This window comes from Myotis yumanensis, unplaced genomic scaffold (assembly GCF_028538775.1).
Source record: "Myotis yumanensis isolate MYYU_CA2020_CCGP unplaced genomic scaffold, mMyoYum1.0.hap1 SCAF_2, whole genome shotgun sequence".
NCBI lineage: Eukaryota > Metazoa > Chordata > Mammalia > Chiroptera > Vespertilionidae > Myotis > Myotis yumanensis.
The window spans coordinates 171,966,521-172,110,699 of NW_027223753.1; the positions used below are offsets into that span (position 1 = coordinate 171,966,521).

Consider the following 144,179-nt stretch of genomic DNA (forward strand, 5'->3'; position numbering starts at 1 on the left):
TCTTCTCCTCCCCCTTCCTTTCCATTCTCTCTGAAAATCAATGGAAAAAATATCCTCAGGTGAGGATTAAAAAACAAAACAAAACAAAAAACCCCCACTGTACTTTCATTTATTCAATAAACACTACAATCTGAGTTATATGTTAAACCTCTGAGTAATAGCTGAGACTATACCAATGAGCCAGACAGATCTTCATAGAATTACAGTCTGTGGTGAGAGGGAGAGAGGCTAATCAGATCATAGAGATGTATAGAATGGGACACAATGAGACAAGGACTAGGAAGGAATAGGCTGCTGAGAGGTGGAGATACTGGGCAAGTGGGGATATCCACGTTACATTTGCAGTCAATATGCATTTAGAACTCAATTTAACTGAGAACTACAAGAGGGGCAATAGTCAGATATGTGATGATTGTGGTTGGGGGAAGCAAGTAGTTAAGAGGAAACAGCATGTGTGAAGGCCCTGAGCAGCAAAGAGCCTTGTAGACTTAAGGACATGAAAGGGTGATGGCGAGAGAACAAAAAGCAAAAATAAATAAATAAAAGGTAATAAATAAATAAATAAATAAATAAATAAAAGCAAAGAGAATGGCTCTAGATGAGCTTGCAGAGTTAGCTGAGGCCAAGTTGCACAGGACTGTAATTTATGATAGGATTTTGTCTTCTTTCCTAAGCAATCAAACTGTTGAAAGGTTTTGAGCTGAAAATGCCTTTATTAGGTTTGTTTGCATCCTGGCTGTTGTATGGGAAATGGATTAGAGGAAGAGACAAGAATGGGATTGGAAAGAACAGGGGTCAGTAGAGAGTCAGCCACAGTGTTAGTCACTCATGTTGCTAATCTATCTAAATGAGACTGTATCCAGAAGCAAGTATAGATCTGGCCCAGAATTTGTAACCTTGCCTAGGAGAGTTAGCAGTCTCTGCTTTTGAAATGGCCAGTCATCTTCACTCTTCTCTTTAGGAGTTCCCATGTTTTTCATAGATAAACTTTTGGACAGTAGTCACATCAGAGAGATATGAGGTAAACCTTTCACTCTTTCCCAAAGTATTGAAGCCACAGCTATAAAAAGACTTGAACAAATAATGAGAGCTTACTTACTATGTGCCAGGCACTGTAGTAGGCACTAGCAATTTACTCAGTGAATGAGTAAAACCAAAGTCCCTATCTTCACGGAACTTACTGGACTGGAAGCAAATATGAAAATCTTGCAAATGTAATTACAAACTGTGAGATAAGCATGTTTACTTGTCAGCCACTTAAAAAAGAAATCTTAAGGTAATACTCGTCATGATCCCAAACCCAGGGCTACCTTGTGCTTTTTGAGTGTCGCACAAAGACGCCTGGCCTGGAGTGTTAATGGGGACTGAAACTCTACTAGAAATCCCCTTGCCAAGCCACACCGTTGTGCGAGGCTACATCTGTGCAGAGCAAGAGTATGTTTTTCTTTGTACCAAGGTGTCAAATAGGTCAGCGCATCTCTTCCTCTGGTATTAGGAGGGAATTCCCTAGACTTCAAATAGAGTGGGAGGCTCTACCCTATAAACGTATCCCTGCCCTGTGCACAGAAATGTATCTGAGGTGAATGTCAGAGGCATGAGCAAGTGTAATTGTAGGTTCAAAACAAAATGCTGCCTCTCAATAAATCTACCTGAAATCTGACCTCATCCATCGCATCAGTGCTGTGTGGCACCCTGAAAAGCTGAAGTTGGTCACTCAGCCTGCTTTTTTTTTTTTTCTGTGAGGAGAGCTCTTTCTAGCTAGGAATCAGCCTCTTGGCATGGAGCAATGCCAGCTTGTGGGATGGGAAGATGCAGGCAAAATGAAGCTATCTTCCTTCTCTTCTTGTGCAGTTATGCTCAGGCTCTCTGTTCCACAGGGTTTCTTAAGTGGACTCCAGAGCTCTCTCGGAGCTGTTTGTGTTCGTGGCCAGCTGTCTAATTATTGACCTTTGTGTCGGTACAGAGGCAGGGTCTTCTATGGTGCATCTTAATGATGTCACTCTAGTTGTCATTATTACTGTTATTTTTGGAACTCTATCAAGTGAGGCACAGTGTATGTACACCAATATTTATCAGTTGGATGAACAAGTGACTAGGTGGATGGATAGATGAAGAACAGATTTAATATACTTTTTTAAAGTTCTAAAAGAAGAGGATGCAAAGTGCGATAGCTGGCAGGATTAGTGGACATTAGATTCCAAGAGTATAAAATGAACTTCAGGTATGGCCTACAGAGTCTGTGCTAAGTAAAGGTTGCTTAGTTAGGCAAGAGCAGAAACTTCAATGTAAGGATCATTTTAAAAAGTGTTACCACTCTTGAATTGTGGGCTGGCCGCGCTGGTATCCTTCCAGCTGGTAAACATGAAATACTGCTGTGTGGCTTCTGATGGAATTTACCATGGTCTGATGAGAAATAACTCACATGCGTGAAGCTGAAGGGGGAAAAAGCTGAGATTACGCACTGCTGGCCAAGTATAACAGACAGTGAGATCAGCATGGTCACCGCAGGCCAAACCACCAACTCCCTGCTCTTGGTAAGCACTGCCTGGGGCATTATAATCTTCTATGGGTGGATTGCTTTATTGTGAAAGAGGCTGCTCAGGGCTTCTCTGTGTTTTTACTTCCACCTAGAACTCTCCATTGAATACTTTATCACTCAGTGCTGCCCAGGGCTACACTTTCCCTGTGAGATATGTTCCAAGAATGGGATGCTTCTCCTTTGGGAAAGCAGTATTCATGTAGGAACACAGCAGGTATTTCCCTTTTGATCTCCTTCCATGGAGATTTGTGAAGGCTCACGGCCTTTGTCTCAACCTGAGCTGCTGAGTGGAGCAGACTCTCAGCCGTTTTTGTGCCTGTGCCTATGACTGTTCCTTTTCCAGTCACCTACTCGTGCCTTCAGACAGACCTTTGGCAAGTGGACTTGGGAGTGCGATGAACCTTATGTAGCTTTTTCTCACCTGCTCCAAGGCTCCTTCGATGTTTCTTTGGCAAGAGGTAAAGACAAACATCTGAAGAAGCACAGAAAGCGCTTCGGGTGATGCCAGGACCTGAGCCTTCCGTGCTGGCGCTGTTTGTTCAGCTGGGCCGGCCCACCTGTAGGCTGCCCCACAGCAAAGATGTTGTCATTAGAGAGAACCACAGACTCCATCGCCACAGAAAGATTTAGAGCCACTGTAATTTAGAACGCACAGATCTCAGTTCCCAAACACACTGAAATCTGTTTTTCTGTCGTTTCTATTTTGAGCTCCCATTCTACTGGGATCCTGGCAGAAAACCAATCTCAGTCAATATGGCATTACATCTGAGTTCCAGGGAACACACAGCACTAAGGAATTGGGTGCAGGGGTCGGGGGTACAGTCTTTGGTGTTATCTGGCTACTCAGGTGCCCTTCACTCATGATCTTCATCAGGAAGGGAATCTCCTCAAGGCTGCCTCAGGTCTCATCTGCCTGGACTCCCATCCCTGCCTGGAAGCCACATCCTCCAAGGAAATCATTCCCAGGGCTTTTGGCTGGGGAGCTGGACACAGGACCCTCTCTCTGGGCCCTCAGACAGCCACAGCCCTTTCACTATCCTTTTCAGACCCAGGGGACTCCATTGTAGGTGGAGAGTTATAAGCAGGAGTACTTGCTTAGAGCTTCTGTAACAAACTACCACAAACTGGGTGGCTTCAACCACAGCAATTTATTTTCTTACAGATCTGGAGGCTAGAAGTCTGAGATGGAGGTGTCATCAGGGTTGGTTCCTGCTGACAGCTCTGAGGGCTCTGAGGGAGAATCTTCCACGTCTCTCTTCCCTAGTTTCTGGTGATTTGCTGGCAATCTTTGGCTTGTAGGAGAGGTATTGTCAAACCAGTCTAAAAAAATCCCTTTGAAAGGTCTATGTAGCCGAAACCGGTTTGGCTCAGTGGATAGAGCGTCGGCCTGCGGACTGAGGGGTCCCGGGTTCGATTCCGGTCAAGGGCATGTACCTGGGTTGCGGGCACATCCCCAGTAGGGGATGTGCAGGAGGCGGCTGATCGATGTTCCTCTCTCATCGATGTTTCTAACTCTCTATCTCTCTCCCTTCCTCTCTGTAAAAAATCAATAAAATATATTTAAAAAAAAAAAAAAAAGAAAGGTCTATGTAATTCCAGCCCCTGTGTGCGTTGGAATGTGTGGGTTTTATCATTTATCATTTCCTTCTTGATCTTTGAGATCAATCTCTGATTCGATCTCTGCCTGTGTCTCCACATGGCAATCTCTCTACACGCATATCTATCCCCCAAATTTCTATAAGGACACCAGTCACATTGGATTAGGGGCTCACTCTACTCCAGCATGACTTCATTTTAACTAGTTACCTCTGCAATAATTCTACTTCCAAGTAAGTTCACATTCTGAGGCATAAGAGATTAGGACTTCAACATATGAATTGAAAGGTATATATGCAACCCATAGCAAAAGGCATGGAATTCCTTCTCCCCTTATTCCTGCTTCTCCTCAGAATCTTTATCCAAACATTTTGGTTATTCCCTTAGGATATCATTCCTTTAAGGGTTTTAGGCTCTTGGAAACCAAGGTAAGTACCATCCTTTTATTTTGCTTTCACCCAAGGTGCTGCACAAACAACAGCTTTGTCATGTGAATCCAAGCAAAAGCAAAAGAAAGGCAAATCAATAAACCAGTCAGTATCTCACAGATGCTATCCTGACACATAAGTGACCACTCCTTTTCCTAGAGCTCTGCAGAAGGGCTAATGGGGGCAGATTTGGGGATTCGGGATTCTAGCCGTGTCCTCTTTGGAGATGAGAGGTGCCAATCAGTTGTTCCCTTATCAAGTAAGAAGAGAGGGACAAACTTTAAAAAAAACACATTTATTTAAAATTTTACATAAGCTTTGAATAATTCAAAATTAGCTTAGGCATTTTTCAGAAGATGCCTCAACTCCAAATCATATCAACAGCTATTTGATTGGTGAAAGGATTAGAGGACCTCATGATTACTGTGGGAGACAGAACCCCTTAGAGACAGGGGAGTTCCAATTTTTAAATTATCTGTAGCACATATTAAACATCTCACCAAATCAACAGTGTGTGCATTTTACCAGAGTTTCTATGTAGAGCACAGAATCACACTTAAATTAATTTGATCCCTTATATTAATAATAACTAAAAGCTAGCATCTACCCAGTGTAGTCTCAGTGTCCACACCAACATCTATCTCCTGAGGATGGAATGACACATTCCTCTGCACTCAGTGTTCATGATTCAAAGGTTGCAATGAGTGAGTCAAATAAGAAAAGCAAGCCAGGAATTTATGGGTCCCGGGAGGCAGGTAAAACTAGTTCCACAGAAATTAGTGGCCCAAGTGCTCCTCCCGCCCATTCCCAAGCAGAATCAGGCCTGGGCTGGGCTGCAGGCAGGGAAGAGTAGGGGCATGTTCTGCCCCCTCCACTGCCTCGGATAGTCTCCTGATTGTTCGTTCCAAACAGGGTAGTTGTTGTTCCCCAATAGGTCAGTTAATTCCCTAAGGACAGGACCCGATCTCTGGCCTCCTTCAAAGCAGGGTGCTGCCCAGGTGTGAGCACAGAGCAGGTCCTTAGTAAGGGAAGGAAGGAAACTGACATGTACTGAGCACCTATTAGGTGCCAGGAACAGAGTCAGGGCAGGCGTTTCATGTGACCCTCACAACAGCACTGTGAAATAGGTTCATCACGCCCATTTTACAGATGTGGAAACAGAGGCTCAGACAGGAAAACTTGCCCAGGGTGGTGTGGCTAGTAAATAGAAGACTGCCCCTGACCACTTGCTAGAGAGACAGCAGGGGAGGCCATTTGATCACCTTGTGAAAATCAGTTATGGTCTCTAAGGTTCTGACCTCAGAGAGCAACTTTAAGTTCTCGGGAACCATATCCCCACTCCCTGAGAGACCTTTCACAGAAAGCCCATGAAGGTCGAAGACATCGAGGTCAGGATACTTTTAAAGGAGAAAATGCTTAGAAGTATTCTGGGAGGGGGAGGGCCACTTTAAAGGGAAAAAAACAAGATGATAGAGGGAGGTTTGGGGTGAGCATTAAAAAGGAAGAGGTGGATACAGTGTACAATACAAACCCAGCTAGTAGGATAGGCTCAGGGCAGGCCAAGCTGAGCCTAGAGAAATAAGGGTTTTGGCAATGTTCTTGTATCTTCCATGGGGCTGCACTTGTTGCCTCACACATGGATTGGGATTTTCCTCAAAAAAAAATTTGAGCCTGAAAGTTCAGGCAGACCCTAGAGAATAACTATGGGTAATAAAGGCTGAAAGGAAAACATAACTCAAATGACTCAGACAAAATCTGCTTGACATGTTTCCCTTCTTTCTCTAAAACCCATTCCTTGGCCCCCGCTCTGTGAAGCCCTCTATGACCCACAGACACAGTGTGTGCTCCTCCTCCTCAGGGTACACAGACAGACAGACAGACAGACAAACAGCAGGCCCACCTCTCTACAGGCCCCCAGGGCACTGAGCTCACTGCATCCTACTCGTCTGTCTTTCCTACTGAACTGTGAGCAACTTGAGGATGGAGACATTTCTGTAGCTCCATCTCCATATGGAAAGAAATGCGGGTTCATCAAGACCCTTTGCACATAGGCACCCAGGCCGAGGGACCAGCCAAACAGCCTGAATGATAGGACACTGCCTCTTCCAAGGGCATGGACCTTGGGAGCAACTTCCTTCTAGAGGAACCGAGCATGTTTCCTATACCCTGTAGCACTTACTTGCCCCCCACCCCACCCCAACTCCCTTCCCCAGAGCCAGCCTATAGACATCATCATAATTAGTGAGAATTTCTTTCAAACATGAAATCAATGTCTAAGTGCAGATTTCAAGCAACATAGAGTGCTGGTTTGTGAGAATAACATCATTCAGGTGAAGAAAACAGCCCCCAGTTTGGGCAACCCTGGTAGGAAAGGTAGGTCTTACATTTACCCTTGTGGAAGGAGGGGAGGACTTTGTCTGGAAAGAGTGCTAGGTGTGTGTGCAGGGGGTTTTGGGCTCACACACCTCTATGGCTATAGGGCAGGCTGGGCCTGGTTCCTCGCCCTTGGTTTCCTGAAGCCCCAAGGTCCTTGCTGACGGAAGGCCAAGAGTGCAAGGAGCAGGCAGGGGCTGTTCGGGAACATGGTCTTCCCAGACCCAGGGTGGCCAAGAGACGGGCTATAAAATGCCCAATGGAGAAGGGTGAGGGCACCTGGCCAAGGAGCCCATGCTCAGCAGTGAATGCTCCGGAAGCCAGGCAGTGTGGCTTTTCCAAGCAGGTAGATGTCCTCGTCCACGCCCTGGTTGAGGTACTTCACCATATTCTTCTCAAAGAGGAGCGGGTGGTAGGCACCCATCGTGCAGGCGCTGTCGAAGAACTTCTGGTAGTAGTGGCACACGTCAGTCTTGCGCTTGGATGGCAGGAACTCGTAAATATCCACCTGGTCACACAGCGTCATCATGATGATGATGCCTGCAGAGGGGAGCAAGAGGTTAAGTCCTGCCCGACAACCCACCCTGCTCCTCGGAGCTCTGCCCAGTGAGTCCACAGCTCATGACCCCGTATTTGGGGAGACATTTATCTGGATTTCCTAGTTTATTCTTATGATTCCCAACATGAGTCCTTCTGGTAAGCCAGTCTGGCAGGCTGTTCCTTGCAGGTCACTGAGCCTGATTCACGTTTGTATCCCTAGCACGTAGGCCAGAACCCGGTGCATGGCAGGTCCTCCCTAAACACCAGTGGATTGATGGACTGCATCCATCATCAATGCATTTATCTATGTAAATGAGCTATGTGAAGAGAGAGGACAAGGTGACTGAGAAGACAGTACCACCACAGGGACATAATACTTTCTAGCACTTTTATATCCCGAAGGAACCTCTTAGATGGTGCTATTTGGGACAAGGTGTTTCTTATGGTACTTGCAGGAAACAGTGTGAAGAGGGAAGACTTTTCTCCCTCAGCTGGGAGGAGGGACATAAGGAAGTTGGAGCACCCCATGGTCTGTGCTGATGGGCTCTGCTCATTCATGTAAAGTTTGGAGCCGAGGAGGTGGGACCACGTTGGTGCTCTCAGGGATGCGGTGCAGACACTGAGATGCTGCTACCACCCACACCTGTCCCCACCTGGATCATTCATCTCGTGCAGGACATGTCCTTCAGGTTCTTCATCTGCCTCAACAGGGTTATCTACCTACCTCCTACCACACAGGTCATTATTGTTAGGATGCAATAAGATCATGGCTCTAAGACCCCTTTTGTCAACATAAATATAGGGAAACTTTATGATGGAACAGTTCCCACTAACAGCAAAACTATAAACTGCTAGCAGCAACTTTGTTTCAAAAGAATCAGATATAGGGAAAACCCTCTCTCTGCCTCTGGCTGCCCCTGGTCCAATGGGGGAGAAAAGATACATCTGCAACTAAGGGATGTAGGCAAAGCAGGGGTGCTAGAAATTATGAGATAGAGCACCTCCTATGAGAGAGGGCTCAAGTAAACCCCCCAGAGCACTGGTGTGGGGGATGGCAGGGGCTATGGCCATGAGGGATGGGCTAGAGGGGAGGATTGGTGGTGGAGGGAACAGCATGGAAAAAGACAGGGCAGTAGAGAAATATGTTCCCCATAATGCTTCCCCAACTATTCCTGCTCAAAGGGCTCCAAGATGAGCCCCAAATGCACCCATTCAAAAGTTGAAGAGAAAGATATGAAGATGTGAAACTGGAAGAGCCCCCATCTATTTCTGTAAGGAGTACCTTTCATATTAAACACTTATTTGTTCATTTACTCAGGGAACATTTTCCACAGGGCTGTCCTGTGCCAGACTCACAAAAGATGAGTCAACCATAGTCCCCACCCTGAGGGAGTTTGCAATCTAACAGGGGAGGTCACAGTCCCCGCCCTTGAGGGAGTTTGCAGTTTTATAGGGGAAGTGGAAAGGCAAATGAAACAATGGTGAATGGTTGGGGCCGTTGGTGGAAAGTAGCCCGCTCAAGGGCCCAGAGGAGGGAGCTTCCCTTCCCGTGCAAATACCAAGCCTAGAACCTTGTGGAAATTGCCCAGGGTCCAGCTAAACTAAAAGTAAAAGGGAGGTAAGGCAGACATTCCCTGAAGGCCAAGAGAACTGAAGAAAGTCCCAGAAGAAAGTCTATAGCCAGCATTCAGAACCCCTCTCTACTCTGTTCCCCCAGCCCACTCCACATCAGCTCCCACAGCTCCGTTCATGGCTCCCAAACGCAGTCAAACTTCACTGCTCATTCTCTCAGGGCCACAACTAGGGTGTTCACTAGCATGAACAATTTTTTAAATTCTAAATAAAGTATTATTGATTCTTCCTTTATCCCCAGATTTCAATATGGCTCAGCATATTATTATTCATCCTGTCTTTATTTAAAATTTTGATGTCTCATTCACCATACAATTTTGCATTGTGATTTTTTTAAAATATTGTGTTAAGATACTATCTTGTTCCTGAATTTTGGGCACCTGTGTAAGTGGTATGGCTGATGTCAGTGTATCGCTCTCCTCAACAGAGCCCTGCCCTGTTCTCTCTGTGTTACACCTCCCCTCTTGTCTGTGCTTCACTCCACCTCCACCTGACAAATCTGCCCCTCTCACAGGCCTGATGCAAAGCTACTCCTCCACAAAGCTCTTGGACTGTCCACCTAGATAGTGTCCTCTCTCCTGTGGCACCAAGGTGGTCGCTCCTTCCTCGCACAAATTGAATGCTACCTCAGACATCCGACTGAACTCTCCCACTGAACATCCTAAAGAAAAGGGAGTCTATCTTATTAATCTCTGTAACTTAGCTGGAAACTGGCATAGTGTACAAATCCAGCAAAAACATAATTGTTTGGTGAACGAATGAATGAACGAACGAGACCCCAGGAGAAAGCTAATCTCCTCTATAAACAAACACGAGAGGTTTTTCCCAGACATGGACTCACCGAGCATCCCAGAGGACGGGGGATTTGGCTGAATCTCCTCTGGGGAGATTTCTTGAATGATGTCCCACAGCTCCCAGGGCATCTGGGGTCTGAGGATGTAAAAGGGCTGATCAGGATGCAGTTTACGATAGCTCTTGTAGTTATCAAAGAATCTGTAGTCGGGATTCTTGTACCACTGAAAAAGAAGGAAATGATTTGTCTCAAGGGGAGAAGTATGCCAGTGCTACTGCTGCCTCAGGCAGTCATCCTCATCTTGGGACACGGGGCGGGGCGGGGTGGGGGAGGGGAGAAAAGGAGCAAGGCAGAATCCTGAGGCATGGGCCCTCCGTTAGAGAAAATTTCAGACTTCCCTCCACATCACAGCTCTCATTGATAGCAGGGAGAGCCAGCATGTAGCTCACAGGGGATTTTGAGCATGGTGACCCTGGAACAGATTCAGATTTAAAAATCATAGAATCTGGGAATGATATCAGTGTTGAAAGGGGCCCTGGCACCATCGAATCCCACCCTCATTTTTATTTTTATGGGGGCAAAGATCAGTGCAAGACTGTGGAAACTGAGGAGTGAGGGTACGAAAGATCACCAGAGCTTGTCAGCTACTGCTATGTCCAAATTGCAAATTCAGTGTCCCAAGAGCAGTGTTCTCTGTCCTTCCTAAAGCCATTCTCCTGTGGCCACTGCAGCCCACACCAGAGAGAGGCCAACTGCCACGCATGACAGTGAGAGGGCCATTCTGGAGAGGCCGAGTCCAGCAGGCCTGACACTCTCATCTTCTTCCCTTGAATGAGCTGATGTTACAGATCTGGCCCTTTGCCTAGGAAATCAAGTCCTGAAAGACGTGACTTTCCCTCTCCACATTCAGTTTCCCCATCTGTAAATGGAAAAAAGCCACATTTCTGTCTACTTCCTCATGTTGTTATGAGAGTGAAATGAGGAGAATTCTGGAAATTGAAAGTGTGGAACAAGGGTGGTGACACGATTTACAGGACTAACTAGAACCCCAGTGCACGAAATTCGTGCACAGGTAGGGCCCCTAGGCCTGGCCGGTGATTAGGACTGATCTGTGGGGTGACTGGGGGGGGCGACCGAGGGGGCCCCACTGGCACCCGCCTTGGCTGGCCTGGGGCCTGCAGGCTGGGGGCAGCTCCTGCATTGAGTTTCTTCCCCCTGGCGGTCAGTGCGCATCATAGCGACTGGTCATTCCACCGGTCATTCTGCTGTTCAGTTGATTTGCATATTAGGCTTTTATTATATAGGATAGTAACCACTGTCTATTCCTGCTGATGCTCTTCAGGAATAATCTCACCACACAGATAGCAAAAGAGCCACTGTTCCTCCTGTGACAAATCATCGTTAGGAGACCAATAGAAGGCAATGCAGACCAGAGCACAGGGAGCGCTGGTACAGGACAGTAATACATCTGAACTGCTGTCCAGATGAAGTAGGGTAGCACAGCCAGTTCTCCCGCATGGCCCAGGTCAGCCAGGAGCTTGGGAAAAGCTATTGGCAAACAGGAGACTCAATCCCTGTTTCCGAGGGACACCCACTTACCTTGGGGATATCTGAATGGTAAACAGACGGGTCCCACACAATCAGGATTCCCTCATTGTACAAACTGTCTGTGAGGAAGTTCTGTTCTGTGGTGACCAACTGCAGGAAGAAACAGACAAGCTGTCACCTGGACATGGACATGTAAATGTTTGATTTGTCCCACATCACAAGGACCACCTGAGACCTCCAAGCCCCACGAGGCTTCTAGGTTTTCGTGCAGCACTTAACTTCAGTGAGAAGAAGGCAAAGATTCCGAACTGTGTGGCCCTCAAAGGGCATTTTGTCATAATGAATCAGCCATAAAGCAGAGAGGGTTGTACTCAGACTTGGAGATTACTGGGTGAGGGTATGGTGAGAAAGGGTTATGGATAGTTCCCTGCAGTTATACTTCATAGGAGGAGTAAGGGGATGAGCTTTAAGGTCAGGATCTCATTTAATCAACATAGTCCCTAGAAATCCTTTTAATCACCTATAAAGTCCAGTACAGTGTCTACAGATTGTGAGGAGACAGACATAGCATCTCTCATGAGTCCCACATGGCCACTGATTTCCGCATCGTTGGAACAGAGGGCTGTGTCTGTGGCTGAGCACCAAATGAAGTCATCAGTCTGTGTGTAGGGGCCATGGTACATACAAAAACATGCACCTCTAAACACGAGAATCTCACCAGGTTGGTGAGATGCTCACACATAACCTGCTGGAGACCAGTCACAGCTCCTCTCCTCCCTCACATTCCCAGGCTTCCAGACTGGCCTGCAAGCGATAGTTAAAGCCCACTGGGCAAAATGTGACTATCATAAGACTCCCAGACAACTGTGCTAGATACATTTTAGAAAATGCATTTAGTTCCTTAAAAAAATAGTATGTATGCCCTTTGACTCAGTAATTTCACTTTTTTGGCATTTATCCTAAGAGAATCTAAATTCGGGGAGAAAATTACGCACAGAAATGTTAATTAAATTACATACCAACATAAGAAAAGTGTGGCAGCAAGTGAAAGATACCAGAGTTGGATATGAAAAGACCTGAGCTCGATTCTTGGCTCTGCCCTAACTTATCTGGTGACCAGGAGCAAGTGGTGTGATCTCTCTAGGCCTTCATACTCATCAGATGGGGTACAGAAGTAAATGAGAAAGACAGCAATGGGGCCCCAAAGGTTTACAGTGAAATAAGTCAGGTCACTCCAAAACTGAGATATGAGATTAACTATCAGACATTCCCCTTAAAATGCAGGTGGAAGATGATGTTGCTCAGGTAGAAACTGAGAGGAACACATCACAGAAATCAAGTAAAGAACTGACTGAAAACAAAAGCAAGAATCACAACAATAATCCCACCTGCCCTGGACCACTCACCATCACGAAGGCAAAGACCTAATCAACGTCACTGCAGTGACACTGATGAACAGCTATGGGAGGGCAGACGATCCGTGTACAACCCAAAGAACAGCAATTTGCCACAAGCCCCTTAGGTCATTTGGCTACATCACCTCCATACCTTCCCCCGGATGTAGGGAAGCCCTGGAAGCCTGAAGAATATAATCCTGTTCTCAATATATCTTTCAGGCAAGAAATACGGGTGGTGGGTCCACCATGGTCAGGGATTGTGCAGTTGTACAGGGTGTCGGGGTGAGGGTGGCCACAAGGTGAATGAGTGTTAAGGAATAAATAAGAACAGGCCAAGCCAGGGGAATGTGACAATGAGAGGGAGGTTGTCCCATACAGAAGAAGCGATGGGTACAAATCTCCAGATGTAAGAGTGCATGGCAGAGACTGCTAGGTGTCACCCAGTACCCATTCTCTCTTCCTTCCTTGGTAACAAACACTTCTGATGGTTACCTCAAAACATGGCTAACTAAAATAAAGATTAGAAAATACTGAATGTAAACTGTAATGGGGGGGGGGGAATTTAAATTTAAAATAAATAAAAAGAATAGAAAAAATAAAAATAAAGGCTATGTGAAATAAAAATTCCCCAGCTTCCCTTAAAGCAACGGTTCTCAACCTATGGGTCGCGACCCCTTTGACGGTCGAACGACCCTTTCACAGGGGTCGCCTGAGAACATCATGCATATCAGATATTTACATTATGATTCATAACAGTAGCAACATTACAGTTATGAAGTAGCAACAAAAATAATTTTATGATTGTGGTCACAACATGAGGAACTGTATTTAAAGGGTCAAAAGGTTGAGAACCACTGCCTTAAAGCAAAAATTCTGGCCAGTGGTGTGTAAGCAAGTGTGACTTCCAGGAAGTGTCCTTAGAGGCAGGGTTATGTGCTTCCTTGTTCCTTCCTCCCCCCTGCTGGCTGAAAGTGGGTGTGATGACTGGAGCTGGAGCAGTCATGTTGGCCCATGAAGTAGAAGTCGCACAAGGGAGTAGGAGCCTGGGTTCCTGACACTCAGGACACCACACCAGCTCTAGAATGTCTAGCTCTGGACTTCTTTTTTTCTTACATGAGAAGTACATTTTTCTCTTATTAAGCTAGTGTTAAGTGGTAGGCAGAGTGTTCTTGTCACTTGTAGCCCAATCTAATTCTCAGCGAGGAGCTTGTTAGGGAGTTTCAGGCTACCCAGTTATAGTTAGGATACATTGGGAGAGCTGGAAGGGACCAGAGACATTTAATTAAGCAGGGGTCATGCAAGGGAACTCAGAATTTCTTCTGTAGATTATGGCAACAATAAAGGCTTTCAAGTAGGACAGATCTAAATAGTCTAGTTTTCTGGAGTAGAGCTTTCAGAGGAAAGGAGACCAGACAGAAGCTGCTGCTGTAGCCTAAGTAGAGAATAATGAAGAATAGTTACAACTGTCAGTTGTAAGCTTGCAGACTAACTGGATGCTAAAAGTGAAGGAAAAGGGGGGGGGGGGTCAAAGGTGACTCCTGAACCTCGAGTCATTTCCTAAAATGAGAACATAGAAAGAAAAGCAATTGCTATGTTGCCTGTAGGGAGTTTGAAGTTCACAGATGAGACAACTGGCCTAGAGTTCCACAGCTGAGGCCATAGGAAACAGGAATGAAATTCACATCTTCCAATTTTAAGTGCTGTCCTCTTTCCATGGGGACATTGTACTCACAGCACAGGCATTCGGTGCTGCAGTCCAGAGGCAGAGCAGGCTTCCTGGCACATGGGGCTTAGCAAGACTGAGCTGGTGATAGCGAGTCCATGGGACAGCAGGCCTCCCTCCCATACATGTTTTCCAAGACAAAATTCTACAACTTCACTCCCTCCCACCAAACCTCCCCACCCCACCCCAAACAGCTGGCATGTTGAAAGCACAAGTTTTTTTCTTGAGCTCTGCTTAGAGCACTGACACCAGGTGCTTTGTGATATTCATGAGGATTAGAGATAACTGGGATTCTTTAAAATGTCCCCTCCTGCCACAGCCCCTCTCCAACAATTTTCTTAGTATATAAAGCAGGAGTCCAGTGGCAGCAACTTCTGGCACCCTGAGACTTTCCCAGGATCTGTGGCTCCTCTGTCCTCAGAAATCTTAAGAGAAAAGCACAAAGTTTCCTCCTTTACAATAAAGGATAACAGCAATGCTATGTGCCTGTAGGGGGTTTGAAGTTCAGACGAGACAACTGGCCTAGAGTCCAACAGCTGACAGGCCATCGGAAACAGGAATGGAACCCACATCTTCCAACTTTAAGTGCCATCCTCTTTCCATGGGGACACTGTATTCACAGCACATATAACAAGAGACACCATTCAGTGATGCTTATTCCAAGCCAGATATTTTCATACATTATCTCAGTTCATTGTCATGATAGTTCTAAAGTCAATTATTAATATGCCCATTTTAAAAATATATTTTTATTGATTTCAGAGAGAGAGAGGAAGAGATAGAAACATCAATGATGAGAGAGAATCATTGATTAGCTGCCTCCTGCATGTCCCCTACTGGGGATCGAGCCCGCAACCCGGGCATGTGCTCTGTCCTGGAATCAATCCGTGACCTCCTGGTCCATGGGTCAATGCTTAAGCACTAAGCAACACAAGCTAGGCAGTATACCCATTTTTATAAACAAGGAAATACAGATACTAAGTAACTTGCCCAAGCCAGTTAGCAAGTTACTTAGGGGAGTCTGAATTAGAGCCCTTTTGACTGGCACCAGAATCCACACTTCTAATCTACACAGTGCACTGCCTCATACAAGGAGGGTAGCATGCGACACCCATGGCTCTTGCAAGGAAATTGCAGAGAAAGCACATGACGAGGATTATGAAAGTGTTATAAGAATTTTGCCTTTTGTTTGAGTTGTTGTTTGTCACAGCAGGAAGATCCTTGAGGGACTAGATCCAAATCCATTCTTTTCAGATGGCTAAACTGAGGTCCAGAGAGAAGAGAGACTGTCTGAGGCTTCAAGGTGAGTCTGAGGCAGAGCCAGGACCAGAGGTCAGCTCCTTCCAAAGTATTCTTTCTCTTCCCATAAGGCTACCTTCACAAACCACAAGATACTCAAACAAGCCAGTGCACTATTAGGAACTGGGCCACCTTCAGTTCTCACGGCACCCAAAGGGGAAATGAGCTACTTGAGCTACTTGAGGCTAATGAAAAAGTAATTCATGAAACTAAGATGAGGTGGAGATAAATGCTAGCTTTATCCAGGAGAAACAGAAAGTGTCAGGGGCTGGGATCTGGTGGACAGAAAAGGGAGAAGCCACAAGCCCCCCCACCTCAATCTTAAATAGACATGGCTCTGAACTTACCACATTAATTCTGGCAGCCCTATGAGTGAGATTCAAAGAGTTGCATACAAAAAAAATAATCCTCAGAAGTGCTCAGGGAATTGGGGGACTGCTTTGAGTCTAACCCACTCTGTGGTCTTCAGTCACTTCCCCTCTCCAGACCTCAACTGCCTCATTTATAGGACACTACCATCCTCTAGGGCAGCTATCACCAACCTTTCAGACCTCACGGACCACCAGTGGTCCGCAGATCAACGGTTTGGGACCACTGCTCTAGGGTCCTTCCCAGGTGACCAGCAGTGCCCAGAGCACATCTCAGTCTGTCACTTTTTCAAGTGCAGCAGAAGGGACTTGGGAGAGAATAAAGCTCCTCTCAAATGCGCCTGTACTCACTCACATGCAGAGTCTGGCCTGAGTTCAGGGATCCTTGGGGACCTCTGGATGAGGAGAGAAAGTCACTGCCAGAGAAACAAGTCTCCAAGGAACACCTGCCAGGAAAAGGTTACCACAGGGAGATGGAGTGTTGTTGTTTTAGCAACCTGTTTAAAGTGACTTTTCCAGTCATAAAGTAATAAATACTGCCTGCAGAAAGTTAGAAAATACAATATACACACGTATCTATGTACATATAAAAGAAAATGATAACCACCCATAATTGCATTCTTCAGATCTTACCACTGCGACTATGTTGGTTTTTTCTGTTTTTGACTGATTTGTGTCCCCTGCCCCTCAAATTCTTATGCTGCAGCCCTAATCCCCATGTGACTATATTGAAGATAGGGTCCTCAGTGAGGTAATTAGGGTTGAATGAGCTCATAAGGATGAGGCCCAAACTGATAAAACTGATGTCCTTTTAAGAAAAGGAAGAGACACCCATGCACACAGAGGAAAGGCCATGGAAGACACTGAGAAAAGGCAGTCATCTACAAGGCAGAAACAGATCTCGACTTTGACAGCACCTCAATCTTGTACCTCTGGTCCCCCGAACTGTGAAAAAATAAATCTCTGTTGTTTATAGTAGTATTTTGCTACAGCAGCCTTAAGAAACTAATATGCTCTCTGGGCATGCGTGCATGCATAGACATTGATAAATCTTAACTATATAATCTAGACTTAGTGGTTATATTACTCAGACAACAGTCCAGATCAATGTCTCTTCATTGATTCTTCACATTTCCTAGCCCCAAATAGGCATGAAAAGAAAGCTCTAAGAGGTTATATAACTACCCAAGATCACAAAGCTAGGTAGGGATGGAGCTAGGATATCCACCAAGGTCTGTCTGATCTTTTCTGACCATGAGAGGCAGCTTTGATTACAAAATGGTAAGTGGGGAGGAACCAAGATGGCAGCATAGGTAAACGCCTGTACTTGCTGCCTCCCACAACCACATCAAAAATTACGACTAAAATACAGAACAACTATCATCCAGAACTGCAGGAAAGCTAGCTGAGTGGAAGTACTACTACTAGAGAGGTAAAGAAGAAAGCACATTGGGACTGGTAGGAGGTGCGGAGGCGTGGAACAGGCTGGTCCGGCACTTGGGTGTGCGGCTTTTTTAATCGGGAGGGAGATCACCTCTTTGAAGGCCACCTGGAGGAACAAGGAGTCCCAGCCACACCAGGGTTCCAGAGCTGGGGAAAGAAGTCCCTATGGGCAGTAAGAACTACAGGCTCTAAAAACGAGTGCGGATTGGGGCTGAGTGACACACAGGCTGCTATGAGACCCAACTGCTCCTCTTAAAAGAACTGAATTTACAAGCTCCTGCTTGCTCTGAGCTCCAGTGCCGAGCTCTGGGGGACCCAGACAGATACGGGGAGAAACTGGACTATCTGGCATCAGGGTAGGAATGCAGGGGTGGCTTTCTTCCAGATGGAAGTGCTCGCAGCAGTCATTGTTCCCATGCTGGGAACTCCCTGGTGCAGGGCTGACTGGCAGACATTTCTGTTCACTCTGTCCTGGAGATTCCCTGAGACACTGCCCCACCCAATTTACAACCCCACCCAAGCTGTGCACAGTGGCTTTTGCATATGAATGGCCTGTTCTTTCTCAGCCTACAACATGTCAAACAAGCTGCAGCTGGGTCAGGGAGCCCCAAAGCTATCAATAAAAGGCCCAAGGCTGGCACCAGCATCAGTTTGCCTTGCTTCACAGCTGGGACTCATCTGGGCACTTCCAAACCCAATGCAAAGAGGAGGAATCTGAAGATATCTCTGTAGCTCCTGCTGGGTGGCCCAAGGAAGTGGCTGACTTTCCACCTCCTGGGAGATTCAAGAGCCAGTGTACCCAGTGGTCAGTGTGAAACCATACCAGATTACAACTCTTCAGATCCATAAGTGACACACTCAAGGGGCAGACTCAATGAGCACCAAAGCCCCACTGCAGCAAGTCCTACCCCATAAGGGTGTCTTCTGCACAGCAGCTCTCCCACTGAAGTCGCAGCTGGTCCCTATAGCCAATTGGCCTGGAAGTCAATTTCTCCCAGTGATATCAACAGCAATCAAGGCTCAACTACAACAAGACTGTGCACACAGCCCACAAAGGGGTGCACCAAGAGGGTCCACCTCAGGTGATTGGGGAGGCTGAGCCACTGGCCCTATAGGACACCTAATACACAAGGCCACTCTATCAACTCAAGCTACCCAATACACAGAAACAAAAAAAAAAAGGAAACAAACACAGGGAAGCAGCCAGGATGCGAAGACAAAGAAACATGTCACAAATGGAAGAAATAGAAGAAAGCAAACTATTAGATATAGAGTTCAAAACCACAGTTATAAGGTTACTCAAGAATCTTCTAGAAACCTCCGAGGAACTTAGTGAGACCTTCAAGGATCTTAGTGAGAATGCCAAAAAAATGGAAAAGGGTCAGTCAGAAATTAAGCATACACTGACTGAAATAAAGAATAATATACAGGGATTCAACAGTAGACTAAAGGATCCCAAGAATCAAGTCAATGATTTGAAATATGAGGAAGCAAAAAACACCCACCCAGAAGAGCAAAAAGAAAAAAGAATCCAAAAATATGAAGATAGTGTAAGGAGCTTCTGGGACAACTTCAAGCATACCACCATCTGAATTATGGGGGTGCCAGAAGAAGAGAGAGAGCAAGATATTGAAAACCTATTTGAAGAAATAATGACAGAAAACTTCCCCTACCTGGTGAAAGAAATAGACTTACAAGTCCAGGAAGCACAGAGAACCCCAAATAAGAGGAATTCAAAGAGGACCACACCAAAATACATCATAATTAAAATGCCAAGGGCAAAAGACAAAGAGAGAATCTTAAAAGCAGCAAGAGAAAAACAGTTACCTACAAGGGAGTACCCATACGAATGTCAGCTGATTTCTCAACAGAAACTATGCAGGCCAGAAGGGAGTGGCAAGAAATATTTAAAGTGATGAATAGCAAGAACCTGTAACCAAGAATACTCTACCCAGCAAAGCTATCATGTAGAATTGAAGGTCAGATAAAGAGCTTCACAGACAAGAAAAAGCTAAAGGAGTTCATCACCACCAAACCAGTATTATATGAAATGCTGAAGGGTATTCTTTAAGAAGAGGAAAAAGAAGAAAAAGATAAAAAATTATGAACAACAAAGTGACAACAAATACAGATCTATCAACAAGTGAATCTAAAAATCAAATGAATAAAAAAATCTGATGAACAGAATAAACTGGTGAATGGAATAGAATCAGGGGCATGGAAATGGAACAGAATGACAATTCTCAGAGGGAAAGGGGTATGGGGGGTGTGCAGGAAGAGATTAGACAAAAATCTTATATGCATGTATGCAGTACCTATGGACACAGACAATAGGGTGGCAAGGCCTTGGGTGGTAACTGGGTGGTGGGGAGCTATGGGGGGAAAAAAGAGGGACATCTGTAATAATCTCAATAATAAAGATTTAAATACGTCAAAAAAAATGGTAAGTGATGAGAAAACAAAGTGTGTGTTCTGGCTGCCAGATTTGCAAATTTGCCAGAGTTGCAAAGCGAGTCAGTGCTATAGGAAGACGAACAAAAAGGTGGTCAGGCTTTGAGCCTTAAAGGAATGCCTGACGTGGTAAACTGGACCTGGACAAGACGTGCTCTAACAGGGAGAAGGGCACCACAAATTGAAAGCCCCCACAAACTTCAAATCAGAGGGGCCTGTAATTCTACCCTGCATCACAGGAAGTCATCAAAAGCAACTATAAAGTATTAGAGGAAGTAAATGTTGGAAAGTACTTAATGGCCAAGCAAAAGAAATTGATAGAATAAACTATGAAACTTATCCAGAAAGAAGTACTATTCAGCTATATTTAAGAATGAGAAAGATTTCTATGAACTGATGGGATTTCCAGAATATATTGGGAAAAAGCAGAATGTAAAGAATAGAATCCACTATATTTTGTGTAAGAAACAAGAGGAATTTAAAAAATGTGTATATATATATATATATATATATATATATATATATACACACATACATCTCAAGTTGTCTTTACAAATAGAAACACAAAAGAATAAATCAGAAAACAATAAAGTTGTTTTCTACCTATAAAGTGGTGTTGGTACAGGGTGGAAGGAATTTGGGAGGGGGTGACCCTTCTCTGAGTATACCTTTTAGAATAGTTTTGAATTTTGGAAGCATGTTATATTCTGCATATATTAAGACAAATGAAAAGAAAAATCTAAAACTGAAACAAAATGAATACAATTGGATTTCAAATGAATTCAATAATTTTGTGAAGAGAAACAGAAGGACTAATCCAGGTAACTTAGGTGCATATAATTTGACCACGTTACCTCAGTCTTGGGCGAGATGTGAGGAGAACTCCAAACAAATCCTGAACTCTCTTTGGCAGGTATGTTTTATGTAGAGATGTGTGAAGCAACTTGCAAAACATTTTAGATGTATTATAGATACGAGCAAATAAATAAATGTGCTGAGATTGTTAGAAGCACGATTCTCACGGTGAAAGGAGGGGCTCTTAGACAGTGACAGTATTTAATAAGTAGCAACAGCTATTATCTCAAGAAACGCCCCATTAAGTGATCTGTGAATGTCTGTTTAAAGTCCAGTCAGCACACACTATGGCCACACAGAGGACCTAGGTTTTCTCTCTCCAACCTAAGGAAGCCACTGGGCCTTCTTGTCCCATGGAGCTGCTGGGCACAACAAGGGCTAAACTGAGTCTAAAGAAACATTCTTACACTTAAAGTCAGAATCTAATTTATTTAAAGATGCCTGTTGAGCTATATATGGTTTTCCTGTTGACTCTCCTAATGATGCCTGGCACATGCACGCCTGAATAGATCTGCTGAAACTTCACAGCATGAGCCCCTTCTCTATAAAAAGCTATCTTCTCAATAAGAAAACCACCTTCTGTTTTCCGTTGCCCAGACTCAGCCCAGGTGCACAAAAGGCTGCCCTGTGCCATGAGGGAGGTGGGAGCTGCTGTCAGGAGGAACTCCCCAGCGTAGGGAGAGAATGAGCTTCTCCCAGGCAGCATTTAGGAAAGCAACAGCTATTCCCCCAGTGACTTCTGGGTGCCAGCTGCCCTCTGTGTGGGACTCACTTTGCTCAGTCATAGAAACAGAATAGCAGGGGGTAACCAACCAGGACAAAAGGTAGAGAAGGTAGACAATGAGGAAGGACAATGAAAGAAAGATGTCAGCCACAGATCAGTATCACAGGAAGCACTATCATGGAGCTGCCTGGGACAAAAGTGTTAAAGGAATAGCCAGAGGTGTAGGCCACCTATGGAAGGAGAGGAAGGAGGGTGGGTGTGCCTGAGGAGGACTGGGAAAGGCTTTCTTGAGTGTGGTCACCTCCTCTCAGCCCTGGCAGAGGGGACACAGCGATCTGGAGGTGTAGGGAAAGAATGCCGTGCTCAGTGAAAGACGATGCATTGTCTACAGAACACCCTTCTCTTCATCAGAGTCTGACTCTCCGGAAGCTGTTTTACAACTCTGTAAACTGCAGTTAACCAGAGACGTGCTCACTCAATCTTGCCCAGTAGTTTAGACTGACTGCCCCCGCCTCCTTCCCATCTCACAGAAAAAAGTTTCATTCCTTTGTTCTATTTTTACTTTTCCTCTGAATTGGTTAGAACATCTGCCTGGTTTTCTCATATGAATAAAATAGACTGCTTAACCTATGTTCATTTTTATATCTATACTAGTGGCCCGGTGCACGAAGTGGGGGTTCCCTCAGCCCAGCCTGCACCCTCTCCAATTGGGTACTCCTTGGGGGATATCCTACTGCCGGTTTAAGCCCGATCAGGCTTCCCTCTCACAATCTGGGACAACTGACTCCCAACCGCTGTCAGTGGTCCCAGACTATGGGACCTGATTGTGGGACCTGCCTGATCACCCCTAACTGCCTCTGCCTGCCTGATCGCCCCTAACTGCCCTCCCTGCTGGCCTGAACTCACCCTAACTGCTCTCACCTGCTGGCCGGATCACTCCTAACTGCCTCTGCCTGCCAGCCTGATCTCACCCACAACTGCTCCCCCTCCTGGCCTGGTCTCACCCCCAACTTCTCCCCCTCCCGGCCTGGTCTCACCCCCATCTGCCCTCCCCTTCTGCCTGATTGCCCCTAACTGCCTCTGCCTCAGCCCCACTACTATGGCTTTGTCTGGAAGGAAGTCAGACATCTGGAAGATGGCCGGTCGACCCATTCTAATTAACATATTACCCTTTTATTAGTATAGATGAGAATCATGATCTTACTTTTTTCTTAAAAATTATTATTTTAGTAGAAGTCTTATCTCCCTTCTTCTGGGTGCCTACCAAATGGTTCTAAGCCTGGAGAGATCATCTCTGCCAGGAGACAAGAGGCCCATTTGCCTGGGAGGTGGGAAGGCACAGTGATTTCCCAACAGACACAGGCGAGCTTCACACCATTTTCAGAGCACTTGCTGCTGCGCACCAGCCTGAGTGAAATGCTCCATGTTTATTAACTTCATTTGCTCCTACAAAGACCCTGCATGGTAACATCTCTTTTTCTCCTTTTCAAATAGAGGAACTGAGGCTCAGAAAGATAAGGCAATTTGCTGCAGTCTCTCATCTAGAAAGTGCTAAAGGACCAAAGTGCTATTTGACCAAAGTCTGTCTCTTACTTCCCAGGAAGCCTTACCTTGGCTTTAAATAAAGTTTCAGAATCTTTTTAGGATGGAGATTTAGTTCCTCACTGAACACCATGGAGAGATGCACAAGAAGCAGGCTGCATCCCCAATCCAAGAGAATTTTCAGAGCTCCTCCACGCTCCCTCTCTTTATTGCTGCTGCCTACTAATCACACTACCCCTAATCAAACAGAGCTTGATTTCTCTCTGAATTCATGCTCTCTATCTTCAGTGTAGCCAGCACGGCTTGGAAATTCTACTCCATTCTACCGGTTAGCTCCTTCTTCCACTCTCCCCAAAGACAATTTCAAAACCTTCTAGGCTTAAGCCTCCTCTACTGAAACCTCTGTCCCCCTCAGTCTCCCTCCTACATGGCCTTGCATCTTAGTTTGCAGAGAAAACAGAAGCCCTTTCATGCTTCCATTACAAGCTCCCCGCCCATTCTTCTTCTTTCTGACTCCCTCCTGCTGGGGTTAATCCTGGGCTGGGCTTTGGATCAACCCCCTCTACCCCTTCACTTTCTTCTCTCCTCTTTTTCATATAATCAGTTTCTCACTCTACTGAGTAGTTTCTCCTTATTGAGTTAATTTTTTTATTGTGGTAAAATATACATAAAATGTAGTCACACTGTTGTACAACCAGCACCACCAGCCATCTCCAGAACATTTTCATCTTTCCATATTGAAACTTTGTGCCCATTAAACAATAATTCCTCCCTCTCGCCCAAGCCCTGGAAATCACCATCCTACTTTCTGTCTCTATGAATAGACTACTCTAGGTACTTCTTATAAGTGGAATCATACAATATTTGTCCTTTTGTGACTATCTTCCCATTGACTGTTAAACATATTCAATTCTCTCCAATCTAAAAAATTAAAATAACAAAATCTGGTTCTGGGTCCATCAACTCTCCACAGTGATTGCCCTATTTCTCTGCCTCTCAGAGACAAATGGCCTTCCCTACGCTGTTGCCTCTCCTTGAAAAGTTCTTGAACCATCCTTCTTGTCTTCTTCTCTCCCTCCTCACTTTTCCTGACTTCCTTGACTAGGGAAAATTTACCTCTTATGGACTCTGCTAGCATCTTGACCCTCTCCTTTACGGTTCTCAATTACAACTTTAAATTTCTTTGTATGACTATTTGATTGTATCAGTTAGTACATGAAAACAAGTCCAAGTCTGTTTTGCTCACCATTCTATCCTCCATACCCATTTCACACATAAATATTAGAGTAGCTAACATTTACTGACATATGTGCCAGATACTTCTTGCTTGGCATGGATTGTCTCACTTATTCTTCAAAACAACCCTACCTGCATGAAGAAATTTTACCTGAGAGTTCATCAGGCGAATGGTGGTTTTCATGCCCACATCCTGTTGAAAGTTGGCTGTAGGTGCCCCATTAAACCTCAGGACTGCATCATGATCATCTATAAACCAAGGAAACAAGAAGTGATGAGTACCAGCAATATGCAGAAAGAGAAAAGTTGTGGGGGAGCGAGAATAATACTTCCCAATCTTTATCCCATTGTGGTACACAGGGAGAAGTTATCATTTTCGTATGGTGCAATTGGGTAAAGTTCATAGATAGAGATGACTACCTGTCTGCCTGGTCACTACAAGAGCTAAAGAAGTCCACATCATGGCATTCCTGAAAACTATTCAATAATACCAGTATGTTTAGGCACAGTGGAAAAGTGAACAGGTCCAGTGGAATCACTATTCTAGTTACCAAAGAAGCAAAACCAAATACTCTTTTGGCATTGCCACTTCTATCACTGTCAGACAAATGAAGACACACCATAGTTCAGTCTAACCTACAAGTGCAAAGCACCCCATAGCACTCTTAAAAGCTTGCAGTGCCCAGCAAATGGGAGGGATTCCCTGTGGCATCCAAGACTACATCTAAGTGTTCCATTTAGGAATCTGAAAAGTCACAAACAACCCAGGAAAAGTCACAAACAACCTGGTGGTGGCAGAGAAGGGACAGAAGAGCTAAATTAAACCCCATTTTTTCTTTTTTTCTTAAAAAAAAAAAAGCTCTTTTTAAGAAACAATGTCCTAAATCTAGCCAAGATCAAACAGACCATCTTTAAAAAATCTACTCATTCCCTGGCTCTCATCTATGCAGCTGTTAAAGCAGAGTTTGCAAGACTTGGAGAAGTTGACTGGCATTGACCAATTCCATGGGAGAGAGAACTAATGACTTTTAAGATTCATCCCAACCCTAAGCCTCTGTGATCCTATGAAAGTTCATCCCAACTGTACTTGATTAAGCAAGTTTGGGTTCACCACTAAAATCTGCACAGATTTGGAGGTCAACCCAATCCTCCATGGTTCTATTTCTCTGCATGTGGGTTTATTTTGGGTGTTTATCTACAAAGGTGACATCAGGAGGAAGGGAGTAGATGTGGGCATGTAACTCAAAACAAGATGATCTGAAAGGAGACTACCCACAGAATTAAGGGGTGAAAGCTTCTTCCTTTATTTCAATTCTAACATTCTTGCAAAAACCTCAGGAATCTAGACCTATCTTTCACAACAACCCTATTATCCATCCTTGGACAAAGTCTTACCAGAAGCACTTGAAAGTTGCATGACAAGTGCATAGTCCAAACTTTCTTTATCAGCTTACAGAGCAGGCACACTGAACTACAAACAGAACAGGAGGTACATCTTTACAAAACTGTCAGCAGTTTTGTCAAAATCAATCCCTGGTTTCACAGGTGACTAGTAGTAATCACACTAGAAATGCAGATCCAACAGAAACTTCACTCAGTGAACTTTCCTGTTTCACAGATGGTAGTAAGTTGAGGGTCCCATTAGGAAAGAAGTACTCAAATTATTCAATCAAGTGTTGAATAAAAGGACTATTTACAAAGTTGTAGGTAGAGTTTAAGGAAATCGGCAAGGAATGGAGCAATACCCCAGGGTTGGCAACAGCAGGAAACCATTACTAACCCTACAGCTAATGTGGCAAGAGAAGCAGTAGGCCACCTGTTTGGAACTGTGGACTTTAAAATACAGCTACTGTTAATGTACTGCCAGCAAGAAAGAAATCAATACCCCAACCTCTCTTTCATTCTTTCTGCTGATTTCTAGACCCTGAAGGGGAAAGAGGAAGAGCAGGACTCAGAGACAGCGAGGGCTGTTTGAAAAGGGCTGAGGCTTTCAGTGAAGGGGAAGAAGCAGCCTGTGGTTACTCTACCTCAAGAGACCCTGGGAGAAAGATAGCCTGACCTCACTTCCCTTCTTCTCAGTTTCATACCAGTACCTCTATTGTCCAGCCCCAATAAAAGTCAGAGTGTGAGGAAGCCCAGTTGACACAGTGCCAAATTTTAATTTCCCAGGCCACAGAGTCAGACACAAAGAGTAGAGTGGATTTAGCAGGGCAAAAGGAGCACAGGAGGCTGAGAATAGATCCTTGGTGCCCACCATAACAAAGGAGAATTTTGTGTTCCTTCAATAAATACATAGTCCTAGGTGCTGAAGACAGTGGCTGTGAGCAAGAAAGATAAAGTCCTTGCCTGCAGAGATCTCGTGATCTACTGCAAGGAGAAAAACAGTAAAGAAGCACAACGACCAGTACTCAAGATAATTACCAATTGTAATTAATACTATGACACAAATAAACTGAGCTGTGTAACAGAGACCCTTTGAAATCTTCTTCAGATAGGGTGATGTTTCAGGGAATGCCTCTAGCTGAGACCCAAAGTCTGGCTGGGCCTGAGAAGGGCCCGGGGAAGTACATTTTGACCAGATGACGCAGCAGTGTAAAGACCCAAAGAGTGCAAGGATTTGGCTGGTGACCATTTTATGCACAGAACATAACTGACTATAAGATTTAACAGAATCAGCTCATTAATAAATTCATAAATACATGAAAGTTTATTGCCTTCAGATATAGTAACTCCAAATAGATGAAAATTGTGGCAAAAGAAATTTCATCACAATTTGGACCAAACATTTTTTATATTTTCAAATTAGCTTAATGAATTATATAACTACTAGAGGCCCAGCACATGATATTGCATGGCCCCACCCACCCGCCCACCTGCCCACCGGGCTCACAGCTGCAGCCGTGTTTTCAGCTGTGTTCGCAGCCACGCTCACAGCCGTGCCCACCAGCCCGCCACGCCCGCAGCCGTGCTCGCAGCTGTACTCACAGCTGTGCCCGCCTCGCCATGCCTGCCCCACCCACCGCTCCACCGCACTTGCACTCTGCCCACCCTTCCACCACCCTGCCTGCCTGCCAGCCTCCAGCCTTGCTGTGATTGGAGCCTGTGGGCCACAGGGGAGGGCCCGGGAGGTGCCCCATGCACCTCATGGTGACCAGTCGTTTGGTCATTTTGGTCGTGACACCTCTTGGCCTTTTATAACTATGACTAGAGGCCCAGTGCACGGATTCATGCACCGGTGGAGTCCCTCGGCCTGGCCTGCACCCTCTCGCAATCCAGGACCGCTCGGGGGATGTTGGAGGCCTGGTGCACAGATTCAGCCCGATCCCCGCAGGCCAGGCCAAGGGACCCCTCCGGTGTTCGAATCCATGCACTGTGCCGGTTTTGGCCCCATCCCTGCAGGCCATGCCAAGGGACCCCACAGGTGTGGAATCAGTGCACCAGGTCCCTAGTATGCATAAAATATCTTTGGTTAATCTCTTCTTGCTCTCTCCCTTCCCCTTCCCTCTGAGATTCATCAGTCTGTTACATGTTTCCATGCCTGTGCATTGAGCGTCTGTCCTGATGGTCAGTGCACATCATAGCTACTGGTGAAACGGTCGCTTAAGCTTTTATGCATGGAGATAGATTTGTGGAAGACTGCATTCAGAGTCTGGTTATGGAAATTAGATATGTAGGTCACAGTGGCCAACTATGGCCCATCGGCCAAATATAACCAAACCTCTGTTTCTGTAAAGTTTTACTGGAACCCAGTCAAGCTCATTCATTTACTACTGCCTATGGCTGCTTTTGCATTACAACAGCAGAGGTGAGTCGTTGTGAAAAATACTGTATGTTTTTAAAACTAAAAATATTTCATCTCTGGTCATGTATGGAAAACATTTTCTGAGCCCTGACATAAACAATCATGCTCTCTGAGCTCCTCAGTCTAAGGGCTCACTCTGCCAAAGAACTCATCTGCCCAAATTCCATACCCCTCTGCCTTCCATTGCATGGTCCACTCCTGGTTTTCCTCCAGTTCTTCTCACTGGCCTTTTGTGGTGTTTTTCAGGAGGGGGCGTAGAATGGGAGGGGATGGCCTGGTCCTGTTTTTGCCCTGTCCTTTATATGTAAACTATTTTCTAGGTTTTCTCATCAGTCCTCTTTCCTGGACCACAACTATCACCTCGATACAAATGACCCCTAAATCTGACTCTTCTCAAAAGCCTATATCCAATTGCATAGATGTCTGTCCACTTGAGACTCAGCACATCCAATACCCTGTGCTCACCAGAAACATGCTGCCCTATGATATGTTATAGCCAGCTCCCAGGCTGGAAATTCCAGCTCCTGTCTCTCAATCAAGGTCATTTCTAGTTAGACACCAAGTTTTATGTTTTCTACCTCATGATGCCTCTCAAATCACACCTGCTCTTTCCACTGCCACTACCACTGCTTGAACAGGCCTGGCCCATCTCACCTGGATGTGGCAATAGTCTCTGATAAGGGAGAGATGAGATAGCAGTGCCCATAGAGAAGGGGACTCAGAGAAGTGAGAAATCTCTCTAAATGTACATTATCCCATCTGTCACTTGCTCAAAAACCTTCTACATCTCTCCATGACTTTAGAAATGAACACCGCTCCCCCCCACACAAAAAAAAGAAAGAAATGAAACCCAAAGTCCTTATTGTGACATTCAACATTCTCTAAGAGCTGAGCCCTGACCATCATCCTGGCCTCATTCCTCAGTCCTCTATAGCCCATGAGAACCCACATCCCAGCCAAACAGGATTATCTGTGATGCCCTAATACACTCTGTACTTTTTTCCCTGCAGCCTCTGCTTCTCTTGCTTTTGCCTCCACTCGAATGCTCTTTTTTCCTCTAGGAGAGCAAGTAAGCAAGAACATCAAGGGATTTTTTTCTTAACCTGACAAGGGATACATCATACCAATGTTTTTTTATAAAACTACAGTCACTGTGAGGCACAAGAGCAAAAGGACTAAGTATGATGACCTTTGAGTCAATGACTGGGTTTCAAGTCCCAGTCTGCTGTTAACCAGTTGTATTACCTCTTTAGGCCTCAACACTTTAGGTCATCAGTAAAATGGGAACAATAATCATACATACCTCCCAGGATGGCTGAGAAGATGAAAAGAGCAAGCAAGGCATGTTAGACACACAGCAGGTGCACAATAAGCATCACTCCTTTGGTTATAACATTAAAAAATATGCTATTGTTTGAAATTAAAATTCAAACAAATCTATGATTCTTTACATGTACTAGTATACCTATAAAAAATGATTGAAAATGACTGAGCCCCCCACTGGCTGGTTTGTGGGACTGCTAGAGACACAGTATATTATTACAATCCCTCTGGTAAATAATTTTGCAATGGACAAAAAAAAGGAGCCATAAAACTTATCTTACTTTGATTTTCTAGTCTCATTCCTGAGGTTATTTCCCTTTGGAGGGCAGGAGTAATTACATGTTATCTACTCCAAAACCGTGTCAGCAGTACTATGTGTAAGAGCAAGTCATTTGAAACCATCTGATATGTTCATTAGTTAGGAACAAGCTAGGCAAATCCCAAGAATAGCGGAAAGGCTTTGGGCCTGGCATGCTGCCTGTTACTCACAGGCCTTCAACAAAAGGCCTTTCCTTTCCTTTTTCTCTTTATAGTCTATGTTCCTATTTAGTATTGTTGATAAATCCATGAATGAATAAATGAATAAATGAATGAACTGCCTAAAATATATGTTAAACTAAATGCCCAGAGGATATATCTTTAAAAGGCAGAACATTTAAAGACTACCATGCAATTTTTTTATCTCTCAGGATCAAAGTGCTTCCATGTAATACATATTTAAAATTATAACTACAGACTATAGAAACAAATTATTTTAATTAACATTAAATCACTCCACATTTTTACGAGTGCATAAAAATAAATAGCACAGTTCCGCTTCCTAAAAGTTATCAGACTCTGCCTTAAACTTCAACACAATCCCAGCCAGGCTGACATTGATGACTTGCCATGAAGAAGAGGATCAGCTAACACCTGGAATGTTCTAAATATTACCATGTAGAGCAAAAATGGGGACAAAAGAAAGTCATTGAGTTCCATTATGGATGAACAAAAACCAATCACATATAGTTTCTAGAGAATGCAGTCCAAAAGAAACCAAAAAAGCAAAAGTCGAGGTGGGGCTGGTTATCTTGGCAGCTGTTATTAGTAAGTGCTGCCTATTTGGGGAGGTACAAAATGTGATCTCATCATTTCTTTCTGCTCTAGAGAATCCAATTTGGGTCTATTTTTCTTCCCTTTGAGAGCTTGTGCTTGGTTCAAGACCATTTTTCCTGGCAGTAATATGCAAGAAATAAAAAAGGAGACATATGACCTCACCTGCTCCAGTACCTTCCAGAGGCTGAAAGAGAGCAACATTTCCTGTGCTTTGTTTTCGTTAGCCTGATTCATTTCACAATAATGGAAAACACATTCCCTCAAAATAAGGGAACTACGAAGTCTTGAATAAACCTGAGGCTCTGTGTTGTACACATTTACCAGCATGGATAGACTTTCTATCTTTATTAATTATAAAGGATTCTAAGAAAAGCAAATTTATATATTCCAACCAGTTACTTTTCATCTTTTTTGGGATTGCATACCCTCTGAGAAGCAACTGAAAGCTATGGACTTTTTTCCTAGAAAATGCAAATTGACTTACACACACCCTATACATACCTTATCCACAGATATTTTTGCAAGCATTTTAGGGATTCATAAATCCCCTGAAGGTAGTCCACAGTACTGAAATTAAAAATTCCTATCATTATTTGCAGACGACATAGAACTATATAAAGAGAACCCTAAAAATTCTACTAAAAAACTATTGAAACTGATCAATGAATTCAGTAAAGTAGCAAGGTACAATATAAGTATTCAGAAATTGGTTGCATTTTTATACACCAAAAATGAATTATCATAAAGAGATATTGGGAAAACAATCTCATTCACAATTGCATCAAAAAAACAACCTCGGAATAAATTTAACTAAGGACATAAAAAACTTGTACTTGAAAAATAAGACATTGAAGAAAAAAACTGAAGAAGATACAAATAAATGGAAGCATATACCATGAATAAGAAGAATTAACATTGTTAAAATGTCCATACCATCCAAAGCAATCCATAGATTCAATGGAATCCCTATCAAAATACCAATGGTATTTTTCACAGAACTAGAACAAATAATTATAAAATTTATATGGAACCACACAAAGCCCTGAATAGCTACAGCAATCTTGAGAAAAAAGAACAAGTATCACACTACCTGATATCAAACTATATTTTCAAGACTATAGCAATCAAAATGTCATGATACTGGAATAAAAACAGAAACATAGATCAACAGAACAGAATAGAGTGCTCAGAAATGAACCCATACCTATATGGTCAATTAACCTATGACAAAGGAGGCAAAAATATACAATGGGGTAAAGACAGTCTATTCAATAAATGGTGTTGGGAAAACTGGACAAATACATGCAAAAAATAAAACGAGGCCACCTTCTTATATCATATACAAGAATAAACTCAAAATGAATTAAAGACCTAAATGTAAGACTTGAAACCTTAAAACTCCTAGGAGAAAACGTAAACAGTAAACTCTATGACTTTGCTCTTAAAATATTTTTTATATATCTCCTAAGGCAAGGGAAACAAAAGAAAACATAAGCAAATGGATTTACATCTAACCAAAAAATTTTTGCACAGTAAAGGAAACCATAAGTAATCACAGACACCTATCGATTGGGGGAAGATATTTGTAAATGATATATCCAATAAGGGTTTAATATCCAAAATATATAAGGAACTTATATAACTTAACACCAAAAACAAATAAACAAACCAAAAAAAACCCAATCCAATTAGAAAATGGGCAGAGGACCTGAATAGACATTTCTCCAAAGAGAACATACAGATGATCAATAGATATATGAAAAGATGCTCAACATCAATAATCATCAGAGAAATACAAATTAAAACCATGAGATATCATCTCATACCTGTCAGAACGTCAATCAATAAATCAACAAAGAGTAAGTGTTGGCAAAAATGTGGAGAAAAGGGAACCCTTATGCACTCTTGGTGAGACTGCAAACTGGTGCAGCCACTATGAAAAACAGTATGGAGAGTCCTTATAAAATTAAAAACAACTCTGCAATTTACTTCCAGCTATTTATACGAAGAACACCAAAATACTAATTTGAAAAGACATATGCACCGCTACATTCATTGCAGTAGCCAAGATATGAAAGCAGATGATGGATAAAGAAGATGTGGTACATAAATACAATGGAATATTACTTGGTCATTAAAAAAATGAAATCTTAGCATTTGTGACAATATGGATCAACCTAGAAGGTGTTATGCTAAGTGAAATAAGTCAGACAGAGAAAGACAAATACTATATGATTTTAGTTATATGTGAAGTCTAAAGAACAAAATAAACAAACAAAACAGAAACAGACTCATAGATACAGAGAACAAACTGAGGGTTTCCAGATGAGATGGGATTAGGAAACTGGGTAAAAAAGGTGAGGGTATTAAGAAGTAAAAGTTGGTAGTTTCAAAATAGACATGGGGATATAAAGTACAGTATAGGGAATATAGTCAATAATGCTATAATAACTATGTATGGTGACAGGCGGGTACTAGGAACAATAATAATTCCTGTTCTAATTTATTCTTTTCAAACAGAAAAATTTAAAATTACTTAGGTAGTTTGAGCCAAAAGAGACAACCTACACATTTCAGAACCTGAAGATAAAGTAGAGATCTCTCCTTCAATTATTTTTAAATGTCAATTATAACATTTTGTTTCTTTGTATCAGTAGAACTCTCTTTTCAAATAAAATTTTCAGAACACTAATATTCAAAACAGATAAAAATAAAGCTATTCTAATTGATAAAGATGCAGGCGGCTGGATCCCCATCCTTTTAGCTGCCCCTGAGGCACCTCTGGCTCACCAGCAATTGAAAAATACTGACCTGGGCCTGCTCTGCTAGTCCATAGAGACTTACCACAGTCTCCGGTCTTGTCTGTGCCCAGCTACTCCAAATGAGGCAACAATCTCATGTTCAGATAACAATCTTAACACCAAAGAACCCACCTATTTCTTTGCCCAGTTGAGAGGACTTCAGAGATCCTGCTGATGAGACGACAGCACACCTGCCCCATGGCCCAGCCTTGGTCCTAATGTTCTCCTTGGGCAGGAAACCCTCCCATTCAGAAGTATTGAAGGGAAAATCTGTGGCCTCTACCATGGACACGTTCACTTGGTCCCGAAGGTGGCAGCGCAGGGCCTCTGCACTGAGCTTGATACCAGGCCCTGGTCCCTTGTAGGACACATTGTACTTGTTCATGCTCAGATAATTCCTCCAGATCTTCCGCAGCCTGGGGATAATGTTTTTGGAAGAGCTGTCTTTGTTCCACACCTGGAAGACGGTCTCTAGCTTGGTCTTGGCTGGATTCTTAGGACTGCCAACGGCCTGGCTGCCCCGGTGGGGGTCCTGGGTTTTGCTTGAAAGTGCAGTCTGGGAACCAGACCACAGGGCAAGTTTCTCCAGGCCCCTCATCATTTGGAATTGCTTGGTTTGCAATTTAATGGAATCATCATAACTCCCTTTCTTCTTCTCCTTCCACATACAGATGACTGCAAACAGGAGAAAGACCAGCACACAGCAGCTGAATTTTTTCTTCAAGTTGGTGTGAATCATAATGAAGGATGCATTCAAGGGAGCCACTCTGTTCTGAGCAGGAAAACAAGCCTAAAAAAGTAAGATAAGGCAAAAAAAATGATGTAAAGGAAATCGACAAGTGTGACTGGCAAGAGGCAGGGTGACAGGCCGAGCAATGGATTTAGAGTGACAAGATTTGAATTCCACCAGGTCTGCAGCTGTCAAAAAAGAAAAAAAACATCCCTCTCAGTTTGGGTTTTGAATGTAGAGAACAGTCCTCAGACACTCCCTTCCTGTTTGTGTTCTCTGTGATTCCTCTTTATACTCTGAATCTTAGTTTCCTCTTGTCTTGGTCTAGCTCCCCAACTGCACTCTGCACTCCCTGAGGTCAGGAATCACATCTCAGGAATCATTAGGTTCCTAGGGCCTTACACCACCTGTTAATTAAGGCCTGCATGCTTGAAAAATAGAAGAAAAGAAAGAGCAGGCTAACTGGTCTAAATCACAACAACCCAAACTCTCTAAAATCCTAAGGGGCTCAGAATCCTAAAATTACCAGAAAGAGATCTCTCACCACAGACAGTGCCTCAAGAGTCTAAGCGGTGTTGGACTCCAGAGTGAGAAGAAGAGCTAGGGTTAGCTTCACGACAGAACACTAAAGTTTTATGGAGTGCCTTGTGAGAGTGCTATCAAGTGTTGGGAAGCTGGCTGACCTCACGGTAAAGGATAGGAAATCTTGGTAAGATAGCAGATAAGTGACCAATTCAGGAAATGAAGCACACAAAGATGAATTAAGCACACAAGATGTTATTTTATTTAAAGTCACCATAAACCAGGGCCACTGATATACAACTCCAGCAAGGAATATATATATATATATATATATATATATATATATATATATATATATATATATATATCAGTCTAATATGAAGACATCCCCTGAGCTGTGCAGAGGCCCTGACCATCACTAGCCACAGTATTCTGATCTCCATTTTATAGATTAGCCATCTGAGGCTCTGAGAGGTTAAGAGGTGCCTAGGATCATAGAGCCGAGTAAGATCCAAGTCCAAGTGGACTTGATTCCATAATCCATGTCCTTTTTACTACTTCCTGTACAGGACTGCCGAAGTTCTGGGAAATTGATTTCACTAAGAAAATAGAGCCTGAATAGTCCCTTTTATATTTGGGTAAAGAATTACTTTGCTTACCCAGAATTTATTGTGTAACTGAATGGAAGATGAAAGCACTTTGACCTCAAACAGTGTCTGTATCTTTTGAAAAACATCAAACTCATTCCTAACTAAATGGGCGTATTAACCATAATGAGCGGAAGGAATCACCCCTAGGCTTTGGCTAACCCTCTACAGATCTACAGTCCCTTCCTTACAAAGAGAGAGATTTCAAACTTGAAATCAAGAAATGATGGAGAGGGCTTGTCACATTATCAGAAAACTAAGAAACTCAATTTTCCTCAGACCCCAACACAGCCAAGCACATGACTATGACAGCTGCAGAATCAGAGAAGGGAAAGTAGCATTTAAGAAGTCCCTACAATCTCTCATTTAATTTTTACCATAACACAATGGGATATATCAGTAGTTCCCAACGTGGGGCACATGCCCCACAGGGGGCAATTTGATTTTTAAGGGGCGCAATTCGAGAATGAGTTATTAACAGTGAATTTTTTTGCATTTCTTATGGTTCTGGGGCCTCATATACAGAATATAAATATATAGTGTGACATATTTATGCATTTCAGTTCTCCATTATGTTTCGAAACTTTGCTATTCTTTTATATCACTTCATATTATAATTATTTTTTTAACAATTTCTTAGTGATTTCTTCCTTAGTACTTCAACTGTCCTTTCATTCTTTTGTTTTTCTCTTTCATGGATGACATGTTCCTTGGAAGCTTGTTTAGATGAAGTTAATGGCCTTTTAGGTTTCCTCCACGTGAACTGGAGTTCACTTTTTGAATAGTAAGAATTATATATCATAGGGAAGGGGCACCAGGATTTTAGAGATGCTTAGGTGGGACATGGCCAAAAAAAGGTTGGGAACCACTGAGGTAGATATTAAATACCCCATTTGAGGAAATGAAGAAACTGAAGCTTAGCACAGGGCTTCCCCAAAGTCAATAACTAATCAGTGCTAGAACCGGGATTCCAACCCAGGTCTCTCTGATCCTAAAAGTTTATTTGCACTAAAAGGACAGGCATCTATAATAATAAAAGCATAATTTGCCAATTAGACAGATGACCTTCTGGACAATCCGGGGCTGCGAGGAGAGCCTGGGTCCCAGGTGCCTGCTGACATCCTGGGTGCCTGCTGGTGGCCGGAGGGAAGCCCAGGTCCCAGGTTCCAGAGGGAAGCCAGTGCTGGCAGCTGGGGGAAGGAAGGTCTACTCTTGCACAAATTTCATGCATCGGGCCTCTAGTTTGTGATAAAGGGCAGTGAAAAGTAAATGTTGACCAAACAGGGTCACTAGCGAGACAACTCAATCTGCCTGACAATCACAGGAAACTACCCTTACCATCAGCACCTCAGCAGTCATTACCTGTGTGCACAGTTTACCACTCAGGCAGCCCTTTCACAGTAAATGTACTTATGAGACCTAGTATAGCCCTGTGAGATAAGAAGGGAAATTTTTATTAGTACCATTTACAGCTGAAAAAACAGATTTTTTTTTTAATGTAAATAATTTTCAATGTGGCATGAGTGATTTGGAAATAGTGGAATTGGAAGTTAACTTTTCTATGGATGAGTGAAATGAAACAGAAGGTAGGGAGGCGGGCCCTGATTCACTGTCTGGAGACTAGAGAGTCAGAAAGGGCTGGTGTTCAGCTTCCTGCCAGCACCTACTCTCCAAAGTTGAGTTTCCCAAGAAAGAGGCATTCAGCCACACAGCCAGGCACAACACAGACCTGCAACTTTAAGACAGCCTCAGCCTTTAGGATCTGTGCCCCCTCATCGCCTCAAGAAATTCATCAGATACCTCCCAACCCTCTTGAACAACACCCTCTGTTGAGACCCCAAGTCCACCAGCTGCTGGAGCTTCTCGTCATAGGCACTTTGAGGTTCAAGACCTTCTCATCTCTCAAGCTGCTCTAAAGAGGTAGGGACTGAAGAAGTTTAATCTAAGCAACCCAAACTAAAGGAAGAAGGCAGGAAATGTTTTCTCCCCAAATTCTTTGGGAAAATACACCAAACTCTGAATTTCCCAATCTATTAAGCTCCCAGGCCTTTATACCACTGCACTCTTTCCCCTAGTCCTGTGGTCGGCAAACTGTGGCTCGCAAGCCACATGCAACTCTTTGGCCCCTTGAGTGTGGCTCTTCCTAAGCCTTAGGAGTACCCTAATTAAGTTAATAACAATGTACCTACCAATATAGTTTAAGTTTAAAAAATTTGGCTCTCAAAAGAAATTTCAGCCGTAACCGGTTTGGCTCAGTGGATAGAGCGTCGGCCTGTGGACTGAAAGGTCCCGGGTTCGATTCCGGTCAAGGGCATGTACCTTGGTTGTGGGCACATCCCCAGTAGGGGGTGTGCAGGAGGCAGCTGATCGATGTTTCTCTCTCATCGATGTTTCTAACTCTCTATCCCTCTCCCTTCCTCTCTGTAAAAAATCAATAAAATATATTTAAAAAATGGCCATTACAAAAAAAGCTATTTAAAAAAAAAAAAGAAAAGAAAAGAAATTTCAATCGTTGTACTGTTGCTATTTTGGCTCTGTTGATTAATGAGTTTGCCGACCACTGCCCTAGTCCATTTGTCTGGCCATCAGACAGCATGACCTTTCCGCTGCTAACCTCCTATGGAGCCCACCTCCCTTTTAGCACCTTTCTTGCTCTGTTCTCTGGCATCCAGTGTCAGCTTTTCACACTGATCTCTGCCAGAGGGAAACCTCTTCCTGGCTCATTTCTGAAACCCAGTGCCCAGCAGTGTCTAGGAAAAAAGGGGCACTCAAAAGAATTATTGAACAGATGGGACTGTATCAATGAATCCTTACAACTCCCATCAGACTTCTAGAAGAACACAATGACAACTTATGTTATCACCTACAGAGAACAAATCAACACTGAACCAACAGAAAGAAAAATTCCAGCCAAACTGAGGCTCCACTGCCTGCCCGCCTATCTATCACTGCACGCGTGGCATCAAATGCAGGATTGGGCACACAGTGGGGTTCAAAAAAGGTAGATTTTTCAGAATAACTTCAAATCTTGTGTTTATGCAGGGGTGGGCAAACTTTTTGACTCGAGGGCCACAATAGGTTCTTAAACTGGACCGGAGGGCCGGAACAAAAGCATGGATGGAGTGTTTGTGTGAACTAATATAAATTCAAAGTAAACATCATTACATAAAAGGGTACGGTCTTTTTTTTTTTAGTTTTATTCATTTCAAAAGGGCTGGATCCGGCCCGCGGGCCATAGTTTGCCCACAGTTGTTATAGAGTATAGAAAGAGGCAAACCACCTATCCTCACCCCTCACTGAATCAACCAAAAACAAACACATGAAGGAAACAGCAAAGCTGTAGCTGAACATTGAGACCCTGTCACCCTTATCAGCACACTCTACCACACCATTTTTTATTCAGGGATGTTCCCTTTCGCTGCCTTCTGGAGCCCACACCTCGGGATGTTTCTTACCTGCTCTGGGTAATCCCCAGGGGCTGCAGGAGTTCCAGGTCCTCAGGATATAGCACTATTCTTCATGGGAGGGATATGTGCTTTATTAGGTCTGGAGGCCAAGGCTCATTTTTCTCAGGATGATGAACAAACATCTGCAAATACAAAGAAGGGGGGGTGGGGGGGTTAGAGCTGTTTTCCAACAGGGACAGAGTTAAAAATTAATAAGATAGCAGGCACTTCTGCTAGTCTCCATTGGAGGCCCTGGTCCAGGCTATGGCTCAATCCAGGAAGCCCTGAAGGCTCAGAAAAAAAAAGAGAGAAAAGAGCCTATTACAGGTGCAATGCCCCAGGTCAATGAACAGTACAGACAACCTAAGAATAGACTGATAAGAACATGCTAGAAAAATAAAGCAGACACCACAGATAAATCGGAGAAGAACAGATTGTTTAGTCATTGGTTTAGGGATATACTAGTATAAATAGCAATTTGGGGGAGAGAGAATTTAGTTCATCTCAAAATAAACTCTAGGCAGACTTTTAAAAAGTGTTTAAATTGTTTATTATCAAAGAATATTTAGTGAAATGTGGAAGTTTAATTGTGTAATGTTAATATAAAAAATAGGTCACAAGCAATATATCATAGACTATTCTAATACAGAAAAATACATTTTTAAAAATGTGCATGTGAGAAAGAGAAAGGACAAAAAAACTGGATGGTAGAATAATGTGTTTTCATTTTTTACACATTTTTTGTATATTTCAAATTTCTAAACTGTAGATGCATTACTCTTAGAGTGGGGACAATATTATAAAAATATAATTTTTAAAGGCTAAAAACAATTCTATATTTGTCAGCTCTTTCTTCTTTCTGATTGAATGTAAAAAAATAACAGGAAAAGTCTAATAGAGTCAGTTGCATGAAAATCCCAACTTTTATGCAATGAGAAATACTGTAATAAAAATGGAAACAAGAGTCAAGGTATGCACAGGGTTAATACAGTAAAAGCCTCTCAAACGGGCAATCAACATGAGCAGGCAGACAAATCACAAAATAGAAAATGCAATTAACAAGCATATGAAATTATGATTAATCTTAACCCAGAAGAGGCAACTGTAATATTAAGATATATAACATAAACAGAATGTACATTAGCCAGCCACTTTCAAAATGATAATAATACTCATTTCTGGACAGATTGTAATGAAATCGGTATATTTCAAAGAAGTAATAGAAATGAATTTAACCTTTTTAGAAAGTAATCAGGCCATAGAATTAAGAGCTTTTGTCTATTATCATACTTCCAGGAAATAAAACTGAATAAATAATTCAAAGACAAAGATTATACATTTTGGTTTCTTCACATGTAAAATGATTTCCTTCCTAATTCAGTGTGGTGAAGACTGAAAGAGGATTAACAGGATAAAGAATGAGTTTTATAAGGCAATATGCACATGTAAAAAAATAGTTTTGAATTTCAAAATTACTTATAATGGTGAAAAATCTAAGGTTATCAACTAAGCTCCCAGCAATAGGAAAATAATTAAATGATGGTACATCATTTACCATCTACAATAATAAAAGTGTAATATGCTAATTAGACGGACGTTCTTCTGGACGTCCTTCTGTCCTTCCAGATGAAGTCGGGGCTTCGAGAGAAGCCTGGGTTCCGGGTGCCAGAGGGAAGCTGGTACCGGCAGCCAAGGGAAGGAAGGCCTACTCTTGCAAGAATTTCATGCATTGGGGCTCTAGTCTATTTATATATATAAAAGCCTAAGCGACCAAACCACTGAACGACTGAACCACCAGTTGACTGGTTGCTATGATGCACACTGACCACCAGGGGGCAGACGCTCAATGCAGAAGCTGCCCCCTAGTGGTCAGTGCTCTCCCACAGTCAAACTCTCGCAGTACTTCCCCAGGCCAGCCCTGGTTGGCACCTATCAGGATTAGGTGAGACAGCCTTGATCAGCCCCAATTGCTGGCCAACCCAAGAGACTCCACCCTTACATGAATCAGTGCACGGGGCCTCTAGTTATAGAATATGTATGTGTGTGTGTGTGTGTAATTGTGTGTGAATTTAAGTACCTATGAGAAAGAAAATGCTTAAATATTATAACAAAGAAAATGAAACAGAAAATGTTACCATTGTGAGTAAGTTATTCAAATCCAAATACCTAGAAAAAATGTACATGGTTGAGACCAGGCAACTGTTGGTGAGTAAACTGACAAGAGATAAATTCTCATCTTTCAGTTTGACTTCCTTCATTCTTATTATATTATCTGAGTAATTAAAGTAAAACTATTGAGTAATTAAAGTAAAACTAAAGTAAAATATTGAAAATACACTTCAACTTTGTGCATCAACTTGATACACAATATTGAAATGGCCTTGAAACCTGTGCTGGGAGATGCAGCATTAACAGAACTAAGAGGAAGCTGTGGTGGCCACAAACTGGCTTCATCCCATGAAGTAGAAGGAAATCCTTCCTTGAAGCCTAGGGTTCAAGCTGGGGGAATTTCAGCTTTTCATAACCAGGAAACAGGCAGGCAGGCTCACAGGGCAAAAGTTAGAGGTGCCATTCTGTTCTTTGTCAAAAATTTCAGGGTTTTTCCTTATGAATTCGGAGAACTGACTCCCTGGCAGCCTCCTGGAAGAATCAGTAAATATTTCTGATCATTATCCTTCTTTTCATGTCATGTAAATTTCCTTGGTGGCATGGGAGTTTGTAATGATGCATGTATTCACATTATTATTTGGTTACCTTTGTCTCCTCCTACAAAAAAAAATGTAAATTCCATAAGCATAAACTTCATCAGCTTTCTCTACTACTATCTTCAGTGCCCAAATGAGTGTTTGGCACATAGTAGGCATTTAATAACAATTTGTTGAGTACGTGAGTGAGTGAGTGAGTGAGTGAATGGAGGGAGGGAGAGTTGCCAGCTCTTAAGAGTTCTGTTTCCTCAGGCATCACTAATGGAAAATATTCTTTCTCAGCAACCTCCCAGGGAACACTGGGGCAGTCACCTGCCCTTTGGATAATGCCTCTTGCCAATGAATACTGGTTCGCTGCCATCCCCTCAAGGTGTGAGCTGCTGGGGCATGAGAGTTTTGTCTGGGTTCAGTGCGCAGACATCAGAGGAGTACAGAAAACCCAGATCTTCCTCCCTCACATCAACTGCATCTGCTTGGAACAACTTGCCCTCTGAGAAGATAAGAATCACTCCCCACTCCTGATTTCCAAAAATCAACCAGTTGAAACAAAAGTAGTGCAACTGTCAATCTAAATCTATTGTAGGTAATGAGGGCCTTCCAAAAATAGTCACTGCTGCTCATGAGATAGGAGGGGTGATCTTCAACCAGCTGCAGAAGTGATAACAGAATCCTCAACTCATGGGGTGAGAAACTTTAGTAACCATGATAATAATAGCTACCAAGTGCTAAGCACTAACTATAGCTTAGGGGTTGAGTAAGAGCCATAGAATTAGACTGATCTGACCAAGAGTCCAAACTCCTGCCTCTCACTAGTTACATGACCTTGGGCAAGTTACTCAACCCCCTAACACTCAGCTTCTTTATCTGTAAAACAGAACTAATGAAAATAGAGCCTAACTCATAGGATTTTTTAAAAATAATCAAGTAAGAATACACCCAAAAGATTATACAACAGGGCCTGTGACAAATATTATACACATCACATTTTACCATCACCTACTCTGTGGATACCATTACTATTCCCATTTATGAATGGGAAACTGAGGCAAGGAAGATGAGTAATTTGCCCAGAGTAACTTAATTGTGGCACTCCACATGTCCATGCTGTTTCATGCCTTTGAAGCCCTGCACGTAACGTTCCCTCTGAATAAAATGTCCTTTCCTACCTTGTTCACATGGTAGGAAAGCCTCCCACAGAGCCTCCCACACCAGCTAAAATGTCACCTGGACTCTGAAGCCTTTCTTGGCCCCATAGAGATTGGCACAACCCCACTGTTGTGTCTAGCGTTTATCAGACTACAAGACATTTATCTGAGAACTCCTTTAAAATGTATCTCTGGTCTCCTGTATCTAGCCAGGATCATCTCTACCCAGGTCCTTGAATATTTTAGGTCCTGAATCACTATAATTCTCTCCAACCCTATTTCTGTTGGAATTTGTGGTGATATCAACATCCACCTGCAGAATTATTCTAGTCCCCTGGTCTCTCAGTTCTTTGATTCCTCTACTCCAATGACTGTGACCTTAGCCCCCTCAGTCCCAAGGTCATATCTCTGATCTTGTCATTTACAAAAAATATACTCCCTCTGTAGTCTTGATTTCAGGCATACCCTCTGTAATCACCACTCCTGTCTTTGCAGCTGAGTCCAATTAATACCCAACTCCAACAATGGAATGTGGTTGATCCTACCACCTTCTCACGCCTCTTACTTTCTTTATATCCTCCCTTCTCTTCCCACCCAGCTTAAATTCCATGGTCAGTTATTAAATTGAGCTCTCTCATCATACATGGTTGGATAAACCCCAATCCTGGCTAAATCCAACTCTCTGTCCCACTCCACACCTGCAAACATGTATCTGGACATGGCTAGAGAAAATCACACTGTGATGCTTACTGATTTCACTTCAAGTTCACAGTCACTAACTACAAGTAGCTACTTAATGCTTCCCAGCAATCATGTGCTACTTTTTCAGTCAATTCATCTGCCACTCTCCTAGGGGATTATCACACACACACACACACACACACACACACACACACACCATGAAAGCTCTCCTCATCCTCACCTTCCCCTTATTCATGGAGAAAAAGAAAGCTACCAGAATAGAACTTTCATAGACATGCCTTTGTACTCAGCTACCCACCCAACCTGTATTTATACCCAAATGTTCCTTTTGTTCCTAGGGATGAATTAGATGCATCCAACACTTATAATATCCAACATTTGTCCACTATGTCCTATGTACTCTTATCTACTTAAGGACATTCTTGTTGAAAATTTTCCTTTTTTCTTCTGCATCAGTAGGTATCCCTCTCTCAAAGATCATGTCCATCAGCATATAGACATGCTATTATTTTTCCTATCTTGGAAAAAAAAGAAACTCTCTTGACAGAGGCAGCCACCACCTGATAGTAGGACATCTAAGACAGTGCGTGCTTTCAGATATGAGGCAATAGGAAATACACAGCACTTTCTGTGAAAAATTCTTGACCAAAATGTAGACTAAGTATATAGATCAAGCCTTTACAATCAATTCCAGTTTTCAGGAAATATAGCAGAAAAAGAGCAAATTAAATGATACCATAAAGAGGTTTTCAGACAAATCCTGAAAGCAGGACATTCTACAGGACAACAAGTCAATGCACATGACAATCAAATGGCTTCAGAGATACAACAATCATATGCAATATGTAGACCTTGCTTGAATTTCTAGTTGAACAAAACCCATTGGGAAAAATAGCAATATTTGGATATAGATTTGATAGCATATGATATTATGAAATCACTTTGCTAACTTTTTAGATATAATTATTATATTTGTAGTTATGTTTTTAAAAAACCCTATACATGTGAAGCAGTTAGAGGTTAAATCTATTTGCAAGTACTTCAACCAAAAATAGATAAAGCAAATATGAAAAATATGTCATTTTTTAAAAAAAATGTACTCCAATTAAGCTATGTAAGAAGCAAGAGTAATGTACAGACACTTCTTAGACAAAATTTTTGGGAGAGGGGAGAGTTTGAAAGATCTTGAAGGAAAAAGTTATAGATAATTGTTTATTTCACTGAAGGAATTAACTAAAAAAGATATATGACTTTATAAAAGTCGCATAATTAGCCACTGCATGAGTTTTTAATACAGTTTATTTCTCCATTCCTCCTGCAAAACCTCTTGACCAGCTCCTCCCCTTTCTCTTTCCTTTACAGTAAAAGAGCTGTTTCTAGTCATTATTTCCATTTCCCTCCTCCCATTCTCACTTGAACCCACTCCTTCAGGCCTCCCCTTGCCCGTGAAACTACTCTTGTCTATAACAACAAAGACCTCCACGGCCTCCATGCTCTCAGTCTTCATCTGATTCAACAGTATTTTATTCAGTTGGTCATTTCCTCCTCCTAGTTTCCAAAACCTACTCTCTCCTGGTTTTCCTCCAACTGACTAGTCACCCTTTCTCAGTGGTCTGTTGCTGGTTCCTCCACCTCTACACATGGAAATGCCTACACATTGTCTACTTTGTTCCATCTGTACTCCTTCTACTGATTGTGAGCACCCAGCCTGTAGTCTGCACTCAGTACACTTTTGGAGATGTGCACTAAAATGAGTTCAGAAAGGTTTTCTCAGAAAGGAAGTTCTTAATTTTAAAAAACAAAACAAAACAGTAGCGTGAGGGTGGGACATAGAATAAAACACTGTACTCGTTCCACAATTCATTGTCATCCATGACCTGAGACGGGTGGCAGCAGCCCAGAGAACAATGAGGATCAGATTTAGAGCACATCAGAATGATTAAAATGACTTATTAAATGCAGATTCCTGAATTCTACCTCAGTCATTCTGATCCAAGTCCTTGGAGATGGAGATCAGAAATCTGCATTTAGCAAACACCCCAGGGTGATTCTGAAGCAAGTGGTCCCAATTATATACCATGCTCTGAGAAACTGGAAGCTTAGAATATTACTCAAAAGTGCTAGTCTAGGAAAGCTTTATCAAGATCCAGGATTAGAAAAGTACAAAAATTCAATATAATCAACTTCTATAGAAATTTGAGAGAGTAATTTTATGCCTGCTGTTATTATTTTAATAATAACTTTTAAAATACACCTTGTTCTTTTTATCATTTCATTATTCTATTGATGTGTGAGAAAGTGGGGAAAGAAAACCCAGTTCTTCGCCACCAATAGGTGGGAGAACCTTGGCTTTGGTGAACGAGTTCAGACATCTCCAAGCCCAGGTTCATATCCTGTCTTTTCTACCTGTCAGTTCTATGTTTGTCAACTGCTGTAAAACCTGCGTCTTCATCTGTACGGTATGGATAATGCTTTAAAATATGCTTCTGCAGGGTTGTGGTAACAATTTAATGATGGACTTTATTGCTTTGTAGTTGGCAAATATGAGAAGCAAGTGAAAGGAAGCCACGAGAGAGTTACAAAGTGCCTGCCTTGCTGTGTTTGCCAGTATTTACCTGAGGATAAGCCCAGCTGCCTGGCTAACTGGGGAGGGGGAAATCCTGCCTAGATCAAAGCCCTGAAGATAAAGGGGCTTTCATTCCTGCTTGTCCCAGCTGTTCCAGACCCAGGCAGCAAAAAGGGTCTCTGAGTAGAGATTAGATCTTTTCCCAGCTAGGCAGGCACTGATGGGGAAGATTATGAAGTCCTCTGACATGCCTGAGTACACTTCCCTGAGATTTGCTAAAACATGGAGAACAGGACTTTGTAGGGGGTGTTGAGTTCCCACTAAGGATAGGGCAGCTACTCCTTGGTTTCTGACCAGAATCAGCCACTTTGAATGGCTAAGGAGAGCTCCAAATTTAGGATTAAGAGAGCCACTGCAGAAGGAAATTACAAGCCATTTGCTAGTCTTCAACCTGTGCCTTCAATGCATATTTATAGAAATATTTGCCTTTCTATTTGCCAGCTCCCTTTCTGTATGCTGCCCACCCCCAGCCCCAGCAGGCATCTGCCCAATCTTACCACACTAGAGACCACTCTGCACTCCACTCCTCAGTCAAGGGTACGCTGAGGAGGAAGAAGCAAACAGGAGGGTTGAATAAATACTGCACACACATACATACTAGCCACTCGTCTTTCCTTCATACCAGAGCACACCCAACAGAGAAAAGAAAATAGACCTCCCTCCTTCTCGGTAAGAGGAACTCTTTCACCTCCTCATCCTTAAAAAAGAATTCAGTTAGTATTACAGAAGTTTTTACACATACAAAAAAGTATAGGGATGGGTCAAAAAGGCTGTGGTACTTTTATACAAAAGATTACTACTCAACTATAAAGAAGAAGGAAATCTTATACTTTGGGACAGCATGGGTGGACCTGGAGAGTATTATGTCAAGTGAAATAATCCAGTCAGAGAAATTCAAGTACCTTTGGACTTCACTCATATGTGGAATCTAATGAACAAAATAAACTAACAACAACAAACAATACATAGATAGAGAAAATATTTAACAGTTATCAGAGGGGAGGGGAGTTGTGGGGCTTGGTGGAAAAGGTGAAGGGATTAAACAAAACAAACAAACAAACAAAAACTCATAGACACAGACAATAGCATGGTGATTACCAGAAGAGAAGAGGGGTGGGGGTGGATAGAGAGGGAAAAGAAGGGGTAAATGCTGATGGAAACTTGACTTGAGGTGGTGCACACACAATACAATATACAGATAATGTATTATAGAATTGTACACCTGAAATCTATATAATTTTATTAACCAATGTCCCCCCAATAAATTCAATAATAAGTTTTTTAAGTATATTTCTATTGATTTCAGAGAGGAAGGGAGAGAAAGAGAGAGAGACAGAAGCATCAATGAGAGAGAATCATTTATCAGCTGCCTCCTTCCCACCACCTACTGGGGATTGAGCCCGCAACCTGGGCATTTGTCCTGACCAGAATTGAACCATGACCTCCTGGTTCATAGGTTGAAGCTCAACCACTGAACCACACCAGCCAGGCTAATTTTTTAAAACATTTTTAAAGGTATAGGGAATAACATCATGAGCCTCCGTTTTCATAATTCAGCTCCAAAAATTAATACATGCGCACGCGCGCGCACACACACACATCCACAATGCATTAGCACCTAATATCCAATTCACTTTCCTTTTTTCCTCTTTTTATTGAACCTCTTCACCCAATTCACTTTTAAATTGTTACCAATTCTATTAAAAATGTCTTTTATATCAAATTCCTTGAATGATGATTCAAACAAGGTGGACACATTTTGTTTGCATGATATGCCACTCTTAACTCTCTCTTAATTTATAACAGTTCCCCACTCCCTTAATTTTCTTTTTCATAACATATATTTGTTGAAGAAACTAAGTCATTTACACTGAATCTGACTGATGAAATCCTCATAGTATTAACTTACTCCTCTTTGCTCTGTTTCCTCTAAGCTGAGTGTTAGATTTCAAGACTTGTTAAAATTCAGCGGTTTCAGGTTCATTGGTTCTCTCAATTTTTTTATACCTAAGAGGATCTAAGTCCTGGTTGTCTAAGGGAGTTAGAGTGAGGGAAATGCACAGAGAGGCCTGAGCTCCTCCACTTTGCAGTGGTCCCTATAAAAACAACAAACACCAATACTCATAAATAAGTTCATTCATTTAGCAAATGCTTATTGTCTACTGTGATCCAAATTGGAGACAGCAGTGCAGAAAGCAGCCAGAATTTGCCTTTGTGTGAGGAGGTAAATAAATATGTATTTAGTTGTATAATTGCTCTGCAGAAAATTAAACCAGGTAAGATGGAGAAGGCATTTGAGCAAAGATTGAAGAGACATAAAAGAGGGGTCATGCAGATTTCTGAAGGAATGGGGTTATAGGTGGAGGGAACAGCAAAATCCCTAGACTATGCCTGGCCTGTTACAAGGACATCATGAAGGCCTGGAACAGAGTGGGCAAGGAGAAGGGCAGTCTGAGGTGAGGTCAGGGAAGTATTAGGAACAAGGTCATGTAGGGCCTTAGGCTGGTATAAGGTCTCTAAGACTTGGCCTATGTATGTTTGAAAGGGATCATTCTGGCTGCTGCATTGAGAACCAACTGTGGTGTGCAGAAGGTTGGGGGAGGTTAAAGGGGGGAAATGGACCTTTCAAGAAGCTATTATAACAATCTAGATGAAAAAGGCCCATGAGCCCATTTACTGAGCTCTTACTGTATGCTAGCATTTTATATATGTTATCAAACTGAATCCTTACCACCACCCTATGGGGTAGGGTATTAACAATTCTCTTTTATAAACCATAAAACTCCAAGGCTCCAAGAATTTAAGCCATTTGCTCAAGATGTCATTGAAAATGGTCAGACTAGAGAGTGAGTCAGATTATTCTAACTTGCAAGCTGCTCATGCTATCCAATATATATCCCTCTATTCAGAGCCCTTCTAAGGTCTCCTGAGAGCCTATCTGCTTGACCAGGTCAACTATAGTTGCCAGACACCATCTTGGACCTTTTGGTGACTCCTCTTTACTCTGCCCTGATCCCCATCTTCTTAACCTCTCAGTGTGCAAACCTCATTCTCATCTATACCTTAGGATCCAAAGTTTCTGTCCCTAAAGACCTTGACACACTATAGCCCCCTGAGACTATCTCAGCTAACCATGTGCCTCTGAGAAATGGTTCATGTGTCCTGTGTTCCAGAAACCCCCAAAATGATCATGAACTTTCTCTAAGATCATGAACTCTTAATTTGTGTCACCTAAGATGCCAGTTAATCGTGGAATAATATCTCTTCCTATTTCCTGATTTTAGGGATGGCTGGCTGCCCCACCAAAAATGTGCTCTTTATATGCAGATGCCATGTAGAGTTGTGGTTGAAAGTGGCAACCCACCCAGGGATGACGATTTCCAGCAAGTGTGCACTCACACACACACACACACACACATGCACACATACACACATCCTGTATCTGGTGGACAATATGATTAGTTATCACCAATGAAATGTGAACAAAAATAATGTGTCACTTCTGGGCTTAGGTGATTAAGAAGTGAGACTATTTGTTATGGCAGCTGGCTTTACTCTAATTAATACTGCCAGTTAGAAGGGACTTCTTAAATATTTGTTTCTACTGGCCTAAGAATATCTGCAGAAAATTCTCAGCTATAGATTTTTTTATCACACAGTTCTCTGCTCATCCCAACATTTCACTAGCACAGTGAAAAAACAGATGCTTCCCACACCAAGCACCTTTTGTATTTGTTTCCTCTGCTATAATACCCAGGTTTTGAAAGATGTTGTCAGCCAAATTTAATTAAGAATTTGAGTTCTTATTTGTTATCAAATGAACAAGGATATTGCTGCCAATAAGAGCTTCTGACTAGCATCAGATTGTCATTGTCATCCCAGTCAGTTGATAAAAGTCCAGCATGATATAAAGAAACTTGATAATTCCCTCAGCCTGTGCAGATTTGTGGGGATAAATGTGCTTCTCCCATCTGGCTTTTTGAAAAACTGAAAGTGTCTGGTGGGTCACAGGAGGCTGGCCTTAACCAGGAAAGGAATTCTGGTTTGTATGGCCTGAAACTTACCCCAATATAACCATAACTTTCTGATCCCAACTGGCCTCCTAAAAATCACATACAACTGGTAGGCTAGGCACTGAGAAGTGCTTACAAAACTATTTCCAACTGCCCCCAACTGGGTAGAATTGAGACATTTTAAGCTTATCTGGAAGAATTTGGCTCCCATTCTGGCTTTAAATCAGAGCAGCAGCAATGTAAAATCAGAATTTTATCTACTCATAATCTCAGCATGCAGCAAACAGTTGAATACACAGCAGCAGTTACATCAGAAAGATACCCCACCTCTAGGACAGAACAGGAGAACTGTTATAGCTGGGTAGGGAAATTAGGTTGCCCAGAGTTCTCAAAAGCTGAAGAGCAAAGGAGGAACAAATACAAACAACACTGGAGGGAAAGAGTTCTATGGAAAGACCCAAAATTAAGAATTTTCTCTTAAATCCTGATAACAAGGGTCTGATGACCAACATCTCTCTCTTCAATCCCAGTTTAATTTTCTTTCAGGAGAACAATGATGTCCACTAATATTGTCTTCAAAATAATTTCCTTCAGGAACTCCTGGGCTGAAAATGATGCCAGGGGCTGTTTATTCTACCCTTCCATCAGGAAGTCAGGGCCAGAGTTTCTCAACAGAATCATAGAAGTGAGCTCCTGTTAAAATCACCAAGGTGACAACTATTTATCTCTCTCACCTTAGCAAATTGATCTCTTTCCTAGGACCAGCCCAAGGCCAATTGGGCCTCTATACAAAGAGAAAAGCGTGGAGAATGTAGAAGGGAAAAAGTTTGATCAAGCTGTCCTCAGAGATGCATCCTACTCCTAGTCCTATAGCCATAAATGTCAGTGTCACTTAGAACACCACTTCTCTATCTTACCTTGGCATTAGCATCATCTAGAAAGCATTTAAAAAATGTAGGATGCCAAACATTATCCTTGGTAGATCCTGATTTAATTAGTCAGGACCAATAAACATTAATAGGGACCTTGCATCGCTTCTCGGCCTTTTGGCTAAGATCAAGTGTAGTATCTGTTCTTATCAGTTTAATAGAGACCTTGCAGAATATAAAAGTTCAAAGGAGGTTGGCCTTCACCAGAAAGGGAGGGAGGCCAGGACTTTACTGGAAGGAGAGCGGGGTAATGCCAGTCCAGTCACCATGGGTGATGAATCAACAATGGTCTAAGCATTCAATCCCCACTTAACACAAACTCTTCCACAATCCAGGGAGCTTGCTGCCTCCTGATAGCCCAGAGTTATTGAGGAACTGGCAGGGCCTCAAATTCATTCTTTGAGAATTTCAGGCCAAATTGTCATCAATTCTGAGCTCCTAATAAAGAGGAGATATGAATAATTCATGTCTGTGATAAGACCAAAGGTAGCCAACACTACTAGTGAGAGAGCTAACAGCCCTTGCATCAAGGTGCACCTTTCACCTTTCTCTGCTCCTTAAGGTGATCTTGACTTTGATCACCAGGTGGCACAGGCAACACGATTAACCTCTTTGGGGGAGTGTTCTGTACTCTGATCGATCCCAGATGAGGGCTCACACTCAATTTCCATTCTTGTCCTGTGGTCATTCCCTCTTAGAAAGCATGGGTTAGTTTTCTCGGATTTTTCCCTCCCCGTGACATATACACAAAGACCAACTAATATCTGTACCTATTTGGTGCTCATTGGTGCATGTTGACCAGTAAAAGTTTTGGATATTCTTCATAAAAGGCCAGATCTCAGCACTCACTAGTTAATTTCACCCCCAAACCTCCCTACTTGCCACTACTTCCTTTCACTTCAGGGATCCAAGTGTATACCCAATGTGGAAGCTTCCAGACTCTCCAGAGGAGGAGTCTTCTACCTGTGTGGATTTCGACCACACTCCTGGTTTAAGCAAACGCTCTCTCCCAGGCTCCTCCAGGTGCTGTGTGTGAGAATATTATTCTACCAATCAGACAGGGCTCAGTGGGGATAGAGTTCATCAACACCTCTTCTCTGTTTCCTTCTCAGCACTGCCAAGCATAAGGTATACAGGTGGCACTCAATATCAAACTGGTGCCCACTGCCAGGGCTTGTGGTTGAGAGTGGGAATTAGTTTGTAAATAAGAAAATTATTTTAGACTTGACCTGAAATCATCAATGAACATGAGTACCTACTGGGCATGTAGCCATGTACAGAGGGAGAAGAGAGGGAAATCATCATTGAGTGCTTTTTAGGGGCTTCCTATGTGTCAGGCTCTATGCTAAACCTGCACATATAGTAGTTCATTCAATCCTAACCACCATCCTCAAAGGTTGGCATGGTTATCATTTCCACTTTGCAGATAAGGAAGCTGAATCTTAAAGAGGTTAAAAGATTTTTGCTAGTAAATGGCAGCACCAAGACTTGAACCAAACTGTCTGAATCCAAGGACCGTGCTCTTAATGCCTGTACTCCCACGGTCATCTTGTTAGACCTGTGACTCTCTCACCTAAGCCCAGAAGCAAATGGTTTCAGTTAATAAGAAAACCAAGAGTTTTGAAATTCCAAGCCCAGGACACTCTTAGAATGCTAGACACTTGACATTTCATCTCACTGAATCCTTCAGCAGCCTGCGTGGCTGCTGTCATTACCGTTGACCTTAGGCATTTACAGAGTCAACATTTGGGATGTTGACTATTTTGGAAGAGTTCCAAAGGTCCTACACATAAAGCAGCCTGATTTTGCTCAGGAATGAAAATGATGTATGTGTACTAGAAAGCCAGTCCCATAGAGCATGACAGCTCACCCCCACCATCCCCCAGGCTGTGACCCAGTATGCAGGGGTTCTATAACCTCCATGTGTCAGGAAGTGATGGAAATAACTGCTTGTGAACTACAGCTCCCAAAGAAAACAGACTGCTAGTCCCTGTCACCGTAAGTTATATACTCAGTGATGAATATCTTGTACTAGATTTATAAATGCCTATGGCCCTATATACACAGAATCACTAAAGGACAGAAATCACTTAAATTGTCCAATTATGCATGACTGCATATTTGGGAAAATGGTGGCACGTGTACGAGTTTCTCGCCTGTCAAGAGAACAAATGCCTCACCTTAGGGCTGTTGTCAGTAAATGAGATCTTGGTTACAATGATGAAGAGGATGTTGAGAATTCTCAAAGATCCCAAGAGAACTTTCTCATGAATGTTGAATTTATGGTTTCAACATTTTATAGAAAAGGAACTGAGGCTGGAGAAGGTGCTATGACCTGCCCAGGAATGCCTGGCTACTAAAGCTAGTGTGCACCCCTCCCTACAACCCAGTAGTAAGTCATCCAAAAAGTGCCAAATCCTGCATGCTGACCCAATCACATGCAGACTTAGGAGGATGAAGGGGAAGAAGGAAGGCTATGGAAGGGAAAGAGCTTGTCCTGGGCTCCCCACTGTCCATTCAAACTTTCATCAGTGCTGGCCTGGAAACGGCAGAGCTGTGAGCTTACCTTTTGACCACATCCATTTAGATCAACCAATTCAAACCAGATGCTGGTAACTGTGGGCTCAGAACAGAGGCCCAGAGGTAACTGTCATCCCTTGCCCTCAAGATGCAAAGTCTTAAATACCACAAGAAATCAGACAAGACCCAAATACCTAATGCACTACTTACTTTGTTTTTTTTCTCCCCACTAGACTTTGAGTAACTGAATCATCTAGTTACCTCAGTGTTCCCATGGCCAAGGTTAGCCACAGATGTGAACGCTTTTCTTTTCAAACAAGGTCGAGATTCTTAGACCTTGGCCTGACCAGTGTGGCTCAGTGGTGGAGCATCGACCTGTGAACCAGGGGGCTGCAGTTCATTTCCCAATGGGGCATATGCCTGGGTTGCAGGCTCAATCCCCAGGGTGGGGCATGCAGGAGACAGACAATCAATGATTCTCTCTCATTATTGATATTTCTATCTCGCTCTCCTTCTCCCTTCTTCTCTGAAATCAATAAAAATATATTTTTTAAAAAAGAATCTGGAACCCTCGTCACTGCTGGTGGGAATGCAGACTGGTGCAGCCACTGTGGAGAACAGTGTGAAGTTTCCTCAAAAAAACACCAATCAGAAAGGATATATGCACCCCTATGTTCATAGGAGCACAATTCACCATAGCTAAGATTTGGAAACAGCCTAAGTGCACATCAATAGATGAGTCGATTAAAAAAATGGTGGTACATCTACACAATGGAATACTACGCTGCTATAAAAAAATAAGGAATTCTTACCATTTGCAACAGCATGAATGGAACTGGAGAGCATTATGCTAAGCGAAATAATCCAGTCAGAGAAAGGTAAATAACACATGATCTCACTCATTTGTGGAATATAGTGAACAACATAAACTGATGAACAGGGACAGATCCAGAGACAGAGAAGCATCGAACAGACCGTCAAACCTCAGAGGGAAGGTAGGGGAAGGTGGGGTAAGGGGGAGAGATCAACCAAAGGACTTGTATGCATGCATATAAGCCTAACCAATGTATACAGACACCAGGGAGGTTAGGGCATGAGTGGGGGGTGGGGGGGGGCGGGCAATAGGGGGATAAGGACACATACGCAATAGCTTAATCAATAAAGAAGGGAAAAAAAGAATCTTAGACCAGGAGGAGGGGCCCACATCCAGCCTGGGATTTGAAGTTCTCATGATGAGAAAGACCTGGAAGATGGGAGGGAAATGGCATGGAGGTGGGTGAAGGCAGGGCACTGGGGCACAGGCAGAGGCTCCAGTCAGCCCAAGCAGTTGTGCAAAGCTGAAGCTGAAAAGAGACTCAGGCCTGGTGAAGAGCAGGTGGAAGATTTTGGAGTTTATTAGCTACATAATGAAGAGCAGATAATAAGCTTCAGAGCAGGGCAGGGAAGTGCTGAACCAGGGATGGGAGGGATGGGAGGGGAGGGGGCTGTGCAAGTTCAGCAGTAACAGAGGAGGCACTCTGAAGCTCACAGCACCTGCTTCTCCACTCCCTGAAAGCAAGTGCCCAATAAACAGTAATAGTCATTGCTTCTTAGGCACCTTCTATGTGTCACACACTAAGGGACTGGCTCATGCACCTGTTTAATCTTTAAATAACCCCGTAAGACATGTAACTGTCTAACCTATCTTACAAGTGAGGAAACTGAGGCTCAGAGAGGTAATGGGATTTGCCCCACTGTGAAGTGGCAGAGCCAGGATCTTACTTCAGATTTGACTTAAGACCCACAAGCCAAGAAAAGCTGGTACAGGCCCCTGTGCTGATGAAGACCAAGCCTGAGATGAGGGAGACTGTTCAGACAAGGACCGGCTTGGAAGGCTGGTGCTGAATTTCACATGACCCCAGTCAGACAAATCTAGATTTGGATCACAGTTTCATTATTCATCGCTGTCTGACGTTAGGCAAATGACATGAGCCCTCAGGGCCTCAGTTTCCTCATCAAGATTGCTGTGAGGATTAAAAGGATCAATCACGCAGTGTCTGGCACGTGTCAGGTGCTTAGGAAACTGTGACATGTAAACCTGGACCTGGTGGCTAGGGTAGGAGGGACAGGAGGTTGGGACCTGGCTCAGCCACTGTGGGTGGAGGAAGTCTTCGTTTCTGAGAGTAAGAGATGAACTTTTGGGAGTGTCACGGGTTAATAACTGCCTTTGGCTAAACATAGAACCTTGAAGTTCATCTCAACAAAACCGATACCTGGTGCTTTCAGTGTTAACAATTTCACACGCTGCTCCACAGCAAAGAGAGCCAGAATTTGGGACCCTCCAGGGAGTCAGAGACAAGGGGCTGTGACTGAGGAGGCTGGATTCCTGGAGAGGCCTGAAGCCAGGGCACAGTGGTGAGGTCCCGACCTCTCCAGCCTTGAAAGTCATTTATCCTCTTGAAAGTCACTTATCTTCTCTGAGCCTCTTTCCTCCCGATGCAAGGAGTTTAATACTCCTTACTTCACAGGGTTGTGATGAAAATAATAAATGAGAAGGAGCTTTTAAGCTATGCCATGAAACAATTATTTTACATTTCTTCCAAACAGTGCCTTAACTTCATCACCCAGTTAAAGCCATCGGAAATAAAGCTGTAGATCAAGTACCACCCCCCACCTGAAAGAGAAAAAAGAAACCCTGTTTGGCAAACACTTAAGACTAAGATTTCTTCTTTTGAAGTGTCACTCAACAATGAATTGAGGAAAATTATAACTGTTAAAACCATTATTTCTCTATGATCATTAAGATGAAAACACAAAATTGTTCAATTTTCTCAGAGCTTGTACACCCCTGAGAGCGCAGGGAAGATGCCGGGAAGTTTGGCTCTCGTTTCCAGAGCAGAGGGCTCACTGCCTGAGACAGGAAAAGTCAGTAGACCCAAATCCTTACAATAAAGCCTGCTGTCTTTTCTCTGGATTTTCCCTCACTTTAGAAAATAGGCCAAACTCCCAGCCCCACCCTTATGTCTCCTGCACCTGGAATGTGCCCAGGGGAAAAACAGTCAATCAGTGAGGTGGTCCTAGAGCAGTGATGGCGAACCTCTGACACACGAACTCATTTTTTCGGTTGATTTTTCTTTGTTAAATGGCATTTAAATATATAAAATAAATATCAAAAATATAAGTCTTTGTTTTACTATGGCTGCAAATATCAAAAAATTTCTATATGTGACATGGCACCAGAGTTAAGTTAGGGTTTTTCAAAATGCTGACACGCCGAGCGCAAAAGGTTCACCATCACTGCCCTAGAGCAAGACCAGACCGGGCTAACAGCAGAGACCTAGGCACCCAATCTCAATTTCCAGAGAAATACTTCTTTTCCAGTCAGCTGTACCCATTATCTGAGCTGAGAGAGTGTTGGAGGGTTTCCTGGCCTCACCTGTGAGCCAGGGCCAAATAATGTTCAAATAACCTAAGGATACCCACCCCCCTCAACCTTTCAACTTTCCTTCCCCACCAATCAAAAGCAATAGAGAAAAAAAATACTGAGAGTTTTCACTTGGAATTCAAGCAGACAGGTTATTTAGAATCACAACCTCCTCCTCTGTTTTGGGCTCTGGTCCTAGACATAGAGTGAGAGTGGGAGAAAGATGAGGGGCCAGAGGAAGGGGCAATAAATGGGGCTGGGCTTCCCTGGAAAAGATCATGCTCCAGGTCTGAATTCTCCTCCAAAGAGTACGGTGAGACACTGCCCAACACCCCACCTGAAGTTAACCCTGATCCTCTGAGCCAAATACTGCAAAGTGCATTTCCACTGAATCAGATGAATACTATTAGCAATCAGAATTTATTCCCCACAAATCACCTAATTCCCCAAAGATGGATTTCCTGACTTGTGTTAGCTGCCTCCATTGCCCAGCAGTGATTTGAAAGACCATGGAGCAGGGAGATTACAAAGAATGAAAGGTGAAGAGGCAGTGACTCAGTGTGAGCAGTAATTCCTGCAGGCAGCCTTCCCAGTGCAGCATGGGGGATCCCAGTTCTGAGCAACTTACTGCCTCTGTGCAGCAGAGCAGTCGGTCCTTTAGTATCCTCAGCTTCTCAAGGACAACAAAAGTCCCACCTTCAGATTGACCACTGTGGAGCCTGCTGTTTCCGTGAATCTCCACTGCCTCTCACTTGTTGAGAACAGTATGAGTGCTCTATTTCTTCAGCTAAAGCATCTGAGGCTCAGAGAGCTTAAGGTTGCACAAAGGCAGTAACTAATTTAGTAAGCAGTAGAGGCGGGATGTGAACCCAGGGCTACCTGTGTCTGCTTTTCCCTCTCATCTCCAAAATGGGGAGTGAGGAGGAGGCAATAAATCTCTCTTCTTCTACTCTCCTCCCCTGGGTCCTCCCCAAAGGGGTGAGAACCAATTCAGTGGCAAGCTGGGGATTCAATGTCACTGGAAATCAAAGAAATACACACTCAAGTAACAGGATACCACTTTCTCCCTCATAAAATTAACAGGGGTTAAAAATGTGTATAATATAGAGCTGACAAGGGCACATATACCTCTTGTGTGAAAACAACATGCAAAATCTCTCCTGAAAGGCAATTTGTCAAACTGTATCAAAACATTAAAAATGTCCATTCTGTTAGCTTAGTAATTCTATCTCCAAAAAGGAAATAACCAAGAGAAGCTGTAAAAGACATCTCAGCCCATGCATACCCTAAAAAACCTTGATTCACAACAATAGAGGAATGGTAAAATGTTACAGGATGTCCACAGGATGTAATATGATTAAATGATTAAAAGTAACATTTATAAAGAGCTCTTAAAGCTTTTTTAATGATAAATTGCATACATATGGAAAAATAGTATAATGAGTCATCATGTACCCATTACTAGCATCAACAATTATTAATTTATAGCCAATCTTATTTAACTGACATTCACCCAGCCCCCACGTTGGGTATTTTAAGCAAATCCCAGACATCATATCATTGCATCCACACAAATGCCAATATGTATCCCTAAAAGGTACTTTTAAAAATATAACTAAAATACAATTATCAAACCTAAAATTTTAAAAAAATAATTTATTGTTTTCTTAACAAAAGAGGAAAGTGTTTGTAATATAATATTAATTTATAAAGAATATTATATATCCACTAGTGGCCTGGTGCATGAATTTGTGTACATTGAAAGGAAATTAATTAGAAGAAATATTTTAACCCTTTGCTGTCGTATTAAATTTGGACATGGGTGTCGTACAGTTTGGAATTAATTTCCATTGAAAGAGCAGTGATACATAACATGCAAGATTATGAAGGATAAACAAGATTTATTCATTCTTTTTTGGAACTACGTCACTGCTAGTAGAATCACTACAAACGTTATCACTTTCTACGTCAGAGTCAGTATTCAAGGTGCCAAAATAAAACTCTTCATCGTTACTTTCAGATTCACAGTACACTTCTTTCAGTAACTTTTTTTTTGCCATTTTGGAGTATTATTTTGAAATATCTTAACAAGTGAGAATGCCTAATTACAGTTAAATGTAATTTGTAAAGCTTTATTTGAAATTCTGCGAAGTATCTCCGAAGCTTGTCGACTTCTTCACTCTCAAAAGGCGACTGACTCGCCACGGTGTTTTGCATGGCGAGTGTGGAACGACCGTGTTTGTTTATATTGAGTTTCAATATCTCCGATTTGTCGGGGCAATGTTTTGGTTCGTGACAAGGTCGCTTAGACACTTAAGAGCTTTCAGAGAAATTATGAAATGATACATGAATGAATAGAGTTAAGATTCGTACGGTTCCTTGCTGTGGTGGCTGAGAGCAGACATACGACCGGAACGGTAAAAAAGCTTTAATGGCTGAGAGTAGACAAATGACCACAAAGGGTTAATATCACTATTCGCCCTTTCTCCATAATAGAAGTGTCAACCAAATTCACGATCGACAATGACAGATTGAAACACATGCGTGCGATTGGTGCCAGCAAGAGCTTTATATGTATCACGTGTGTGTGAGTCAACTTAGCCTTTTATAGATATAGAATAAACTTGCTTAATTAGACCTGCTTTCTGATGTAGCTAAACTTTTTCCAGCCCAGTGAAGCACCCCAACTTCTCTTTCAGGTAATTGTCAGCAACACAGCAGTAAATATCAACACGAAGCACATTATTATTGTAGATCACGCAGGGAGAACAAAGGGTAAGATATTTAACTGCAGCAGTGTTTGACTATATTCCGCACAGTGAGAAAACCGGAAGTCATTTTCAAGGTCCACCATTTCTTACTTCTTTTCAGTTGGGTCAGGTTTCTAAGCTTTCTAAATCTCCATTTCCCGGCTAATGAAAAGAAAATAGGATTCCACCGAGTCTCCTATCTACCTACTCCAGGACTTCTGTGAGGATCAAATGAGATGAGGCACAGGAAAAGGCTTCACAGACATTTGATTAAAGTGTAAAATGTTTCCACCTGGTTATAAAGCAAGTTGTGTTCCTGGGCTGAAGAAACTGCAAGGAGCCTAGTCACTAGGGAGAGGAAGCTGGGCATTGCTACATGACATCATTACCCAGTGCCCACAGCCACCATTTCTAGGCTGGGCTGGGCTATGGACCGCACTTTGCACCATTGGGTCTCAGCAGCATTGGCTGCGATTTGGAGGGGTGTCACTCCAGAGTGGTGGCGGGGCCTGTGTCCCACTTGGGGGAAGCCAAGTGTTGCTTTGTGGGCACCAAGTGCATGGTGCTATTCTCTGTAAATGGCTAGTGCACATCACAGCAGCTCCTGTCTTGAGCATCTTCCCCCTGGTGGTCATTCCTCGTCATAGCAACCAGTCAGACACTTAGCATATTAGTCTTTTATATATAGAGATTATATATAGAGATATACTATATAATCTTAGTGGGTAAAAAGAAAAAGAGAGAGAAAGAGGGGACAAGGGAGAAAGAAAGAGAGGGAGGGAGAGAGGGAAAGAATTTAAAAAGAGAAATGCTTATTAAGAGAAAAAAATGACTTGAAGGAAATATATACAAAATATTGCCAGTAGTCTGTTGTTATCTCTGTGTTGTGGGATTACATATAATTTGGGTTACTTTTGTTTTTTTGTGTGTATTTTTACTAATGTGAATCTACTGTGTTAGATACTTATGTCTCTTGTTGTTTTATTCCTCAAGTTCAAAGTTTCCCTCTGGTATCATTTACCTTCAGCCTGAAACACTTCCTTTAGCACTTCTTTAAGAGCAGGTCTACTGGAAACAAAGTTGCTTGGTTTTTCTTCACCTGAGAATATCTTTATTTTGCCTTCACTCTTGAAGGATATTTTTTCTGGATATAAAATTCCAGGTTAATACTTTTTTTCTTTCAGCATTTTAAAGATGTTGTTCCACTGTCTTTGGCTTACATTGGGTTAGATGAAAAGTCTGCTGTTATTCGAATAGGTTTCCCTAGTGCCTAAGTGCCATATTTCCCTGGCTGCTCTCAATATATATATATTTTATCTTTGGTTTTCAGCAGTTTAACTATGAAATGGCTAAGTAGTTATTGTTCAGTTGATCCTGTTTGAGATCTTTAATATGTAAATTTGTCTTCCACCAAATTTGGCACATTTTCAGCCATTCTGTATTCAAATATTTTTCCTATACCAATATCTTTCTTTTACCTTCTGGAATGGCACTCTAATAACAGGAATTTTTCAACTTTTAATGTTGTCCTACAGTATCCTGAGACACTCTTCATTGTTTTTCCAATAAAAAATACATTTATAACTTGAAACTAATTTAATATTGAATGTCAACTGTAATTGAAAATTTTTAATTAAAATATCAAAGTATATTTACAAATATTACAAATTTCTATTGATCTATATTTAACTTCACAGACATTTTTTCTGTCATCTCTTTCCTGTCACTGAGTCCATGCAGTAAATTTATTACTTCAGATGTTGTATTTTCAGTTCTAAAATGCTCATCTGGTTATTTGTATAGTTTCTATTTTCTGCTAAGAGTTTCTATCTTTTCATTCATTTCAAGAGTGGAGAATGGTTATAATAGTTACTTTAAGTCTGTTTGATAATTGCACCATCTGATTCATCTCAGGGTTGGAACATACTGTCTTTTCCCTTGAATATTGTTCAGATTTTCCTGGTTCTTTTTATATTGAGTAAACTTGGGTTGAATACTGGACTTTTGAATATTACATTGTGGGACTCTGGAACCTGTTAAAAATCTCTGAAAAATGTTGATTTTTTTGTTTGTTTGTTTGTTTGTTCATTTTTTTTTAGCAAATAATTAACCCACTTAGGTTCAAATTGAAAGTTCTGCCTTGCCTTTTGTAACTGCTAACTGATTTCAGTTTGGTTTTCAAAGCCTTTGATAGGCCATTTGAGTCTGCCTGTCACAAAAGCAACTCATAGGTTTATCTGGAACTTGGATAGCATTCATATAAGAATTAAGTTCTCAAAATCTTTGCCGTGCTTCTTTGGATCTGTTCCACATATGCACAACTTGTAGTGTGCTCGTGACTTACATCAATGTCCATATACAGACTTAGTGGGTGTCTTTTTCCAACTGTCTGGCTTCCAGCTCCTTTTCCTGGTTCCTCTGGCTGAAAAGATGGGGTTATCTCAGAGTTTCAGCCTCCCACACAATTATGGTATTCCATGTGACAAAAGCCATTATGGGTCATCATTCAAGTTTTGACTCCAGTATCCTATCTACCTGCTATTATTTCTCAGGTTCTCGTCTAGTTGCTTTTTTAATTCTGTCCCCTTTTTAGTTGTAAACAGTGGTAGAGAGAGATTGTAGTAAGATTACTTCTCTTGTAATTTTTACACATATACTAGTATACTAACTTACTTTTTTATAGTAGTACCAATGAAACTCAGTAGATAAAGGAAAGTCTGTTTAATAACTTGTTCTACTGTCCCAATATCTATGAAAAAAAGAAAAAGAAAACCTGGCCCTCGATTTCATGATATACTATTAATTTGATGTGGATCCTAGACCTCTATGTGAAAGTTCAACTATAATGCTCCTAGAAGAAAATAAAAAGGAATACCTTCATAAATGTGCAGTAAACATAGATGTCTTTGGACACAAAAGGCACTAATAATAAAAGGGAAATAATGAATGAGTAGAACGTAATCACATTTAAAGTCCAAGTTATTTGCAAGTGGCCCTGACAACTAATCTCAGTTTTTAATATCAGAAAGATTGATAATCTAGGCTTAGAAATAACTGTCCCAGGATAAATACTTGCACCCAGGATGTTTCAGGATCTCACACATGGGAAACAGCCTTATACTTCACCAAATGATACGCCCAGATTTAGGAAGTATTTAAGTTGGGTAGGGAACCTTTTCTCTGCCAAGGGCAATTTGGATATTTATAGCATCATTCGAGGGCCATACAAAATGACCAACTTAAAAATTAGCCTGCTATATTCGGTCAAGCATTTAATTAACTCACCCCTAATGCCTTGGGGTGGCCAGACCAAATGATTTTGGGGACATTATATGGCCCTCGGACCAGACGTTCCCCACTCCTGATTTAAGAGAACAAGATATGGTCTTTGTCACTGGAAGATCAGAGTATCACTAAGAGATAAGACTCACTCAGAAACTACAGTGCTACTAAACTATAAAATTCTGACCTGCAATCCAAAAGTAACTCAGGCAAAGAACAGAGCAGGTTGAATTGGAGTAGACCATTGAGGGTATGAAACAGAAGGGAATTTAGAAAGCAGCTGATCAAACTCGCCCACCCCATTTTTATAGATGAGAAAACTGAGACTCACTGGCATAGAGAAGGCCACATCATTGGTTTGTGCTAGAGCCAAAGTGATACTCAGATTTCTTGGTGCCCTCTCAGATTCTCCTTCTATCAGATGTCATGCTGCTGACTTCAGTGTGTGGCCAGGCTTCTTAGAAGATGTAGGGGACTCACACAGATCCTGAAAATGTGAACTTGCGACAATATTTATAAAGCTCCCAGTACATTATTCAGCATACAATAGGAGCTCAGTAAGAATATAATTATTAGAGAGAAAATGGTAGCCAAATAGGCAAGCCTTTCTTGCACCTCCTTTCAGGGCCGGATAGGAAATAAAACTAAATTGAGGCCCAAACAGTGTGGCTCAGTGGTTGAACATAGAACTAGGAGGTCACGGTTAAAGATAGAAAAGAAACACAAGCATGTGATTTGGGGCTGTAGCATCAAATATGTCAAGAAATTTTGAAACAACCTAAATATCTAGCCATGGGAACAAATAAATTCTGATACAGAATTCAGTGATATCCTCTGAAGCCATTAGCATATGCATGCATTATAAAAATGGGGGAATGGCCTAGTCAGTGTGGCTCAGTGATTGGGCATCGACCTATGAACCAGGAGGTCACAGTTCAATTCCCAGTCAGGGCACATGCCTGGATTGCAGGCTCGATCCCCAGTAGGAGGTGTGCAGGGAGCAGCTGATGGGAAAATGTTCATGATAGGAGGAGAAACAAAATCACTTCATCCACACTAAAATTATATTGAAAACTATTGTTTTCCCAAATGGACAAAAATTGTAAGGATATATTGTAAACTGAAGACTACTGTGTCAGAATGCCAGAATTTTAAAAGTGTATCTTTATTGTTATTGCAATGTTTGTGAATAAAATAAAATAAAAATTGTAGAACCAATTGTTTTTTAGAGTACTATCAGAGTCTTCCTGGAAAGGAATAAAACTGGCCTCCCCAAAGGATCGTCTGTCTTCGCTTAGGGAAGGGGAAACATTTACTCAGCGCCTCACAACCTGGCCCTGGCTCCCTAGCTGACCTCTCTCTGTGTGTTACAACCTAAATCTTCACATAACTTCTAAAAGGAAGGCATTATTAATGGCCTCAAGTCCCAGGAGAGGCTCTTGTCTTGTGAAAGAACTTCCTGAACTTTGGCATATGGGTTTGAAGACAATGGTTCCCTTTAATACACTCTGATCTCCCTGCTACCTCCCAGAAGGAACCATAACAATGGTTTGGAAATTGGCTACCCCTGCTTTGCCCCAGAGCCTCCTTCCCCACCACACAGAACACTGGCAACATGAGCAGCAGCTGAAACCCTCAGGAGTGTTAGCACATCATCAAGGCCACTGCTCACTTCCACCTATTCAATTCAACCATCCTTCTAGGTCCAGATCAAGCACACTCCCTTCCTCCAGACTGGCAGTGCACCAGAGTGGGAAGACATGGGACAGACCGGGGTCACAATCCAGCTTTGTCATTTTCCAGCTTTGTGACCCCAGGCAAGTTACCTAACTTCTCTGGGCTGCATTCCTCAGCCATTAGGCAGTGCTATAAAGAATTCTTCATGTGATTGCTAAAATAAATGAAACATAAAACACTTAGAACTATGCTGCCTAATACAGTAGCCACGAACCACATGTGGCTATCAAGCCTTAGAAATGTGGCTAATCCATACTGAGGCGTGCTGTACATGTAAAATACACACCCAAGTTTGAACATTTCATGGGGGAAAATAGAATGTAAGATAATTTTTATATTGATTACATGATAAAGGAAAAAATATTTTTGATACATTGAGTTAAATAAAACACTTAAAATTAATTTCATCTGCTTTTTTGCTTTTTAATGTATTATAAAAACTTCAAATTACACATGCAGCCCACTTTTGTGGTTGGTGTTCTATTTCCATTGAACAGAGTAACTGCTCAATGTTAGTTCTTTCTCTATTTTTCCCTTATCATTCACAGGCCACCTAGAGTGCTCGGCATTGTCAACAGTGTCTGAAGTCGTTAATTATACCTGCGATTCCAGGTGAGTCCCTTCCTCTTTCTGGGCCCCTAGTTATTAATCTGAGACATGTGACAAAGAGTAGAAAGGAAACTAGATTTAGAATCAGAAGACGGGCTCTAGTCCTGGCCCTACCATTACTAATTAGGAAGCCCCTAGCATGTCATTCCACTCCTCTGAGCCATAGTTTTGTCATTTACAAAACAGGGAATAATAATATCCTGTTCATGGCATGAGTGAATGGGTATGAAAAGCTTAGTAAACTGTAAAGGACTATCTAGGCCAGGATTAAGTAGTATATTTTGCTCAGTTAGGAGGTTGGGCAGTCCTGTTGTTAGGGGCAGACATAGAATGCTGGGGACCAGCTACAATTATAAGAAATATTAATCATGTTCTATTAACCATGATGGTTCTGTTCTGATTAGAAAGCACACTCTAACCTGCCTGAGAGCTGTAGGCCCTAGGACATGGGAGCTAACATCAGAATGCAGTGCATCCTCCTTCCCAAGAACTGCCTATCATTATGGAAAGATTTACAACCTCATGGCTGAAACAATCTAGTCCAGGAGGCATCTGCTCTCACCCTCTTGTGACACCTGCATCCCCCCAGACCCCCACCAGCCAGCATGACTTGTAACCTGTAATGATTATCACGTGCCTACTTTCCCATGCCTGTAATTCCTACTTCCCCATGTAATCTTTGTCCTTCTACCTAACATAAGCAGCTGGCTTATGGTGAGGTGCAGAGCAGATTTTTGTGGATGACCTGCTGCTCTCCCATATTGCCAGCATTATTGGAATAAAGACTCATATATGATTCAATCCTGTCTCTGCTTAATTGGCTCAAGTGGTGACAGGCAGCCCTGTCCAATTACACTGCCTGCCTCCTCTGATATTCTCTGCCTTCCATTTTGTACTGTTAACTATTTTCCAGATCTCATGCCTCTAAAAACAAGTTTCCCCAAGAATGCGCCTCATCCTTCTCACATACCCCCCAATATAGCCAAAGCAGAGTGCTGCAGACAAACCCTCTCAAATCACCTCACAGACTAAATGTGTCCTGTGTACCACGCATTAACCTTAGGAAACTCCAGGCGCAGTAGTAGAGATGGTCTTGCAAAAAATATGACACTACATGTTATACTGGAGGAATCGAGTAAGTGTAAATGCACCAGGGAGCAAGAGGGGGGTGCACCTTACTGAGGAAAAGCAGAAAGGTAATGGTGAGGGAGATGTATGAAATGGCCAACAGGAAGGGCTCTGGGAGGCCTTTGCAAAATAGAAGGAGAAAAGGTATGAACCAGCATGGAATGCCATAGCATTCAATCCAAAGTAAACATCAGCATATGATGTACAATGTGCCATCTAACACTATGAATCTTATCATGAGAGACCCCTGGTTGAGAGTGCTTCCTGCGGATAGAGCACCATTGCCTTCCTGCCTTTGCTACTTTAGGTTTCCCGGCTCACCCCACAGTCTACTCAGAGATGTGTGCAGTAAGCACTTAGGCGTTTAAGTACCACCTGTGCCAACTGCATACACCTCGGCTATTCGCACAGAGAGGTTTATAAGAGCAAGAGCCCTGTCTCAAAACATCCTGTTTCTATTTTTATCCAGGAATTACCGCCTTACCATCTACACTATATTTTCCTCCTCCCAAAGCCAATGAGCACGAAAAGCAAAAGGCTACACCATCCTGTGGTTAGCAGGGCTTCTCTACCTCATAGTGTGTTTCTTCCTAATTCCTAAATAGGCTCTGGGTTATTTCCAATTAAGCTAAACTGCAAACTATTACTTCACCAAAACACAATGTTCCACCTGCATGGCCCAGGAAAAGCAAATACACAAAGCTTCTTGGGTGAAGATCTGAAGTTGAATTTCTGCAGCTAAACTTGTTTTTCAGATTGGTATTCACATATTTAAAGACCAATCTCTACAGGTCACATTTTCATTTAAGAATGAAAAGACAAGAGATCAGAAAATGAGTGTTTCTGAGAGGGACGGTGAGCGATGGCAGTAGATAAGTGCCTATGCAGAGATGGCATCTGTGGACCTGTGGCCACTTCTGTGTACATGGACAGTGGAGCCACACCTTACCCAATGGTTAGTTACAAAACCAGTGCCAAGGCTAGAATCCCACTCCCTTGGGAAACTATTGATTAAAATCTTTTCAGAATTTTAAAAGTTATGTCAACTTACTGCAATGTAGGGACTTTATTTGAGTCTTGATTTGAATAAACAAACTGTTTTTAGCCTGGCCGATGTGGCTCAGTGATTGAGAATCAGGAGGTCACGGTTCAATACCCAGTCAGGGCATATACTCAGGTTGTGGGCTTGATCCCCAGGAGGGGAGCATGCAGAAGGCAGCCAATCAATTATTGTCTCTCATCATTGATGTTTCTCTCTCTCTCTCTCTCTCCCTTCCTCTCTGAAATCAATAAAAAATATATTTAAAATAACAAACTGTTTTTAAAAGTATATATTATACTAGTGACCCATTGAGCAAAATCGCGCGAGACTCGGGACCCTTGCCCCCCACCCCCTACCCCTGCGCCATGAGACCATCCCGAGTCTCAGAGTTCTGCCCTGCATGGCCGGTGTGCCACGGGACGCCCTGAGTCCTGGAGTGCCACCCTGATGCCCCACCTCTGGGCTGTGCAAAGTGGCCACCAGGCCCCGCCCCCACAACATGCATGCAGGGCCTCAGAAACCCCAACAGAAGCCGTGCGTAGTGGCCACCGGCCCACCCCCTCGGCCCCACCCCCATTGCCCTGCCCCCACTGTGCACATCACCATCTTGTGACAATGTTACGGCGTGAGGGTCAATTTGCATATTACCTCTTTATTATATAGGATATGAGTGTGTGTATACATATGCACTCATACATACACATATATACATGTGTATGTAGATACACACATATCTACATATACACATATATATTATAATAATTGGGGAAATTTTAATATTGACTTCATATCTGATAAAATAAAGAAATTATTCATTGTTTAAATGTGATAACAGCATATTGTAATTTTTATTTTTACAGAGTGCCTTTTAAACATACACTGAAATATCTACAGATAAAATTAAAAAGCAAACAGTTGAATTAGAAGTCCACTAAAGTAAGATATTATTTTGCATAAATAATCATGTGCAGTGCATGAGAGAAAATTAAACAGTAGGGCCTCCTACCTTTAATCATTCATAAACTACAGGACATATCATCTGTTTATATAACCCTGAACACATACAAAAGTTCACTCAGTGAGTCCAACACAGCTGTGTTATCCTCCAGCCCTGGGGATTATGAGTTGTTCTTCTGTGGGCGTGGTCTTGTCTCCGTGTGCAGCAGGCATGGGCTCGAGAGTTAGACAGGTTGGATTGAAATCCTAGCTCTACACGACCTTGGGGAAGGGGCTTAACTCTTCATGGAAAGATACTCATATTTACCTACAAAGTGCAGATGACTTGCATCTACCTTGCAGCGTTGTTGTGGTGACTGGGTAGTGACAAACTGCCTACTGCAGCTGGATGTTTAGTACCATGCAGCATGAAAAAGACAAATAGTTCACATCCAGTCAAGAGGCTTACCCTGCAGAGACGGAAGGAACCCCTGATTCATGTCTCCCCACCTGCACTGTGCAAGCCTTAAACCAAACTGAGTGCCTGCATTTCAATTACTGTCTTACTTGCTCAATCTCTCCCTTTTTAAAAAAGTGCTAAGTAGGTAGAGTTGAATTAACATTCCACTCCGTATGCCCATTTGCTGCTTCTCTGGGGTGAAGCTACACAAGACTTCTAGTAGAAGAGGTAATATCTAGGGGAAGAAGATAATCACATCTTAAATACGTGGCTGATACAGAGCATGCAGGGTAGTTCAGGTCACAAAGACATTCTTTGATGAGGAAGCATAGCCATGTCTACCTATATGTAGTAACATGGAGCACAGAGAGCCTTGTATTCAGTTGTTAGTGTCTTATCCTCACCATAATTGTAAGTATAGCTTGCTGAGCCCCTATTCTGTGCCAGATGCCTTCTATTTTATCTTATCTCTTCTGAATAACTCTCTGGGTTGATTATTTTTCAAGTGAGAAAGCTGAAGTCAGAGTAATTGAGTGACTTGGCAAAGGCCACACAGCTAGAAAGAGACAGAACCAAGATTCAAATCTCACTCCCCAAGACTAGTACTTCTTAGCATGCTGCTACCTCTGCATGCAAATGAGTCCTCGAAGGCAGTTATTTAAGAAGATCCCTTTACTTTCTTAAAAAAAAAAATCCTATAAGACCATTTTTTTTCTTTAAATCTCAAGTCCACTGTTTTATTTTGGCAACTTAATAATTGAGTCAGACTGGACATTCATGAAAGTGAGGTGACAAAGAATGTGCTCTGCCAAAGGCCAGCCTAGCAGTGACCACAGGGAGTTTGACCTTAGATGAACTAGCTACTTCAATTTCTTGGGCAGGTATTTATTAAGTGCCTGCAAAGGGACCCCCTCCCTAGGCTAGGTATGGTGGGAGACACAGACACTCAGGTCAGAGTCCCAGCCCATAATAGCTCCAGGCATCATGGGGAGCAGGTATGGGGGGAACAACCATGTTCTTTCCCAGGAGCTTATGCTCTCCCATACCCAGAAGGATTATAGGGGATGAGTGGTGTTGGAGGGGGTTAGTAAAGGATTTACCTCCTAAGTGCTGACCAGACCAGCAGAGGGAACCATCCGACCTAGATAGATAATGGACTGTGAGCACGTTAAGGGCAAAGATCATGTTTAATTTGCTTTTGTATTCCTGAAAAAGTGGGCCTAAAGCAGCGGTTCTCAACTTGTGGGTCGAGACCCCTTTGAGGGTCGAACAACCCTTTCACAGGGGTCGCCTAAGACCATCGGAAAACACATATATAATTACATATTGTTTTTGTGATTAATCACTATGCTTTAATTATGTTCAATTTGTAACAATGAAATTGGGGGTCACCACAACATGAGGAACTGTATTAAAGGGTCGCGGCATTAGGAAGGTTGAGAACCACTGGCCTAAAGTATTTGTTGTGGATGCTTTTGATCATGGTCATGTACCATGTTTACATTGCTGAAAGATATTTATGGTTAAATACTGAAACTGTCCTCAGTATATCAACACCCTCTGTCTGAACATGAACTGTGCATCCGGCTGCACTAGGCAGTTTGTCTCTACCCAATTACCACAACACTGCAAGACAGATGCAAGTCACCTGCACTTTGTAGGTAAAAATGAGTATCTTTCCATGAAGAGTTAAGCCCCTTCCCCAAGGTCATGTAGAGCTAGGATTTCAATCCAACCTGTCTAACTCTAGAACCTATGCCTGCTGCACAGACAAGGCCACGCCCACAGATAAGAGTAGGTAAGAAAAGGCTTCCTGTGAAGAAATAGGGTTGGACCCGGACCCGGACCAGGACCCTGATAGGATTTGAATGGCTGGAACAGTGCTGGAAGGACATCAGTAGATCCCAAAGATCCCTGAGATCCTGTGGGTAAAGATACTCAAATTCAAGTGCCCTATAGTTATGCTATTTTAATAAGTGATACCTGGTGGGCACTTTGAGATTCTAACTTTTTTTGATTGCAGAGAAAATCAAATACAACAGGTTCTCAAATAACATCATTTCATTATAACGTTGCTGAGATGCCATAGGAACTTAACTCTTGTTTACATCAATTAGCCTATGATAAAATTGGTTTCATTATATATCATTTCTCTTAAAGTCGCAGAACCTATCAACGACATTAAAGTAAGGCCAAGAAGATTTCAATCATTAGTTCTGCATCCAGAGCCCAAACCTTCTACACTGCCCCATCCCATCAGACCACCAACATTGTTATCCGGGTTCCCTTGTCCGCGTCCTGTGCGGTCTTAGCATTCTCTGAGGCCTAGCAGCACACCATCAGTTAGAAAAGACCTTAGTGGACAGTCAAGTGGCTAACCTGCCATCTAATGAATGAATTCTTCACTCAACAGTATCAGAAAATGGCCAGCCACCATCTCTTCTCACACCTGTAATAATGATCATTTCTTCTTCCAAGGCAGCCCATATTCATTATGAAAACTGTTTACTTACATTAGACAGAACTCCTCCTCAGGCCCCTTAGCTTCCGCCTGCTGGTTCTAACTCTACTCTCTAGAGCAGTGGTCAGCAAACTTGTGGCTCGGCAAACTGCAGCTCGCGAGCCACATGTGGCTCTTTGGCCCCTTGAGTGTGGCAGTATTTTGTGGAAGACCCACACTCAAGGGGCCAAAGAGCTGCATGTGGCTCGCAAGCCGCGGTTTGCCAACCGCGGCTCTAGAGGAAAACAAATGTTCTCTTTACTGCGTCACTTCCCCACCTCAACCCCCCCACACACACCTAAACTATCATTTTTTAACAGCTAAAAAAAAAACCCTCAAATAAATCACTTCCTCAAACAACAACCTAGTGTCTCCTTCCTTATGACAGTGTCCCTTGAATTCCCCATTTTCTATTTGTTCCTCAAACAAGTGAAGTCAGCCCACATCAGTTCACTGCAATTACATTTCTAATTTAAAAATCTCAAAAAAGACTCTCAGTTCTCCTTCTTCAAGCTCCCTCCCTAAAACCTGAGAGGCACCCTTCCAGATCCCTTCCCCTTCCCATCAGCCTCCTCTGTGACCAGCTTCCTCCCAGCCCTGCAATGCCCATGCCCAGGGAGTTCAGCCTCAGCCAGGGCTCCACTCACTCTGTACCCCATAACACACAGAATGCGGCCAGCCCCCTCTGGCATCTCCCCCAGACTCCACACCATATCTTTTTTAACTGGCCATCTATACAGAAACTTTACGTGTACTCCTTTTAATGTAACCACTAGCATAAATCTTAGTGCTTAGGATACAACAGCGAAAAAAACTAAATGAAGATCACTGCCCTTAGAGCTTTTTACTCTAGCAGAGGAAGACCAAGAAACACACATGAAATCAGTAAATTATTTAGTAGCTCAGAAGATGCTAAATGCTAAGGGAAACAAAGCAGAGAGGCGGAGAATGGGAAAAGGAGGATCTGAAGGACTGGCTTAAGGCAGGTTTCCTTTTTTTTTTTTTTCTTGATATTTTTTCCATTGATTTTTTGAGAGAGTGGAAGGGATGGAAGGAGAGGAAGAGAGAGAAAGGGAGAGAGAGAGAGAGACATCAATGTGAGAGAAACATATTGATTGGTTGCCTCCCATGCATGTGCCCCAACCAGGGCCAGGAATTGAACCTGCAACCAGCAATTCAGTAGTCATTTCAGCTTTTAGCAAAGCCTTATAAGATTGCTCTTAGTCTATAAGAAAGCTCACTGAGTTTTGTCATAAAGCTAAAGTTGCAAACAGAAGGTCAATGAAACAAGGTAAGGGTCAAGCCTTTCTTTAAGCTCTGATAGGACAATATTCCCTGACTATGTTCTATAATTTATATGCTCACAGGGTGGACATTAAGGAAAGAGGAAGACGACCCAGAAATATAGATAGAGATAGAAAGATATCTGCCCACCATCAGTCCCTTCCTTACTTTGCATAGTGGCTCAACTCCACTTCCACTGGAACCTTAATGCATCAAAGTCCTCCTCAAGTCATACATGCATAGTCAGTCACTAGGCTTTAAAGAACTGACCTCTGGACCAGCACACCCCATATGTGGTGTCACTGACTACTTGACCACAAGTGACAGGGGCCTTTAAAGGCAACTTACTCCATTTGCAAATAGTTTTGAGTTTAGTTTTAGAATGTAGATTTATTGATCCAGAATCTACTTCCCCTGACTTCTACCCTTAAGATCTAATTCAAGACTAATGTACTTTTAAAAGATAAAAATCTTGCATGATAAAATATCCTATCAATAAAATTATATTACAACTAGAGGCCTGGTGCACGAAATTCATGCACAGGGGAGTGGGGGGAACTCTCCAATCCAGGACCCCTTGGGGGATGTCCAACTACTAGTTTAGGCCTCATCCTAAGGATCGGACCTAAACCGGCAATCTGGGACCACTGGCTCCTAACCACTCACCTGCCTGCCCACCTGATCGCCCCTAACTGCTCCCCTGCTGGCCTGATCGCCCTAACCACCTCTGCCTCAGCCCCCACACCTGGGACCCAGGCTTCCCCCTTCCAGCCAGCCACAGGCACCTGGGACCCGGGCTTCCCTCCGTCTGGCCAGCCACAGCCACCCGGGACCCGGGCCAACTTCACCCGGGCCGGCTGCAGGCGCAGGCGCCCAGGACCACAGGCAGCTTTGCACGGGCCCCAGCTTTGTCAGAAAGGACGTTCGGAAGGTCATCCAGAAGATGTCGGTCTATTCAGTCTAATTAGCATATTACCTTTTATTAGTATAGATACTCACTGCTAATATTTACTGAGGGCCAAACATGAGCCACAACTTACAGACAGATAAAGTAGAATATAGTGTTTTCTGAACTTGTCAGATTTTACTATTATTCTAGGTAACTTTTACATCTTCCGCTCCCCAGGCCCTACCCCAACCAGGCTGAATCAGAACCTGAGACTGAGCCTGGCAATTGCTCTTTCAACAAGCCTCAGGTGATTCTTAGGATCAGGCAAATTGGAGAACTGGTGGCATAGTGGACCCAATGTAGCATACTTAGGACCATCATTTATTCAATATGTGACCTTGGGCAGCTTATTTAACTTCTATTAAATTCATAAAAACAGCATCTACCTATAGAGAAATAAATAAGATGCCATAAGCCACATAGCACAAGCCCTGTCAATACGGTCATCATCACTGATCCTGATGACCCTAGAAAAATAGCATCCCTATTATTTTTGCTCGGTGCTACACAATTAGCAATTAAAATGCTTGAGAACAGGATTTAAACTCAGATGTGACTATCTCCAGGCCTGAGTGCTGATACCAGGAGAAGAAATAATTAAGTGGGCAGGAGGCCCAGTAATGCAGAATGACCTACATATCCAGGTCCTGGCTCCAAATTCATGCTTGGACCCAGCTCATATTGCATCCTCAGGAGCAGCCATCAGGCAGCAGCTCTGGCCAGCAAGATGCCCCCAGCACCACAGTAAGGAAAGAAAGTTGGCCTTGGACTTTCTCCTGTTTCTGCTTCTACTCCTCCTTTTCCTTTTGGGATCATCCACAATTCGCTATGCCCTAAGGAGTTCCTCTCCTGGAAGGCAGGGCAGGGACAAAGTTTGAGATGCTGGCTTGGAGGGTAGGGCAGGCCATGCTTCATTCCCCAGCTTTAAGGCATTGCATTACTACTTCAGTCATATCTCTCTCTCTCTCTCTCTCTCTCTCTCTCGGCTCATTTGCAATAATGCCGTCAGCACAGTGCTGTAAAACAATCAATACCACCACAGCCATAGCCTATCACCTCTCCTTCTCTGAAGTCCCTCAACATTGCATTTCAGTTAAAGGGAGATCACCTGTGATTCATACCTTGGTGCATAGTTTTATTAATGAGCCCCCATTCGTTTGTTCACACAAATATGCCCCAAGTACAGGTGTTACAAAAATAAATAGTGCCCAATCCTTGCTCCTGAGGCCTTAGAAGAAGAAAAAGACCCATAAATTGGTGGATGGAAGTCCACGTAAGGCATTAAGAACTAAGGGCTAGGTGGCATCAACTCTGCTAGAAGAAGTCAGAAACAATGTTCATCCTGGATTTGGAAGAATAAACAAAAGTTTGACAGGCAGAAAAAGGCATGTGCAACAGAAAGTAGTTCAAAGGCTCAGTCATGGAAAGTGAGTCCATTGTACTCAGGGCATGGTGAGAAGCTTTAAGGGGTGAGGGTATAAGAGCTGCAGTGATAGGAAATGGGGTGCAGCACAATTGTCTGGTCCAGAATTGTTTCTTGTCCAAGTTTATACTGAAAGAAACTGGGACTGGTGGAGGTTTTCTAAGCAAACCAGTGACATTATTAGATGATTGTCTCTAAACCAGCAGTTCTCAACCTGTGAGTCATGGGGGTCGAACAACCCTTTCACAGGGGTCGCCTAAGACCATCGGAAAACACATATATAATTACATATTGTTTTTGTGATTAATCACTATGCTTTAATTATGTTCAATTTGTAACAATGAAATTGGGGGTCACCACAACATGAGGAACTGTATTAAAGGGTCGCGGCATTAGGAAGGTTGAGAACCACTGCTCTAAATTCAGTGTTGAGCTCCTGGTGCTAAAAAGGAGCTTTGATGGAGCAGGAAGAGGTGAAGTGGAGCCAGAGATAGAGGAGAAGGTGTGAGAGACCATCTTTCTTCATCCCTGAGTTGGCCTGTAGCACCACCATCCACCTCACCATCTGGCCTGGCGGATTTTGAACTCTAGTCAAGTCCTCACTGGAATACCAGGCTCCAGAGCAGGTTTGCAGAGTATTGGGAAGAAGTAAAGATGAGAGACAGAGGAGTTAGGACAGATGCAGGGATAACCTGAAGGTGAGCAAGGAAAATATTATTGTCTGGTGGCTTACAATGTCCTGAAAGGAGCATGCGATTGACCTGGGTTCAAAGCCCACCTCCACCCTTTTCTACCTTCATGACCTTGGTAATTCACTTAATCTTTCAGAGGCTGTTTACTCATCCATTAAGTCAAGGTAACAAGCCTTGTTTACCTTGTTCTGAAAATTAAACTATAGATATTCCTCATTTTATTGCTCTTTGTTTTACTGGGAGACTCACTTTATTGTCGTGGTCTAGAACTGAACCCGAAATATCTCTGAGGTATGTCTGTAATGTATTTCAAGTGGCCAGCATAGCACCTAGTGTAAGGAGTAGTGGATCTCTAAATATTACTAAACTTATTATCTTTGGGGCAGGGGGCCGGCAGACTAGAAAGACCTTCGAAAATTGCAGGACCCTCTGAAGCACCAGGATGGAATCAGCCTCCCAGGATGTTCACTTCGCTGTTGGGAATTCCTGGTGAGACTCTGATCAACCCCTCCCAAACTGCCTTCAGCCCTCCTGGGCTGTTTGCAGTTTTTGTAGGATAGGATCACATTTCCCACCTGAGCCAGTGAGCCTGGGAGCGTGTGGGCCTTGCAGCTCAGGGCTTTTCAGAGGGCTCAAATGACAACCTGGCAAGGCGCAGCTGTTCCCGGCAAGAGCATTAATAATCCAGGCCTTTTTCCGCAAACTCTGGCAAACAGTCTAAAGTGACAAGTGAAAACACTGGGTCCAAATTCTCACTGGGGCTGGGGGCAGAGGAGGTCAAAATACTTGACTTTATCAGGGCTAAATTGTGGAACTGAATCAAACCTGCTTGAGGGGAAGTGGGGGCATGCGCCTTGCATCATAAACTTCTGTATTGCCTACAGAGTATTTCAGTGAAAAGGTTCAGAACCAGGGCAGACAGAAAGGAGTCCATGTGACTTGGTGGCTGAGGAGTGAACTGGGCTGTGGGTTTCACCTCATCAACAACCAAAAGAACACAGCAGCCACCACAGGCAGCCCAGAGACCTATGAAGAGCAAGCCCATCCCCCTCACAGACATGGGGTAGGTCTCAGCAGGATTTTAGTCTCCTTTGCTTACACTGTATCAGCACAAAATATAGTGCCTGGCACGATGGCAGCCAGTCAATATGAAAGATTGAGCAAACATGGGGTATAGAGGGAGAACATGTGTTTCAGATCCAGCAGCACCAGTTAGTAACTGGGCAAACCTAAACAAGTCATTTGTTCTCTCTGAGCCTCAGTCTCTTCATCAGAAAAATGGGTTAATGGCATGTACTTTGAAAGGTTCCTATAAGAAATAACTGAAATAATCTATGTAAAATCCTCTACAGTAATGTAGGTAGCATTCAGTAAATTGACTTCTCAGAATTCGAGAACTGGTCTTCGAATACAGATCAGACTTTAAGTATCAACTCTGTTTCTAATTCTTTTTTTTAAATATATTTTATTGATTTTTACAGAGAGGAATGGATAGGGATAGAGAGTTAGAAACATCGATGAGAGAGAAACATTGATCAGCTGCCTCCTGCACACCCCCTACTGGGGATGTGCCCACAACCAAGGTACATGCCCTTGACCAGAATCGAACCTGGGACCCTTCAGTCCGCAGGACAATGCTCTATCCACTGAGAAAAACCGGCCAGGGCTGTTTCTAATTCTTATAGTGAGGGGGGGAAAAGATGGGGGGGAAATAAAAAAGAGAATGTAAAACAATTGAAGCTAATACATCATAGGAAAGGAAAGACCTCTAAAGTCACACCTTCCTGTGTGACCTTGAACAAGTCACATACTTCTATGGGTCTCAGAATTCTCTGTGGTAAGCTGGGGGGTTGAATTGGATCAGTGGTCTTCTAACTGTACTCCAGAAACCCTAGATAGTCTGTGGAAATCCTAAGAGGCTATCTCAGGGTAAGGAGAGAGACAAGTGTGCCCCCATGCAGCTTCAGGAAGCTTGGGGGCTTCTACTGAAGAAACAGTTCCACAGTTGGTCCTTAGCCCTTTGCAATCTAATGCTTTCCCCAAGGTCACCAACATCCCCTCCCAATTACCAGTTCTCTCCAGACACATAGTCCAAGACTAGACTAAGGCAAGGAAGGTACCTACGGTGCAAAATTAAGGAGGCCCTCGCTCTCAGGATTGTGCAAGTATGGGTTGGCACCCAACTGTGAGGGCCTCCTAAAATGTTGCACCCGAGACACCTGGCCTCATGCTAGTACCAGCCCTAAGTCCCTAGCCCTTCTTCAGTGCCCATCCTCACTCACCTCTTTGGCATTTAGTACTGCCTGCCACCCTCTCTGGAAATTTCCCACCAGCCCTCCATGGCACTGCCTTCCATGGGGACAGTGTTGAGTGCTTGGCTTCTTTCTGGCTCCTCTTTCCTCCTGGCAAGAGGAGTGGAATAAAGAGAGAAATGGAGGGGAGAGAAAAGCATGCCAGGTAAGAGAAAAGCATGGAGGAAGAGGGACAATTGAGTCTGGCTTTTGACAGGCTGAGTTTGAGGGGTTGGTTGAAGTGCAACAGGCAGGTGGGCAAGGCAGGTATAGACCCCAGGAGAAGTGGTCAGAACAGAGATTTTCTCCCCTCACCTGGCAGAATCTTCTCTCCCACACACTTCTTTCTTTTCCCCACCACTCCTGCCCAAGTCAGGTCCATGTCACCTAATATTTGCACCCTCATGGTACCCTCTTAAGCCAGGCCTGCTTCCCTCACTGCAAAACTCCTCTCCCAAGTCCAGCTCTGAATAATCATGCCCTTCCTGAGAGACTTAAAATGGTGTCTTCTATGTTTGCTCCGCTAAGTCCAAATTTCTCAGTCTAGCACACAAGACTGCACTCCCTCCTCACCCCCACGCCTCCAAGCAACACCCACCACATGCAAATGTGCCCCTAAACTATGTTTCACCTACTGCACCACCACTCCCTGCATCAGCCCTGGCCTGCTGTCCTGCTTTTGCTCGAGCTCTTTCTTCCCTCAGTGCACCCTCACTCCAATGGCATCTGTTGAATCTTGTACCTTTAACAGCATACCCACTTTCTTCTCTTCCCTGGTCTGCATCCAGGCTTGCCAAAGCCTAGAGCTGTTTGCAGATGTTGGAGAGTACATTTCCCTTTCTGCTCAGCCAATAATGTCAGTGCATTACCAATTTAGGCATACCTCAGCGATATTGAAGGTTCAGTTCCAGACCACAACAAGAGAGCGAATGTTTCAATTTGTAAAAAACACATCTGTGACATGCAATAAAGCAAAGTACACTGAAACAGGGTATGCCTCTATTGCAAAAACAAGGCCCTAGCCCAGTCCTCAGTTAAGAGCTACAGGGTAAAAAACAAATACCTGCACAGCAGCTGCCAGGAGACCCAGACACCCAAATGTGTTACATTAGGAAGTTTGTCAGCTGCAGGGAAGCAGCCATCTCCACCTGGTTATTGCTTTATTTCCTTCTGCACCTAGGCCAGCTGTGGGCGCCAGCAGGCTCTCAGTAAATACTAAGTGAATTAAATTAATGAGATCCTCCTGCCGGTAGCAGATAAGTAATTCCAGAAAAAATAATTATGGAACTCTTTTCATGAGAAGTAATTTTCTTGCCTTCTCCATGTAAGGATGACCCCACCAATAATGGAAATGTTCTAAAACCTAGTTGTGCTGATGGTTGCACAGTCGGTAAATTTACTAAAAAACAATCAAACAAAAAACTTAATTTACACTTAAAGCAAATTAATGTCATGGAATATAAAATTGTTTTTTAAAATCTGTATAATGAGCCCTGGCCAGGTGGTTCAGCTGGTTGGAGCATCATCCTGTACACCAAAAGGTTTCAGGTCCAGCAGCACCGGTCACGGCACAAACCTAGGATAAGGGTTCAATCCCCAGTCGGGGCACATACAGGAGGCAGCTGATCCATCTCTCTCTCTTCTGTTCTCTCTAAAAATCAATAAAAGCATATCCTCAGATGAGGGTTAAAAATAATAATGAAAGTAGAATGGTGATTGCAAGGTTCGGAGTAAAGTGGCAAAACGGAAACTGTTAGTGAAAACAGTTTCCATTTTGCAAGATGAAAAATGTTCAGATCATTGGAAAACATATATTTAACACTACTAAACAGTACACTTAAAAATGGTTAAGTTGGGCCCTAGCTGGTTTGGCTCAGTGGATAGAGCATTGGCCTGCGGACTGAAGGGTTCCAGGTTCAATTCCAGTCAAGGGCACATGCCCGGGTTGTGGGCTCAGCAGCCGATCAATGACTCTCTCTCTTCATTGATGTTTCTCTCTCTCTCTCTCTCTCTCTCTCTCTCTCTCTCTCTCTCTCTCTCTTTCCCCCTCCCTCCCTCTCCCTTTTTCTCTGAAATAAATAAAAAATATTTTTTAAATGGTTAAAATTGTAAATTTTATGCTAGGTCTATTTTACCACAATAAAAATTTTTAAAGATTGAGTAGAATAGAACAAAATACAATACAATACAAAAATCTGTATAATAATCAAAACCACCCTGATGGTGCAGTGTGTTGGTTGAGTAATAAGCAGACTGAATCATGTGCACACTCAAAAACAAGCAATAAAAAAGAAGGCACAGCTTTGTAGGGCCAGGCTCTGAGCTTAGTCTCAGTCCCCCTAGAATCATGCAAGGTAAAGGTCACTACTACTGCTGCACAGGCAGGTGGTTGAGAGTCTGAGGACCAGTCCAGGCATGTGCTGTCCCCCAAGGTCAAGGCTGCTACATCCTCCTCCTCGTCTCTTCCCACAGTGTGTGTGAGCCCGTCCTGAGTGCACGCCAGGCTCAGGGAACAGAACTGTGTCTTCAGATCCAGAGCCCCACTCACACCTGGACAGCCCATGCCCAGTGCAGGCCTCCAAGGAGCAGCCCATTCCCCTGGAAAAGCACTTCCCACCTATTCCAGTTCCAATCTCAACATCACAACATGCTAATGCCCCAGAGAACCCATGGTGAGCCTTCCCCTTCCCCCTATATGCTCCTAAGTGGGGAGCCTGAGGCCCTTCCGGTTCCCATAGCAGGGTGCACGCCACACGAGGTTCCATCTGCCCTAGCACAGAGGTATCACAGCATAAGGACTAAAAGGGTAGATTTGAGTGTCAGACCATCTGAGTTCAAATCCCAACTTACTCAGCAATTACTAGCTATGAGACATCTCTGTACCTCAGTTTTCTCCTTTATTCACAAATTGGAGATAATAGTACTTAACTCAGGATTGTGGGGGGAATTAGATGAGTTACTATGTAGAAAGCACTTTGTACCTGGCACATAAGTGTAATTGCTAGCTATCATTGTTATTTTTTCCAGCATTAGAGGGGCCTCTCAATCTATAAGTGGAGATAACAGGAGATGCTAAGTGTAAAAAGGGCCTGCGGTCATGGCAGCTTCCCCTCAACACTGAGAAAATAATCATCCTGGGTCAACTCTAGCGGTTTTTCACCTCAGCCATAAGGTTGTGATGTTGAAACACTGAATCAGGAAGGGCTTGGTGGAGAGAACTTACCCCACAGGACATTACAAAATCAGCACAGGTTGTTGGCTCACCTATGGGGAAATAAATAAATATATATATATATATATATATAGAGAGAGAGAGAGAGAGAGAGAGAGAGAGAGAGTGTCCAGATTATGACCACCTGACATTTGTAGGCAAATTAGCTATGACTTCGTGCTGAAGTTGCCAGAGGGCTAGACCATTATAAATAGGGAAGCAGGTTGTTTACGACAGTACAAGTGATTTTTTACTGAAGATATGGGTAAACAATGCAATTAAATAGCCTTTGAACGTGGAATATATATTATTATGAGTGGCCAGATTACTATAAGCACACCATCAATACTTCATTGGGCCACCTTTTGCCTTCAATACTGCAGCGATTCTTCTTGGCATTGACTCCATGAGATGTTGAAAGATGATGCGAGGAATCTGACACTATGCCTGATGAATAGCACCGTTCAGTTCTGTGAGATTTGATGGTTGTGGAACCAGCTGCCTGATGGCTCTTTTAACTTCGTCCCACAAATGCTCAATTGGATTGAGATCTGGTGATTGTGGGGGCCACTTAACGCATTGAAAGCGGGAAACGTATTTATACATTTTAGTTATACGTTTAAGTTGACTGGTAGTAGAGCGCGGGCTATAAAAACTACCCACAAACAATGTGTTAAGCAAGGTAAAGTCTCCCTCATGTTCTTGAAACCACTCCTGCACAATGCGAGCACCGTGGCATGGTCATTGTCTTGTTGGAAGAAGCCATCTCCATTGTGATATGCCATCAACATGATAGGATGAACTTGATCAGCAACGATACTTAGGTATGTTGTGCTATTCAGACATTGTTCCACACGAATTAAAGGGCCCAAATCATGCCAGGAAAACATGCCCAAAACCATAACACTGCCCCCACCAGCTTGAAGGGTTGTACTCATGCATGTGGGGTGCATGCTTTCATGCTGTTTCCGCCAAATTCTCACTCTTCCATCTGCATGATGCAACTGGAAACTTGATTCATTGGACCACATGACTTTTTTCCAATGCTCGACTGTCCAATCCTTGTGTTCCTTGTAAATTGGAGACATTTTATCTTGGTAACTGTGGACAGCAAAGGTGTTCGAACATGACTTCGGCTTCCACATCCCATATGATGCAGGTATGGCTAATTTGCCTACAAACATCAGGTGATCATAATAATCTGGCTACTCATGTTCAAAGGCTGTTAAATCACATTGTTTACCCATATCTTCAGTAAAAAATCACTTGTACTGTCGTGGTAAACAACCTGTTTCCCTATTTATAATGGTCTGGCCCTCTAGCAACTTTAGTGTGAAATCATAGCTAATTTGCCTACAAACCTCAGATGGTCATAATAATCTGGACACTCAGTATACATCCTATCTAATAATAGACAAACATGGTAATTGACCATACCTTCACTACACTTCCCATGGGCTAATCAACGTGATATGCAAATTAACCACCAACAAAGATGGTGGCTAATTTGCATACTGCAGGCAGGGCAGGACAGCACCATCCCGCCTGCCCCGCTGCCATCTGGGCCTGCTATTTGCGACCCGGGACAGTGGGGTGGGACAGCACCATCCCGCCTTCCCTGCCGCCATCCAGGCCTGCTATCTGTGACCCAGGGCGGTGGGTATCCATGTGCGACCGACCCGGGGCAGCTGGGCAGTGCAGCAGTGATCGGCCAGCCCGCCTGGGCATCCCATGTGCAACCTTACCCAGGGCGGCCGGGTGGGGCAGCAGCGATCCACCAGCCCGCCCGGGAGTCCCATGTGCGACCTGACCCAGGGCAGCGCCCCAACCCCCGGATCGGCCCTGCCGTGTGCGCAACCCAGGGAGGCAGGGCAGGCACTGAGAGTTTGGGCCTGCCATCTGCCACCCGGGGAGCAGGCCTAAGCCAGCAGGTGGTTATCTCCCGAGGGGTCCCAGACTGTGAGAGGGCACAAGTGGGGCTGAGGGACACCCCCTCCCCCACCAGTGCACAAATTTTTGTGCACCGGGCCTCTATATACATTTCTATAAAATATCACTTTCCTGGGACCACTCAAACAATGAAGAAGAAAGAATTTCCTCTTGCTTCTCACATTTTAAAAAGTACAGACTGAGGTCTAGAGTCACACAGCCAGACCTGAGTGACAGGAAGAGTAAGAGCCACACAACTAGTCATTAGAGAAATGCAAATTAAGACCATAATGAGATACCACTGCCCACCTATTAGAACAACTAAAAGATATAACAGCACATCACCCTGGCTGGTATTGCTCAGTGATTTGAGTGTTGGCCTGCACCCTGGAGGGTCTTGGGTTTGATTCCCAGTCAAGGGCATGTACCTGGGTTGCAGGTTCAAACCCTGCCCTGGTTAGGGCACATGCAACCAATTGATGTGTCTCTCTTACAACTAACTATGTTTCTCTCTCTCTTCTCCCTCTCTCCCCATTCCCCTCCCTTCCACTCTCTAAAAATTAATGCAAAAAATATCCTCATTCCTTGGGTGAGAAATATATATATATATATATATCACAACACCAAATGCTGGTAAGGAGGTGGAGAGAGTAAATCTCTCTTATGTTGCTGGTGGGAATGTGAAATGATACAGCCACTGTAGAAAGAGTTTGGCAGTGTCTTTAAAAATTAGCAATATACTTATACAACTCAGCAATTGCATTCCTGGATATTTATCCTGGAAAAACAAAAATTTATGTCTACACAAAACATGCACATGATTGTTTATAGCAGCTTTATTGGTAAATAGTCAAAAACTGAAAATAACCAAAATGTCTTTCAATGGTCAATAGTGGAACGGTGGTTCATCCGTACCATGAAATACCACTCAGCAATGAAAGGAGCAAACTTAATATTCTCAATTACCTGGATGGACCTGGATGAAATGCATTATGATGAGTGAAAACAAGTTAGTCTCAGAAGATTGCGTAGTGTATAATTCTATTTATAGAACATTCTCAAAATGACAAAATCATACAAATGAAAAGTAGGGGAGGGGCTAGGCCAGTGTGACAATGAAGGGGTGGCATGAGGGAGTTGTTTGAGGTGATGGAACAGTCTTTATTGATTGCAGTGATAGCAACACTCATCTACCCATTCGAGAAAATGACATAGAGAACCATACACACATTGTACCAATTTCAGATTCCTGGTTTTGATATTGTACTATAATTATGTAAGATGAAATCACAGGAAGAAACGAAATAAAGGATGCACCAGACACCTCGGTAGTATCTTTACAACTTTCTGTAAATCTATAACTGTTTTCAAATAAATAAATAAAATTTTAAGGAGGTGCACAGCCAATAAGTAGGGCTACTGTGATTCTAGTCCTCACCTTTCTACTCCCAAATCCCAGTGCTCCAATCATATTATTTACAATTTTGCACGCACCTGACATTCTGTATCTCCATGCCTTTGCACATACAAACTTCTACCTAGATGTCCTTCCCCCATCTAGCTAATTTATAATTTCCTTTAAGACCCAATTCACACACCTTCTCCTCTAAGATGCTTCCCTGGCTTCACCCAAGATTACTGACCTTCCTTCGCACTTCCTATGCATAGCACTTGTTCAACTGAATTGTGACCCTAACTCTAACCCACCACATGCAAGCTACAGAATTGGAAAATATATTCACAAGCATCTCCCAATAAAGCACTACTAGTCTGTAGACTATATAAAGAACTCATAACTCAATTGTAAGAAAACAAATAACCCATTTTTTTTAATGGACAGAAGATCTGAACAGACATTTTACCAAAGGAACTATGCAAATGGCAAATAAAAATATTATGTAAAAATATAATAAACATAATTAATCTGTAGGGAAATGCAAATAAAACCACAAAAAGAGAACCACATACCTGTTAAATAGCTAAACTTAAAAAGACTTGACTATGTCAAGTGTTGGCAAGAAAGTGGAACACATGGGTCATTCATGCACTGCTGGTGGGAATTAAAATGGTACAACCTCTCTAGAAAACAGTTTGGCAGCTTCTTAAAAAATTAAACATACCCTACTATATGATCCAGCCATTTTACTCATTTTTTTTACCCAAGAGAGCAGAATGCATATGTTCTCACAAAAATATTTTCACACGTGCTTATAGTGGCTTTATTTCAGCAGCCAAAACACTGAGAGCAACCCAAATGTCTGGGAATAGGTGAATGGATGAACAAACTGTGGTATTTCCAGACAACGGGATACAACGCAGAAACAAAGGAATGAACTATTGATATGCACAACATGAATGAATACCAGTAGAATTATACTGATGTAAGTAGAGTGCATACATATATTATGCTAGAAAATGCAAAGTAACCGACAGTAATAGAAAGCAGATTAGTGATATCCTGGGCATGGGAGGCAAGGACATAGAGAGGGGCAGGAGGCAAGGATAAGGTGATGGAGAAAACTTTGGGGGGTAGTGGTTATATTCATTAATTTGATTGGGGGAGAATTTCATTAGTATATACAAATGTCAAAACTCATCAAGTTGTGCAATTTAAACACCCATAGGTTTTTGTCGATTATACTTCAGTAGAGATATATGAAGAAAAAAAAATGAGTACCATTTAATGGTCATCTGATTTGTGAGAAAACATTACATAAGTAATTATTAATCTTCACTCTAGGTAGTTATTATTCATCCCATTGTACAGATCAGGTCAGAAAGGCCAGGGAGTCTGTAGCTATGGTCAAGCCAGCTCAAAACCAGGTCAAAGGTCTCCAATGCTGGGGCACTTTTCTCTGTATTGTGATGCCTTCCCACAGTGGTGAATTCCCAGCATGAAGCCATAGGTGACAGTCCCCTGGCCTAAGCAAGTCCTAGTCTAGGAAGGATCTGAAAGAAGGAAGGTGAAGAGCTGGCATCACTGAGAAGCCAAGGATCCCTGGCATTATTGCAAGGACATCTTCTCCATACTGGGTTGCAATTGGCCACAAATTCCTCTAACAACCAAACCCAACCCATCACAGGGACTGAGCCAGACAAGCTGAAACAGAAAGCAGGCTACAGCTGCTTCCTAGAACATTCCTCCCTATGCAGCCAGAGGATTTGGTGTGAAGAACCCTGACCGGGCATTCAGAAGAATAGACTCCAGTTTCACTTGTGTCATAGACAAAGATCATTCCCCTTTCTGGAACTCCATTTCCTCAAATGTAAGATGTGGAGGCCAACCAACAAGCTTTCCAAAGAACCTTTTCAACCCTGATTCACATTCTGAGTGCCCTACTGATTGGAGATTTTTCTCTGGAAGTTGATCAGGTGCCACTGATGGAAAGGATTCCTGATTGCCTACAAAACTGTACACTCAGCTCCCCCACCTACCCCAGCTCTGCTGGAAAAGAAACTTACCCGACTTATCAGTGCCTACCCATTCACTCCTTCAACCACGCCGCCTCCTCCCTTGGCCCTACCTCTCTGCAAGAGTCTCCCAAAGACGCCGACCCATCTTTTGCTGCTCTGTTCCCCAGTTAGCAGACTGAGCTATTTTCAGAAGTCTGGGAACCTTGGGACACACAGAGCAGCTTGAGACATAATTTTCCCCTTTAGAATTCTTACAAAAGATTGGAGCTGAGTAGTTACAGGATGGTATACGTCGTATACAATCTTGATGTAGGGAGCTCCTCCCCTTGTCACACCTGTATACCAAAGGATGAGCCAGAAATTATTGCGCAAACAGGCTGGGATATTTGGATGGGCACACAGTACGCTTTCAGTAAATATCTATGAATTGAATTAAATCCCTCTTGCCAACGGAATAATCTCTTACCTAAATACAGAGGAAAACCAAACAGATCCACCTCAGTATGTTCCCTGGAGAGAGCACTGAGAGTCCAGAGGCTGAGAAAGCCCCTGCTTCTAACTGGCTGAGGGATGTGAGACCACCAGCATGCCACCTCACTCCTGGGGCATCACAGGAATAAGGAAACTACTCTAAAAGCCTCTGGATGCTCCCAGTTCCGATGCTATCTTACTGTATGCAGAAGAGCCACTGAAACTGAAAGGAACAGTGTGGCCCTTTGTAAAGCTCTAAGCACTTTAAGCTGCAACTGTTCAGGTAGCTTCAAAGACAGAATGATGTTCCTCAGGGAAAGTTGCCCTGCCTGTTGAAACTTGGCCTGGGAACTCCAATCCATGTGGGCCAGCGCTTGCTGTAAAAAGTGCTCACTAACTTTGAGGAGCTGTGGAGGTCACAGACAGGCTTAGTTTACATCTCTGTTGCTTACCAGGTGTGGAATCTTGGGCAGGCTCTTCACCTCTGCAAGACTCAATGTAAACTTCTGCCGCTTGGTGATAGAAATACCTACCTTGCTAGGTCATTGCAGAATTAAATGAGATCATGCAGGCAGAACACAAAGCACAGTGCCTGGAGCCATCATGAGCTCAAACACCCTTTCCTTCCCCATACACATACCTAAAGGTCCTCAGAATAAGATCTTCTCAGCTGATTTCACTGGCCTAGAAAACCAGGCCCCTGTTGAAGAAGGGGGCTTAATTTCTAGCACTCCAGAGGGACACCTCATGATGTGCATTGGGGATGTAGAAGCAGGTGCAGGAGAGAGAATGAGAAGGATAGAGGCACCTAGAAACCATCCATTATTCCCCCTTACCAGTCCTATGCAAGGGCTCCGTGAGCAAGTGGCCTCCAGAGTGGTGTCCCATCCCATCCTCCCCGCCTGGTTCCCTGCCTCCCAGGAGCACAGACCTTCACCTCAGGCAGGAAAATCACCCACTATGGAGTCTGGCTTCTTAAAATGAGGGTGTAGGACCAGATAGCCTCTAAGGTCCTTTCCACCTTTAACATTTTCTGAACTACAACTCTACAGAGTCAACTGATGCTTAACTGATGCCTTACTGTCTCTCATCCCCTCTTTCAGGACTGAGGAAAGAGGTGAGGAGAAGGAACCAAGAGGTTCAGAAAGTAGAGGGAGAGGGCAGAAGCTGAGGCTCCATTATGCTAATTTAATTAGCTCTAATCTGCTGACAGCAGGGCCTTGAAGAAAGAGGCTTTTGTTTAAATTTCACATTTGGCAGGAAGTGCCCCTTCTCCTCCTCCCTCCTCTAACCCCCACCTCTCCAACCCCCATTAGAGATTATGAGTCAAAAGCTCTGATTTCAGTCCTGGCTCTCACAACTGGTAGCGCTGGGGCTTCCTGTTCACACTTCTCTGACCAACTTCTTGATTTTTCCAGCAAGGAAATTTGCCCCAGATGTTGGTCAGTAAATGGAGAGTTTTCATCTGCCCTTATGAAAGGATGTCAGTAATTCACAGATTCCCCCAAGTAGCAAGAGCCAACGGGGGAAATGCCAGCGACTTCGCTCCATCAATAAACCAGCTGTAGCTAGTTTGGCTCAGTAGATAGAGCATCCACCTGAGGATCAAGGCACATACCTTGGTTGCAGGATCCTCTGCAACCCAGGCCCTGGTCGGGGCTCGTGCAGGAGGCAACCAATCAGTGTGTTTCTCTCACATCGATGTTTCTCTCTGTCTTTCCCTCTCTCTTCCACTCTCCCTAAAAATCAATGGAAAAATATGCTCGGGTGAGGATTAACAAAAAAATTAAATAAAACAAAAACCAAAGGTTTACCAATCAACTAAACCCTCTCTGTCCATAAGGAGGGAGCCTCACAGAATGCAATGCGTTTTATTTCCACTCTCTTATAGGACTCACAACTGTCTTATGGGATAACAACAGAAATCTCACTCTCATTCATTAATTTAACAAATGCTTATTGAGCACCTACTGTTCACAGGAGTGGAAGAGGAGGGAGGCACTGGTGAGGTGACTTGCCCATGCCACCCAGCCTGTTGGTGGTAGAGCAAGCTCTGGAACCAGAGATGTTCTGGTAACCTGAATCTCCAGAACAAAACAGCTCTGGTTTGCAGCACTGGCTCATGTCTGGTTTGCAGCACTGGCTCATGTCCGCGGTGTAAATTTTCCCACCAAGGCCAATTTCAAGCGGCCAACAATCTTTTAACAACCAGTTTGCCAAATTCCTGAATATTTAAAAATCTGCTCTCAAGAGCCTCCAGACTAAAAACAAGTTCTGCTCCTGAGTGTTCTTTCTGACTCACCTCTCTACCTCCATGTGAGAGGCGTCAACATGCAAGGCTTAAAGAGTAACCTTAATAAAAAATACCTGGAGGACTGTTCACAGCAATAGGATTTCAGGCATGTTGTTTCCGCCACATCAGTAGTTTTCCAAATGTCCTATGAGTACATGTTATCTTTATAATCAGAACATATATAGGTAATTAAAGACATTTTTTAGTGAGCTTAGTGGAACATTTTGCAATAACCTCGCACACACAATTTCTGTTACTCTGTTTCCCTTTGATTGGAGAGAGAGAGAGAGAACGAGTTTCCTAGGAGCTCAACTTCCCTTGCAGAAGAGAACAGGTGCACCTAAGTTAAGCATTCACCTGAATCAGGTGCAGTTTTACCTAGAGAATAAATTTACTACCTTTGGAGTTCAAATTTCACCAGCAATTGGGTGGATTCAACTCCCTGTTAAGATTTCAAAAGATCTGCTCTGAAAAATCACAGCCTCTTTTGCCACCAAATGACCTTGCCTCCCAATGGGCTGGGGTGCAAGCAGATGTTTGAACCAGGAACAACTACTCCTTCTTTCCTGAGCCTTCGAGGAGACGGCTTTCACACACTCACCACCACCACCCCAACCAGAGGCATTTTGCCCTCTCCGTCCTCAAGGGGTCTTACCTCAGCGCTGGGACAGAGACGTGGCACCAGGGCTGGGTCAGGGTCAAGGAAGCCAGCTCACTTCAGCTGGGACCCATGGCTGCTTTCCTCTGGGCTGCTGGTTGCGGAGGTGGCACAGTGGGCTCTACCTTGCCTGCAGAGAAGAAACAAAGAAAGCAAAGTTGCCTGGAGAGCACCAGAAGTGCATTATGCTAATACTTGTAGGAGGGCAAGCACCCTTGCCCCTCCCACTCCCAGCCCTGATCACTCCTCCCAGGTCAGAGCCCCTTCCAGAACAGCCTCACCTGAAAGGGCCAATATCCTTCCCAGGGTTCAAACCGGCCATCTATTCGCCCAGACCTCCTGCTTCTGGAGCTGAGTAATTTCACAGTGAACTGAAGATTAAGCAAAGCAAACTACTCCAGTCACTGAATCCTGATGTTACTTACTCACTATCATTGGTAAGAAAAATAAGAGTAAACCCCAAGTTTTGTGTTTAGATAAGGCTTGGTGGACAACTGATTTTAATCAGCAAATACATTGAGGTTGCTCAAGTTTCCCTGTGAGCTATGGTATATTGTTTATAATGTTACAAATGTAAATTCCATTTCTAATTTATTTTGGGAGAATTTTTTTTAATATATTTTATTGATTTTTTACAGAGAGGAGGGGAGAGGGATAGAGAGTTAGAAACATCGATGAGAGAAACATCAATCAGCTGCCTCCAGCACACCCCCTTGAGGATGTGCTCGCAACCAAGGTACATGCCCTTGACCGGAATCGAACCTGGGACCCTTCAGTCCGCAGGCCGACGCTCTATCCACTGAGCCAAACCAGTTAGGGCTTGGGAGAATTTTTAACAGAACCTAAATTTTCAACCCATATATTATTATAGCTGTCTGGGTGGATAACATTTGTTTTTAAAGCCATTGTTCTTCTTAGTGCCAAAGAAGTTTATGTTCATTCTAGAAATTTTAAAAAATATAATTTAGACAAGAGAAGAAAAGTTATCCATTCTTTCTCCACCCACCCAAGATAACTACAGATAACACACCCTTCCTGGTTTTATTTTATTATCCAGATTTTTTACAAAGATGCAATAAAACCAGACAATTTATGTGGCTGTACTGTAAATTTACCCCACCCCCAAAGGCTGGACGTTTAAGTCATTTCCAACATTTTTTTGGTAATTATAAATAGTGCTTTGTAAAACTTAGTCTCTGGAGGGAAGTCATGGTTATATCCATAAGACACAGTCTTAGAAGTCAAATTGCTGAATCAAAGAGTTTCCGAATTTCTCATGTGTAACATTTCTAGTGGAAATGAGTGTGGGCTTCAAGTAGTCTGGGTTTTTATATTTCCTGCTCACACTCAGTCCAGCCCAAGTCTAAGAAAAGATCCATGATGATAACATGAGCTCCCCCAATCAAGCTTGGGGAGGGGGTACATGAGTAAGAATTGGTAAGGAGGGGAAAAGTGAGAAATCCACTGAGGAACAGAGAAGGAATGTCAATACACAAGGGCAGTGTCCAGGAACAAGAGATCCTGAGACACAGAGAAACAAGCGTCATCCTGGTGCTAGTAGGAACTGGGCTGACGTAAGATAAAACAGAAGCTGAAGTGAGCCATTTAAGGGCGTGGAAATGTCAAGGTCTTACACAGATTCAGGGCAGATCAGAGCAAACTCCAAAGGCATCAGGTGAAATGGAAAAATTAAGAGTCGCTTGCAGCATTTGAGCATTTTGCTTCTGTTTATAATTGATGCTAACAAAACACCAGGAGCCAGAGTCACTATGGGGAGAGTGAGCCAGGTCAGAAAGAGACCTCTACCTGCAAAAACAGCTGAGCTGGTGGCCACCTGGGAGCCTGCCAGCAAAGAGCCTTCCCCGGGGAACAGGAGCAAGGTGCTCTTGGAGTGTGGGGACTACTGGCTGCTGACCCACCCACCTCCTTAATAGGAAGGAGGCCCCTACTCTCCACCCTCTCTAGCCAGCCTCTCACCTCCCTCCTTTTACTCCATCCAGGCCAAACTTTCAGTGAGAGATGGATGATTCACCAAGTAACCCAGTGATTCCCAAAGTGGGCGCTACCGCCCCCCGGTGGGCGCTGCAGCGATCCAGGGGGGTGGTGATGGCCACAGGTGCATTTGGGGGCGATGAGTAACTGCTATTAAAATTTTAAAAAAATTAATTTCCAGGGGCTGAGTAATATTTTTTCTGGAAACGGGGTGGTAGGCCAAATAAGTTTGGGAACCACTGAAGTAACCTGTCAAAACAGACTGAATGGATTTCTGTGGCCCTGTGATCCTGGCAAAGACCCTGAGGACAAGTCTCATGCTCCTTCCTAGCCGACCAGCCCCCTTACCACTCCACCCCATGTACCCAGCACTCCAAACTAATAAGGGAATGACGGCGGGGAGGCGGGGCGGGGGGGGGGGGGGGGGGGGGGCGGGGGGATGGCGGTGAGGTGCAGGGGAGGTTTCCATTGATGCTTTTTAAATTCTTTGGAAGATGGCTTGCAGACTTCCAATATTACTAAAATAGGCAAGTCATTTTACCTGTCCAACCTGCCACTACCCACCCACTTATTCTTTGGGCCTCTCCTGATGGTCAAAGGGTGGAATTTTCATTTAAAAGTAACTCACCCATAAATAAGGGCGCTGGACCAATCAGAGGCTTTCAAAACTGCAACTATGAAAAAAGACTACAGTGAGCTGGTGGCAGACCTAAAGCTTAAAGGAAAGGAAATGAGGCCCTAGAGAAGCGAATGCCATGCACGAGATCAAGCGATGAGGCTGTGGGGACCTGCAGAAGCAGAGGAAGTTGGCCTATGAAGAGAATAGGGCAGAGCCCTGGGGTGAAGCAGACAGGAAACCGTGCAGCCACAGAGAAACCAGATGCATGGTGACTTTCTAGTGGCTGCGAGGCTTATCTGTACTTCCTACTTTTTATTTGTGTAAGCATACCCTGAATCACTTCAATAAACGTCTGAAAAGCTTGGTTTAGACCAGCTCTGGGGGCCCAGCTCGCTCCGACTCACTGAAGGCTAACGGGGCTGTGCGTGAGAACAGGGCACTCGCCCATGAGCCACTGCTTGGTTTTGTGGTAGGGCTTTGCCCATCCATTGCAACCACTCAAAGCCTTTTTTCTTAACCTTCCTTCCAAAGGTTGTGCCTGGGCTTTGATAGATGAGGCGACTGGAAGGGATAGTCCAAGATTGCAGGTGTAACTTTGCAAAACCAGTTCATAAAATGAGCCAAGAACATACACCCCAATGATTTCATGGTCCAGCATCCCCTGATGTAAGAATCCTCCAAGCAGGCCATTACTAAAGGGCTAGGTTTTGAGTCAGAGAATGGGTTAGCTTGTCACAGAAGCAGGGCTCTGGCCCCAAGTTCTTGGCTTAAATGAGTGATCACCACAAGGTACACAGGAACCTTGGAGTAAAAGATAACCTGTTAACACTAGGTTTATCATTCCACATTATCTGGGAGGTGGGCAGTTGTTCTGATTGTGTTAGAGATGGAAGCTAAATTAGCTGAAACATTCCAAGATCTGGGTCTCTGCAAATTTGCTGAGCTCTGCAGTGAGATCAGAAGACACTACACCCAAAGAACAGTCTGAACTTCTGCTAAAACCAGAAAACTTCCTAGATCATTTCTGCCCTCCCCTTCCTAAACTCTTGCCCCATGTGAATGGTTCATCTGTGGAGCCCAAACCCAATATCACAGGACACCTATCCTAGACCAAGGGGTAACCACAGTGTTCCTTTATATTTTTAATTTTAAAATTGGGAGCACTCTATGTACTAAATTATTCACTTATTCCTCACACAATCCTGAGGCAAAAAGAGTTCTCTATTTTCAGGTGAGAAAAGAGGGCTTAAGTAAGGAGTCCACACACAAAACTGGTAAATGACTAAGCCAGAATCCCACACTAGCCTTCCTCCGAAAGGCCTTTCTTCCTGCCAGTGTTAGCAGATAGGCCAACCTCTTTCAATAGAGCTGAAATTAAAGATGAGCTGAACACTGAATACACAGGTTCTGACAAAAAGAGAAATGATATAGGAATTTATTTTCCGAGAACCAGAAAAAGGAAGTGCTTCTGCCATGGCCTTACGCAAAATATCGGAGGGAATGTACTCCTGCTGTTTCTTTGTATTGTTACTATGTTTTCTACAGCTAACAATCAATCCATTTCTATTGTGCCTACTTGTGGTGCCCATCGGAATACATGAAGAGACACTAAGCCCCTTTTTCAGTCAAAGCAGTACACATACATGATTTCAGGCCCTGCCCCTCCCATTCATGCCCCTAATTTCTGTTGCCCAAATGCAATAACTGTCAACTCTTATCTATGTCTAGAGTTGCCTCAGTGTACCTAAATAGCATGCTTATATGGCTCTTTTTTTCAATGGTAAGTATTATTCATTAACTGCCTACACCAGAAAATGAGGATTTAGCTCTTTCACCTCCATTCCACATACCTCTTCTACTTGCCACATCTTTTAATATAGCTGTACTGTGGCTGATAGTAAGAAGCTAGGAAAATTCCTGGGTGAATGGAAAGGGGAAACTAAGATAAGAAAATTAAACAAGGCCAAACAGTTTGGGCAGCTTGCAGCTAGCTTGTGAATTGAAAGACCTTATCTTCCCCAACCAAGGACATTTGAGAGCAAATGGTTTATACCTCTCCTCCCTAACCAGAGAATACATCGCTTAAATCACTCTGGCCTGGGAAAATAGAGAACAAAGACCCAAGTAATGCCACTTGTGCCAGCTAAACCCAAGGACAGATATCACTTGAGGGGGAAATGTTAGGTAGAATAGATAACTGTTTGGGAAAGGGGGGTGGGGGCGGGAGAAAAAGAGGAGTTTACCTCACCCACTAAATAAAGAAGCCAGCCAGCCAACTTAGGACTTGCCAAACAAGAGGACCAGATGTATGTACAAACATTCTAGATCAGCCACAACAGTGTAGAAGGGGACTTTGAATCCTAGTCTGCTACCCAAGATATTGGGCAGGGGAATTTTGGAACCTATAGGGGAAAGAATATAAAACCCCCTTGAAACCCTGCCAGGCAGAGCACTCAGACTTGCTGAGTTGCCTGCTTGTGCTTTATGCCAAGTGTATTTTTAATAAATTTGCTTGCTTTGCTTCAATGCTGCTGTCTATCACTTGTCGGAAATCACTTGATTGGCAAGAGCCAAGGAGGGGACAGCCCTACTCCTCCAACTCAATGGGCTGTCCAGTAACAATAACATTTTTTTAGATTGAGTCAACACTAGAAGTTACATTATTATGAATAGATACATTATTGCTTGCAGCTCAGCCATGTGGTATGTTATGATAATTTCTCTCTTGTACATTCTTTAGTTGGAAGTACTTATCACTAATTCAGCCAACTTTCCAACAGTTCTTTTTTTTATTTCTTTTTTTTAGGATTTATTTTTTCTTTATTTTATATTTTTCCATCACCATTTATCCTCCTTACACCCTCTTCCACCTCCACCCCCCACCCTCCACAATCACCGCACTATTATTGTGCGTGTCCATGAGTTCTTTCTCTTTTTTTCTTTTTTGCTCAATCCCTCTACCTTCCCCCAACAGGCCGCCCCCGCCCCACCAGAACTGTCTGCCTGCTCTCTATCTATGAGTCTATCTCTATTTTGCTTATTAGTTCAATTTGTTCATTAAATTCTACATATGAGTGAAATCATATGGTACTTGTCCTTCTCTGACTGGTTTATTTCACTTAATATAATGTTCTCCATTCTGGAACCTTCTGTCCACCTACTCCAGCCCAAGCTAATTAGTGGCTCTCTGTTAAAGAGAGCATCCATTTCTACTGGCTTATCCCTAACATTGGAGGAATATGTCTACAGTAGCTTTCTCAGAAAGGATGTATAGAGAGGGAGGGGGGTAAAATAGTTGAGACTCCTTATATCTGAAAATGCCAGTATTCCACACTCACATTTGATTAATAATTTGTCCAGATATAAATTCTCAGTTGGAAATAATTTTCTCTCAGAATTGTAAAGGTATGGCCTCATTGTCTTCTAGATTCTAATGTTAGTGTAGAATCAGATTTCTATTCTTACATGTAACTAGAGGCCCAGTGCACAAAATTTGTGCATGGGTAGGGTCCCTAGCGGCTGCTGGCCACCGGCCAGAGCCTCCCTTCCTTGGCTGCTGCCACCCCTGGCTGGGGCCTGCCTTTCCTGGCTGCCAGATGGGGCCTTCCTTCGGTCCACGCTTCCCCCTGGTGGTCAGCGCACATCATAGTGAGAAGTCAAACTCCTAGTCGATTGAACTCCCGAGGGGACACTTTGCCTATTAGGCTTTTATATATATACTAGAGGCCCGGTGCACAAAAATTTGTGCACTCGGGGGGGAGGGGGGAGTCCCTCAGCCCAGCCTGTGCCCTCTCGCAGTCTGGGACCCCTTGGGAGATAACGACCTGCTGGCTTAGGCCTGCTCCCGGGTGGCAGAGGACAAGCCCAATCCCTAGGTGCAGCCCCTGGTCGGGCTCAGAGCAGGGCCGATTGGGGAGTTGGGGCACCGCCCCCTGTCATGCACAGAGCAGCGTGGATTGGGAGGTTGTGATGCCACCCTCAGTCACGCTCAGGGTAGGGCCGATTGGGGGGTTGGGGCACTGCCCCCTGTCACACTCAAGGCAGGGTCGATGGGGAGGTTGCAGCGCCACCCCCTGTCACGCACAGAGCAGGGCAAATCAGGGGGTCGGGGCGCTGTCCCCTGTCACTCACAGAGTAGGGCCGATAGGGGAGTTGGGTCACTGCCCCCTGTCACACACAGAGCAGGGCAGATCAGGGGGTTGGGGCGCCACACCCTGTCACACTCAGGGCAGGGTGAATCAGGGGGTTGGGGAGCTCCCCCCTGTCACGCACAGAGCAGGGCCCATCAGGGGGTTGGGAAGCTCCCCCCTGTCACGCACAGAGCAGGGCCGATCAGGGGGTTGAGGAGCTCCCCCTGTCACTCACAGAGTAGGGCCGATAGGGGAGTTGGGACATGGTCCCCTGTCACACACAGAGCAGGGCGGATCAGGGGGTTGGGGCACCGCACCCTGTCACACTCAAGGCAGGGCCGATGGGGAAGTTATGTCTCTACCCCGTCACACACAGAGCAGGGCCCATGGGGGGTGGTTGGCGCACTGCCCTCTATCACCCACAGAGCAGGGTTGATCAGGGGGTTGGGGAGCTCCCCCCTGTCACACACAGAGCAGGGCCCATCAGGGGGTTGGGGAGCTCCCCCCTGTCACTCACAGAGTAGGGTCGATAGGGGAGTTGGGGCACCGTCCCCTGTCACACACAGAGCTGCAGGGCGATCAGGGGGTTGGGGAACTCCCCTCTATCAGGCACAGAGCAGGGCTGATCAGGGGGTTGGGGCGCCTTCCCCTGTCACAAACAGAGCAGGGCGGATAGGAAGGTTGTGGCCCCGCCCCCTGTCACACACAGAGCCACAGGGCGATCAGGGGGTTTGGGTGCTGCCCCCTGTCACGCTGATCCCGGTGCCGGGAGGCCTCGCGGCTCCACTGATCCCGGTGCTGGGAGGCATATTACCCTTTTACTATATAGGATAGAGGCCTGGTGCACAGGTGGGGGCCAGCTGGTTTGCCCTGAAGGCTGTCCTGGATCAGGTTGGGGGTCCCCACTGGGGTGCCTGGCCAGCCTGGATGAGGGGCTGATGGCTGTTTGCAGCTGGTCACACACCCTTCAGGGTGGGAGTCCCCACTGGGGTGCCTGGCCAGTCTGGGTGAGGGGCTGAGGGCTGTTTTCAGGCTGGCGGGTGACTGAAGCTCCCAACCGCTTCTTTTTTTCTTTTTTTTTTTATTCTGAGCCAGCTTTAGCTCTGAGGCTTGGCTCCAGCTCTTAGGCCTCTGCTGCTGAAAGCAGGTATCTGGTTTGTTTGGGTTCTATAATCGAAACACTGTATCAACTCCAGCTCTGAGATCACGGCTGGCTGAAAGCAGGTTTCTGGGGTTTTGTTTAGCTTCTATATTTGTAACAATGTTTCAAACTGCAAGCTCAGAGGCCGGCAGCGGCAGGCGGGGAACGTTGGAGTCCTCCGTCACTGAAGCAAGCAAGCCTCATGTTTGCTTCAAGCTGCCTGGCTGCCGGCCGCCATCTTGGCTGGCAGTTAATTTGCATATCGCCCTGATTAGCCAATGGGAAGAGTAGCGAAGGTACGGCTAATTACCATGTTTCTCTTTTATTAGATAGGACTACTGGCCCAGTACATGAAATTTGTGCATGGGTTGGGGGTGGGGGGTTTCCCTCAGCCCAGCCTGCATCCTCTCCAATCTAGGACCCCTTAGGGGATGTCCGACTGCTGGTTTAGGCCCAATCCCACAGTGACTGGGCCTAAACCAGCAGTCGGACATCCCTCTCGCAATCTGGGACTGCCGGCTCCTAACAGCTCACCTGCCTGCCTGCCTGATCATCCCTAACCACTCTGCCTGCTGGCCTTATCTCCCCCAACTGCCCCCCTTGCCAGCCTGATCGCCCCCAACTGCCCCCCCACTGACCTGCTCACCTCCAACTCACCCCCCAGCTGGACTGCTTGCCCCCAACTGCCCCCCTGCCAGCCTGCTCACCCCCAACTGCCCCCCACCAGCCTGCTCGCCCCCAACTGCCCTCCCCCCAGCCTAATTGCCCCTAACCACCTCTGCCTCAGCCCTGCCACCATGGCTTTGTCTGGAAGGATGTCCAGAAGGTCTCCCAGAAGGTCTCCTGGTCTAATTAGCATATTACGCTTTTATTAGTATAGATAGAGGCCTGCTGCATGGTTGGGGGCTGGCTGGTCTGCCCTGAAGGGGGTTCTGAATCAGGGTGGAGACCCCCTTGGGGGGCAGGTCCGGCCTGGACAAGGGGCCTAGAGCAGTTTGCAGGCCAGCCATGCCCCCATCGGGGTGGGGGTCCCCACTGGGGGTTGTGCCAGCCTGGGCAAGGGGCTGGGGTGGTTTTCAGGCCAGCCATGCCCCCATCAGGGTGGGGGGGGGGTCCCTGCTGGGGGGGTGGCCAGCCTGGGTGAGTGGCTGAGGACCATTTGCAGGCGTGCCACGCCCCCTTCAGAGTGGGGGTCCCCAGCTAGGGGCCGTGACCAGCCTGGGTGAGGGGCTGAGGACACCTTGCAGGCTGGCCACACCACCATCAGGGTGGGGTTCCCCACTGGGGGTCATGGCCAGCCTGGGCGAGGGGCTGATGGCCCTTTGCAGGCTGGCCATGCCCCCATCGAGGTGGTCCCCAATGGGGGGCATGGCCAGCCTGGGCAGGGGCCTGAGGGCTGTTTGGGGACAGTTTGCAGGCCGGCCAAGACCCCAGCTTTGTCTGGAAGGACGTCTGGAAGGTTTCCAGAAGGTCTCCTGGTCTAATTAACATATTACTCTTTTATTAGTATAGATAGATAGTTTGAGGGTTGTTTTTACCCCCTCTGTCTATAAACTTTTCCTCAGTTTTTTTCACAATGACATGCTTTGGTAGAAGCCCATGTTGTTTAGTTCTCAGAATATTTCTTGTATTATTTCTTACTAGAGGCCTGGTGCATAAAATTCGTGCACGGGGATGGGGGGGGGGGGGATCCCTCAGCCCGGCCTGCAACAACACAAGCATTCCGCCAGGCTGCTCACACTGCCCGCTCTCAGCGGCCACCCGCCCCCGGGACTGGGGGACTCTGGCAGGGCTGAGAGGACTGGGTACCACCATCTTTGTGATGGAGTGATGGTTAATTTGCATATTACCCTTTTATTAGATAGACTAATTATTGCCCTCTGTAGTCTCTATTTCCTTTTCCTGTAAGTCCTACTTCTCAGGTGTTCAACTTTTTAGAATAATTCTTTCTTATTTTTCATATCATTGCCTTTTTTTTATTGCCTTCTTTTGACTTTCTGCAAAATTTTTTCAACTTTATATTCCAAATCCTCTGACTGATTCCTTTATTTCTGCTATCATACTTTTAATTTCCAAGAGTTCTATCTTAGTCTCTGCATCTTCTTTAAAAATATAAAGAATTCTGAATTCCAATCCTTATCAGGTTCCAAAAATTCCTGACAAATGGTTGTGAACCTGTATAAATACTTTTCTAAAAGTTCAGCATTTGAAACTATGCCTATAAAAATAATAAAATAAAAAGGTTTGTTTTACCTAGTAACTAAAATTTCTTTTAAAGATCTTTTTAAGTAGAACAAACTCAATTTTTAGACATAAGATCAAGCATAGCAGGCCAAGCTGAGGTAGGTATGTGTGAGATGACATTTTAAAACAAGAGGCAGGCATTTTCTCTGCAGTCTTTATTTTATTAATGTGATATCTTCTCTTGTCTCTATGACACTAGTAATTATATTTTCTGTGAAGTTTTCTTCTGCTCCCTACATTGTCTCTATTTATCATGAGGTGGGGTTTTATTGTGTGTGTTTTTATGTTTTTGTTGTTGTAGTTTGTCTCTTTTGGCTTCTGTCCTTTGTGTTTCAAACTTTCTCAAACATCTGGTGATCCTTAGTGGTCTTTTTAATTTAAAAGTGACACACTAAAAAGCTGACCAGAAGCTCTGTGTGCATGGGCAGGACTGCTGGACTGATGGATCTTACAAGAAAGAGATTGAAAGTAATCTGTCCATTTTATTTAAAGAACCCTAAGTAGCAATATCTATAGGCTTTTTCTCTTGGGTTAGTTTACAGAGAGACTCCTCTCATCTCATAACTAGGGAAAAGGGAGTATAACCCTAGCTTGCCAGTCCTGTGGGAGGGGTGATCTCACTGTACAGTATGCAGAGTTTTATTCACTCCCTCTGTTTTAGAATTGCATCTCATGCATGCCTGTCTCAGCTTGGACTGCTGTGCCTGATCTTAATCAGGTCTGAAAACTGAGTTTGTTCCTGGAGAGTTCCTTAAAAGAACTTTTAGTTACCAGGAAAAAAGAAACTTTTATTTTTAAAGGCATAGTTTCAAATGCCAGACATTTAGAAAAGTTTTAACACAGGTTCACAATTACTTATCAGGATTCTCTGGGACCTAATAAGCACTGGAATTCAGAATTCTTCATATTTTAGAAAAGTAGTATGTTGACTGAACCATAGATTACATCACATCTGCAGCAGGGTCAGGGCAGCTCTTCATAGTTATATGGATTAATGTTTCTGCCACAAAACAAATAAATATTTAAACTAAGTAGGTTAAATAAAGGTTTATAAATAGACTCACATCAATCCGGGTCAGGTTTTGCCACCAAATGACTTAAAAATAAAACTTGGTTTTATTTTTATATTTGGAAATTGCAGAAAAGGGATTGAGTGTGCATTTCCTATGTGCTTCCTACACCTCCTGTCACATTGAGGCCTTTTCACAGGGATTCTGTCGCTCTTTGGAGCTGCTTGAGAAAAAGCAGCAATTCGGTCTTGGGCTTGTCATCATTGAGATGTCTACTAGACACCTAAGGAAAGTTGTTGAATAGGTGAGTGAATATGTGAGTGTGGTGTTCAGGAAAAAGGTCTGGGACGGAGCTATAAATTGAGGGCTGTCAGCATGTGGATGGCAGGAGATCACCAGGGAGTGGGGAGACAGATAAGAGGCCAAGTCCAAGGGCTGATCCCCGGGGTGTTCCAAAATGAACAAATGAAGATGAGCCAACAAAAGAGAAGACAGTTTTTGAAGGGGGGGGTGGAATAATAAACTATATAAAATGCTGCTCATAAATGAAAATTAGGACTGAGATTTGACCATTGGATATGACAATATGGAGGTCACTGGTGAACCCTACAGGTGTAGTTTTTGTAAAGTAATAAAGGCAAAACAGTGATTAGATGGGGTTAACATAATGGGAGAAGAGGAACTGCAGGGAGCAGGCACAGATGACTCAAGAAGTAGAGAAATGAAGCAGTGGCTGGAGGAGTAGATGAAGTCAAGGAAGATATGCCTGTGCCTATGTGTGTGAGTGGGAGAAACAGCAGTCACAGATGGACGGGTGGAGGGAAGGGAGAAAGAAAGACAGAGAAAGGAATGGTCCAGTAGAGAAACCTTGGAAAGAGAAGGGAGAATTGCTGGAGTCATGTCCTTCCTTAAAGAAACAGGATGCCGCACAAGTGGGGAGGCAGTGGTCTTATATAGGAACAGAAACAATTCATCATCCAGCATAACAGGCAGAAAGTAGAATATTGTACAGGGCATAGATTTGGTAGTGGAAGGTATGAAGGTTTTCTTCTGCCATTATTTCCTCACGTGAGTAGGAAATAAGGTTCTCAACTGAGAATACCTCCTTGTGTGGAGAGGAGATGTTAAGGGTTTGAAGAGAGAAAGGTGTGAAACAGTCATCTAGATTAGAGAGAATGCAGTGGTTCTCAATCAAGGCTGCCCTTGGAGTAACTGTAGAACTTTAAAAAAAAAAAAAAAAAAAAAAAAAGATAGTGATGCCCAGGTATACACCACAGGCTTTGATTTCATTCATTTTGGGTGGAATTAGGGCACTAGTACTTTTTATAATCTACCCCAGGTAATGCTAATAGAAACCAGAGTTGAGACCCACTGGAAATAAAACAAGATGACCTAATAACACCCAGGTCCATTCCAGGGCTATGATCATGAATTAGAATGGGGCAAGGCAGGTTGATGGTGTGCCTTTCTGCAGTCACATTCAGCCGTGTGGAGCAGGCATGGTGTGCAGAGAGAGAGCTGGATTTAACGGGGGTTAAATGAAATGCCTGTAAAGCATATGACATGCCTGGACATGGTAAGAGTTCAGTGAACAAAATCTGCTGTTTATTTTTATTACCAGCTAAGTGACATACACATACACTTGTAGCAAATGTAATTGTTTTTATCTCATTCAAGTGATTCATCCAATTTGTGTATATCATAGAGTTTTGAAGTCATTTGCAAGTAACTAAAATCACAAATGTATATCCTTGAATATCAAGGAGTCTCCTCTGGAGAGAGAGAGACTGTGTGTGTGTGTGTGTGTGTGTGTGTGTGTGTGTGCATGTGTGTTTTACATTGAGCATTGCATGTGGGGTCACTGGAATTCACAGGCCACCCCTCCTGCTCACCCTTCCCCATGTCCCAATTTGATAACAACATTGTACAAAGCACACTCCAGTCCACACCACTTGAAGCCTGCATTTTAGGGGTTCTACATCTGCAATTTCTGTCTAGTAATCTGTTCTGCTCCCTCTGGGAAGGTCCACCTTTGATCCTAGCCCTGAGTCTGGAGAGAGCTCTGTGATGTTAAGTGCCATCTCATCAGCCTCTCTCCAACTCAAGCCTGTCTATGTCCATGTCCACCCAACTGATTGATGGAGAAAGTCTGCAGACTCTATCCTGAGCCAAACTGGGTGAGCTCCAATGCCAGCAGAGGGCATACGCCCTGTGGGCTCACCTGCTGGGGGAGCCCCTACTGTCAGCTCCTGCCTCCTCCCACAACGGGTGGATCTAATGTTAAATCCTTGTGTGAACCTCCTTCTGTCTGGTCCTGCTGCTCTCCCCACCTCCCACCCTAACTGCCTACAAACCCCTCCTGTGGAGGTCTCACCTCTTCTCCGACCCCACCCTGCCCCTGCCTCTTGCTCCAGCAGCAATGTGTGCAGCTCCCTTGCATCTGTGCCCCAATCACACATGCTCATCTCTCTTCCTAGATGGAGGCCCCTCCAGGAAGAGGCTGGACCTGTGTATCTCCATATCCACAGTGCCTGGCAGAGTGTCTGGCCCATTGGGTGACCAATAACTGAGAATAACCATCAACAAGTGCTATGACATTAAAATTACTACCACTTACTAAAAATCACTAACTACATGCTGGCACTGGGTTAAGCACTAGCTAGCACTCACACAATGCTATGGGGTAGGAATGATCCACACAGATTACAGATGAGAAACCAAGGGTCAGATTAGTTCCCAAGTTCACCCAGCTGACAAGTGCCACATCCAAAATTAAACCCAAGTCTATTGGTGGCAAAGCATATGGTTTTTTTCCCAATGTGACAAGGGCTCTCTCAGAAAATTACCCCTGAAGATGGTGATGGTAAAGGCAGAGTTGCCCCCCAGCCCTCCCACTGGGAGTCACTTGAACTGTCTGGGAGACAAGGGTAGAACTCTCCAAGAGTGGAAGCATTTCCGGGGGAGGGGGGGGGTGTCTTTCTTCCATCTCCTCCATACCCATTCTTCCCTTTCCTCCAAATTTACAGGCCAGAACAAGATGTTTATTGTGTAGAGCAAAAAAGGAACCAGCACAAGCCCTCTAGCAAGAAGCATCTTCTGGGGATTTCTTACTAATGCTGTCAAGAACCACCCCCAGCTCAGGCCCTGGGCCAGCCTCCTCCCAACACTGTACAATTGACAAAGGCAATCCCTGCAGTCTGCTTAGAGTATGATGATTCAGCCTAACTGCCTTTGCAGAGCTCTCCCACTGCCTTCCTCCCTCTCTCACCTGGGATATACTCCCATGACCCTGGCTCCCAATAGGATAAGAAAAACAAGAGCAAGGTCCCAAACCTAACTCCCCCACCAGAGCTCAGCTCCATGGATCAGCCCAGAGAACATTCCCTATTGCATCTTGCTATTTGTCTCTCACTCAAGGCCAGAGGTGACAGGTAGAAGAAGGACTGTCCTGTGGGCCAGGAGGACTCACCAGAGCCCCAGGTGTTCCCCACCATTGGCTCCTGCAGCCCCACCTTACCTAGAGAGCACCAGCTCATGGCCAGTGGTGGCTGAGTGCATCCTGGTCTCAGTGGGCAAACAGTGTGGATCGGGAGATCTGAGCTCACTCCACGAGGCCTCCTAAGGGCTGGGCACAGTGCTGGGCCCAGGACCATCAGAGAGCTCAGTCAGTGTTCTAATGATCAGGAGGCCATCATCTAACACAGCTACTCTCATACAACATAGTGAGTGCGGTACAAGAGATAAAGGTCTTCTCTTTCCTGTGTATGTCATGGAGTCATGGAGTTGAGGGGCTTATCCTGAGCTGAGAATGAGCTAGAAGGCCATTCTAGGCATAGTAGAGAGACCATTGAGACGAGCAAGGAACCAATCACTACAGAAGTAAGAAGTTGGCTCTCTCAAAAACCACTGCCACCACCCCAACACACAATACACACAACAGGACTTTTGGGCCCCCAGCAGCATGTGAGGCCCCATCCCAGACCCTAGAACAATCCTGATCCTTCCTGGAGCAAATGTAAATTGCCTCAGGCCACACTAGCTCAGAGCTGAGGTCTGGCTGCTGGCCCACCCCATATGTGGTGTCAGAGCCCAGTGACACTGAAGCAAAGGCCTACCTTGTCCTCATCAGTACTCCTGGAGAAGAAACACTACTCCAGAGCCCCCTGACACCTTTGTTACACACACACACACACACACACACACACACACACGCACACACCATCCCTTTTCTAGACTATGAGCCCCTACCAGATAGACATAGCAGGGCCTGCTCGCCTGGCAGCTCTGAGATTCCTCCCTGTAGCCTGGCATGTCTGGAACACCCTGCTCTGCCCTGTATAACTCACCAAGCTGTTGACAGTCATCCCAAATCAATTCTCTGGCCCAGCCTTTCCCAGCAAGCCGAAAGGCAGGCCGACTGCTTGCCTCCTACCTCCCTTCTACCTCCCACCATAGCCCCTAGCTCCGTGGTCGGCAAACCACGGCTCGCAAGCCACATGCGGCTCTTTGGCCCCTTGAGTATGGGTCTCCCACAAAATACCACCACACTCAAGGTGCCAAAGAGCCGCATGTGGCTCGCAAACTGCGGTTTGCTGAGCTGCAAGTTTGCCAACCACTGCCCTAGCTGGTTATCTGAGTCAGGAGAGCACAGTTTCTCGCCTGTTAACCACCTGTTAACCAGTTGTTTGTTGCAAGCCTACAGGGACCCAATCAATGACTGTGGGAGTTTTTACAGACACCTGTGGGCACTTTAACAGATGTTTGTGAGTTCACAGAAGAGCAAGGAGTGCTTCAGCAATAACAAACCCTTCTGTGTAGCTCTTTTATACTTTCTCAACTTTTCACATCTATGATCTAATTTGAACATAAAAACAAATCTGGGGGTAGACAGCCCTACCATTATTATCCCTTTTGGGATAAGGAAATTAGGGTTCAAATCAAGTTACTTGGGGTCACTGGATAGCAGAGTCTGAACCATAATTGAATCTTTTATATTTACCTAAAGATTTACCTATAAAATTTACATGTAAAATATATTTCTATTTCATAGGTCCACATGTATGTAAGTATATAAAATAGATTTATCTATGAAGAATTAACCTATACAGTAGTTTTTTACATTTATTTGTATGTTTATACTTGGTGTTCACAAAGTTGTCTAATTCAGGTCTCCCATGCACTACAAGTCATAGCACAGAAGAAGAAACATGGGCTTAGGTGTACAGGCAGCTCAGGGGTTCAAATCACAATCTTACCACTGTGCACTTTGGGCAGATAAATCTCTCTTAATTTCTGTTTCTCATCTGTATCATAGGGCTAATAATACCCATTCTATAAGCTGTTGGGCAGCCTAGAGATATCTGTGTGTCATACTTTGGTACCTGTGGGCACTTAATGAACAGTAGCTATTCTTTCAGTTATCTCTTGTGCTCCAACCATAACAAATTACTCCCCACTACCCAGAGATGCTGCATACTTTCACTTCTCCGGGCTTTGTGTGTTGATCCAATACCCTTTCTTCATTCTCAACCTATCAGAACTCTTCTCATCCTCCAACTTTCAGTTCAACTCTATCTCCTTTGTGAAACCTGCCCCATTCTCCTCTGGCCCCAGCACCCAATTGTTCATCTGATTTATAAAGTGTTTTGTTCTGCCTATACTTTGGTGTTCACATAACTGACTTGCCAACTTTCCCATGAAAGTTCCACTCAGCTCTTCCCACTCTGAGTATTAGAATTTAACAGTGCATTTTAGAATAGCCCTAGTGGTTTTATTCAAATAAGACCAGCTCATTATTTGTTTAAAAATCAATCAACACACAAAATTATACACAGCTACATGTCAACTAAGATCCTTCCATTCACAAAAAATAGGTTAATAAATTCTTCCCATGTTACTAAATTTTCACCTGGATAGAAGTGTGAAGGATAGAAGAATGCATGAAAGAAGAATGAACAGCCGAAGTGCCCACCAGCAGATGATTGGATTAAAAAAACTGTGGTACTTCTGCACAATGGAATACTATGCTGCTGTAAAAAAGAAAGAACTCTTACCATTAGCAACAGCATAGATGGACCTGGAGAGCATTACACTAAGTGAAATAAGCGAGTCAGAGAAAGATAAATATCACATGATCTCACTCATTTGTGGAATATAATAAACAACATAAACTGATGAACAGAAATAGATCCAGAGACACAGAAGCATCAAACAGAATGTCAAACCTCAGAGAGAAGGCAGGAAAGGGTGGTAGTGAGGGAGGTAAGGGACTTGTATGCATGCATATAAGCATAATCAATTAACACAGACAGTAGTGGGGTGAGGGCATGTGCTGGGGGGTGGAAGTGGCCAGGGAGAGATCAATGGTGGGAAAAGGAGACATATGTAATACTTTAAAAACAATAAAGAATTTAAATAAATAAATTGTTTTACAAAAGAATGTATAGAATTGCTTTATAAAATAACTATTTTAAAGGTTTTTTATTAATTTTTAGAGAGAGAGAGAAACATTGATATGAGCGGGAAATATCAATCAGCTGCCTCCTGCACTCACCCTAACAGGGATCGAGCCCACAACCCGGGCATCTGCCCTGACTAGGAATCAAACTGGCAACCTTTCAGAGCATAGGATGATGCTCAACCAACTGAGCCACACCGGCGAGGGTTAAAATAGCTATTTTTTTTAATCTTTAAACTTCATTTTAATTCTACAGGAAAGAAAAATAATGGAAAAGCTGAACTTTTAACACATTTCGCCACCAAAAGATAATACTTCCTTAGGATCCTTCTAAGTTAAAATAATAATAATAATAATAATATTGAAAGGTTGCAGTCATGACTTTAACACCCTATTTAGTCAGTATGAGAGGGAAAGTTAGCACTTATGTGTTCTCCCACTTCCTCCCCAGCTCTCCATTTCTGTTACATTCTTTTTACTTTGTCATATTCTATTTCTACTGCCCACCTTGGCTTAGCTTTGCTCTGTTTGAGCAGATGAAGGGCTCACCAAATAACCTTTAACCAAGCCTTCCTAAGTTTGCTTTTGATTAATCTTTTTCATCACAAGTAGGTTTTTCCCAAGAAGGGGTCATATGTGCTATAATCCTGGAGTTCTTGCATATATGAGAAAGGCTGGCTGCCTTATCCTTGCAGAGTGACTTAATTAAGTGTAAAAGTCTTCAGTCACACTGCCTTTTCCCTCAGAACTCTACATATTTCTTCTCCATGTTCTCAAGTTTTTCTTCTGCTGCAGATCAAGTCTGAGGTCACCATTACTTTTTCCTTGTGACAGAGATGAATTGCTCCCAATATCCATTTGCTCATTTCCCTTTCGGTAATGGAAAAACCCTGAGTTTTAAGAGGGCACAAGGCCACCCAGCTGGAGATGTTTCCCAGCCTCCTTTGCAACCAAGTAGGTCCATGTGACTATGTTTTGGTCAATGGAACGTAAGCAAAAGTGGCCTGTGTTTCCACAGATGCCCCAGTTACCCTTCAGAGGGATCATCCTTGTACCACCTTTAAATCTCTGATTTTTCTCTGATGAATTTCTTTTCTCAGCATATACTGCAATTTTCTTCAAGCCTTCCTCTCTGTTAGTAATTTACTTTTCAGTTGATTCTACTCTGTTCCTTTATTAACTTTTTCTCTAAAGAGGTTGTTTGTATCATCAATTTTTCCCTTAGCTGTGTAATTGCCCTTTTTATTTCATTCTGTAGTTTCATCATCTTGTCTTTGTGTTCTCAACTGATTAGTTTTCAATAAACCTTATTTTGAATGAATGGATACCCTTACTTCCTCTCCCACACAAGAGCCAACTCCAATGCAGAAATTATCCTGGGGGATGGGGAGAATGAGCCAGAGGCATCCCATTTATCATTGGGTGAGACAGAATAACTTTACTCATTGTCAGGCCTTCCTTCTTTCTGATCCTACTCATCCTTAAAAGACAGCTCAAGTCCCACCTGCTCCAGACTCTTCCAACCCACACTGATTGCTTCCTCTCCAGTCCCTAAAGGGCTTATCTGAACTAAGGGATTTACAGGTGATGCCTGGGCGACTAAATGAACCTGGAACTTTTAAGAAAGTGGATAAACCTTCTCCCTCTCCCACCACACATGGTTAGGCACATAAAGGTTTGGGGTTCTCTTTCTTTCTTTCTTTCTTTTAGGATTTCTGGACTACTGGTTTTCTAAATGAAAAGGAGTGTAAACGCTAGAACCAAGACTCAGAAGAGGCTTCAACACCAGGCCCACTCATTCCAATTTAACTGTAAGTTGGAAAACACTATGAGCCAGGTGGAAGAAAGAGGATTCAGCAAGAGTATTACCCTTGATAAATTAATAGAGAGGGAACAAGCACCTTAGCCAGCAAACCAAACCTTCCCAACCTGCCTCTGCAGGCACTGCTGGGGCGCTGAGCAAGCAAGCATATATTCAAGTCCATGCACCTCAACTCACCCACTCAACTCACTGTCTGAATGAACAAATCTCCGAGCCTCCCTCAGTCTTTGTTTCCTCATCTATTAAATGGAGATGATAATAGTGTATGCCACATAGAGAGGTTATGAAAATTATATTAGATAATATATGCAATGGTTCCAGCCTCATCCCTCACCTCTTCTTTCCTTGTGTATTTCTCTCCAGGAACATCAGCCTTTAGTGATCCCCCCACACATACGACAAGCCATTCTTCACCCCACATCTTTGCTCCTGCACCCACTTCTCCTTCAAAGCCCTTTGCCCAGAGGCTAACAGCTACTGCTCTCTAAGACCCAACTTAGGTATCACCTCCTCCAGAAAGCTTTCCCAAACTCCTTGTACCTTCTTCCCAATCTCTACATACACCCCAATCATAATTTAACACACTATATTATAATTAATATCTGTATGTCCACCTTCAACTAAGCTCTTAAAGGAACAGAGCTGTAAGAATATTTGGGTCTATGTCCTAAAAATGAGCATTGTGCTACAGCGCACACTCTACATTTGTTGAATAAATAAACAAAGGAAGGACTCTGAGAAGAGAGGAAGCGGATGAGAGAGGAAATTTAACTGCCACTAACTTTCAAGGCCCCGCTAGACACACTGAGTATGTGTGTGCATATCTACAATGTACGTGTTTATGTAATTATTCCCAATGCCTAGCACATAATAGGCACTTGATAAATATTTGATAAACAAAGTGTTATTAAATAAACTTTACAAAAGAAGAAACTGTTTAAGAGCCTAGGAGCACAGCTGCAAGATAAACCCTTAACGATGTTGATGTTGAGTTCCATTGACAAGCCAAAAGCATTTAAAGGTAGCTGAGCAGTGATACCCACGAATCTGTGGCCATGCTCACTACCAGTGTTTATTCCCAGTCATAACCAAATAATGAGGACAAGTGGGTATCAGAGCTTTAAAGACAAGCAAAAAAAAAAGAAAGAAAGCAAGAAAGAAAGCAAGAAAGAAAGAAAGAAAGAAAGAAAGAAAGAAAGAAAGAAAGAAAGAAAAAGAAACGAGGGAGGGGCAAACCAAGCTTGATGCAAATAACCCTTACCAAAAAGGGAAATGAGCAAATATATGCTGGATTCAAATGTCCTGCTATTCCTGTGACTGACTGTCCATTGAGTTCTTTCCATTCATATGTTCTCAGGGGAATGATAGAAAGTTTCCATAGTCCCTATAAGAATTCAGCCAAGCCCCCAATGAAACTCAAGGACAAAGCTCTTTTCAGACACAAAGGAGTGAGTACTATTAGCCGTGAGAAAACCTATATAACATGATACATGAAAGAACCACACCCAATACCAGCTTCACTCCTTAGCAACAGTGAATCTTCGGGTGGTTCTCTAAATTTGCATCCATATCCTGGTTTCCCTAGCACAGTGCTGAGATGTCACTCAGCTTTAATTAAGACATCACACTTCTCCGAAACTTAATTTTCTCAACTGCAAATGAAGCTATGACATCAGTTCACCAAATATTGCCGTGGGGACTGGATGAGAGAACACACACAGTGCCTCCTCAGGCCCAGGCACACATGCCATGTTTCCCTCACCAAGATTTGGTCCAAGAGGCTCTTCCTCATCCGCAGAAAAACAAGGGACAAGCATTCAACATGGCGGGTGCTATCAGCTCCAGCTCAGAGATCCTCCCAGAGGCTGCAAAGGGTAGAGAAATCCTAAAATTAAAGCTGAGTGGTGTCTCAGCACTGTGCTAGGGAAACCAGGAGATGGATGCAAATTTAGAAAGACTGTAATGAGAAAAAAAAAATGTACAATTATCCTCCTGGGACATGTAGTTCTTTGCTGGTTGCCAGATTTCCTGGTCACCTAAAGTGTATGTGATATATTTATTCCTGTGGAAATAATTTATGAATATAGAGTCAAGAAGAGTTGAAGCCAAGGCCAGACAGGGGAGGCTTGCCAAGACCCAGGGGAAACAATGTTTGAGCCTCCTTTGAAGGTTTCCATTTTGTTTCACCCTTCCAGAGCACATGAAAGCACTCCGGTTACATGGTACATAACTTGTCCCACCCACTCAGGCTGATTTTTGCATCTTTCTGCTTCTTTCCCTATAGAGAGTCCTAGACTCTCAAAGTTGGAAGGGGCATTTTAGGTCAACCTTTCTGCAAAGAGGAATCCTCTGAGGGCAAAGACATTCACTTGCAACTTTGGTTGAAGACACCCATGACAGGAAGCCCTTTGCCTTGTGACAGCTTGTTCCATGGTTGGACAGTTCAGCTGAGCAAGTTCTCCCTTATCTGCCATTCTGCAATTTCTCCCACACCCTGGGCTGGTTCTTCCCTCCACAGCATCCACTCTGATGTGACTCGAATCCTTCTTCCACATGAAGAAGGTGCCTCTTATTTTATCTCCTGCAGGCCAGAAACTCCCAGTTTCCACATTTATTCCACCTGCAATATGGTGTCTGAAATCTCAGCTTCTAAATAGCCCATTTTTGGGGTGCTTCATTTTATCATGATCTGTATGAGACCCCGGGAAATATAACGCTCCAGATGGGTATGTGCCACCTGACAGAGTAGAGCAGAACTGGCACAGTCCCTTCTCCAGAGCCTGGGATCAAATACTCCTGTTCTTGGCTTCTCTCTCCTCCATCACTCAGGTTCCAGTCCTCCCAGTAGGTCCCCAGTGACCCTGAGAACAGAAACAAATTTGGAAGTGCCAGAGACAGTGGAAAGTGGAGGAAGCGATGACGCAGCTCAATTTCTTGCCCTGGCAGCCAAGGGCACCCAACCAGGCAGCCTGTCTCCAAAAATAGTCTTCCATCCAAACAGTCAGCCTCTTAGTAACTTCCTGGGAGCCCTTTATTCTGCCTTTCCAGGGTGTGGTCCTCAGTGTGTATGCACCCATTCTCTTGCCACCCTTTCCAGAGCTTGATAGACTGACTTCATTTAGCCACTGACACAACCATTGTTCTCTATGGCCAAGGCCTAAGTACACTTAGAAATATATTTTTATGAAAATAGACTCATGTCCATCAACAGAAGACTGGTGAAGCAAACACATCCATAATATAGAATGTGATGCAACTGTGAAAAAAAAATAATACGTATACACTGATATAGAAATACCTCTGATAAAGTGAAAAGGGCAAGTTTGTAACGTGGCAGTCATAATGCAATCCATTTTCTGAGTTTTTAAAATGTATCTGCTCATAACCATGAATACAACATAAATGTTTGCCAAAGGGGCTAAAGGGCCTACAACTAACTGTAAACAGCAGTCACTTCAGAGAGAAGTGGGATTGGGACGGGGGGGGGGGGGGGGCGGGGATGAAGGCAAAAGGTGAGGGAGTGATTTTTTACCCTATTTGAAGATTCTGAAAGCAAACAGATTTCATTTATTATGTGTGTGAAGAAGCTCCCTGACCAATATCTTTCGCCCTTTGCCTTTTGATGATCTCAGAGCTGGAAAGGCCTAAAGAGCTGAGAGTTGAGTCCCAGGGTGGCATGCCCAAGGTAACATGCATCCTGCCCAAGGCCACACAGCCAGCAAGCGACAGCAGGACAACACAAGTCACATTGCAGGCCCTCACGTAATGAGAGCCCTGGTGGATTAAAGAGAGGGCTTTGATTTCATTACTAAATCAAAGCAACATTTTTCTGTTAGTTGAGTCAAAAAATCCTACTTGGGTGCAGCAGTGAGTTAGGAGAGACCAAGACTCATCCAAATTAGAATGGGCAAGGGGAGCCTGTCTCTTTCCATGGATGAAAAGCACAGTTGACAGGGCCCTACCTTCTCTGGGCTTCCTTGCCCTCAGCCATAAATCAGAGGTAAGGGGAAGAGTGAGAGGAGATGAGAGAGATTTGAAAACCTGGGGTGCTTGGCATGCTAGGCACTCATCTGAGCCATGACCACATCTTCGGATGGAGTGACCGGTGACAACACTACCCGAATGCATCCTGGTGAGGAGGGGCTATCAGTCTGTGAGCTCAGTTTCATGTGGACAGTCTGCTTCTGAGGGAGAGGAGGCTGGTTCCATGTCCAATTCATGCCCAACTAATGCGGAGCTGCTGGGCTGTCACATGGATTACTTCATTTCATCCTCACCAAATTTTTATAAATGTGCTCAAAGAAGTTCAGAAGTCACTTGCCAAAAGCCTACAACTGGAGTGGAGCCCTTTTGCAAATCAGGTCTCCTGACTAAATTCAGTGCTCCCTCTACCCTGTCTCTTTGGGACACGGGATCAGGCAGGAAAACTCACTTGAGCAGTAAAACTTAAGAAGATCTCAGGTTGGGCCCAGCTAGTGTCGCTCTGTGGCTCTGTACTTGAGCATCGACCTATAGACCAGGAGGTTGCTGTTCGATTCCAGGTCAGGGCACATACCTGGGTTTCAGAGATCCCCAGCAGGAGGCAGCCACTCAATGATTTTCTCTCTCTCTCTCTCTCTGAAATCAATAAAAATATGTTTTTATGGGATCAGAGACAGGCTCCAGGAGCAGTACAATACCTCAAATATACATCATGCGACTCAATGAAATATTTATGACTGAGCTGATATCACAATGTGCTTCAAAGTAATCTGGGTGGAGTATAGTTTTATAGATCTGTCGTGAGTTTTGGTAATTCTTGAAGATAAGTGATTGTACATAGGGATTCATTACACCATTTTGTATGTTTGAAATTTTCCATAATAAGACTTTGTAAATAATGTATCATGTGAGTGATCATTTCTCTCAATTTGTCACCTGGTAGGAGGTTCCATTTTAATTAACTTTCTGCCTGGTATTGTGGTAAGAAAAATATTAGGACCAAAAGTTTCTGCCACTTGTGAAAATCCCAATTATAACAATTTACTGAGTGCTTCCTATATATCTGGCACTATCCTGGACTCTTCAGGTATAATTTTATTTAAACCTTACAATGGCCCAGTGAGGCAAGGGGGTGAGTTTAAGTACCTTGCCCATGTCTACACCGGGGATGATTTATTAAATCCTAAATTACTTGTGCTCTTAATTTCTACTGTTCCCACAAGCGTATAACACTTAGGTACTTTGGGACTTTATATGTAATTGGAGCTAAGCCTATAAGTTTTTTTAAATGATAATACCCTTTAAAGTGTGTCTCAGTAATTCTAACTTTAGGATTCTATCCTTTGGAAATTATCTGATTATTCACAAACATGTTAATCTCAGAGTCGATTACAATCGAGAAAAAATAACAGGTGTTTGACTACCCAGTAGTGGCCCTCCTCCAGGAAGTCTTCCTTCCCACTGCTCCAGGGGTGGGAGCTGCCCTCCGCTGGGTCCACAGCATCCTCAACTAGTAGTCTCTTGTTACCCTGACCCTCCATCATACTCTGAGCTTCTAAAAGCTGTGCTGTCTTTATGCACCTTTGGTTTAGAGTGGGCATTTGAATATGTGAGGAATAAATTAATAAATGACCCTAGAGTTGTTTAACACATACAGAAACTGAAAAGTGGGGTGCTGAAGTAAGTTTTTAGAGGTCACAAGGGCAGGACTAAGCCCAAGGCCATATGCAGAGCCCTTCCCCCTCCACCTTAGACTCAAGACTGCTTCTAAAATAAAAATGGCTGGCTTGTGTTTGCCAAATGAACAAATAATCCTATATAATAAAAACCTAATATGCTAAGTGTCCAACCGTTTGACTGTTCGACCATTCGCTATGATGTGCACTGACCACTTGGGAGCAGACACTTCGACCTATAGGTTAGCTTGCTGCTGGGGTCTGGCCAATTGGACTGGGTGAGATGGGCCGGACACACCCTGAAGCCCTCCCGTTGTCCCTCCCCGGCCCTGATTGTGTACCCACGGAGTCCCTCAGCCTGGCCTGTGCCCTCTCACAATCCAGGACCCCTCAGGGGATGTCAGAGAGCCAAAAGATCCATGCAGGCCAGGCTGATGGACCCCACCTGTGCACAAATCCGTGCCCCAGGCCTCTAGTCCAATTTAAAAATGGGCAGAAGACCTGAACAGACACTTCTCCCAGAAAGACATACAAATGGTCAACAAATGTATGAAAAGATGCTCAACCTCACTAGCTATTAGGAAAATGCAAATCAAAACTGCAATGAGATACTACCTCACCTGTTAAATGGCTATTATCAACAAGACAAGTAATAACAAGTGTTGGAGAGGTTGTGAAGATAAACGAACCCTCATTCGCTGCTGGTGGGAATGTTAACTAGTATGGCCACTATGGAAAACAGTATGGGAAAGTCTTCAAGAAATTAAGAATAGAATTACCATATGACCCAGCAACCCTTCTTCTAGGTATCTACTCAAAAATTTGAAAAGATTTATTCACGAAGATATATGCACCTCTATGTTCATTGAAGCGTTATTCATAGTGGCCAAGACATGAAAACAAAATGTCCTTCAATAGATGATTAGATAAAGAAGATGTGCTACCCACATACAATAGAATACTACTCAGCCACAAGGAAAGATGAAATACTTCCACCTGACCTTGGAGATAATTGAAAGGCACAGCTTTAATGCAGATGTAAACTCTGATGTACATATGAAAAGGTTAAGCAAGAAAAGCAAGAGATAAGAGATAACAGTACATCCAATGTGCTCTCAACCATTTAGAGAAAAGCAAATCCATAAAAAGAAGACCAGAAGGAAAATTGCCAAATGTTAACAGTCATTGTCTGTAAATAATGGTATTTTTTTCTGTTTCGGTATACTTTTTTTCTACTTTTCCAAATTGTCCTCAATGGACATGTTTGTTCTTATAATCAGAATGATAAACAAAATCTAAATCACCAAACTAATTCTGAAGGCTAACCTGACCCTTCAAGTAATGATTTAGAAGAGAACATGTGGATTAGTAATTGTATATGGGGATTCATTAAATACTCCAGTATTTAATGTGAAACTATGTTACTGTTACATATAATCCCATGAAAAGTACATCCACCCATCCACCAGATTCAATATTTTACGTGAAACTATGTTACTGTTACATATAATCCCATGAAAAGTACATCCACCAGACTCAGTATTTTATGTGAAACTGTTACTGTTACATATAAACCCGTGAAAAGTACCTCTACCAGACTCAGAACACATGTAGCATACATGCAGACAAGCAAGAAGAATGCTTCCCGCCCAATTCAGTTCTTATTGAACAAATCACTGACATCAGGTCTGAGCGAAAACTCAGGACTCTAATGTTCCAGAAGATTACTATGAATTTCATTAATGATTTATTGCTGTCATTTTTTAATGCTACCACATCCTCACATTTGTAGAAAGCCACATTCTCTTTGAAGCCTTCCTTCTTCCATGCTCTCATTTTACCACCTACTCTTGTTTGACTCATGAAGAAAAAGGAACCCCGCCACACACACACACACACACACACACACACACACACACACACAACCCAGGTCAATATTGAGATAAATGAGATCTATTTTCTGAAGGCAATTTCTAAAGGATGACCAAAATGTGTCCTGAGCAAGGGTGGCGGGGTAGAGAATGGGTCATGTTCTTTATAACTCCAGGCTGAGCACAGGACACCCCCACCCAACCCACCTGCTTGTCAGTAAATATGAAGCGAATGAATGGAATGACTAGGTCTCACTCACTTGGGCCTGAAAGTTCTGGTTTTGTTTTTGATTTGTTTTTTACTAAGTTTTTTTACCTTAGAGTCACACGCACTTCACAACTACCCAAAGCCCACTTAACAGTTTGGCAAACATTCATACCTCTTTGTGACTAGGTAGGAGCTCCTTGAGCACCCGGCTTACCCTCCGGGGCTATTTTGCCTATCATTCTCTGCCACTTAAAAAGCTGGGGAGCATCCAAGACTGCCAAGAGGTCTGAAGAGTCCTAAACATGAGTCCCATGACTTAATATTCCCAACAACCACAGGAGGTACATGCATGTTCTTTCCCTCACGTTATACAATGTGGATGCAGCCTGCTGGTTTTCAAGGCACTTGGGGGAGAAGGGATGACTCAAACCTGCTCCTCAGACTCTAAGGCCTGAGCATCTTCCACTTCACTGAACCTGGGCAGAAGGTACCCCCACTGCACAAAGAAGGAAACTAGGGCCCAAGATGTTCAGTAGCACAGGGCTAAGTGGGGTCTCTCTCTTCTGAGTTTTTGCTGCCTTTTGGTTTATGATTATACTCAAAGCAGCTCCCTACTGGGAACAAGGGGTCTGTGGGAGCCCAGAGCAAGAGTAAAGTGAACCATTTAGTAAACACTAAAGAAAACTGATCCCCAATGATAACCTCACCAGATCTACCATTGGGATCTATGGCTTTGTTTAATAACCAAAGCCTATTCGAATCCTTAAGGAATTCATTATCTGACTTAAAGGTAGTTGTTATAACAACCACCATAGCTTTGACTTTACTGTGCCATACCAACAAAAACTCCTTTGATGCAAGAGTTTCCTTTACGCAAAGAGAGGCACTAGCCCAGGCCAGGTGGCTCAGTTAGTTGGCGCATCGTCCCATACACCAAAAACCTGCAGGTTCCATTCCCAGTCAGGGCACAACCTAGGTTGTGGGTTTGATCCCCCTTGGGGGGGGGGGGGGGGAGGGGGGATGTACAAACAATTGATGTTTCTCTCTTCTCTCTCTCTCTCTACTCCTCTCTCTCTCTCTGAAATAGATAAACACATTCTCAGGTAAGGATTTTTAAAAAGAGTCAGTAAAAGCAGACACCTTGCTGAGTGTCTTTAGGCAAGTAATTCCTCCTCTCTGGGCCTCAATTTTTCTATCTAAAAAATAAAAGGGTCTGATCAGATGATTCCTGAAATTCCTTATGTCCAGTGGAATCACCATGAAAATGAGACACACCCTGGAAACCCTAAGAAAATAAATAAATGTAGCCAGGCAATAACAGGGACAGGGCAAAACAGCATGTTAGCTTTAGGGAAACCCAGACTCCAAGTTTTTTGGGTTTTCCAACTTCTTCTATGCCAAATACAAAAATAAGCAGCTACTTACATGGAACTCTCATAAAAATTTTAAATTAAATAACATCAATGACAAAAATGTTTTGTTCTCCCACAAGTGGCTTAGGAGAAGCACGCTAAAAGATACTTTCTACCAGGCCAGGCTGGTGTCAACAGCCCATGCTTATGCCCAAACAAAGGCCTTCTGGCACAGGGATGAGAGGCAAAACATCTAAGTCTCCACAGTTGGCCCTATTCCAATTAGAAGGGAGGGGGCAGCCAGGAGAGAAAAATAACTAAGCTTATGAAAGGCCAGATGAAGAATAAGGAATTACCAAATCTATCCTTTTCTCCAACGAATAAAGAACTCTTGAAAGGGATAATGGAAGGGTGCACCTTTCAATCTGAATTGCTTTCTTTGTTTAACTCTGTTTTGCCTAAAGCCACTGCCTTTTAAGCCAACCACAGAATCCTGGTTTTGCCTTTAGTTGTCAGCCTAGCTTTGTGCAATGTGGGAGTTGGGAGACCCACACTCAAGTCCTGTCTCTGTCCTGATTTCGGTTTCATCTTGGACAAGTGGCTGAACTCAACAGGTCTCTGCTTCCCACTTATAAAATAAGAGGGCTCACTGGATGCTCTCCAGACCCTCAGTGAAAGTGGTGTGGGGCTGAAGGATCCACAGTTCTCCCCAGAGACAGGTCCATCTCCAGCGGCACTGGCAAGGTGAAGCCACAACCCAATGTCTCAGCAAGCACACGGAAGCAGTGGTGCCTACATTCCCACTCCCACAATCTTCAGGGTTTACTCCTGCACCAACACCAACACCTAAAAGGCCAGTTCATCTTCCCAAACATCTTGCTGCTGCCTGAACAGGTCTGATTAACCAAAATCTGCAAAGCAGAGCTGAGCATATGTAAGCAAAACAAACCAGAGAGGCCTCTCTTCCCGGACCTCGGAATTTCTCTCAAACTCTAATCGAACTGAAAATAATAGCGCCCCCACCTCGTACAGGAGGCCTCGGCTGGCCTTGCTAATAAAAATGCATAACAAGTCAAAAGGGGCCAATGACACCCGGGCAGGCTAGACACATGGCCCTACAAAGCAAAGCGCAAATGAAACCACGCTGGGCGCTGTTTAAATTGGACCGTTCTTTCCGCAGGCTGCAGAGGTGCTCGCGCCCTCCCACCGGAGCGCTGGGACAAGGGTGTACCAGGCACGGTCTTTTTCGGGAGGGGACCCACAGACCCTTAATTCAACCCCATCCCTAAGAAACCTCCGTGAGGTGGAAATGAGGGGTTGTCCGGATCACATCAAGTAAAAACACCACCACCGGGGACAGACTCAGCCTGCAGTCATCTTTTCTTAGCTGCTTCTTGTTTCGTTTTTCCCTTTTAAGTCTGGCAGTTTGTGCTGACGCCCAGGTGGTACCTTTTAAATGTCTTTGTCGACCTCCTCCAGCAAGTGGCGCCCCCAGAGCTGCTCTTTATCCTGGGGCTGAGACAATGGCCGGGTTCCGCGGGGCGGCTCCTAAGGGTTGGCAGCCCAGGGTTGGGCGCACGTGCGTTTGTTATGGTGCCCGTGTCCCCACCCCCGCCGGGAAGCTCAGTTTCCTGGTCTTTGAACCGACCAGGCGGGATCCGAAGGAACCCCGCCGCTGCAAGGCGTCCCACCCTTCCTGGCAGACAGTGCGGTGGAGAAAGCAGGGTTCCTGGTGGCCGAGAGCACGTGGGTTTGTTGTGGGTCCCCAGATCACGGAGCCGGGGAGAAACCAGGGCGGCCCCTCTCCTAGGACAAAAACACAGGCACCCCCGGCCCCAAGGTGGCCGGCCCGCAGCGAAGGTGACTGAGGCGGCGCTGGACACCGATTCCTTGCGCCCTGGACGCGCCTGGCGGCCTCCGCTCCTCTTCCCTCCCTAGCCCCTCTACGCATCGCCCCTACGCATCCCTCCTCCCGGGGGTGGCCCCGGGGCTGAGCTGTGGCCCGCGGCACCCTACTCACTCTGCGTGCTGGCGGCGCGGAGGCTGGGGCTGCTCCACCGGCGCACACTCCAGCCGGCCGGCAGCTGGCTCTTTGTTAGCGAAGGGCAGTGCCCCAGGCGTCTTCCCCGGCCGGCCCAACCCAGGACTCCCCTCCCCCAGGTGCTCAGGACTCTGTCCAGGGCGGGGGACAGAGAGCCCCAGGCTGGGAGCCCCACGCCGGAGTCCCCGAAGGGAGGAGGGTCTGCAGGGGGGGAGCGGGAGGCGGGGGATGAGGGGTGGAGGGGACTGGGGAGGAAGGGAAGAGGAGCGTGGTGGAGGGGCGGGGAAGCGAACGGTCTCCGTTATGCAAATAATCAGGAAGACTGCGTTTCCCCGCCACACGGAGCCCCAGACCCATCTGGCCCTCCGGAGGTCGCCAGAGAGCAAAGATTCGGGATTAGGGGTGCCTGGTTAGGGTACCGCGTGATGCTGGGAGCCTGCCTCCTCCAGAGGAGGGCAGGAGGGCAGACCTGAACTAGGGGGAGGGGCAACGCGGCGGGGCTAGGATCCCCAAATGCTGGCTCTACCCCAGGTCCCCAGGGTTGAATCCAGCACTCTCCCTCTTTTCATCCTAATAAACGGGACTATAATCCCGGCTGGGCTACCGACTGACTGCGTGACCCTGCGCAAGTCACTAACTTCTCTACGCCTCGATTTCTTCTTATGTAGAATATGAAGCAACAAAATCTATTTCACAGGGTTAGGCAAGAACATTCCAACCTCCAGCGTCTCACGTACTCGGTGCTCTCCAATGCGGCCGACAGAAAGGAAGGAGTGCGGGGGAAACCCCGCATACAGTGAGACTTCCACCCCAAGGTATCTGCAGGCCCGTGGGCCACCGGCCTCAGGTAAGGGGGTCGGTCAGGAAGGAAAGGAGCAGTTTCCTTCCCTTCACTGGGGCTGCTAGAGGAAGGCGAGAGGAAATTGCATGCTGAGCCAGCTCGGGCAGAAAGGGTGTGACCACCTGAGGCCATAATCATCTCCCAGATGCCTCTAGAGCGCCCCCTTGACTCTGAGCTTGGAGGGAAGGTGGTGTGGTAGGGGAGGAGGGACGGGAGAGTGGAAGGTAGTCTAGGTCCTCTGGACACACGAGGTGGGGTACACACTCAGCCGGTGCTTGAAGCCCAGGCCCAGAATTCCCTGTCCAAATCAAGGTGGCCACTCCCCACCACCAGTAGCGTCCTCATCTCATCCCAATGCCCTCTTCCAAACACTGCTTCCTCCCTCCCCAGATCCCGGACCCCTACAGTTTTCTCTGCTGGCCCCTCCCAGCTGCGGTGGAAACATTGCTCTGTACAAAGAGCTCCAGTTGGAGAGGGTGACAAGCAGACTGAATTCAAATCGCTGTGCGTTGGTGTGAGTTTCTTAGCCTCTCTGAGCCTCCCTTTTCTCGTCTGTAACATGGAGGTATTAATGACAGTGCTGTTTCCAGGATTATGTGAAATCGTCTCTGAAGCACTTAGCTGAGTATCTGGCATACAGAAGGTGCTCCTAACAGTAAAATGTAGGTGCGATTGAGTGGAAGCACACAAACTCATACGACTATTCGGGGAGGTTTTAGACTTTATTCGGAAAAAAATTGGAAGCTATTAAATAAAAAGATTTTGTGTAGGGGCATGACATGCATCTTTGTGTTTTATGCTAATTTCTCCAGCAAATGAACGGCAGAAGCAGAGACTGCAAGCCTGGGGTGCAAAGACCAACTTGGAAGCTTCCATCGGTGGAGATATAATAGGAGGGATGGCAATGACAGAGGGAATGAAAAAGGGGACACCCAAATAATACCTACGATTTGCAGAGCAAAAGCACTCTGCTGATTATATTGTATCTCCTCATCATTACATAGGTGGTGGCCTTAGCCTCACTGGATAGTTGAAGAAACTGAAGTCACCTCAGAAATGGAAGGGCTGAAATTCGAACCCTCTTCGACATTCACTGAAAGCCTTCATCATTTTCTTCTGTGTCGCTTTTGTGTCAAGAACCAGAAACAGAAGTTTTTGTAGAACGTTGTGGAGTCCTAACTCCATAGTTGTCTTTACCAGCACTCTAACCAAATATGGGGGAAGCAAAGAACACTTTTATTGTGGATTCTTGACTTGCAGATTTGAAATGAACACAGATGACATGATAAGTCCAAGAAGTTCCTGGGACTCTGAGGCAGAAGAGCAGGCTGGTAGGAGTACTCCCAGCAAGCTTCCGGGATGGGAGCAGCTGTGGGCTATCCCATTTAGGGGCTGCTCCCTCAAGCTTGCTGTCTGGTCAGTTGGGGCTTTTTGACCTATATGTGAGAGGCAGGAGGCTGAACCATTCACTGGGGGACAGTTCTGCCCTCCCTAGCCTATTTATGAGGCTTCCATACCTATTGTCTCTGAGGCTCTTACCTTGACAAATCTTTTTTCCCCTTAAGAAGTACAGATACCTACTTCCCTCTGGACACTATCTCAGCCCCTCACAATCTCAGTCTTTGCTCATAAATAATATTTTTGGTAATGTGTTTCTCCATCACCATTTTAGGCACTGTACTGGCTAACACAAATAATGCCCTACTCTATAATGTAAATGTACAACAACCTACTCAAAACAATATTTTCATAGTACTCTTGAATTGGAGGTGTTATTAAGTTCACCAGTGGAGGGGGGGGGGGGAGGTGCAGGCAGTTGAAAGTGTCCTCTCAGACCCTTCTTCTCACTCCACTATAGATGATCATCAAGACCCTTAGATAGCCTTTCCGGTTCTCCTCTGCATGCGTTCAGCACCTATTGTTTAACCTTGGGCCTCAGTGCTGTCCGCTTCAAGGATAAAGAGACCTAGAGACAGCTAAGTCTATAGAACCTAAGTCAGAAAATAGAAATAGAATAACAGTATCGCTAATTTAAGCACCCAGGGACTGCTCCTACTGTTCCTGCACAGATGGGCCAGTGGAGCATGGAGTGGGAGCAGGAGAGGATACTAGAAGGCAAAGGCTTAACACTAGACATAGACCTCATGGTAGGACCACATGGCAGCCACATAGCTCCTAGTAGAGCAACCAGTGGCCTGGTGGCTCCAAGACTTCAGAGTAAGGTATGAGCAACAGTGTGATCAGGATCGGTCAGAGAACTGGAACTATTGTGTGGGCACAGGTGTGGTTGGTCTGCCCTTCACCCAATCAGATTCAGTGTCCAGCCCAGTCCTAGGAAATACAAGGAAAAATCAAGTCTCCATTATCAAATCACTTGTGTATTAGCAAAATTTCTCCTGGTTCATAATAATAATTATCACCATGTACTGAATATCTACTGTGTGCAAGGCAGTCTATGTTCATGTTCTCATTCAATCCTCACTTGGGGGAGGATGGATCATTTTAGAACCCTAGTGCACTTAAGTCATCTTGAGCTCTTCCTGTTCTGGCCTTAAGGCCAATCTTAGCATGAGATTAATGCAAGGGGACAAGGGGATGAATACAAACCTCCCTCCAAGAAAACATGAGAGAAGCTTTACTGATAGTTTGTTAAGGAGGCAAAATGGTGTTACACCAAACATCATGAGCAAGACTTACAGCACCCACCTTACAGCATCCTTTTCCACAAAGTTCTACTCCTGACAGTCACTCTCTCACTTTTCTACACCTCTCTCTTCAACATCCCTCAAACCCCCACAATATTCCTCCAGCTCCCTTCCCATCAAGGTTCTTCCCTCTAGACAGGCTCCTTGATTTTAATGTTAATTAATTTCATTTCAATTCATTTCAATTAGCCTTTCTCAGTGACTCCAAAGGGTGTGAAAAAGTGGGAAGCTACAAATAAATAAAGAGAATTCACAAGAATATAAATCCATTTACAAATGGCTTGCATATACATTATTTCACTTGAGTCCTCTTCAGACTCAATAACCTGTGAGGTAGGTAAAGTTCTTTTTTTAAAAATATATATATTTTTATTGATTCATAGAGGAAGGGAGAGAGAGATAGAAACATGATCAGGAATCAAATCATGACCACCTGGCTCATAGGTCGAAGCTCAACCATTGAGTCACGCAGGTAAGGTTCTTTATCATCCCCATCCTATCTAATAATAGACAAACATGGTAATTGACTGTACCTTTGCTACACCTCCCATTGGCTAATCAGCATGATATGCAAATTAACCGCCAACAAAGATGGCGGCTAATTTGCATACTGCAGGCAGGGCGGGACAGCGCCATCCCACCCGCCCTGCCGCCATCCGGGCCTGCTATCTGCGACCCAGGGTGGCAGGCATCCGTGTGTGACCTGACTCAGGGCAGCCAGGCGGGGCATCAGTGATCTGCCAGCCCGTCTGGGCATCCTGTGTGCAACCCGACCCAAGGCGGCACCCCAACCCCCGGATCAGCCCTGCCGTGTGCGTAACCCAGGGAGGCGGGGCAGGCACCGACGGATCAGGCCTGCGATCTGCCACCCGGGGAGTGGGCCTAAGCCAGCAGGTGGTTATCTCCCAAGGGGTCCCAGACTGTGAGAGGGCACAAGTGGGGCTGAGGGACACCCCTCCACCCTCCCCTTCCCCGTCAGTGCATAAATTTTTGTGCACCGGGCCTCTAGTTTACAGATAAAAATCCTGAGGCTCAGGGGTAAAGTGAATTGCTTAAACGCCATTAGTGAGTGTTGCACTGTGCTGTGTGTTGAAACCAAGGCGTTTTTTTTTTTTTTTAAATGCCATTTCTGGCCTCAGGGCTGCAAAAGGCTAGATAAGCCTATCAAATGTCACTGACACTTAACAGACTGCAGCTGCCAAAACTGCTGCCCTGCTGCCTGGGGGCAGAACTCATAAGCTATACCCAGGAGATCAGATGCACCAGGAATGGCAGGAAATACAGGAGCAAATGGACTCTGTAGAATCAAAGATGCTTATAATAAATTATCTCAAAAAGATCCAAAAAAATTGGTTTCTCTCAAGGGATACCTATCAGAACAAAAGTGGAAGCTGCCTACTGTGTGTCCATGACCTGAGAATGACTATCTGCTAACCTGCAGTAATGGTCAGGCTTTATGTAAGAGAAGATGTTGGTCAATGAAACTTCTTTGTGATTAACAGATTTTTCTTAGCGCGGCAGGGAGAACCAGTGTTTGATACCAGTTGGTACAGTGGGGCCTTGACTTATGAGTGTCCCGACTAACAAGTTTTTTGAGATGCCAGCTGTCTTTCGGCCGATTTTTTGCATTGAGTTGATAGAGTAATTTGAGTTAACGAGCTCCTTAACGAACTCGGTCTCGGAACGAATTAAACTCATAAGTCAAGGCCCCACTGTATTTGTTCTAAACCTACTTCTATACAGTCTCATGTTTTTTTAAAAATCTATTTTTAATAGTTTCCCCCACTGATTTTACTGATAAAGTTTGCTTTAGGAAATTTAGAAAAGTCAGACAAGTATAAAGAAGCAAGGTGGAAAAATTGGCCACAAGCAGAATTTACCTTTTGGCCTATTTTCTTTCTCATTTCCTGTGTATTTTTCTAGAACTTTTCATAGTTGAGATAATAATGTATATACATTATATCCTGTTTTTCTCCCCTATTTAGAGTATACTATAATCATTTTCTCTATATATGTATTCATTCACTTCAGCCCTTATTAGAGGCAAAGGAAATATTATTCTGAGACAAGTTACTATTGGTTTATTACACCATTTATTTGCTCTCTGGGAGACAGATTAGTTCAGTGGCTGAGAAAACAAATTCTGGAGTCAAGCTGTCTGAGTTTGAATACTGACTGCTACCTTCAAGCTGTGTGACATTGGACAAATTAATTAACGTCTCTGGCTCTTTTTTCTTACCTGCAAAATGAGCATAGTAGTATCTACTTCACAACGTGGTTCTAAAGATTAAACGAGTTAATCACATTAAAACTGCTTAGAACAAATACATGGCACAGTGTAAGTGATAGCTATTGCAATATATAAGTGCATCATTAATTAAAACCATTTTCCTGTAGCTGGACATTAAGGTTGTTTTCAATGTTTCTACTAGCATAAATAGTCCTTCAATAAACTATCCATTGCACTCATGAGGGGAGGAAAGGATAAATGACTCAGGAGGAGGCAACTGATCAACTTGTCTATTTGACAAACATTAACTGAACATTATGGGTGAAGAAAGGGTCTAGACCCGTGGTCGGCAAACTGTGGCTCGCGAGCCACATGCGGCTCTTTGGCCCCTTGAGTGTGGCTCTTCCTAAGCCATAGGAGTACCCTAATTAAGTTAATAACAATGTACCTACCTATATAGTTTGTTTAAAAAATTTGGCTCTCAAAAGAAATTTCAATCATTGTACTGTTGATATTTGGCTCTGTTGACTAATGATTTTGCCGCCCACTGGTCTAGACTATGTCAGGGATCATGAAGATGAATAGAAGACACCAAAAAGCACAAGGGCCAGGCTTCAAACTCAAGAAGCTTTAGTAAGATTTTCAAAAATTTCACAAATGTTGCCTTCAGAAAGATATTATCACCATCACATATTTCTACATATCACCTATGTGGACAGAGGTTACAAAATGCCTAATTTCAAATGACCAATACAGCAAATGGTACAAACTCAGTCAGTTCTCCTTTCTCTCTTCATCGGGAAGGCTTGATCAAGAATGCCTCCCTGCCCAACCAGTGTGGCTCAGTGGTTGAGCATCAACCTATGAACCAGGAGGTCACAGTTCGATTCCTGGTCAGGGCACATGCCAGGGTTTTGGGCTTGATCCCCAGTGGGTTGCATGCTGGAGGCAGCAGATCAATGATTCTTTCTCATCGTTGATGTTTCTCTCCTTCTCCCTTCCTCTCTGAAATCAATAAATAAAAATACATTTAAAAAAAGAGAATGCTTGCTTCATAGAAGTGTTGTGCATATTAGGGGAGGCATCTATGAAGCTCTTAGTATAATGTCTGGCACATAGTTAATGCTCAACAAATAATAGCTAACAGTTACTGAACACTTGTCCCAGGTCAGGCACTATGTCAAGCAAGCACTTTTCAAATATTCTGAAATTGATCCCTTGTAATCTCCCTATTAGGTAGATACTATTAATTTTATTATTCATATTTTATAGGTAGGAAACAAAGAGGTAAGTGACTCAACCAGAATCACACAAGTAATAAGTAGCAAATCTGGATTGTTAACCAAGGCATTTGATTAATTACGGTAAGCGAAGGGCTAGTGTTAAGATTCTGGTGACTTACACATTTGAAGGGTCATGCCACTCTTTATTGTCCTTCACCCACATGTATTTTACACATCTCTCCCCCAAAGAGAGTTAATGTTTCATGAAAAAAGACACACAACACATAGTGTCCTAATCTAGGAGTCAACAGGCCTGAATTCTACTCCCAAATCTCACAGTCCAGCTTGGAGACCTCAGCCAAGGCAGTTCCTCTTTACTGCTTCATGAAATGAAGTCAGTTGGGCTAAATAAGTTATTTGCAAATATGGCTCACCTTTGGAATCACCTTAGAATTCCCCCTTGTAGTTCCAGGGTCCAACCTTGGCTTTCTGTAATTGTTGTTTTTCTTAATATATTTTTATTGACTTCAGAGAGGAAGGGAGAGGGAAGAGAGATAGAAACATCAATGATGAGAGAGAATCATTGATTGGCTGCCTCCTGCATGTCCCCTACTTGGGTTCAAGCCCACAACCCTGGCATGTGCCCTTGACCAGAATTGAACCTGGGACTCTTCAGTCCACAGGCCAAAAACACTCTACCCGCTGAACCAAATGGCTAGGGCTATCTGTAATTGTTAACACACTCCCCAGACACTGTTGATGATCAGCAGGATTTGTACATAAATCACTAGGTTACTTCTAAGGCTGTTTCTAGGTTGACTCAGAGAAGTTTCTCCACAGGGTAAAAAGCCACCAACCATGCTTGAGCATGTGGTACTCTATGTCCAGGGGAGCCTTCTCTCCTGACACTGCCCTTAGTGAGGGACCCTTTGCCTAAGGATTATGAGCTGTAGATAGCTGAAATATGGCTGCAACCTTAGCCACTTTCTTGTTAGGTTTCATTACCAATAGTTAATTGACCACAAGAAGCTGGGCAATAGCATTTGGAAAAGGCCACTTTTCCTCAACTCTGAGTAGTTCCTGGGGTTCAAATGTCTTCTGGGAAGCTACTTCAGTTTTCCAATCCCTCTCTGTATAAGGTACAATACAAAACCTGGGTAGCTTCCCATGAGAAACCTGCATTTCTCTACCAGGAGCTGGTGAGGAAACGTTTGATTTAAATTAACCAGTCACCAGCTCTGCTAAGGTCTAAGTATGTGGGCAATCAGGCATTTGAGGAGCATTAGCAAGATTTTGTGCAGGGTGTAAGCCCTGAATGATGCAGCATTATCTACTATAGCCTTCCTTGGTGATATCATAAAGCACTCAACCATCCAGTTCAGTTGGCAAATAGGTGGCTTATGATAACAGCCTTCACTTCCCTAACCAAAAGGGCCTCAGAACATCACAAGGCCATGACCTGGAGGCCTCAGAATGATTCCGTCCAGAAGATAGAAACACAGGATTAAGAAATTCCAGGAGAAACCAAGATGGCGGCATAGGTAAACACTGGAAATTGCTGCCTCACACAACCACTTCAAAAATATAACTAAAAGATAAAACGGACATCATTCAGAACCACAGGAAGGCTGGATGAGTGGAAATTCTACAACTAGAAGGAAAGAGAAAAGCACTGAGACTCAGAGGAGGTGCGGAAGTAAAGTGCAGAGGTATGGAGGCGCATGCCGGAAGGGCTGGCAGCTGAGGACACGGTTGTCTTTTTCAATCGGGAGGGAGTCTCAAGCTCCCAACTGCTCTGAACTCCAGTTCCAGGTGAGTCTCTGGGGACCCAGACTCATAAGGGGAGAAACTGGACTGTCTGGCATCAGGCAGAACTCGAGGGCAGCTTTCTCTCAGAGGTGCTTGCAGCAATTACTGAGACACTGAGACACCGGGCCGCTTAGGGTAGGACTGGGGAGCAGCCATAGCTGCTTGCTCCGCCCTGTTGATCCCCTGAGACCCCACCCCACCCAAGCTTTGCACAGAGGCTTTTGCATATGAAAGGCCTGGCCCTTTGCAACCTGAAAATTACCTAACAAACTGCAGCTGGGTCAGAGAGACCCAGAACTTTCAAAAGAAGATCCAAGGCCCCACAGCAGCTTGCATTGCTTCACAGCTGGGCCTCATCTGGGCACCTCCAAACCCCAAACAAAGAAGAGGAATCTCTCCATAGCTCCTGCTGGGTAGCCTCAGGCAGAGGCTAAATTAGCACCTCCTTAGAGATCCAAGAGCCAGTGAACCCAGTGGTCAGAGTGGGACCATCCAGATTACAACTCATCAAATCCATAAGGGACACACTCAGGGGGCACACTCAGTGAGCACCAAAGCCCCACTGAAGCAAGTCTTGCCCCAGAAGGGTGTCTCCAGCTCAGAAGTTCTCCCACTGCAGACACAGCTGATTCTCACAGCCAATTGGCCTGGAGGTCAATTCCTCCCAGTGATACCTACAAAAATCAAGGCTTAACTACAACAAGACTGTGCACAAAGCCCACAAAGGGGTGCACCAAGAGTGTCCACCTCAGGTAATTGGGGAGGCTGAGCCACTGGGTCCTATAGGACACCTAGCGCGGAAAGCCACTCTATCAACACAGGGAAGCATAAAAAATGCAGAGACATAGAAAAAAGTCACAAATGATAGAAATGGAGGAGAGCAAACTACTGGATATAGAGTTCAAAACCACACTTTCAAGGTTTTTCAAGAATTTTCTAGAAACCGCCGATAAATTTAGTGAGATTCTCAAGAAATCTAGTGAGACTGCCAATAAATTTAGTGAGACCCTCAAGAAATCTAGTGAGACCCTCGAGGTTATGAAAAAGGACCAACTAGAAATTAAGCATACACTGACTGAAATAAAGGATATTATGCAGAGTTCCAACAGCAGACTAGAGGATCGCAAGAATCAAGTCAAAGATTTGAAATGCGAAGAAGCAAAAAACACCCAACTGGAAAAACAAAAAGAAAAAAGAATCCAAAAATATGAAGATAGTGTAAGGAGCCTCTGGGACAATTTCAAGCATACCAACATCCGAATTATGGGGGTGCCAGAAGAAGAGAGCGAGCAAGATATTGAAAACCTATTTGAAGAAATAATGACAGAAAACTTCCCCTACCTGGTGAAAGAAATGGACTTACAAGTCCAGGAAGCACAGAGAACCCCAAACAAAAGGAATCCAAAGAAGACCACACCAAGACACATCATCATTAAAATGCCAAGAGCAAAAGACAAAGAGAGAATCTTAAAAGCAGCAAGAGAAACACAGTCAGTTACCTACAAGGGAGTACCCATACAACTGTCAGCTGATTTCTCAACAGAAATTATGCAGGCCAGAAGGGAGTGGTAAGAAATATTCAAAGTGATGAAAGCCAAGAACCTACAACCAAGATTACTTTACCCAGCAAAGCTATCATTCAGAAGTGAAGGTCAGATAAAGAGCTTCACAGATAAGAAAAAGCTAAAGGAGTTCATCACCACCAAACCAGTATTATATGAAATGCTGAAAGGTATCCTTTAAGAAGAGGAAGAAGAAGAAAAAGGTAAAGATACAAATTATGAACAACAAATACACATCTATCAACAAGTGAATCTAAAAATCAAGTGAATAAATAATCTGATGAACTGAATAAACTGGTGAATATAATAGAACTAGGGGCCCGGTGCACAAAAATTTGTGCACTGGGGAGGGGGTTTCCTCAGCCCAGCTTGCCCCCTATCACATACTGGGAGCCCTAGGGGATGTCCTACTACCTGCTCCCTGCTCCCCTTGGGGAGCGGGCCTAAGCCACAGTCTGGCCTCCCTTTGTGGAAGGTGACCGGGCTGATCAGGGGAAGGCAACAGCCCCATCACCCCGCTGCTGCAGCCACTGCCAGTCACCGCAGCCACCAAGGTGTTTTCATCAACACGGACTCCAGTCCCTTTACCATGAAAAAATGACAACTTTCTTTAGGCATTTTCAAGAAGTGTCTTTCATAGGATATGACATTTCTTTCTTTCTTTATCCTCACCTGGGGATATGTTTCCATTGATTTTTAGAGAATGTGGAAAAGAAAGGGAAAGACAGAGAGAAACATCAAAGTGAGAGGAACACTTTGATTGGTTGCCTCCTGCATGAGCCCTGACCTGGGCCGGAGCCAGGGAGGAACGTGCAACCTAGGTACATGCCCTTGGTCAGAATTGAACCCAGAATCTGCGTTGGGCAGGCCGAGGCATTATCCACTGAGCCAAACTGGCTAGGACAGGATATGACATTTCTTAACCCTCCAGCAGCAGACCTTCATTTTTTTCTCCAGGAGTGTGGTAAAAAAAACCCTAGATCACTTTTTGGACTCTTATTACCCAAGTTACTAAGAATATTACCAGTGGCATACAGAGAGCTTAACCAATCAGAAGTCAGAAAAGGTGTTTCCTCTGTAGTTCACACCAATTGCTGGTTTGGCCCCTGCCCAGGCCTAACGCCTCTGGCGAGTCATTAGCCCTGGGCCAGGGCACCCTCAGCTCCAAGCCACCGTGGCCATCAAGGATCGCTGGCTGGCTGCGCCCGGGTTCGGGCCGCCACCACCATCAAGGATCACTGGCTGGCTCCTCCCCGGCCCAGGCCTAAAGCCTCTGGCCCAGGCATTAGGCCTGGGCCGGGGCACCCCCAAGTCCCCGCCACCCCAGCCATCAACGATCCCTGGCTGGCTCCTCCCTGACACAGGCCTAAAGCCTCAGGCCGAGGTTTTAGGCCTGGGCCAGGGCACCCCCAGCTCGCCGCCGCCGCTGCCACCGCCGCCATGGAAGATCTAGCTGGCTCCTCCCCGGCCCAGGCCTAAAGCCTCTGCTCGAGGCTTTAGGCCTGGGCCGGGGCACCCCCAGCTCCCGCCGCAGCTGATCGCTGGCTGGCTCCTCACCGCCCCAAGCCTAAAGCCGGCTGCCATCTTGGCTGACAGTTAATTTGCATAAGGATATGCTGATTAGCCAATGGGAAGGGTAGCGGTCTTACGCTAATTACCATGTTTCTCTTTTATTAGTGTAGATCAGGAGCATAGAAAGGGGGTAGACTGACTATTCTCAAGGGGGAAAAGACTGTGGGCGGTGTGGGAAGAGACTGGACAAAAATCGTACACCTATGGATGAGAACAGTGGGTGGCAGGGGTAAGGGCAGAGGGTGGGGTGGGAACCGGGTGGAGGGGAGCTATGGGTGGAAAAAAGAGGAACAACTGTAATAATCTGAACAATAAAGATTTAATTTAAAAAAAGAAGAAGATAGAAACACAAGCTGGCGGAGGCAGAAGACTGATGTGTGTTTGTGAGGATCTGGGGATGGAGAGTACAGGCACTTGTGTGAAATATATGCCATTGTATTAAAAGGGTTGCATCAAATCAGCTTGGGGTTCCATCAAGTGGGCTGTAATTCCAGGAAGCAAAGGGATGCCATCTATCACATTTCTTTGACTAGTTCCTCTGGGAGGCCCTTCTCAAACTTACAGGAAGGGTAGGTATTAGGAAACTCATTTCCTTGCCCAAAATAAGAACTTCTCCAAAGTTCATAAGTTCACATTCAGAGTGAACTTCACAGGATGGATTTGTATATGCAGAATCTGGGACTCTTCTGATGGTGGGATTAAGAAAAAAGGTCACAGTGCACCTGCTTGATTTTAATCTACCCATTTTAATATATATTACTCGTTTAGAAGACTTCTAAGGTGCTTTCCTATACCTCTTTCAATTGATTTCTCTTTCATAGATAAATAAACTAAGGCTTAAGACACTCAAATTTACCCTGCCAACCTTTGCTAATAAGTGACACAGTTTGGAGTAAGACCCACATTTTCTGACCCAGATGTTAATGCTGATAAAGGGACCACAGGACAGCCAGAAAATATAGAGATGAAGACTTGAGAAAAAGGAAAAAAAAACAAAAACAAAAAAAACAGAAACTGCTCTGGGCCAGCCTCACATAATGAGGCCCCTGAGAGGAATCAGGACCTGCTCATTATTTGCTGACTTTTCATAGTGGTCAGGGATTATTAGTCTGGCTTTTCAGCCTGTCTCTTCAAAGGGCTTAAAAAAAATATATAAAGCGATAAGGGGAGCTTGTGGGGAAAGACCAGAAGCCCGTTGGAATGCTATTGTAGTTGCTGTGAAGAAGGAAGTCACCCATCTGAGATAGCTTTGTGTGAGGCTGGGCCTCTGATAAGGCATTTCCTTCACTCCAGCGTTTTTTGGCACAAAGAGTGAAGTGCATGCAGCCTTACTGCTTCTTAGATCTCATGAGCTAAGAGAAATCGTAATTCTCAGATATCGATTACTGAGGTGAAACAGAGCGTGTTAAGATTACGATCTGGATATTCCAGAACGATGTAAGAGATAATAATGACTTCTCAAGTTACTGAACCAGGAACTGAACTATGCTATAGCTAATCCTCACAGAGGCCCTGTGAAGTATGCATCATTAACTGCATTTGGAACGAAATAACTGAGGCTTAAGAAGTTTAAATAACTGGACAAAGCCTGGGGTGTCTTGTAATTGGCAGAGCTGGGGACTGACCTAACATGTGTATGACTTCAAAGTCACTCTTTAACTGCTATGTTCATCAGTTTGTACTTGGAGACAATGTAATGTGAGGATCACCTGATGCATCTCCCCATTATTTCTGTCACTAGGACATGCTTCTGCTTTTTTAGTCTTTTCAAATGACCCCTTTCTTCTCACCCTGCCTATCTGAACATACTCCTCCTCTAAGGTCTGGTTCAACCCTCAGCTTCTCCAGGAAGCTGGGAGTCCAAAATGATCCCTTCCTTCTCCAAAGTTTTAAAGATACTTGCAGAGACTGGTACAACCATATGGAAAACAGTATGGAGTTTCCTCAAAAAATTTGACCCAGTGATTCCACTTCTAGGAATATATCCTAAGAAAACCAAAATACCAATCAGAAAGAGTATATGAACCCCTATCTTCATAGCAGCTTAATTTACAGTAGCTAAGATCTGGAAACAGCCCAAGTGCCCATCAGTAGATGAGTGAATAAAAAAGCTGTGGTACATTTATACCATGGAATACTATGCTGCAATAAAAAAGAAGAATCTCTTACCCTTTGAGACAGCATGGAGGGACCTGGAGAATATCATGCTAAGTAAAATAAGTCAGTCAGAGAAAGACAAGTATCACATGATTGCACCCACATGTGGAATCTAAGTAACGAAATAAACTGATAAACGGAGTGGATCCAGAGACATGGGAGCATGGAATAGAGTGCAGAATCTCAGAGGGAAGGTGGGGGAGGGTGGGTGGGTGGCAGGTAATCAACCAAAGACCTGTATGCATGTATGCATAACCCATGGACACAGAAAATAGGGTGCTGAAGGCCTAGGGTCGGGGGCAGGGGCAGGCTGAAAGGAGTCAATGGGGGGAAAAGAGGACAATGTAATACTTTCAACAATAAAGAACTATTAAATAAATGAATAAAGATACTTGCAGAGCTGAACCGGTTTGGCTCAGTGGATAGAGCATCGGCCTGCAGACTGAAGGGTCCCAGGTTCGATTCCAGTCGGGGGCATGTGCCTTGGTTTTGGGCACATCCCCACTGGGGGGCGTGCAGGAGGCAGCTGATGGATCTCTCTCATCGATGTTTCTAACTCTCTGTCCCTCTCCCTTCTTCTCTGTAAAAAATCAATAAAATATATTTTCCAAAATAAAGATACTTTCAGAATTTCTGGGACCTTAATTTTTCATTCATTAAATATATAATGTTACACAGTGATAGAGCCCAAAGTACAACCTGGTTTCCAGGTGCTCAGATCTCTTTCTGCTACTTCCCACCCATCAGTTTAAAGGCATTGCTGAGTAACCCTTGTGCACTAGCTATGTGCTTCTTGGGCTGCAAGACAGAATGAGATGGGGCTCTAGCCCTGTAGGAGTTCACAGGATGGAGAAGCAAGAGCTTACCCACATAAGGGTAAGCCAAGAGGGAACAGCTCAAGATGGGTATGACCCAGAGTTAAGTGGGGCACCCATGCTCCAAGTAAGCTCCATAATCCAGGAGGTGTACTTGCTTTGTTTAATGATCCATCACCAGTCCCTAGAGCAGTTAAGCTGGGGCAACATGTATAACTGTTAATGCAATTAATGGACTCTGAATCCCAGATCACCCAGGGAATAGCTGGGCAACCTTGGCCAAGTTACCTACTCTCTCTGTGCCTCAGCTTTTTCATAGGTGAAGCATAGATAGTATTGAAGAGATCATCCATGTAAAGTACTTAGAAAGTGTGAGCACAGCCCTAGCTGGTTTGGTTCAGTGGATAGAACATCGGCCTATGAACTGAAGGGTCCTGATTCAATTCCTGTCAACAGCACATACCATGGTTTCAGGCTCCTCCCCGACCTGGGCCCTGGTCGGGGCACATGCAGGAAGCAACCAATCTGTGTGTTTCTCATACTTGATATGCTAGCAAATCATACATGATAAATGAATAAATGAGCAAATGAATGCAATTGGAGTCAGAGAAAAAAGGGATTTTTGCAGGCTGGAGTGCTCAGGGAAGGTTTTCAAGCAGAGGCCAGACCTGAGCCAAGCATTTAAGGAAGAGGAGAATCTAAGTAGAAGAAAAGAGGAAGAAAAGAAAAATGTTTACCCTTTCAGAAATCTCTTAAAGATATGTATTGAAGTGCTATTTTTTTTCTGCAAAATATTGGAAACAGCTTAAATAACCACTGAGACAATGAAATACAATTTGATGAATCCATAAAATGAATTACTTTGAATCCATTAAGATGACATTTTCAAACAATACTTAAAGACAAATATGCTCAAATTATAATAAATTACAAGAAAACACACCTTATAGGCATTATAATCTCAACTAAGTAAAAAATAGCCATTTGTGCATAAACAGAAAGAAAATAAATTTCAAATATTTATAAGGAAGGAACATAGATAATTTTGTCTCTAAATTTTTCTTAATTTTTCAAATTGTCTACAATGGACACATATTATTTATTGCTTTTATTTTTAATCATGGTAAATTTTGCCATTTTAACTATTTTTATGTATACAGTTTAATGAATAATTTTTTTCTCAATCTTCCTGTGTTTTTTGCAGGTGAAGAAGAATCCCAGGCCTAGGACCTCATCCACACTGTGGACCTCTCAGAGTAACGGACAGACACCACGAGTGGAAGGAAGCATGGCCACTGCGAATGCCTGCACACCTGACCCCTTTGCCCTGGCAAACACCGTTCTGATTTTGGAACGTGTACCTGCCAGTTGAGGGTTGGCAATTTGGCCCCCCAGTGTAAGGAATAATTCCTCCCTAAAGTCAAGGCGTTAACATGCTTGTCATGTCTAGACAATGAAGGGCCTCCCTCATTTCCAAGCCTCTTCGTTTGGTCTCTGATACTGCTCCAAACACATGCAGCTTTCAGGCATTTCCTCCAATGCCCACAATTCAGGGGAGTGACCCTCAGGCTTCAGAATCCCCCCAAATTACCTTGGGCTTCCTGAAAAGTGTAAAAAGGAGGATGTGGGACTTTTCACCTAGTTCTGAAGGCTTGGCCTCATTCTGCAGCTTGTGTAATGAATCACCACAAATTAGAGAGAACACCTTGTGTAATAGAAGCCTGGCTGGAGGGAAGAGCCACCTGGCTGTAGGCCTGAGTTTCTGTTACAAACCCAGGTCCAAGGGGAAAATGCCAACCATGGTGTACGTCCACAGTTTTCCTGTAATTCCATTATTTCTTATTTCCATTCTCTTCCTTCTCCATATTCATGCATCTAATTCCTTTATTCAGCAATATTATTTACCTCCTACTATGTATCAGGCTCTGTGTTAAGGGATGCGACACTGACACTAAAGATAATGGTAGTAAGCTTATTAACTGCCAAATACTATGCTAAAAAGCTTTACCTGCACTATCCCATTCAACTCTTACAACAGCTCTACAAAAAAGGGACTATTTACACCCCATTTTATAGATTATAAATCTGAAGTTCTAAGAATAAGACATATTTGCACAAGAGAACTTCTGGATAAGGTGGCAAATGACACTTAGATTAAATAATATGTGCCCATTGTAGACAATTTGAAAAATTAAGAAAAATTTAGAGACAAAATTATCCCCTTCCCTCCCCCCTCCCCAACATTTATACAATGAACAGCAAAAGTAAAAACAGCAAAACAGTAAAAACAAACAAACAAAACACCAGCAATTTTCACTTTAAGTATGGACAAATACGCACCTACCAGCTTATCTGTTCCCCCACAGATAACAACTATGAACTTAGACAAAATACAGAAAACAACAACCTGAAGGCACAAGAAATTAAATAGCAGTGAACAGATTCTGGAAGGAGTCAAATCTTGGAATAATGTAATGGCAAAAGGTGAATTACCTATTTTCCTAAGTTTTTAGCTTGTGAACAGGATGAGATCAGCACCATGTGAAGTGGCTAAAACTCGGAATAAAAAAAAAATCCATCCCAAGAAACCAGAAACACCAATCAGAAAGGATATATGTACCCAGATGTTCATAGCAGCACAATTCACCATAGCTAAGATCTGGAAACAGCCTAAGTGCCCATCAGTAGATGAATGGATTAGAAAACTGTGGTACATCTACACTATGGAATACTATGCTGCTGTTAAAAAGAAGGAACTCCTACCATTTGCAACAGCATGGATGGAACTGGAGAGCATTATGCTAAGTGAAACAAGCCAGTCAATGAAGGAAAAATGCCACATGATCTCACTCTTTCATGGATAATTAAGACCATTACAAACTTTTGAACAATAATAAATACAGTGGCAGAGCTGCCTCAAACTGATTGTCGGACTGCAGTGGGAAGGCCAGGGAGGGTTGGGGGACAGGAGGGAGGGGAGTAAGAGATCAACCGAAGGACTTGTATGCACCCATATAACCATAACTAATGGACATAAGACACTGTGGGGTAAGGGAGGGCAGGGGCTTGTCAAGGGCGGGGGGGAAAAAAGGACACTTATGTAATACCCTTTGTAATACTTTAAGCGAAAAATAAAAAAAAAATAAAAAAATAAAAAAAATCCATAGTCCTTTGGCCTAAAGAACAAGAGGACAGAGTATGCTGAAAAGTACGAGGGGAGGAGAAATATTGGAAAGGAATGATCCAAAGAAAGAGAGAGGTCCGAATTCTGTGTATAAACTCTGATCAAGCTTCTGTCAGATCCTGAACCACACAAACATAAGTAAAACTCAAAGAAGCCACGCTAAAGATAGGGGAGCTGAGTTGAGAGTCAAGCTGTCCCCCAAATGACAGAGTTTTCCAGTTTGCATCCATCTAAGTTCATTTGCTTGCAAAAACAAAACATCAACACTATCAGAGGACTATAGTGAGATCTAGAATCCCCATAACATCAAATTCATAATTGCTAAGATACACTGCAGAATCATACAACAAACAAAGAACCAGATAATATAAACCAGGTTTAAGAGGAAAGACAACCAGCTGAGACCAACCCCAACATAATTCAGAAGTTGAAATATGTAGATAAGGATTGTCAAGCAGCTATCACAATTATGCTCAATAAAGTCAAGAGAAATATACTTTTAATGAATGAAAGGCAGAAAATTTTAAGTGAGAAATAGAAACATTTTTTAAAAAAGAACCAATGGAAATTCTAGAACTGAAAAATACAGTATTTGAAATTAAAAATACTCTGGAAGGACTTGACCAAAAAAAAGAGTCAAAGAACTTGAAGACAGATCAATAGAAAATTTCCAATCTGAAGAACATAAAGAAAAATAAACATTGAAAAATATGAACAGAGTCTTAGGGACCTGTAGAACAATATAAAAATGTCTATATACATCTGAATTCTAAAAGTGTGTGTGTGGGGGGCGGGGGGGGAATAAGGCCATAAAAATATTTGAAGAAATAATGGCTTAAATTTTCCCAATTTGTTAAAAGACAAAAATGTATTGATTTGAGAAGTTTAGGAAAACTCAAGCCACATAAGTGTAAAGAAAGAACACACATAGTATATCATAGTCAAAACTGTTGGAAACTAAAATAAGGAAAAGTTTTTGAAAGCAGCTGCGGGGAAGGGGGTTAGCAGAGGAAAATGGTACATCACATAGTGGAAGAGCCATTTAAATCACTGCTGAATTCTGATTAGAAACTATGGAGACCAGAAGATAGTGGAACATCTTTAAGGCAAGGGGTACCTGGCAACCAAGAATTCTGTATTTATTGAAAATTTCCTTCTAAATTGAAGGCAAAGTAAAGACATTTTTATTTTTTCTTTTGTAATATTTTTATTGATTTTTAGAGAGAGGGGGAAGGAGAGGGAAAGAGAGAGAAACATCAATGTGAAAGTGGAACATTGATCGGCTGCCTCCTACATGCCCCCTATAGGCGATCGAGCCCACAACCCTAGCATGTGCCCTGACTGGGAATCGAACCAGGAGCCTCTTGGTCCATAGGAAGTCTCCCAACCAACTGAACCACACCGGAGGGCAAGTAAAGACACTTTTAAAAATCCACTGATAGCAGCAACAAGAGGTTCAATCTTACACCATAAATGTTGAAAACAAGTCTGAGAAAGTAGCGAAGAGTTCTGATGTGGTGTCACACCCGTCATGATCTTAAACTTATCTTCCCTAGAGCAGTATGGAGGAAAATAGATGAAATGAAAAAAAAATCCTAATAATTTTCAGGAATTGCCTCTCTGCCCCCATTCCAATCTGGAGAGAATATGACTGAGTGGTAAAAAGGCAGCTTGAAGAAAAGTCCGGAGAAAACACTTGGGAGTAGAAGCACTTACACACGACCACGGGACCGTGATGGGCCGTTTCCAGATCACTGTGCTAGGTTGGGGCAAGCCCACAGGGGTGGCACACACACCCAGATGAGTGGTAATAGAACTGGATACTATAATAGGATCTCAGAAAAGCAGAGGTTTCGGGTCCACCAGCAAGGGCTGCATGCAGCCCCATCCCCTGAAATTATAGAAAAGGAAACAGAAGCAACTCACAGCCGTCACATTATAGCTCTGATGGGAAGGAAACTAAGTTTTAGATCAGATAAAAAGGATTTCAAGGGGAAGTTACCACATTCTCTATCAAACCAAACAATCCATGTTAATCCAAGGCTAAATAAAAAAGAAATTGCAGAAGCTATGAAAGCACTCCCTATAGAAAAAAACTATCAAGCCATTCTGGAAGAAAATAGCCCAAATCAAGGACCAGAAGAATACTCATCATGAATTCACCACTCTGCAGGCAAACATATTCTAATAAGGATATGATTTTAATAAATAAGAACACAAAAACAGGGAATAACCAAGATGGCGGCATAGGTAAACACCGGAGACTGCTGCCGCAAACAACCACTTCAAAAATACAACTATAAGACGGAACGGACATCACCCAGAACCACAGGAAAGCTGGCTGAGGAGAGACTCTTCAACTAGAAGGAAAGAGAACAGCATACCGAAGCTCAGAAGAGGCGCAGTGTGGAAAATATAAAGGTACCGAGGTGCACGCGCAAAGCGGGCTGGTGGCTGAGGGCGCGGTTGTCGTTTTCAATCAGGAGGGAGTCTCAGACTCTGGGCTCCAGATCCGGGCGAGTCTCTAGGGACTCAGACTCAGACAGGAGAAGCGGGATTGTCCGGCATCAGTTGGAATCTGAGGGCAGCCCTCTCTCTGAGGTTTGCAGTGGCGGCCGGGATTCTGAGAAGCAGAGGCTCTAGGACCAGGACTGAGAGCAGTCATAACTGCTCCCTCCACCTGCCCTGTTGATCCTGCCCCGCCCAAGCCCTCCGCAGAGCCATTTGCCTGATCGCCTCAGGCAAAGGCTAGATTAGCACCTCCCCAGAGGACAGAAGTTTACCACACAGCTGATTCTCACAGCCGGTCAGCCTGGTGGTCAAATCCCTCTAGTATTAACTACAACAATCAGGGCTTAACTACAACAAGACTGCGCACAAAGACTACTAGGGGGTATACCAAGAAAGCGTTAAAAATTCGGAGACAAAGAAACAGGACAAAACTATCAAGGGAGGATATTGAGTTCAGAACCACACTTTTGAGGTCTCTCAAGAGGCTTCTAGAGTCTGTCGATAAACTTGATGAGATGTACAGGAAATTTAATGAGACCCTCGATGGTATGATAAAGGACCATCTAGAAAGTAAACATACACTGACTGAAATAAAGAATATTATACAGACCCCCAATAGCAGACCAGAGGAGGGCAAGAATCAAGTCAAAGATTTGAAATGCGAAGAAGCGAGAAACACCCAACCAGAAAAGCAAAATGAAAAAAGAACCCAAAAATATGAAGATAGTGTAAGGAGCCTCTGGGACAGCTTCAAAAGTACCAACATCAGAATTAAAGGGGTACCAGAAGATGAGAGTGAGCAAGATATTGAAAACATATTTGAAGAAATAATGACAGAAAACTTCCCCCACCTGGTGAAAGAAATAGACTTACAGGTCCAGGAAGCGCAGAGAACCCCAAACAAAAGGAATCCAAAGAGGACCACACCAAGACACATCATCATTAAAATGCCAAGAGCAAAAGACAAAGAGAGAATCTTAAAAGCAACAAGAGAAAGAAACTCAGTTACCTACAAGGGAATTCCCATACGACTGTCAGCTGATTTCTCAACAGAAACTATGCAGGCCAGAAGGGAGTGGCAAGAAATATTCAAAGTGATGAATAGCAAGAACCTACAACCAAGATTACTTTATCCAGCAAAGCTATCATTCAGAATTGAAGGTCAGATAAAGAGCTTCACAGATAAGGAAAAGCTAAAGGAGTTCATCACCACTAAACCAGTACTATACGAAATGCTGAAAGGTATCCTTTAAGAAGAGGAAGAAGAAAAAGGTAAAGATACAAATTATGAACAACAAACATGCATCTATCAACAAGTGAATCTAAGAATCAAGTGAATAAATAATCTGATGTACAGAATGAACTGGTGATTATAATGAATCAGGGACATAGAAAGGGAATGGACAGACTATTCTTGGGGGGGAAAGGGGAATGGGAGATGCGGGAAGAGACTGGACAAAAATCATGCACCTATGGATGAGGACAGTGGGTGGGGAGTGAGGGCGGAGGGTGGGGCGGGAACTGGGAGGAGGGGAGTTATGGGGGGGAAAAAAAGAGGAACAAATGTAATCTGAACAATAAAGATTTTTTAAAAAAAAGAACACAAAAACAAAAGGATAAAATAACAGCATGTGATAAAAGGGGGAGGGGTCAAACTGCTAAAGAGACAAAGGGCTTAGCAAAGTTTGTCTTCAGATCTAACAAATAACTGAGGAAAAGAAACCAGTAACAGCATAGATGCAACTGAACATCCAATTATTTTCATGGAGGAAAGACTCGAGATAATCTTAATGAATATTGAAGGAATAAACTTAGAATTTAAAGCAATTAAAGAATACATGACAAAGACAATCTTACAATTATTGATGTCCTGAAAGTGAAGAGCTACAGTAAGTAGAGAAACTATGTAGAAATGTAATAGAGGGAAATTTCTCTAAAATGTAAGAATTCAACCTTTTAATCAAAAATATGTAGTGTTTTTTCAATAGTATTGGTAGAAAAATGAGATATTTTTACTATGCTTATTAACTTAAGTTGAAGGATAAAAAGACAAGAAAAAAGAATTCTTTAGATATCCAGGAAGAAACAATCCAATCACCTATGAGTGTGAAAAAATTAGATTTTCCACTGCAATGTTCAATGGCAGAAGACAATAGAGCAATGTCTACAAAGTTCCAAAAGAAAGAAAATGTGTCCCCAACATATTATATCCCATTAACATGTCATTCGAGTATAAATGCAAAGGCAGACGTTCTCAAATACCCAAGAACTCAAGAAATACAGCATGCATGCATGAACCCTTCTTGAAAACATAAGCTCCACCTGATCAAGAGTTGAATCAAAATAAAAAAAACCTCAAAAATGCTAGTGAGAAAAAAAAAGTGGTCAGCATCAAATCCATGTAGATATCAAAGCAAAGTTAAATAAACAGGGAAGTGATAGGAGAAGAATGGATAATAATCATCATGATCTTTACAAAGAAATAATACTGGCCAACAACATCATCAACAAAAAATGATAGGAGGGGAGAAGGAGTTGGAAGAAAGAAGTATGACAGTGCTAGTCTCGTGTTTTCTAGTAAGCCATCAATTGGTGGTATCTAAAAATAAAATATGATGTTTTTGGAAACAGTAACTCCAACTCTTAATGGTTTTTATAATTCACTTTTTCTGTAACCTTAAACAGGAGCCAGATAGCAAGTACTAAAAGCAAATATTACTGTGTGTTTGCCATACACTTACTGCTTTAAGTTCTTCACACATAGGAATTTATTTAACCCTGTCAATAGTTCCATAAAGTAAGAGTTTATTACTAACCCCATTTTATGAAAGAGGAAATAAAACACAGAAACTTTAAACTACCCAAAGCCCCCCAAAACTAGCAAGTTATGGAATCAGAAGTCAAAACCAAACATCCGGTCTCCCCAGCCCATGTACTTCACCCCCTCTTTTTCATGGCTCAGTGAGAATGAGAAATGACCAGAAGTAAACAATAAGGGAGGGCAGATATCCTGCAAATTAGAATGTGTGCACCCCTGCCCCCACCAAGGCATTCAGCTTCTCTTTCTTTAA

The 144,179-nt window shown here is 43.7% G+C and overlaps 1 protein-coding gene and 1 pseudogene across 5 annotated transcripts; one reads left to right on the plus strand and one right to left on the minus strand.

Moving 5' to 3' along the window:
• Positions 1-4,842: 4,842 nt before the first annotated feature.
• On the minus strand, positions 4,843-120,673 carry ST6GAL1 (ST6 beta-galactoside alpha-2,6-sialyltransferase 1). Of its 5 annotated transcripts, XM_070406603.1 has the most exons (9): positions 120,479-120,673; positions 89,953-90,085; positions 81,203-81,243; positions 38,863-38,996; positions 33,641-34,298; positions 24,639-24,736; positions 11,501-11,599; positions 9,950-10,124; positions 4,843-7,476 (listed from the first exon to the last, which is right to left on the minus strand). In XM_070406603.1, exons 5-9 carry the CDS (start codon positions 34,245-34,247, stop codon positions 7,235-7,237), a joined length of 1,221 nt encoding a protein of 406 aa, XP_070262704.1. In that variant the 5' UTR covers positions 34,248-34,298; positions 38,863-38,996; positions 81,203-81,243; positions 89,953-90,085; positions 120,479-120,673; the 3' UTR covers positions 4,843-7,234. The 5 variants fall into 5 exon arrangements, with proteins under 5 accessions (XP_070262704.1, XP_070262702.1, XP_070262703.1 ...); XM_070406601.1 differs by lacking the exon at positions 81,203-81,243; XM_070406602.1 differs by lacking the exons at positions 81,203-81,243; positions 120,479-120,673 and adding an exon at positions 119,908-120,002.
• On the plus strand, positions 51,075-51,176 carry LOC139004790 (U2 spliceosomal RNA; annotated as a pseudogene).
• Positions 120,674-144,179: the final 23,506 nt, after the last annotated feature.

Excerpts from the sequence above, each read along its gene's own strand:
- ST6GAL1 (XM_070406601.1), bottom strand. The coding sequence starts at position 34,247 with ATGATTCACACCAACTTGAAGAAAAAATTCAGCTGCTGTGTGCTGGTC. Across the intron at positions 10,125-11,500 it reads ACCATTCAGATATCCCCAAG|TGGTACAAGAATCCCGACTA; the intron begins GTAAGTGGGTGT and ends CTTCTTTTTCAG. Across the intron at positions 7,477-9,949 it reads CCCGTCCTCTGGGATGCTCG|GCATCATCATCATGATGACG; the intron begins GTGAGTCCATGT and ends TCCCCTCTGCAG.